Here is a 109,428-nt window from a genome sequence, read left to right as displayed (position 1 = left end):
GGAGTCCAAGAAAATAAATTCTGACACTGTTCCCACTGTTTCCCCCTCTGTTTCCCATGAAGTGAACTACAGTCTAATATATTAGTCTTTTATATTAGATTGTCCTCCTCTGCGCAATTGTTACAGGGCTGGCATTAGGTCTAAATGATGTTGAGACCTGTTTGAACTGTAAAGGCCAAAACGGATGCAACGCGAATGCCCTTCATGGTCACCAGGCATTTGCTGGCTGCTGGGCATCACACCAAGCTCCCTTCATGCATTATCCCACTTAATCCCCAAAACCCGTAACAGCTCCCATTTTGTAGATTAAAAAACTGAAATGCAAAGACAAATGGTTCGAAAGTGAGGAAGCCAGGATTTAAACCCAGGCTGTCTGGTGATGAGGACCATGAGTCAAGTCCTACCCACATGTTGGATTATCTCCAGGCTATTAAACCATCGTGGCTATTCCGATTTTTTTTTAAAAAGGTACAGATCATCATGTAAAGTAGGCCATCAGGGAAGCCCATAGTAGACTACCATTTGTGGTATATATAAAGAGAGAATAAAAATAACCAATCTGGTTATTTTGGATATTTGCTTATATTCATAAAATTTTTTTAGGAGGGTATCAAGAAACTCAATGCAGTTAGTTGCAGCTGGGAAGAGCAACTACAGCAAGCGAGTTGGGGTGGAGAAGGCGCTTTCTGAACTTTTAAACATGTGAATGTATTAGAAATTTATTCAGAAGCAAAAAAGGAACAAAGATTTATATTAATAAAAACCACCAGAGAATTACGTGAACAACTTTACGCCAATGGTTTTGAAAACATGAACACTTTCCTGCAAACATATAACTCTGTAAAAATGATATGGGAAGACATTGTCTAGACTTACAACGGTTAATGCTGTGCTTATTTTAAAACCTGCACCCCATCTCTTCCAAGACCTCCGGGGGGTACCGGGAGGGCAGGGCTTCTGTGTTTTTCTCACCACTGTCCACCTCAAGCCCAGCTCTGTCCCTGGCACGCTGTAGATACGTGCTGCATGAAAGCTGGACCTTTGGGCTAAGCCGAACCTTGGGACAGGTTGGGGGGAGCGCTAACGCACCACTGGGCCACGCTCGGAACAGCCCCCAGGAGAATCCAGCGCCAAGGGCATCCGCCACCCGGAGCGCCCGCGGGAAGCCTTACGCATGCGCACTGCTGCCCGAGGCCAGTCGGACGGTACGGCGCCTGCGCGATTCCGGGCCGGGGGGCGGGGGGGACGCGAACTGGGCCGCGCGGCCGGCGCCTGCGCAGCGGTGCTTATGGGCGGGACTTGCGCTGCGCCTGCGCAGTCCTCGGCGGCCGTGGGGGGACGGACAAGAGGCGGGCCCGGGGGCGGGGGCGCCGTGAGGGAGGCTGGGCCGGGCCGGGCGGACGGCGCCGCGGGGTTGGCTGCCGCCCTGAGGCCGGACTCAACGGATTCGGGCCGCGCCACCGGGCGAGCTCGCCGCCCGGCCCCAGCCCGCGGAGCCAGCGAGCGAGCGAGGCGGCGGCGGCGCGCGGTAAGAGCCTGCTCCGGGCCCCCTCAGCGCGAGCGACGGCCAGCGCGCCTCTTCTCCGCGCCGCCCGCGCGGCCCGGCCCCGGCGGCCCCGCGGACCCCGGCGGCCCGCGCCTGCGCCGTCCCCTCCCGGGCCCCCCGGCCCGGCGCGCGCCTGCGCCGGCCGCTCCCCGGCCCCCGAGCCGCCCGCGAGGCCGCCGCGGCCGGCAGCCTCGCCCCCCGACCCCGGCCGCCCGGGGCCAGGCCGGCTCCGCGCGCGCGCCCGCCGCCGCCCTCCCCTCGCGCCCCAGGAGCGGCCGGGGCCACCGCTCCACAGCCCGCGGCCAGCAGTGCTCTGGCCCCCCAGCCCCCGGCTGGCTCCCTGGCCCGGGCCTCTTGCGGGCTCCGTTTCCGTCGGCCGCGCGCCTCCCCACCTGCGCCCCGCTCTGTGCTGGCAGGGTCAGCCGGGCGGGCGGAGGGTCCTTAATTCTCCAAGCCCGGTTCATTGCCTCCGGTTGAACGTGAATACTCTTGTTGCCGAGGACATCTTTGCATTTCCCGCAATCCGGTCATTGTATGGCTTCAGTGGTTAACGCTTAAGGCATCGGAGTTGGTCTCTGGGCAGCTCCCCTGGAGATAGATGACTTGGGAAAAAGAAATCAGTGACCACATAGTTTCGGCCTGCTTAACAAAACCGAGGAAGAATCCCCGTGATCAGTCAAACGCAAGAGAATCTGGGTTTACTGATGCCCTTGGTAATTCTCCGGCAAGCACGCGAGGACCCGAGGGAAATGACCATAAATTCGTCCTCCTGTATCGATTATGAGGGAAATGTCTTTTTTTTTTTTTTTAAGGCATCTCCAGACATTGACAATGTTTCGTAAATTTGCAAGAGATGCAAGAAACTACAGATAATGTTTTGCTATCACCCCGGAGCTGCATCTTGAGATGAAATCAGAGCCTGGGGGCTTGGTAGATACAGCAGACATCAGTACCTATGGATAGCTTATCAAATAAAGACATCGGTGAAGGGTGTAGGCTGTGAGGAGAAGTGGGGTATTGGCCTGGGTAAGATTTTTTTTCCTATAAAGAGATAGCTGGTCCGCTAATTTTTTTTCCTCTCCTTTTCTCCTTTGATGGCACTCCAAGCAGTCTTTAAAGACTCAACTTGAGACAGCTGGAGGATGCTCTTTGCTCAATTGCCTGTGCGCATTCTTGGTATGTAGGGATTTTCTTGACGTTCATTTTTAGTAAGACAGTGAACATTGTGCCGTGGTAAAGCCTTACGCCGCGCACCTAGGCAGCAGTCCAGATACCTGAGTGTCCAGTTCAGCATCGTAGTGAGTGGAAGGTGATTACAGTGGTTGTGGCTGAGGTGAGGCCTGTATCAGAATTTCTGTTTTAAACAGCTTCTGGGGGTGCGTATCTGCCTTGCGTCGTCTTGAGACGGGGTTTCTGTGAGGCACAGGCTCTCTATAGCTGACTCGACCCAGCGCATCTTGTATTTCAGATCACGTGTGCGCGCTCAGTCACGTCTGACTCTTCACGACCCAGTGGACTGTAGCCCGCCAGGCTCCTCTGTCCGTGGAATTTTCCGGGCAAGAATACTGGCACGGGTTGCCATTTCCTACTCCAGGGGATCTTCCCGACCCAGGGATAGAACCCCTGTCGCCTACATAGGCAAGAGGATTCTTGACCACGAGCGCCGCCTGGGAAGCCCGTATTTCAGATGACTCAGGTGGTAATACTGCTTTGGTTCAAAGTAATTATCAGGGTTGGGTTTCGTAATGCATTCAGACTTGGTGTATAACCATACACATTCAAATCACATGGCTCACTTATGCGTGGTTATTATGCAGTAGAGGAAAAGCAGCAAGGCGTTAGGCGAGGTAAACGCTCTTTGTGGCTTCGGGCAAGTCAGCTTTCTGGGCGCCATTTCCCCACGTGTAAAGGTGGCATTTGGAAATGGAGATGGAAGGGCTCTGCTTGAGGAGTCGGCTTTAATGTTCAGTGGCTCCTTGGCTACTTAGTCCTCTCCAGCCAGAGGTAGAACTGGGCCTTCTCACCAGTTCCATGACACTGTGGTCCTTAAAGATTGGAGAGGTGGGGTTGGAAAGCTGCGGTGAACAGACCGTGGTCAGGCCATGAAACGAAGTGTTGAGTGGGCTTCAGTGTGTTAAAGAACAAGGACAGTATAGAGAGTTCTTTGTAAAACTAAATTTATTCAGTTAAAAGGCTGTTCTTTCTAAAAATGCCATTTTCTGGATGTTAAAGCATCTTTTATGGCATGATGGGGATAGTAAATGGTGGTGTATGGGATTGTAAATGGCAACTACCAGGTTCGTTTCCTTATCACAATAAGATTTTTTTAGAAAAAAAGAGAACCTAGAATCTATTGTTTTGCTATTGCAGTAAGGGAGTTTAGGAAAAAGTTCCTGGGGCTTTTGCTGCTAAGAAGATTACTTTTGAAGAGTAAATGTGAGTTTACTTTGTGGTTTGTCACAATCCACAGGCAGGTAAGAAGGCTCTGTTACGTATTAACGATACTTCTATTCTGATCACCCTTTCTACCAGATATAAAATGTCAGGATATTCGTGGGTGTGTGTGTGTGAGCCCAGGCAGGGGAATTCCTCTCGGTGGTTGGAATTGTTCTATTGAGTAGACTGGCTGCTGAGGTAAAGAACCCCTGTGGGGATTCGCAGTCAGCTGGGAAGTCTTTCAGTACGGTGGCCCGTCTTTGGCTGTGAAGCACCGTGACCATCAAGAAGTCAGGCTGTGCTGCCGGGAGACATGGCCGGCGCCATCCGTTTTAGAGTGCGTGTGTAACCGATGGCCTTTGTGTCCAAGAAATCTTAAGCATTTTTAAAGATTTAAAACTCTTAACAGATTTAGAGTTATCGTAAATTTTTTTTGTACATATAAAACTGCAATGTATAATGTGTATCAGACATGCATTTTTAAGGTGTCTCAAAATATTATAATCTCTAATTCCTGAAATACTCATTTTCTCCTTGGAGGACGGACTGCTCTCACTTACCTCTGAGTGCTCCAGTTTCGGAGGAGAACGCGGTAACTCTGTAACGGACATTTGTCCACAGAAAAGAGGGCAGATGTGTTTTTCCTGACCTTTCCTCACGTCCTCATTGTCCTGGCTTTATTTTTTTGGTTAAATCCTGAGGTTTGCTCCTGCCTGTCTTTCTAAAATGTTAATCTGCTGAGTTACTGCCCCGCCCCAGCACAATTTAAAACCCTTCAATGCCGCCCGCCCCGCCCGTACTCACACATCTCCTGCTGGAACGCTCTTCTTTCACCTCGTCCTGCAAACTGTCTCCCGCAGGCCTGTCCAGCCCCCTCGCCGTAGGGTTTGGCCCCTGGTGCCTGACGCAGAGCAGGGTGCAGAGACCCTCGGGCCCGGCCCCTCCAGAGGTCCACTGGCCTTGCCAGCCCTGCGACACCTCCCAGCCACGCACGCCAACTTGCGGAGTCCATTTAATTGTGTCTTAGCGTCTCCTTCAAATCTGGCTTCTTGGTAGAGGAGACTCGGTAATGTCTGTTTTATCAATAGAAATGAGGCGGGCATCATCTTTACTTGTTGCATATTGTCTCTTTTCCCCTCCTTGCGAACCTTCTGCCTTGTGATTTTTAAAAATCTGATGTTACTGAATGGTAAAATTTTAAGAAATGAAGATGTCAAATTCCAAGTTTGTCTTTTGTGCATATAGCCCAGGGAAAACAGGAATGTTAAAGGGGAAAAAGTACTTTGTCTCTTAAAACAAAACCAAAACCCATATTGCACTACTTTTCAAAAGAACTGAGTTTATACCAAAGAAGAGAGAGATCCTGATTAAGTTTAGAAAACAGGCAGAGAAACTGGCAACAGGGTTAAAATTTGTCAAGAAATACTTGTTAAAAGTGAAAGTTGTCCCTTTCTTCCTCTCTCCCTTCTCATGTTCTTGGAGAAAGTCCCAACTCAGCCATTTTCCCGGGACACCTTGTCCCCCAGGAAGTCTTGAGGCAGTTTGTTAAAGCTGCTTTTTCCACAGCAGTCACAACTGGACTCCTTTCTCCCATGAGGGACCCTTTTCCTGCCACGTAGGAGACACCAGTGTCCCGAGTCCCACTCCTTTCTTTCCCTTGAAGCGTCTCCCGGTCACAGCTGTTGTGCTCACCAGGCCCAAGAGTTCTTGAGCAGGAGGATACAGAGTTTTCTCCTTGCATACTTTTTTGGAAAACGGAAAACAAAACCTTGATGGGTTTGTCTCAGTCTTTCCCTGGCCTCACAGCTCGCCAGATCTTAGTTCCCCAACCACAGATTAAACCTGGGCCCCCAGCAATAAAAGCACCAAGCCCCAGCCACTGGACGCTGGGCAGTCCCGTGGTTCAGGTCAGTCTTCAATCTTCCGTCCCGGCTTCTAGTTCTTCTCTCTTCCTGGGGTCGGCGTTTTCTGCAGACCCCATCACGCCATTGCACTTGCTCAGCTGTGCTTCACCTCTCCTGTTACACATTATCTGCTGGGTTTTTCAAGCCTGGTTCCTTCATTTATATTGTTTTTTTTGGCCGTGCTGCGAGGTTTGCAGGCTTAGGTCCCCAGCCGAGGGTGGAACCTGCACCCCCTGGATTGGAAGCTCAGAGTCATAACCGCTGGACCACCAGGGCAGTGCCTGGTTTATTCCGCTTTTGGCTGTTACGGATGATGCTGCTGTGAACCTCCATGTACAGGGTTCTGTGTGGACAGATGTATTCTCTTGTCTCAGATGTGTGCCTAGGAGTGGGATCGCTGGGTCACATCGCAGCAACGTTAAGCCTTTAGCGTCATCACCAACTGTTCTCCACAGCTGCTCCATTTTACAGCCCCTCCAGGCCATGTCACGTTCTGAGTTCTCCACTTCCTAATCATTGTATGGGTATTCAGGGGGTACTTTTAAAAACATGGGACCTTTTTGGTCCTTCTGCTTTTTGTTTTTCTCACTCACTTGATACTTCTGGAAATTCTATTAAATTAGCTCGTACCAGTCTGACTCATTATGATGAATAGCTTCATAGTCTTGATAATATTCCATAGTGTAAATATACTGTGTATTCATTCAGTTCAGCAGATAGTAAGAGGCTGCTATGTATCAGGCACCGATTTAGACTCGGAGGCGATGAAACATGATGCTCTGTGCTCTTAGAGTTTACTTTCTAGTAGGGGTGGGGGTGAGACCTCAAGAAATAAACAGGTAGCATAGCCTAGGGTTTCACCAGGGCAGTCTGAGTCTGTGGCAGCTTTCTGAGGAGCACCTATGAGCTACCAAGGCTAAACGGCCCTAAATGTTGTTGCAGGTTACTTTAAGGAGAAGGTAGAAACATTTTAGTAAAATAAAAAATAGGAGAAAATAAATAAAAGATCTAACTGGTTAATGTGGCTGAAGAGTTCTGGGCGATCCACTGATCTGTGGTCGGGTGGTCAGGGCAGGAGTCCTTGGTGAGCAAGTTAGCACGTTTATGAATTGCATCCAAGTCCTCGTACTCCAGTGCTTTGGCCGCCTGATGTGAAGAGCTGACTCACTGGAAAAGACCCTGATGCGGCAAAGATTGAAGGCAGGAGAAGGGGACGACAGAGGATGAGATGGCTGGATGGCATCACTGACTCGATGGACGTGAGTCTGAGTGAACTCCGGGAGTTGGTGATGGACAGGGAGGCCTGGCGGGCTGCAGTCCATGGGGTTGCAAAGAGTCGGACACGACTGAGTGACTGGACTGAGCCTCTTACCCTGGTGCCGAGTAATAGACGCCCCTCCGCGGGGGCCAGGTGAAGGGCGTGGGGGTGCTTTCTGAAGGGCGCCGCTGAGAGGACTTCGGGGGACGTGGCAGAATTTCGCACCCCAGTCTTGTTTTCTTCCTGAACTTTCTGTACTTACTATGTGGCCCTTTGAATTATTGAGGTTGTCCCTCCAGTAAAGCCTAAATTACTCGTGGTGAAGCCTAGGGAAAACAGTTTGGATCATCTGAAATGGTTAGGCCTGGAGGGCATTCCCTCCAGCGAGGGCAGCTTTGTATTGATATGCAGCCTAGCTGGGCCTGCGCTGATCTTTCTGTGTTGGCCCTGGGGGTCAGGCAGGTAAAATAAATGTTTGGTTCTGATTTTGGTTTTTTATTTGACTTTGAAATGAAGTTAGAAATGCACACCTTCGTGTTACCCATCCAGGTGACAGGCCAGCTCCATCATCAGGGGATGCTGGTCATCATGAATAATCAGAATGTCACTCTAATGAGTAAAATATTATCCTGCAGAAGTTTTGGGGGGCAGTTCGGTTACTAATGAGCCTCGTATTTTGAAAAAGCAACAAAACAAAACACGCCTGCAGGCTTGTGTTGCAGTAATGTTCCCGAAGGTCTGGTGTAATGTCATATAATGTACTATATATAAATGCCAGCCTGGTGCTGCCTCGCTGCGCAGGGTCTCCCTCTCCTCCTCCCCTGGTTCTGCTTCTGGCCCTCCTTCCCACCCCCAGCACACATGTGCTTACTGGGGTTGGGTTCTAGCACTTTATTTACCAAACTAGTTTAATTCATAAGATTTATGAGGTTTAGGTTATTAGTAGGTGGAATCTAGTGAGCCTCCGTGGCAGCGTGGTTGAAAACCACACATCCCACCTGTACCGTTTGTTATAGGGTCCTCTCACAACACGTTGTAAAGTAGTTAGCACGACTGTTACTTTCCTTATTTTATAAATGAGGAGACGAGGTTAAGAATGCAGAGTTCACCAGGGGCCACGCTCGGCTTTGAGCCCAGGTTTCCCGTGTTCTTTCCACTGTGATCTGCTTTTCAGCTGGAATGCTCTGCCCTGCGGTTGAAGGAGCCGCAGCGCCCTCCCGCCTGGAGCACAGAAGGTGGGGCTGGGCATTGTTCCTCTTGAGGTTGAACTGTTTGAAGAGCCTTCACGTGGAAAGAGCACTGGATTGATTTTGTGCTGCTTTGGCAGGTCCCCTAGTAAATGGCAGTCACTGTCGCACTGACGTTCGGCTCCACATGTGAGAACCTGCCCGAGAACTGAAGGGGCCCCTGGTGACGAAGGCTGGCGGGCGGGGCTGGCCGCGGTGCCCCCGGCCTCGCAGGCCCACCCTGCTTCCCCTCCTCTCCCGAGTCTCGCCTCTCCTCCCTGCAGCCCCTCAGAGCCAAGCTCTGCGTACGGGACTGTCATCTGACAGTTACTGGTGACTTTGGTTCATTTTTCTCACGTATGCAGTCCGTCTTCACTCCTTCCATGTTTTAAATACAGTGACAGATATTAATTTGGAATTTGTCATTTTTTTCTCCAATGCTGTTTCTGTAGGGATTTTTTTTTTTTAAGCTGGATTTATTGCATGAGAGTCTCTGCTGAACGGCTAACAAAGGGTTTCCTTTCTCCCCCAGGGTTTATTATCCTCAGAGCTAACCCCTCAAGGCCGCTGTGCTGTTCCAGTCCTCGCCGCACGTGGCTGCCCATTGCGTGGGCGCTCTGTCTGTCCGGCCAAGGCGTCCCGCAGGTGTGGAGAGGGTGGTCAGCCGCGGCCGCGTCTGCATCGAGGCCACAGAGTGGCTTCAGAGAAGGGCTCCCCGTCCCTGAACTGCCTTGCAGATGAAGCTTCAGAGTGTGGTGAGGTCAGGGAGAGGCCTGCCCCCCTCTAGCCGCTGGTTGCTTTGTGCACAGCAGTTACTGTTTCGTCTGCCGTGCTGTCGGGAGCCTGGAGCTTAGACGTGTTCGCCCTGCTGCGTCTCAGGAGGGAACCGGGGCGTTCCAGGTGACTGGGGCTGGAAGGGGTGACGGGCAACTGCCCTGAAAAGGAGATTCCCTCAGGAAACAGGCCAGTGGGAAAGTGAGGCCGGCAGACTCCCCTGCGAAAAGTTCCCTGCGATGCTCGTGAAAGCCGGTGACGTTCCCCCACTGTTCCTGGGGCCCCGAGAGCTGCATCGCGGTGCCTGTCCGAGGGTCTTGCCGACCCAGCCTAGTGCGGGAAGCCCCCGTTCACCTGGTGTCTGCTGCTGACCTCCCGGCCCGGCCCCGCGCGAGTGGGAGCCTTTGCTGAGTGGAGGGCCCGGCCGTGCGGTTGGCGTAGGGGCCTCGCTGATTGTTAGCTGCCTCGGAATCTGTTGCTGGGTAACTTTCACTCACTACTGCTCTTCCTGCTTTCCTGGACCTTGTGAAGTTTGGAAACGGCTGTTTGGAAAGAGGAAGTAAGAAGTCAGGATGAGGGAATTCGCCTCTGTGGGGCAGGGAGGAAGTGTGTGCAGCTCACCCTGTGGTGGGACTCCGGGCCTCCACCCAGAGGTGTGAGAACTGACTCCTGGACGTGAGTAGCGTGTCCAGAGTCGTGCGGCTACTGTGTGGTGGAGCTGGCACTTGGACCCAGGTTCCGCCTGAATGACCCACGTCCTCTCCTCTAGTGCACGGTCTCCCTTGTGTTTTGGAGTCCTTAGGAGGGATGATTGTTTTTTAAAGCTGAAATAGTTAAATTACTCATTTACAGTAAATCAGGTTAGATAGGCAAGGTTCTCAGAGATAGGATTTGGTCCTTGGGGGAAATGTTTTGAATTTAAGAAATAGTTTTGGAGGGATAGAATCCGAAGACCCTCCCACCAACTTGATTTTGGGGTGAGCTGCTGTGCCCTTTGTAGGGATGTCTCTTGTCCCTGATATCTGTTACTAGTAGCCCAGAGTCTGCTAAGTCAGGTAATGTTGTTTTCAAGTTTTACTTGTTAAGAATTAGAATGAAGTACTAGGAAGAAAGATTGATCTCACGTGTTCTGTTTTCTTGACACACAATTGGTTGTGTCGTACTGAATTTCTGATGCGTGATTGAGTTTGGAGTTCGGGTGTGAGATTGTTACTCACGCAGTAAAGACAAATGGTGTGACCCTCAGTTGGCAGCAGCGGCCGGTGTGCTTGGGTACACGGTGCGGCTCAGCGTCTCACACGGAAGCATGCGCCGTGACATTTGGATCTCAGAAGGAAGTGCTTGCCTCGGCCTTCCTCTGTCCCTCCTGCATCCTCATCCTGCCGCTGATAAGCGCCCAGCAGAGTCCTTTACTTGGTTGCAGGACGTGGTGAGGGGCCGTGCCCTGTGTCACAGGGGTCTGGAGAGCGCTTCCAGGATTTCCCCTGACACGCAGGTCCCTCCAGCGGCGGATTGGGCCCCTCCGGTCCTGGCTTCGATTCCGCCTCTCGGATATTTGGCTCCCCCTCTCTGTGTGGTCCTTAGAAGATGCGCATGGCACTGGCCCTGCCTCCTCGCCCCGGGTGTGGGGCCCGGAGAGGCCTGCCCGTGCCGCCCTCGTGTTCACCGTGCGGGAAGGCGCGCCTTCCTGCCGTCCGCCTTCCTGCCGTCCGGGGCCTCTGAGCCACGCCTGTCCTGAGACTGCTTCCAAGGTGGGGGGCTCTCACCCGGCAGACCCTGGACTTGGGGATGATGGGCCAGCGGGGAGCGCTGTGTGAAGCGGGCGCCGGGCGCAGCGCTGGGCCAGCTTTCGAGGCTTGGAGGGGCCCCGGCGCACGGCCTCGGACTCTGGGTCCGGAGCTCTGTGGAGGACTGGCTGACTGCGCCTGCCTCCCTGCTGCCGAGCCTGTGCCCAGCTCCGGTTGCCAGGTGAGCTCCTGGACGCCAGCTGCACTTACGTTGCGGGTGAAGAGCGAATACTTTCAGGTCCAGGTGCGTTGCAAAGGTTGCGGGGCAGCGTACAGTGAGGCCTGCTGTGGTCCCAGTGCCGGGGGACGGGGCTGGGCAGGGGCGCAGCGTGGCCGAGGCGGGCTCCGGCCTGAGGTGTGCAGGGGAGTGGGCACGCCCTGAGGGGCTGTCCCGCCTGAGAGGCGGGTGGTGTGGAGTGCTGGGGCGGAGACAGGGGCTCCAGGCTGTGCTGCCCTCCTGGCGTAGACGCCGGAAGAGGGCTGCAGAAGGGGTGGGCACGGAGACAAGGGTTGTGTTGGCTACCGCCTGCCTTGGGGGCTGGTACTCGTCTCCACTGGGGTTCAGCGTCTCACCACGGCCGCGCCTGAGACTGAGGAGGGCGGCCCGTCGTGGGGAGCCTGGTCGACACTGCTCATGCCCTGCCCTCGGCGGCCATCCGCGGGAGGCTCAGGTCTGCTCGCCTCCGATGAGAGTAAGGAGGTGACCTGCTGTGCGTGGAATCCTGGGCAAAGCACCCCGCAGGCAGTGGACCCTCAGGGTTTAGTCCCCCGCCTTCCCTCTCACCGGTGTGCTGTCGGGGCACCGGACCGTAGTGGCTTTTCACTGTCCGTCTGGGGCCGTGGGTCTGCCCGGCAGCCAGCGAGGAGACCGCAGGAGGCACAGGTCAGCGCGAGCCCCTGTGAGCCCCTGCAGCTCCGAGCCGCCTCCGAGCCGTTGTCCTTTCCCAGAAAACGTGGTTGGAAATCAGGGGTGTAACTGGCCCGTGTCATAACTGTTCCCTGTTCTTCCAGCCAGTTCTGTTGGGTTGGCTTTCTCAGCTCAACAGGATGTCTGTGTAGACGAGGCCCTATCTATGGTCTGCTGCACAGAGACGAGCATCTTCCTTCCCTCCTGGGTTTAAACCAGGCTTTTCGTGCCAAAGTCAGCCTTGACGCTGTTGATTTTTGGAGTGAGGAGTGTCCTTGAATTGTAGGATGTTCAGCAGCACCCCAGCTGTGACACCAACAATGTCTCCTGACAGTGCCGAGTGTCCCCTGGAGGCCGGAACCGCCCACGTGGTGACCACTGCCTGATCCTCCATGGACAGAGGAAAAAGTGATCCTTTCGGTTTTTCATGAGTTTTCATTTTATCTAATCAGCAAAACACTACTGAAAAAAGATTTCATTTTTATTAAACTGAACTCAAGTTCTAATCTATTTTAATTTGGAAAGACTTTCTTTGTGCTATTGGTAAAACATTTCTCAAATCTGAAATTTTTAGCTTTTATTTTTTTAAGGGATTTATTATATTGTTGCTGCCCCTGCTGCTAAGTCACTTCAGTTGTGTCCAACTCTGTGCGACCTGGTAGATGGCAGCCCACCAGGCTCCCCCATCCCTGGGATTCCCCAGGCAAGAACACTGGAGTGGGCTGCCATTTCCTTCTCCAATGCATGAAAGTGAAAAGTGAAAGTGAAGTTGCTGAGTCGTGTCCGACTCTTTGCGACCCCATGAACTGCAGCCCATCAGGTCCTCCATCCACGGGATTTTCCAGGCAAGAGTACTATTGTTACATTTGAATAATTAGCGAATTACAAAAAATGTTTCTTTCTGTATTTCAGAGTTAAAAATGTTCAAATATATCGAATTGGTATTTTTAATTAAAAGTATGGCCGACAGTTAATTTTGTGAATACAGTATTGTGTAGTTTTGTAACTGCCTGCCAAAAATCTGAGCATAAAGCCATGGTTTGAAAGGGTCATGAATAAACATTTTCTTTTTGTAAATATTCAAAAACCTTGGCTGAGCAGGGAAAGGAGGCTCAAATTTTCTTGCATTCTGAGAGTTTGAACTTTGGGAACTGATTTGTTTTGGACTGAATCTGGAGAAGTCATTTGTGTACTACAGCCAGAAACTCTTCTGGGCTGTCTTTTTCCAGCCTTGTCACTTATCTGGAATGTTAAGCATTGGCAGTAGTTAAGCGGTCTTTTAGCAGCTTATATTAAAAAGAAGGCCTCCAGGATGGATCTGAAGCGGGCTTTGTGTAAGATTAGGGTTTGTTTGTTTGTTGATTTTGTTGTTCTTTGCAAAGCAGTAAGAAGACTTACAGTTCTCCGTTTGAAAAGATGCAGGGAGCTTCTAGTTGTTTCCACGTGTTCCCTTGTGTTAAGCCCTGCAGAACAACAGAAGCGCCGAGTGCGTGTAAGTGGCTTTTTCTGTGACCAGAGCGGAGAGAGGCGGACTCGCACTTGTTGTGGTTTTTGTTGCTGGTGGTTGGTGCCTTTCTCCTAGTGTCTGGTCAGGAGTTGGAGTTTAGTGGCGAGCCCAGACTCAGGGCAGGCTGCTTACGTGCCGCTCCGGCCTCAGTCTCCTCTTCTCCAGGCACGTAGGGTGGCTCTAACCAACTGTGCTGGTCTGGGCAGCACAGCCCTCCCCCGGCAGCCTGCTCTGGGCTTAAACAGCAACACCAGGAAAGTGTCTCAGCCGCCTCATTACTGTCTGCCTCTCTGCCCCTCACAAAGCTGCATTTTTGAAATGTTCTTCATCCTTGTCTCCTACCCAACCTTTTATTCCATCCCAGTGACATCTGACTTCTCTCCAGCCGTCCCCGCGGAGCGCTGTTGGCCCTGCTTGCCATTGCCCCCTTCTGGTCGACTTCAGCGTCCACTCGGGCACGTGGTCCTGTGGATTTGCCCCCCAGACCCCTCGCCGCCAGCGTGGCCAGGCAGAGAGGAGGTGGCTCTGAGGGGCTGGAAGCGGGAGAGGGGCTGCTTTTTCCTTTCCCTTCCTCTGTGGCCAGGAGAGCGTTTGGAGGGGAGCGCACACTTGGGGTTAGTGGTGGAGGTGGAGGAGAGGCCCGCCGGAAGGCCGCCTTTCCGCGGGGCCGGAGTCTGCGTCACTGGTTTCTGGAAGCAGGGAGAACGCCTCCTAAATGTGCGCATTAGTCGATGGGCCACACCCTAATTTTAGGCAGGCAGTAACATCTGTGTTAACATGAGAAAATTTCATTTTCTCTACCCTTCCCCTTCCCTCTGCCCACTGCCACTCATGGTTTGTTCTCTGTGAGTCTTTTAAATGTTTATTTTTATTATAACATGGGGTTGCAAAGAGTCCGACACGACTGAAGCGACTGAGCGGCAGCAATATTACCTTTAAAAATTGTGGATCGTGATACTAGACATCTGTGGTTTGTGTAATGTTCGAGCTAAATCGCTTCAGTCGTGTCCCACTCTTTGTGACCCCATGGACTGTAGCCTGCCAGGCTCCTCTGTCCATGGGATTCTCCAGGCAAGAATACTGGAGTGGGTTGCCATTTCCTTCTCCAGAGGATCTTCCTGACCCAGGGATCAAACCCACCTCTCTTAGGTCTCCTGCGTTGGCAGGCGGGTGCTTTACGACCGGCGCCAACTGGGAAGCCACGCTTACGTAACAGTAAGTGGCGGCTCTTGCTCCTGTTAGAAATGGACTTGAAGGAACTTCCCTGGTGGCTCAGTGGATCAAAACACACCCACCAGGGCAGGGCACATGGGTCTGATCCCTGGTCTGAGGAGATGCCACGTGCCGTGGGACAGCTAAGCCTGTACGACATGCCTGCCCTTTAAAGCCTGAGCTGCAGCACTGCGGAGCCTGTGACTCTGACTCCCGAAGCCTTGCAGTCGCACCCACTGCCTACCAGGGAAGGCCTTCCGAGTCTGTCTGTTTTTTTTTTTAATGTACGTCTTTAAATGTACTTTCTGGTTGTGTGTTAGAATTCACAGAAAGATTTAAAAAATGTGTATGTTGAGGAATTCAGAATAGAAAGTCTGTTGCATTATGATTTACTTAATCAAAACATTTCTAATTGAAGTTCTTTTCAACATTTTGTTTGATTTTGTAGTACTCATGATTTTATCAATTGGTTATTTGTTTTGATATATTTAGCAACATTTGCTCACAGGCTTCAATTTAGTTTGCTAAATTTCCATTTTCCCTTGACAGTGATTCCTTCTTAGTGTTTTAACTCTCTTTTCTTTAATTTAAAATTTTAATATTCTTAAATTTTGAATGTGGAGTTTGTGAAGAGAGAGAGAGAGAGATTTAGATTGCTTGGATTGAAACCTTTTTTTGAATTTTAGTGGAGTGTTATCAATATATAACATAAAAACACCGTAGCTAATACCAAACACCATAATTTAAACACCAAAGCAGTTTCCTTTTTTTTTTTAATGGTTCTGATCCTGGTTCTGAGGGTATGAATTATGAGATAGAACGTTTGAATTTCTTTGCTCCTAATCCGTCCTCCTGGCCTTCCCAACAAGGCCAGCAGAGTCAGCGTGACTTCTGCGGGCTGTGCGGGCGGGCCTGGGGCCCCAGTGCGTCTCCTGCTCACCCTTCCAGGGAGCCCCCACCACGCACCGGCAGTGCCTCTGGTGTGTGGTTTTCAGTGGGAAGGAACCGGAGGCAAGTGCTGTGTGTTGACATCTCCGTGCCGCAGTGTATAATTTAATGCAGTAGTGAGTAAAAATACTCGTTAGTCATTCCTGATGAAGGGTTTCTCTGACAGAGAGTCCTTTGAGTTGCTGCTTTTGTTTTAACAAGGCATTAGTCATACTTGGGGCATGCAGTGTGTTGTTATAAATCATGCCAGCTCACACTTGTGCCATCCTTGCTGTGGGCCACCCTGCTGAGCACCGGGGCTTCATTATTTCATTTAATCCTCCCCAAATCCTTATCAGGTGGGTAGTATTATTACCATCCCATTTTATAGATGAGGAAACAGATTTCAGGGAGCCTGACTTACCTGCTTCAGGATACAGATTTGATCAGACACCGCAGGTGGGGCAGTCTCCCAGTGGTGGTGGCTTGGTCACTAAGGCATGTCCGACTCTTGCGAGCCCATGGACTGTAGCCCTCCAGGCAGGAATACTGGAGTGCGTTGCCATTTCCTTCTCCAAGGGGTCTTCCCGACCCAGGGATCGAACCCACATCTCCTGTGTCCTGTATTGCAGGCAGATTCTTTACCAACTGCACCATTAGGAAAATCTCCCAATACTGTTTTTTTTTAATAACACAGTGGATTTAATTAATGATCTTTTTTAGGGACTCCCTGGTGGTTCAGTGGTCAGGACTCCATGCTCCTGCTGCTGGGAGCGTGGGTTCTATCCCTGGTCGGGGAACTAGGAAGCTGCGAGCCTCGAAGTGTGTCCTAAATAAATAAATCAATAGAAACTATCAATTAAGTAACAAATCCATTTTTCTTTACTGAGCCGTGCGGCATGTGAGATCTTAGTTCGCCCAACCAAGGACCAGCCAGGCCCCCTGCAGTGAAAGTACAGGGTCTTAACCACTGGACCACAGGGAGGGCCCCACGGGTCCATTTAAATAGTTGTAAATACCAGTGCCCTGAGTGTAACGGGAGAGTGGTTCTATTCGGAGGGGCCTAGGCGGAGCACAGAGGCCTTCAAAGGAAGAAGTGGTGAGGGGTCGGGATCCTGGTGCGGCTCCCCGCGGGAGGCCGGCTGGCCCTGTGGTCACCATGCGGGCTCCGTGGGCGCCGTGCCGGGCCTGGCGGAGCTTCTCGCCAGGGATGGCCTCAGAGCTCCCTCGTGGTTCCCAGGACAGTCCTCTCAGGGAGGAGCCTTCCTGGTGCAGGGAAACGACGGCTAAGGTGAATCTTCCGGTCCTTTCGGCATTATTTCTGAAACATGGTTAGTGTGTTTTCTATGGGTGGATGGTTGGGGAGGGTGGAGTTTCTGAATCACTGAGAAAAATTGCCGTCCCCAATCCTGGGTTCTTGCTACACTTTTCTGACCTTTGAGCCCTGGTGAATAACTTCCTGAACAAGGATGGTGGGATTTTTGTTCTCTTCCTTGGTCTGCACATGTTGTTTTGTATAGTAACTCTGTAAATTGGGTTTTATCAACTCTCCTTTCTGGGAAAGGAAGCAGCCCGAGTGGGAGCCCCGCCAGCGCTGTCTGCTGTCCTGAGGCCAGAGGTGGGGGTGTAAGATCTGCGATTCAGCCCGAGCCCTCATCACTGTTTTGTTCTCTACCTGTGACATTGTCATCAGGTGCGAGAATTGCATTAAATTAGAAGGATTTTGGAGTCAGGAGGTAACCGTCGAGATTCCTTAAAATTCAGCCTCCTTTTATTTTAGGTGAGGATCCTGATTGGACAAATTACTTAGATTGAAAACAGCACTTTTTACAGGGAGAGCTAGTGGGTTTCAAGTCAAAGTCAGAATTTCAGAACGTCCCAAAGGCTGGACCTGCAGCTGAATTTGACCAAATGATAGTTTTGACAGATACAAGTGTAGGGCTTTCTCAGAATGTGAATGGCGCAGCGGTGAAAGGAGAGTGGTGGAGTGTTTGCTGTCCGGTTTCTTCAGCGTGTCTGTGTGTTTGGAGAGATTCATACTAAAGTGTTATCATTGGGGAGAAAGGAAAGCAACTCAGCAGGACTGTGTGTGAGAGGACCTTGTAGTGTTGGTGAGGGCGAGGGCCCGCGTCTGGAAAGGGGAGGTGGAAGCAGGCGGGCTCTGCTTGCAGACTGGGTCCTCCAGCGTCTGGGAGGCGGGGTTGCGGCCCTCAGGTCCGGGTGAGCCTGGGCCTAGGGCGCTTCTGAGCGTGGATCTCGCTCTGGGGGCAGCGAGGCCCTTCCAGCCCCTCTCCCCGAGCGCCTCGGTGCGGCCTTCGGCCTGGCCTTCGGCCTGCCCTGCGCGGCCCCAGGTTTCTCTGTGGGAAGGACCCCAGTCAGGGCGGCGCCGCCTTCAGCCCTCTTCTCTGTTCGGAGCAGACGCAGGTCTGCGGGGGCCTGTGCGGGCGCCGCCTCTGCCCTGCGCCTCCGTCCCTGCTCCCGCCTCAGCCTGCACATGTACAGACCTCGGGTTTCAGTGGGATTTGTAAAGGGTGGCACCTGTTCACTTAGGCACCTCATTCTTCCGCCGGACTGTGAGCCCCTGAAAATTAGGTGCAAGTGAAGTCGTGTCCGCCTCTTTGCGACCTCATGGGCTGTAGCCCGCCAGGCTCCTCCGTCCGTGGGATTTCCCAGGCCAGAATACTGGAGTGAGTTGCCATTTCTTTCTCCAGGAGATCTTCCTGACCCAGGGATTGAACCCGGGTCTCCCACATTGTAGACAGACGCTTTACTGCCCGAGCCACCAGGGAAAAGTAGGTATTTGTGTCGTAATCGGCTTAGGGCGTCCATGCATTTATTTGTGCCTTGCTGCACTTGCTTCCTCTGGTGACCCAAGGCGAGAGCAGATGAGTCCAGGAGGGCCTGGGAATGAGGAGCAGAAGCCCAGACTCTGACTGTCCTCCCCTCCCCCACGGTGTGACTGGTGACGGAACAGCATCACCTGTCTCCCCTCCTGCCCCCCAGGGAGACGGCGTCTGCCCTGCTTGTCCAGTCATCAAATGACCGCAAGACCCCTGTCCCACTCCCTGTGCCCTGGGTGTAAAAGTCGACTAAGGACCCCTGTTCAGTCGGTTCTCCCTTGAGCTGGCCCGCTGTTTTAACAGCATCTCCCTCTCTAATAAACTTTATTCCCTCTCATTGTGTCTCATATCTGGAAATTCTTTTCCAAACTGCACCTGGACCACGACACTTAGCAGAGAACTGGTGTTTGGCTCGTCTTGGAACAAAATACATGTTCAGTGCCTGTTGAGGAAGCAGTGCCTTGCCTCCTGACTTAGTGGTCAGCACCCTCCGCTTCCTGGCGGCGGGGGTGGGGGGGGGGAGGTGGGGGGGGACACGCTGCTTGTGGGTTTCCTGTAAGTGGCCTCCAGGATACTCTGCATTTTTAAGAGCCGTGGTTTGACTTGTAAGCAGTGTTTGGTCTGCCGCTTGTGGGAGGTGGGGTGGCCCTTTGTTTTCCTTCGGGGATTCCTGGTACCTGAAGAGGGCACGCCCACTTCCTGTGTGTCTGGGGATGTGTAATTAGCTTTAGGCCGGACTCCTGGAGCGGTCAGTCCTGTCTGGGGACATCCTGGTGAGAGGTCTGGCCACCCAGGCTGAGCGAGGGCGCTCCTATAAATGGGAGCAGTTGTATCTCTGCCCTTGGCCTAGCAAAGAGTTCTTTTAAATGAAACAGTCGCAGGCCTCTGCACACGAGCAGGATCGTGGCGCAGGTGTTCACATTCACAGCTGTAACATAACACATACTGATTTGGACCTGGTGCTAAGTTTTCTACGACCTCTCCGAAAGGTAGCTTTTATATTAAATAACGTAGTAATTAATCACACCTTCAAAATGAAAAAGATGGGTCAAGAGTACCAGTACTGACCCCTGGGACAAGTAGATAAGTCTAGAAGGGGAGACTGAGGATGTAGTTTCAGGTTGTTGAAGTGAAGTCGCTCAGTCGTGTCCGACTCTCTGGGACCCCGTGGACTGTAGCCCACCAGGCTCCTCCGTCCATAGGATTTTCCAGGCAAGAGTACTGGAGTGGGGTGCCATTTCCTTCTCCAGGGGATCTTCTCAACCCAGGGATCGACTGCCAACCACTGTAGGCAGACGCTTAACCATCTGAGCCACCAGGGGATCCTTGCCCTTAATAGGGGTCATTTTAGAAAATTGTAGCCGTTGTTTTTTTTTTTACTGACCTGTCTCAGCAGTTGGTGGACACTGTTGACATTTTACGGGTGGGGGCCCTGGAATTCTAGATGCAATGAGGTGACAGTTCCGGGTATAAAAAGTCTTCCTGAAACCTGAGAAACTCGGGAATATCTTGCTAAATTATTTATGTGGATAGAAACAAACTTATGACTGAGTCTAGAATCTTATTGCACCAAGAAAGTTTTTTTAAAGTATATTTTTTTGATATACGTGGAATTTTCCAAGATTGCAATTACTGTAGACACTGAGGGGAAATTGTTCTGTTCTCAGATTTTTGAAGTATGTTAGGGTTCTCCGGAGAGAGAGATGGAGAAGGAAATGGCAACCCACTCCAACATTTTTGCTTGGAGAATCCCATGGACTGTAGCCTGTCAGGCTCCTCCGTCCATGCGGTCGCAAGAGCTGGACACAACTTGGCGACTAAAGCACCACCACCACTGGAGAGAGAGCCGGTGGGGCAGAAGCAGGCTTGGTAAAAGGGCTTGGCTTCCGCAGCGATGGGGGCTGAGTCGTCCCGAGGCCTGCAGTTGGCAGGCCGGGCCCCCCTGCCCAGAGAGTTGGTAGCAGAAAACACCAACGTCCCACCTCAAGCCAGCGAGGAAGAGTTCCATCAGACTCCAGCCTTTTTCTATGCACGTCTTCACTACGTTGGGTCAGGCCCACCGACACTAAGGAGAACAGCAAGCTTCACCCACCCAGTGAATTCAATTATTGATCTCACTCAGAAATGCCCTTACACGCAGAATACTGCTCGACAGAATGTCTGGGTGCCCCGCGGCCTAGGTGGACAGATGAGCCCAATCCCACGAGTGTGGCTTCCCCTCTCGGAGCTGACACTCGAGCGCGTGCGCGGGGACAGCGTGCGCGCGAGCCGCGGGACCCCGGGGGCGAGCCGGGGCCTTGGCGCCCTCGTGGGGTTCCGCTCAGAGCCGTGGGTGGCCGACTGTTGAGTTCCTAGTTGCTCTTGCCGGAGCAGCTTCGTGTCGAGACTCACGTGCGCGTCACTGTGAATCATCCTCACGTTGTCGGCGCGTCGTGTGGACGTTTTTAGGAAGAACGTGTGTGATGAATAGGCTGTCTCTGGATTTCGTCTCAGCAGTAACGGTGTGCTTACGTATCTGTTGGAGAGGGGACCCGGGTCCGGCGGTGAGAGCCGCTGGCCCGAGAGCGTGCCCGGACCCCACGTGGCCCGCGCCCGGGCGGTCTGTCTGCGCCTCGGCCCCGAGGGCCGCTGCCGTGCTCGTCTCCTCTCAGGCGCCTGCGCACCGCAGTCCCCCCTTTACCTTGCCGGGCTCTGCACAGCACTGGGGCCTGCCTTCCAGAGGTTCTGGTTTGCGGCCGTCGGTTTCCCTGAAGAGTAGCACTATTCAGAAGCAATTCACGTGCCACACAGCTCACCCACTAAAATGTAAGATGTGGGAATTACCTGGCGATTCAGCGTTTAGAGCTGCATGCTTTCACTGCCGAGGCCGAGGTCAAACCCTGAGCTGGGGAACTGAGATCCCGGAAGCCTCACAGTGCGGCCAAAAACAAGATGTAAATTCAGTGGTTTTTAGTATATTCACAGGGTTACCACCGTCACAAGGCGAGTTTAGAATGTTTCATCCCGAAGAGAAACCTATAACCCGTGAGCGGTTAGTGCTCTGTCTCCTTCCCCTAGGCAGCCTCTGTGCAGCTTTCTGCCTCTGGGTTGGATTTTTCTGGAAAATTTGTGTAAGTGGGGGTCACAGAGCACATGTTCATTTGGATCTGGTCTTTTATCGGGTACAGTGTTCAAGGCTCATCGTGTTGTGCCAGTTATGAAAGAGAGAGAGAGAGTGTGTGTGTGTGTGTGTGCGTGTACTCGCGCGCTCAGTCGCATGGGACTCTGCGGCCCCGTGGGCCGAGGCCCACCTGGCTCCTCTGTCCATGGCATTCCTCAGGCAAGAGGACTAGAGTGGGTTGCTATTTCCTACTCCAGGGGATCTTCCTGACCCAGGGATCAAACCCACCTCTCCAGGTGGATTCTTTACCACTGAGCCGCCTGGGAAGCCCTTACATTCTGTTGCTGCTGCTGCTGCTAAGTCGCTTCAGTCGTGTCCGACTCTGTGCAACCCCATAGACAGCAGCTCACCAGGCTCCCCTGTCCCTGGGATTCTGCAGACAAGAATACTGGAGTGGGTTGCCATTGCCTTCTCCAATGTGTGAAAGTGAAGTCGCTCAGTGGTGTCCGCCTCTTGGTGACCCCGTGGACTGGAGCGCACCAGGCTCCTCCGTCCATGGGGTTTCCAGGCAACAGTACTGGAGTGGGGTGCCACTGCCCAATTAATGGACATTTCAAATTGAAACAAAAAGTTATTTCGTATGTAGAAAGCATGTAAACACAGAACTAGATGATAATGTATATTCCGTAAGTAACAAATACATGCTAATAAGTAGAAACTTATTTAAATGCTAGCAAAGAATTCTGTCGTGGTTTAATTGGTCATTTTTGAGGGTTTTAAAAACCTTTTTTTTTTTTTTACCATCATGCATACTATTCCCATGGACATTTGTACATAAGTTTTTGTGTGGACACATGTTTTCATTTCTCTTGGGTATGTATACGTATTTGAACCCAGGACTGTGCTGGATAATTTGGAAAGCGTGATCCCCGTGGAGACCCAGCAGTAGAATTGCTGGGCCTGTGTTTACCACTTGAGGAACTGCCAGGCAGTGCGTCTCTGCCAGCAGCCTGTGAGGGCTCCGGTCACGCCACGGCCTCGCCAGCGTTTGTCAGCGGCTGTCTGCTCGCTCGTAGCCACCCTCGGAGTGGGGAGCGGCTGCTCACTTGGCTGTACCTCTGGGCAGAGGCAGTGACAGTCGCACTGGGCGGATTTCAGGTGCCCAGGAGCCACCCGTGGGCAGCACAGGTGGGCACAGGGCAGCTTCATTGTTGCAGTAAGTTCCCTTGGGTTGTGCAGACCAAGGAAAAGTTTAGGGACTGGGAGTGGGGCTGAGTGGTGTGGGAAGGAGGGCTGCCCTGGAATTTGGAGCAGAGACACTTCGGGGAACCATTGACAAGACAAGAGACTTAGAAAAGAGAAGGGGATACAAAAGAAAGGTGACAGGCTGAAGGAAAGGTTCTTAGGATCTTGATTTTTATACACAATCGACTTAGTGACAGGTCCAACCCAGCTCTCTGCTGGTACAGGTAGGAGTCGCTGGTCGGCAGGGTCAGCATAGCCGTGTTGTGTGTGTCCTGGGAGGCGTCTGTGTCCTGGGAGGCGTCTGTCTGGGTTACTTTCAGTGCCCTCCGGGGGCCTGGAGGGAGCCTGGAGCGAGCAGCTGCTGGGTCTGAAGTCTAGGGAGCGTCGGCCTTGGGCCGAGTGCTCATGGGGTGCGGAAGAAGAAGGCCTCAAGCTTGGGAGCAAGCAGACGGTGATCTGATCACCGAATACGGCGTTTTCTGGAAGGAATAACTGAGAAGTCGGGGGGAGGCCAGAGAGGAGCCTGAGGTCTCGCTGTGCTTCCCTTGTGGGGTGTGGTGGCGATCACAGCGTTCTCTTTGCTCTGAGGCCTTACCGCGGAGAGGTGGAGCGGAGCCCCTCTTCTGTCTCACTGTTCCTGCCACCAGACCAGTTGGTACAGTTTGTGTCAGGTCAGGCAAGATGACTCTGGAGCATTTGAGCGTAGTCTGGGGGAAGTGGTCGTTGAGGCTGTTGGAAGGGAGCTTTTCTCTTCCAAAAGGTCATTCTGTAACTTTCCTTTATTTCTAAGTGTGTAGAAACCTTCCTGAAACAGACCAGCCTCTTTTTTGTGCTCGGCGGCACCGAGTGTAGAGGCCCTTCTGTTCACAGCAGACTTGCACTTCTGTTACCTGTGTGACTCTTTTCCCAGGCCCGGCCAGCGTGTCTCCCCAGACACGATCTTGCTACAGAGACTGCGTTCCAGCTCTGCTGATAGAGGTGTGCTGGGCGGCTGTCTGGCCACGGCTCTGCTGCTCTCTGTTCCTCCAGGTCCTCTGAGCTGTGAAACCCAGTCTGTTCCAATCAGGTGGGAGGTTTCCTGTCATGGTTCTCACAGGTGTACAGAACGCCTTACTTTCTGAACGAAGCGTCAAGTCTTACGTTCTGATGGGGCATTTTGGAGCTTCCTCTTGATAAAAGAGAGATGCTGGGAAACACTTAGGTCCTGATGCTGGAGTTTCTGGGCTGATGCTGGGAAACATTTAGGTCCTGGCGCTGCAGTTTCTGGGCTGATGCTGGGAAACACTTAGATCCTGGCGCTGGAGTTTCTGGGCTGTTCTGCTGGTCTCTGTGCAATGTCATGACACGTATTTGAACCCAGGACTGTGCTGGATAATTTGGAAAGCGTGATCCCCGTGGAGACCTGTAAAGCGGCTCGTGCTCACTGCCAGGACGGTTACTGCTTCTCTGCGCGTGCGTTGTGTTGGCCGCTTCCGTTAGAGGTCTGGGGTCGTCTTTGTACTGAGAGAACCGGAATGCAAAGAGTAACTTCCAATCAGTAGTGTTCAAGAAGGAAGTGCATTCTGATTAACTAGTCTACGAATTTTTCCTCATTTTCTGTAACGACATCTAGCTTTCAGACATTTTTATTTCATGGTAAGATCCTTCGAAAACAAATTTCTAAAGCGCTTTCTTGCAGTTTTGTTCTCGGGATAATGCCGTTTCTCTCCACAGATTTGCCTGTAAATGCATCGCGAAGAGGCAGCCCAGAATGAAGAAAGCAAGCAGGAGTGTCGGCTCAGCGCCTAAGGTGTCGGGGACAAGCAGAGTGCAGGCAGCGGACAAAGCCAGGCCCGAGAGCAGCTCCTCAGCCTCTGCGGGCAGCAGGCCCGTGAAGCCTGGGGCCGCAGCAGCGTTGTCGAAGGTATTCGTGTGACGTGTTTGCGCGCACGGCGGGTGTAGGAGGAGCGTGTCTCCCTGTGTTGGGCCCGTCTACCAGCGATGCGGGGTGGCAGCTCACTTGTGAGCAGAGCGCTGTGCCTCCGGGGCAGGGCCCCTTCCGGGAGCCCCTGGAGCGTGGCGTGGAGGCGAGTCATTTGCAGGAAGAGCTCAAGTACCGAGAAACAGTCGGCTGTCTGGGAGAGCAGGAGCGTGGACTGCGCCCTTTCCAGCAGGGAGACGCTGCTGCTGCCTGAGGAGGCTGATGGGGCGCGCACGCGTGCAAGGTCTGGCCGGACGGCCAGTGCGACGTTCCCAAACCTCCGCACGGGTTCTTCTTCCCACCCCACCCTTTATTACACTGCCCCGAAGACTGTGCTGATTAGTATTAATCCCTCATAGAACTGGGTGGTATTGGGGTAGTTAGAGCGTGACTCGTGTTCTCTTTACACCCCTTTGTTTGGAGGCTGGTTTGCTCCCTGTCGGTCACGGGAAGTGAGGTGTTCGAGCCCCGGCTTTGGGGACAGGCCTGCCAGGCTGGCTGTGTGTGCCCTCGGGCTGCAGTCAGATTGCAGCGGCGCGCAGGGCCGGGCCTTTGTGAGCGATGGCAGCAGGGCTTCTACGGCTCAGCCCGGGAAGCGTCCTCGGCCCGCGGTTCATCCCTGACAGTGCCGGCCTCCCCGCGGTGCTCTCGGTGTCTGTGGGAGGCTGCTCCGGGCCTTTTTCTGCCGGTCCGGTGTTTGGTTCGGTGGGCAGAGGGCCCCACGGTCTTCCTCCAGACTTTCTCAGGCCAGAATTCATCCTGCCTGTTCTCTGCTTGCTTGTTTTGGGGTGGAGACTTTGCCTCTGCGGAGAACTTGGAGCACGTTGCTGCTTGTCTGATGGGGAGAAGCCAAGCAGTGCCTGAAACACAGGCTGTCCAGAAGCCTCTGTCCACTCAGGGCTTCACGGACTGTGACCTAACTATTTTAAGGAGTGCCTCGCAGGGCGCCTCACGGGAACAGCTGATGAGGGACTTCCTCGTATGCGTGGAAAGATCTAGCAGGATCTAGATCTAGTTTTTCTACCCCAAGGTTGTCGAACCTGAAGACAGACTCATTCCAGGGGCTGGGAGATGCCCCCGGGTTTCTCCTCGCTGGGGCCCTGCTGAGTGGCTGGGTGTCACCCTGTGACCCTGGGGTGATACCCGGAGTTGACCTCTGCCCTGCTTCCTCAGTCTGAATCAGCACACTGAGCCATTTCCTCTGCGACAGAGCTGCGTCTCCTATAGGAGAACCGGGGTTTTCTGCCGGCCGCTCAGTTGCTGGGCTGTCTTTTCAGCGGAGCGCCTGTGTAGCCGGGGCTGGAGGAGCAGGTTGAAGCTTTGGCTTGGGACGTGCACACGGCCAGCCGGGTTGCCTCTTCCTCGCTGGCAGGCAGCGTCTGTGCGGTTCATTCTGGAGTGCGCCCTGAGCGTGTCAGGTCTCGAGAGGCATGGGCCCCGTGGATAGCGCCTGGTCTTGAGCAGTGAGTCCTTCTCCACCGTCAGGCGGAGAGAGCTGTGTTCTCGCTGTGTGCCTGTGTCTGTGGCCTGGGCTCCGCTCAGCTGGCTGACTTCTGAGTGGCTTTGTGTGTGTGCGCCCTGGGGAGGGGCATGCAAGAGGCGATGCTGTTTGGGTACGCGTTCCCTTTACTGCAGCAAGTGCTTTCACTTAAGAAGAAAAAAGGGTTGTTGAATAGAAGTTGGAGTGAAAAGGTAAGAAGGAAAGAAGAAAGTAGTGAAAATGGAAAAATTGGAAAAAGCAGAAGGGCTTGGAGAGCCCACAGCCCTAAGCGTTTCTTTGTCTTTCCTCCATGTGTCCCTGTGCTGCTTCAGTAGGTGCCCACTTCCCACGACCCGGATTCATTCCTGTCACTGATGAGCTTAGATGATTAACCCCAAGAATGAGGTGTTCGACTTGTAATCACTTAGGTGCTGTGTGCACACACCCGCTCCCGTGGACACCCACGGGATGTGTCGCTGCCCAGCACTCATGAACCACGTGCCACTGTTCCTGCAGTCGTGGGCTGTGGAGATGTGCCTTTTTCTTCCTTAAGAAATAACGTCTTATGTTTTTCCGCCCTGGGCCTTCACTGCTGTGTCCAGGCTTGCACTAGCTGCAGCGGTGGGCGCCCTCTCGAGTTGCGGCGCGCAGGCTTCTCTCTGGGAGTGTGGGCTCTGGGCCCCCAGGCTCCAGCGGCCGCAGCACATCTTCCGCAGGCTCGGGCTGCAGGCTCCCAAGGGCACGGCCTGCAGAGGTTGCGACACGAGGGCTCCAGCTCCTTCGTGGCCGGGGCTCTTCCCAGACCAGAGATGGAGCCCGTGCCCCCGCATTGGCAGGCAGACCCTCGTCCACTGCAGTACCAGGGAAGTCCCGTTTCTTCCTTTTGTTTTTTGGCTGCAAACAAGGATTGAACGCAGCTCCAGCATGGGAAGTGCCGGTTCCTAACCACTGGGCCGCCAGGAAGCCCCTGAGTGTACGCGTCTCTGCTTCTTATTTCAGTGTTGTTTGTGGCTAGGCCTAGTAAGATGCGGGGGAGGGCCACTTCACCTTAGTGGGCAAAACTTTTGGATCTTTATTTATTCAAAAAATGATTTCAGTTATTTTTGGCTATGGTGGATCTTCGATACGGTTTGGGCTCTCTGGTTGCGGTGCGTGAGCCTCTTGCTGTGGTGGCTCCTCTTGTTGCAGAGCGTGGGCTCCAGGCACCGGGCTTCAGAAGCTGTGGCACGTGGGCTCAGCAGTGTGGGTCCCGGGCTCCAGAGCACGGACTTAGTTACTCCAAGCCATGTGAGATCTTCCCAGATCAGGGATCAAAGCCCCATTTCCTACGTTGGCAGGTGGATTCTTTACCACTGAGCCACCGGGGAAGCCCTGGTCCTTTGATTTAAAAGCACGTTTTTGTGTTTTTTCCTCCCATAGATCTTTAACTCCTCTGTGTTCTCTCTGATTTCTAGGAGAAGTAAAATCAGATTTCTTCACTTTTTTTTCTTAAGTAATAATTTTATGCCCAACCCAGTTATCTAGAGTACTTGTTTCCTTTTTAAAAAGCTCACATGTTTTTCAGTCATCTTCATAAAGCATAAGTAAATCAAATGGTCTTTCTCAAGTAGAATGATCATTTAACCCTCAGTGTGACCATAAAGTCTCTAGTTTTTTATTTGTATGTTATGTGGGCTTTTTAAAAAATCGCCTTCTTTCAATTTTGGCTTAGGCTACCAAAAAAAAAGGTAGATAAACGTTAAAAAAATAAACTTCAGAGAAACTTCTATTAGATGTTGGCTCCATCACTGGATCACTTCAGAGCAGTGGGGGTTCTTCCTCACTCTTAATGCTGCTTCTCGAGAAGCTGCCAGCTGGCGCGCGTGCTGGCTCCGCTGCTCCTGCTTGGTGAGTCACAGCCGAGATGAGGGGTAGCAAGTAGGGTGTCCTCACTTCTTCTCACCCCTCACTGAATCTGGCACGTGGGGGCATACGGTGGGCTCCCATGACATCTTTGAGTCCATTGTGATCTTCATATTTTTAGAAAGAAGTTGCCGCTGTCTGTGAGCCAGCGAGGAGGTTCCGTTTCTGCAGCACCAAGGCATGCGCTGCCTGGTAGCTGCCGGGAGGTCTTTGCAGAGGCCCTGGACTCAGCCTGAAAGTCAAGGACTCTGGTTAGGGTCAGAATGTTATTTAATCTCGCTTTATCTAACCAGCTTGTTTTTAATCTTTTGTTGCTTCTAGACCAAGAGCAGTGATGACCTTTTAGCTGGGATGGCTGGAGGGGTGACCGTGACCAATGGTGTCAAAGGCAAGAAGAACGCCTGCTCCTCGGCCGCGCCAGCCGCGCCCGCGCCTGCCGTGAGCGCCACGGAGAACAGGCCCAGGACCGGCACAGGTGTGCGCGCGGCGGGCCCCGCGGGCGGGGCGGCGGGGTGCCGGGGTGCCATTCGGTCCTGGGGAGTGTCTGGCCTGGGCACGGCTGTCTGGTACTTCATCTCCACATGCTCATCACCCTGTCACTTGAGGGCCGCTCTCGGCACCCTGATGCCCACCCTCAGCTCCAGGCGTCACCCACACACACCTGATCGTCTCTGAAGGATAGCTGCGTGTTTAAAAATACATTCACAGTGCCATTACCAGTCACAATGCCATTACCAGGCCTGAAAATAATCACTTCTCGTATCGTTATTCAGTAAATATTTAAATTTCCAGCTGTCTTATAAGTGTTACATACATACACTTACTTATTTGTCTGGCTTAGGATTTACCAGGATTCACTTAAGGTCCACATACAGTAATTGCTGGTGTCTCTTCAGTCTTCGTTTTAAATCTGTGAGCTCACCCCGCCCCTTTTTCCCTCGCAGTTTAGCGTTTGTAGAAACTGGTTGTTTGACCTGTAGAGTTTCTGGATTTTATTTCCTCCTTTTTGGCCATGTCATGCGGCTTGCAAGATCCTAGTTCGCTCACGAGGGATTGCACCCAGGCCCCAGCGTGAAGGCACGGAGTCCTGACCACGGGGCCTCCAGCGAGCTCCCTCTAGCGAGCTGGATTTTGGTATCGCGCTCCTGTGATGCCCGTGGCCGTGTTCCTGCGTTCTCTCTGCTCACTGTCAGTGCCCCTGGATTTAGAGCCTCGATGGGGCAGATTTAGGGTCCTCCCCTCCTCTCGCCCGCTCCTTCATGCAGGACTGCCATCTGTCCATCTGCCCATGGTGTCTGGCTGTCTCCCGCTGCCTGACGTCAGCAGCCTCTGATAGTCAGTGCCTAGATCCATTCATTCCAGTCCTGCCTTTCTTTCTTCCTTCATTAGCAGCAGTTGTTTTTTTTTTAAGGTCTCGTTCTGTAATCCAGAGAGTAACGCTTTCATATGTGGCTTCTTACACCGAAAGAAAAAAACTTGGAAACTTCCAGTAGTCTTAAGATACTGTGCTTGTAGTAAGTGTGTGAAAGAAGATCGGCAGAAACTAGAGCAGGCCCTCCCTTGCTCTCGTCATTCAGGTTCTTGTCCCCTCTTTGTGTACTGGACTTCCTCCTCGGCTGGCGTGCCAGCTGTGCCCCCGCCTTGACCCCGTGTGGCCTCTTCCTTCCGCCCAGACCCCGGCCCACGCCGACTGCAGCGCCGCGGTCAGCAGGAGGGAGCGTGGACGTCCTTGGCTCAGTGACAGGTGTCACTCCATCTTCTCCTCACCGCAGCCCTGGAGGTCAAGGCCACCCTCAGAGGTGTCATTTAGAGGCTCTCAGCTCAGCGTTGTGAGAGCCCCACGCAGAAGCTGCAGTGCCCCGCCCAGGCCGTGCACCCATTTGCTCAGCGAATGCTTCCTGGGCGCCCGTTCTGTGCCAGGCCTCAGAGCTGGTGATGGAGCACCCTGGACTGTAGGTCTCTGCCCTGGAGCCCGGGTCGTCACCACATCTAACTCTCTGGCTTGTAGGAGGTCGAGTACTCTGAGCCCTCGTACCCCTCCCTCCCTGGCCTTCAGGGTTTCCCTGTGTGCAGACGCCCGCTTCCCTACTGGCCTGCCTCCCGCCCTCGCGGGCTGCCTTCGGTGGTCACCTCCCCAGGCCTTTTGCCCTGTCTTTCCCCTTCCCAGCCTCCGTTTGCAGTCACTCCTCTGCCTTTGAAATCTAGTGCAGATTCGTAATCCCGTCTCTGTTCTTGCAGAGAGGGGGCTCTTGTCCGAGAGTGTAGCCTCCCTCCGCTTCACTGCTCTGTCTGCCCACGCTCCTCCTGCTGCTCTTCGTCCTCCTCCTGCTTCACGAGGCGCCCTCTAGCTTACTCTCCGCCACAGTGCTCCCCTGGGTTTCTTTCCTGCTCGGGAAGATTCACTGAACATTGCCTCTGTGACTCCCTGGATTTGCTGGCGCTCAGGGCCTGTGGAAGCCTCCTTCTCCTGCCCCATCTGCCACGTGGCCTTCCTTTTCCTTCCTGCGTGTGACGCCACGTCTAGCACCTCGTCCCTGTCTGCCGAGGCCTCCAGCACCCCCTGCCTGCACTCCCCGAGCCGCGGCAGAAGCAGGGGCTTCCCACAGCGTCCCCCGTCAGGCAGAGCTTTCGCCCTCCACCCCCTGGTTAGCCTGGTGCTGACACGTGAAGAACCAGTTGGCTCGTTAAGAATAGTTATTGATCAGGTCTAGAACTTATTTTTCAAAGTAAAAACGAGTCTGATGATTTCTTTAAGTGTTTGTGGATGAGCACGGTCTTCTTACGTTAATTAAACACGTCATGTCAGTTGTTCGCACAGGTTTGCCTTTAGCAGTTGGTGACACTGGCTTGTTGCATGAAAGTGTCGCCAGGCCTTAGCGGCGATGCTGCGTCATTTTCTAACACCGATAAAGGCCGAGCGGGTCCTGGTAAGTTGCAGGTTCTGCCGCACGGCCTGCCTGCGTTTGAGTCTTGGCTCATCCATGTATTACCTGTGGGACACTGGCAGATGGCGTATCATCTCTTCTTGGGTTTCTTCATCTGTAGAACAGGATGACGGTAATGAAGCCGGTGTAAATTACCGTGTGTGAGCTGCTAATGCGTGTGTGTAGTGAGGATACGTGCACGCTGCCTGTTTGAATAATTCCTGTTACTGGTGCTGTTTGCGCGACACTTCCAAGTGGTGCAGCGGCAAAGAAGCTGTCTGCCAGAAACGCAGCTTCCAGCCCTGGGTCGGGAAGACCCCCCGAAGAAGGGGAAGTGGCGGCCCCTCCAGTGTGCCTGCCTGGACAGTTCCGCGGGCAGCGGAGCCGGCTGGCCTGCCACCCGTAGGGTCACCGGGGCCGGCCGTGACCGAGCGACGGCTCGCGCACGTGACGCTCCGTGACGTGAGCGTGTCTGCGCTTTCTGTGATCACAGCTCTTGTGTTTGTTGCGGGCAGCTTAGGGTTTTGTTTGTCCAGAGGCTGCCCCTCCCTCTGGTTGCCCGTGGTCTTCCTCCCTTCCTGCTTCTGCAGGTGGTGTGCTGTGTGGCTGGCTGTCCCTCAGAGCACCTTCCTGCAGCCTTCCCGGACGCTGGGCTCCGGCCGCCTGTGGAAACCCACGGCTTGGGATTCAAGTCCACGTGTACTGAGATGCGACTCACAGCCCTTAAAACTGTCCCTTCACAGCATGAAGCCCGGTGTGAAACGTCTTTTTTCATTGATAAATAAAGGGTGATTGATCTTCCTGTTTGGAGGGAGCTGAACTTGACAGTAACCAGACTCTCAGGCAGGGCCAGCGTGACAGTCCCTGTGCAAACCCTTAGATCATTCCTCGTCCCCTTGGGGCATAGCTCTGTGCCTGTCTCTTGCTAATGTTCTGCCTTAAACTCTCTGTCTTAATCATGTAGGCACGAGTTCTTCAACCAAGCGGAGCACTTGCACAGGTAATAAAGAGCCCAGTTCTACTAGAGAAAGATTGCGTGAGCGCACCCGACTAAACCAGAGCAAAAAACTACCTTCTGCAGGTCAGGGGGCTAATGACGTGGCGTCGGCCAAACGCTCCCGCAGTCGCACGGCTGCGGAATGCGACGTCCGCATGAGCAAGTCCAAGTCGGACAATCAGATCAGTGACAAAGCTGCTCTGGAGGCCAGAGTGAAGGATCTTCTCACCTTGGCCAAAACCAAGGACGTGGAGATTTTACATCTGCGGAGCGAGCTCCGGGACATGCGTGCTCAGCTGGGTATCAGCGAGGACCCCCTCACCGAGGGCGCCGAGACGTCCGAGGAGAAGGAAGCCAGCACCGTGCACCAGCCAACCGACGTGGAGTCCACCTTGCTGCAGCTGCAGGAGCAGAACGCCGCCATCCGCGAAGAGCTCAACCAGCTGAAGAACGAGAACCGGATGCTGAAGGACCGGCTGAACGCGCTGGGCTTCTCCCTGGAGCAGAGGCTGGACCATTCCGAAAAGCTGTTTGGCTATCAGTCCCTGAGCCCAGAGATCACCCCTGGTAACCAGAGCGACGGCGGCGGGACGCTGACCTCCTCGGTGGAGGGCTCGGCCCCTGGCTCAGTGGAGGATCTGCTGAGCCAGGATGAAAACACGCTCATGGACCATCAGCACAGCAACTCCCTGGACAACCTGGACAGTGAGTGCAGTGAGGTGTACCAGCCCCTCACGTCCAGCGACGACGCCCTGGACGCGCCCTCGTCCTCGGAGTCAGAAGGCCTTCCGAGCGTAGAGCGCTCTCGCAAGGGCAGCAGCGGGAATGCCAGCGAAGTGTCTGTCGCGTGCCTGACGGAGCGGATACACCAGATGGAGGAGAACCAGCACAGCACGAGCGAGGAGCTGCAGGCCACTCTGCAGGAGCTGGCTGACCTGCAGCAGATCACCCAGGAGCTGAACAGCGAGAATGAGCGGCTCGGCGAGGAGAAGGTGATTCTCATGGAGTCCCTGTGTCAGCAGAGCGACAAGCTGGAGCACTTCAGCCGGCAGATTGAGTATTTCCGCTCCCTCCTGGACGAGCATCACATTTCCTATGTCATCGACGAAGACGTGAAAAGCGGGCGCTACATGGAGCTGGAGCAGCGCTACATGGACCTCGCTGAGAACAGCCGCTTTGAACGGGAGCAGCTCCTTGGCGTCCAGCAGCACCTAAGCAACACCCTGAAGATGGCCGAGCAGGACAACAAGGAGGCCCAGGAGCTGATCGGCGCGCTCAAGGAGCGCAGCCACCACATGGAGCGGGCCGTCGAGTCCGAGCAGAAGGGCAAGGCGGCCTTGGCCGCCACCCTGGAGGAGCTCAGAGCCACCCTGGCCAGTGACCAGATCGAGATGAATCGCCTGAAGGCCCAGCTGGAGAACGAGAAGCAGAAAGTGGCGGAGCTGTACTCTATCCATAACTCTGGAGACAAGTCTGACATTCAGGACCTCCTGGAGAGCGTCAGGCTGGACAAGGAGAAAGCAGAGACTCTGGCCAGTAGCCTGCAGGAAGACCTGGCCCACACCCGGAATGATGCCAACCGGCTGCAGGACGCCATCGCAAAGGTACCGTTTCAGTAGATAGAGGGCTCTGGAGCCGCGTGGAGTGGCTGTGGCACATGGCACGCTTCCCGAGAGCCGGCAGCCGGGTGGCGTGCCACTAGCTCCTCCTAAGGGGATCTTTTTCTGAGCTGCTTGTCTTGGGCAGGAGTGAAAAGTGTTCTTGTAACGACGTCACTTCCACTCTCACTTCTCCACTGTGGTCCTGCCTGTGAAAGGCTAAAGCTGGGGTCACGCCTGACGGAAGTTGTCCCCAGTTCTGGGGGTGCCCGGGGAGCGTGTCACGCAGTGTCACAGCACCCTCGCGGCTGTATTGACACAAGGAAAATGGAGAGCCAGAATTGCGGTCTGTGGGGCCAGCAGCGTCTGCCTCCTCTTCTGTGGTGTGGTTTTTCAAGTAGAGATCTAGGAGTTTGGGTTAAGCTGCTGTGCAATTTGGATGAGAGTCTGTTCTTAATATGTAAATCTTAATTTTTTAAGGGATGACTTTCAGAGATACAGTTTAGGAGATATATTTGTTGGCGCGTACATGTTGGGGGCCCCCGTGAACTAATAGTTTGACAGTGTTTGAGGATTTTTGGTTTCTGTTTTTAATTTGATACTGAAACCGTCAGAAAGCAGACATCATTTTTGTGGGAAAGCATGTTAATTGTTGATGAGATGCATGCCTTCAGTCCAAACTTTGGAGAAGGGGAGACTTCCAAAACCTCTTCGTAAGTACTGTAGCGAGATTCAGTACTCGTGCTGTGATGTCATCGCGAGGTCAGTGGTGTGGCAGCGCGCCGTGCTGAGGCGTGTTGTGTGATGTCCGAGGCGCTGGACGCCCACAGTGGTCACACGGCCCTCCTCACTCTCGCAGAGCAGTGCCCACTTCGCGCCCAGCCCGGGCGGCCTGTGCGTCCGTCCTGGGACTTAGCTCAGAACGGCGCTCCCTTCCTGACCTGCACCATCGGTTTCACGCAGGTGGAAGACGAGTACCGAGCCTTCCAAGGGGAAGCTAAGAAGCAGATAGAGGACCTGAACGTGGCCGTAGAGAAGCTACGCTCAGAGCTGGAAGAAAGAGACACAGAGAGGAGTGACATGAAGGAAACGATCTTTGAGCTTGAGGATGAAGTGGAGCAGCACCGGGCAGTGAAGCTGCACGACAACCTCATCATCTCGGACTTGGAGAGTAAGTGACGCCCCCAACCCGTGGGACCGTGCACGCTCGGGACAGATGGGGCGGGTGGCTCTGCCTGGGCAGGGTGCTGGGGCAGCCGCGCTGTGGCCGGGCAGGCACGTGTGGGCTGGGGCCTCATGGCACCGCCCGTCTCCCGGCCGCTGTTTTGCTCCTGAAGGACTGTTACACAGAAGCATCTCTTTAAAACTGCATAACTGTGAAAAGTCATTTCAGTGAGACGTTAGTGGGGCTGTTACCTTTCTAGATCTCAGGAAAAGCCGTTTATCACCAGCGTCTAGTGGTTGCAAGTGTAGGGAGACCAAAGCTACTGATCTTTAGGCCTACAGCACAGGTTTTTGTTTATCTGTTTAATTTTCCTCCTCTCCATGAAGATTTTACGGTCAGGTAGATTTGGAATTCGGATTTTGAGTTGCTCTGTTTGCTTTTTTAAAAGATTTTTTAAAACTATTTTGTAGTTATTTCAGACTTATAAAAAAAGTTGCAAAAATAGTACAAGCATTTCTGTGTGAAAATTTGATGAGGAATGGAAGTTCGCATGATCCTCTCACAGACTGTGTGCTCTGTTGGAAGCGAGGAAAAAGATACACGGTGGAGCACTTGGGCAGCACTGTGACAGGCACGCGGCTGTGCCTGGGCCGCGTTCTGGCTGAGCTGCGACTCATCTAGTCACAGAGATACGTGTAGGCAAAAGGTGAGGAACGTCGTGCTGGCAGGACTGAGTGGTGTTTCCCCGAAGACGCCGGCGTCGTGAAGCGCCGAGGCCGAGCGGGAGTCCCAGGCTGCAGCAGTGGGGAGGGCCAGCCCCTGCCCCCTTGCCTGCCGGCCCCGGGCTGCCCTCAGGCTGTGGGGACGGGCGTCGGCACAAACGCATGAGGTGGACAGCCCGGGGTCTGAGTGCTGGTAGGGACCACACACCGCATCGTGCCGGGGTGAGGGGCGTGGCTCGTGTCCCTAAGGAAGGATGAATGCAGGCGGACGGGCAGGGAGCGGAGGCAGCAGAAGCCGGAACACGGCGCTCTGTTAGGTGGGCAGGGCTGAGTAAGAGGCGCGTGGGAGCCAGGTCCTGGTCCTTGTGTCACATCCTGTGTCTTTTGTAACTTTCAAGCTATTTCCAAATGATAGGTTTTAAAAGTTCTTCTGTACTGTTTACCTGGACTCCTTGAATATCAGCAAATTTTAAGTAGAAATGGCTGCTAAGGATGGCCTGGTGGGGATGCGGAGGATGGAGGTAACCTTTCTGGATGCCTTGGTGGTTTTCCAGTCGCCCATTCGTGTCTGACTCTTTGTGACCCCATGGACTGCAGCATGCCAGGCTTCCTTGCCCTTCACCATCTCCCAGAGTTTGCCAAAACTCATGTCCATTGAGTCCGTGATGCCATCCAACTGTCTCATCCTCTGTCGCCCCCTTCTCCTCCTGCCCTCAAACTTTCCCAGCATCAGGGTCTTTTCCAGTAAGTTGGCTCTTCACATCAGGTGGCCAAAATATTGGCGCTTCAGCTTCAGTCCTGCCAGTGACTATGCAGGGTTGATTTCCTTTAGAATTCACTGGTGTGATCGCCTCGCTGTCCAAGCAACTCTCAAGAGTCTTCTCCAGCACCACAGTTCAAAGCCTTAATTCTTTCGCGTTCAGCCTTCCTCGTGGTCCGACTCTCACATGCATAGACGACTACTGGAAAAGCCACAGCTGTGACTGGATGGGCATTCGTGGGCAAAGCGCCGTCTCTGGTTTTAATGCGCTGTCTGGCTTTTCATCCAAGGAGCAAGCATCTTTTAATTTCATGGCTGCAGTCACCGCCCACAGTAGTTTTGGAGCCCAAGAAAATAAAGTGTCATAAGTCTGTCATGGTTTCATTTTTTTCTCCATCTATTTACCATGAAGTGATGGGACCAGATGCTATGATCTTAGTTTTTTTGAATGTTGAGTTCTAAGTCAGCTTTTTCGTTCTCCTCTTTCACCTTCATCAAAAGCCTCTTTAGTCCTTCTTCACTTTCTGCCATAAGGGTGGTGTCATCTGCATGTCTGAATTTATTGGAATTTCTCCCAGCAATCTTGATTCCAGCTTGTGATTCATCCAACCTGGCATTTCACATGATGTATTCTGCGTAGAACTTAAATAAGCAGGGTGACGATACGCAGTCTTCACGACATACTCCTTTCCCAATTTTGAACCGGTCTGTTGTTCCATGTCCGGTTCTAACTGTTGCTTCTTGACCTGCATACAGGTTTCTCAGGAGGCAGGTAAGGTGGTCTGGAATTCCCATCTCTTTAAGAATTTTCCACAGTGTGTTGTGATCCACAGTCAAAAGCTTTAGTGTAGTCAAGGAAGCAGAAGTAGATGTTTATCTGTGATCCAACGGATGTTAGCAGTTTGATCTCTGGTTCCTCTCGTGTGTCTGTACATCTTGTAAATCCAGCTTGTACATCTGAAAGTTCTTGGTTCAAGTACTAATGAAGACTAGCTCGAAGGATTTTGAGCATTACCTTGCTAGCATGTGAAATGAGCTCAACTGTGTGGCAGTTTGAACATTCTTTGGCCTTTCTTTGGGATTGGAATGAAAATGGACCTTTTCCAGCCTTGGCTAGAGCTGTTGAAATGTCGGGTCATGCTTCTTTGCGGACCGACAGGCAGACGCAACGTGGGGCTGGAGCACCTGTGCCCGCGGGTGCGGGGTTGGAGGGGGTTGATCTACTCCCAGGAGAGGGGGGTTGTTTGCATCAGCCCTCAAGGTGTCTGGTGGCGATTCTGAGCTCTGGCTGGTTGACCTGGCATTTGTAGGATGACCTCAGGGCTATTCAGACTATTCCAGAGTGTGAGGGTACTGGAGTGGCTTGTGGGACTGCATTCCTGAGGGACGTAGTGATGCACTTTTTCATCTAAAGTTTTAGAAAACTTTTAGTTTAACATTTATGTCCAGTTTTTTTTTCATTGTCTGAACTGAGAGAGTTAACTGCATTTACTTCCTAAATACAGATGGTTCTAAAGTTTCAGATTAACTTGGGAGTTCAGTGTCTTCTTTTAGTACAGATAATAGCCTTTTGCCTTGCAAACCTTTTGCTTTGAATGTGGAAAGAGTGACACCTTGTGGTAATTGGGGTGATAGCTAGAAAAATGTTAGAGGTTTCCAGGGACAAAATTTTCCATATCAATGCCAAAATAAACATTACATAAACAGGGTATGGATTTTAAGTATAAAATGGCTGAAAATCCTTAATAAAATCTTTTTGGCCATGTAGTTTCTCTCCCCAATTTTAAAATAATTTTTTATTTTGTATTTGGGTATTGCCAATTATGGAAACAGTAACAGGCTTTATTTTCTTGGGCTCCAAAATCACTGCAGATGGTGACTGCAGCCATGAAATTAAAAGACCCTTGCTTCTTGGGAGGAAAGGTATGACCAACGTGGACAGCATATTAAAAAGCAGAGACATTACTTTGCTGACAGAGGTCCATCTAGTCAAGGCTGTGATTTTTTTCCAGTGGTCATTTATGGATGTGAGAGTTGGACCATAAAGAAAGCTGAGTGCTGAAGAATTGATGCTTTTGAACTGTGGTGTTGGAGAAGACTCTTGAGAATCCCTTGGACTGCAAGGAGATCCAACCAGTGAATCCTAAAGGAAATCAACCCTGAATAGTCACTGGAAGGACTGATGCTGAAACTAAAGCTCCAGGACTTTGGCCACCTGATTCGAAGAACTGACTCATTGGAAAAGACCCTGATGCTGAGAAAGATTGAAGGCAGGAGGAGAAGGGGACGACAGAGGATGAGACGGTTGGATGGCATCACTGACTCGATGGGCATGAGTTCGAGCAAGCTCCGGGAGTTGGTAATGGACAGGAAGCCTGGTGTGCTGCAGTCCATGGGGTCGCAAAGAGTGGGTCATGACTAAGCAACTGAAGTGAACTGATAGCTGATTAATGGGCTTCCCTGATGGCTCAGCTGGTAAAGAATCCGCCTTCAATGCAGGAGACACAGGTTCAATCCCTGGGACAGGAAGATCCAGTGGAATAGGGAATGGCAACCTGCTTCAGTATTCTCGCCTGGGAAATCCCACGGGCGGAAGAGCCTGGTGGGCTGCAGTCCACGGTGTCTCAGGGAGGTGAACACGACTGAGTGCGAGCACAGAGACAACGGCTGATCAACAACATTCTGAGGGTCCCAGGCGGACAGCAGGGGACTCGGCCACACGCATGCATGTGTTTCTTCCTGGCCGCGCAGACTGCCACGCTACGTGAGCAGAGCTCCCTGCACCGCACAGGAGGTCCTTGTTGGTTATCCGTTTTAAGTACAGCAGTGTGTACCTGTCCAGTTTTTTGAAGTAAAAGTTGAAATAGGCAGCCGTACCTGGAGAGCTGGGTGTCCGTTGGCAGCTGCTGCCTGGGTGTGGCGGTCAGTGGCATTTCGCAGCGTTTGCCTTCTGAGTGTGTCTTTAGCTGGACCGGTTGGCAGTGAGCTGTGGACACTGACCTCCGGAAGGTGTCAGCACATCTCCTGTAACCACAGTGCAGGGTCACGGTTAGCAAAGCTAGGCGTGAGCTCTTAGCATCATCGAACACCCCACGTGCAGATTTTCCTAGCTGACCCTAGAATTCCTTTATAATTGTTTGATAGGATCCAGGATCCAGACACGTTTCATGTAATTTCTGTTATAGCTACATAATCTGATAGGAGTTAGTTTTTTCCTCAAGAATTCTAGCCTTTAGGATGCATGCTAAGTCAGCACTTGATTTAGGGGCGTCCAGGAAAGGGAATGCTGCTAACTGGGAGATGAGGGGTTTTTCCTGTGGAATGAAAGCATCCCCATGGTCAGTGTTAGAGCCTGTTTAATCACCCCCCTCCAAAGAAATCCTGCACCCATTAGGAGTCGCTGATCATTCACCCCAGCGTGGTTCTGACTTTGGTATTAATAGACAAGATTTCAAAACAGCTTTTGTGAATGTACTCAGGACATGGAGGAAAGCGTACTCGTCATGATGAACAAATAGCAAATCTCCAGAGGTAAAAACTGTTAAAAAGGAACCTAGTAGGTATTCTGGAACTGAAACATTAAGACAGCAAATACAGAAAGTTACTGAGTCATTTAAACTGCAAATCAGAGATGTGGAGGAGCCACTGACCTTGAACGTCAATCTGTAGACATTATCCAGGGTCTGCATGGTCCCCCGGAGAGCTTGGCGCCGGCGCCGTGTAGACCTGGAGGGCGTGCCGGCCTGGCCTGCCTGCGGTGTCCTGGCCGCACTGGGACGTCACATCTGAGCCGGGAAGGTCTGAGTAGCAGCTCTCCCAGTAAATACTCTTTAAGACTTCCAGCTCAGGATGATGGCACCTCTTTTCCCTCCCACAGTCCTAGGGACACGGCGGGAGAGACATTATAAAAATACTCTGAACAGTAGAGCAAAGAGAAAACGGGAAGGGTCCTGTCCGTAGGCCAAGAGTTCTAAGCAGTCTCTGGAAGACTTCGTGTATCTATAAAGCCGATGGAGTTGGCCGTGGGCATCAGCGGGAATAGAGAGGTCTGCGGCCTAGAGAGCTTTGCACCTCTCAGTAGTGACGTCCCCACCATGCCCTGGGGCTGAGGGCACCATCCTCCCTGTGGGGTCTGAGGCCGAGGGATCAGGCGCTGGGGGTCCTTACACGCCCTGCTCTGCTGCTGGCCCAACGCTGCCCCTGGGCTCGTCTCTGTCTAAGGAAGGTGGGACTCTGGGCCCGGGGGCCCCCAGCACCACACCCTCCGTACTGTGCCAGGATAACTGCCGGCTGCTGTGTTGTCTTGAAAAGGAGACCACACAGAGGGCAGGGCAGCTCGGCCCCGCAGTGAAATGGGCGCGCGCCTGTCGCCTCCGCAGAAACCGCCTTTTCCCTCTTGTTCATCCAGAGTGTGTCCCCCCACCCCCAGCAGAGGCTCCTGTCGTCAGCAGAGCCTTCTTTAGCCAGTGGTCCGTCCAGAAGCGTGCAGGAGTCTCTGATGCGAATCATTCTTTGTAAGTAAGAGAGACCAGCCAGGACTTACTAGACGTTTTAATACCTTCTTGTTGCTTTGTCAAGTCCGACTCTTTGCGACCCCATAGACTGTAGCCCGCCAGGCTCCTCCATCCACGGGATTTCCCAGCAAGAGTGCTCGAGCAGGTTGCCATTTGCTTCTCCAGGGGATCTTCCCGATCCAGGGATCGAACCTCTGTTTCCTGCATTGACAGGCAGATTCTTTACTGCTGAGCCACCAGGAAAGCACCTTTTAGCATCTTAGAAGAGCTTAGAGGAGAATAGCAGAAAGAAACAGCTCAACACAGCCTCCAAAATAAAGCTGCTAACGTGCCGAGCGAAACACAGCTGACTGGTATCAAGAACAGTGGTGCCAGCCAGACCTCAGGTCCAGCTTGGCCGCGACCTCACCTCCCACTCGCTGTCTGCGTCGCCCTGAGCCCTGCACACTTGCAGCTGCGTTCTGCCCTCTGCAGTTCCTGAGGTTCAGGCCAGCCTAGGGCCTGGCATCCTGATACATGGAAGTTGATGACCGTGGTGATCATGGGCGGCTCGAGACGAGAGAACGGGCAGGAGCAAGAGGAGGAAAGCTGTGTCCTGCTGTGATGAGACGACCTGGAAGGCACGGTGCTGGGGAGCCTTCGTGGAGAAGACTCATGTTGACTGTGTATGATTAAAACTTTCAGTGAAGTATCAGAATTATTAATAAATGGCATTGGGAGAAGTATTTGTAACATATATCAAATATGTAGAGAGGTTCAGTAAGACTAGACTAACCCGTTAGCTAAATGATGCGTGTGAATAAGTAAGTCCGAAAAAGATACAGGAAGATGCTTGACTTCTGAAAAAGGCAGTGAAACAAGACGAGATGGGGGTTTGAGGAATTTAAGAGCTAACATGTAAGGGAGGAGCAAAGGGTCCCTTCTGGAGCACTGATCAGAATTCTTATGAGGATAACAGTGCCACAGCAACCTGCTTGCAGAAACCTGCTCTTCAGAGAACCCTTAAGGCTTGCAGCTGTACACACAGATGTGGATGCTCCCGAGTTGCAGGTCACCAGAGACCAGGAAACGACCTATATTTTCAACAGTCGAGGTCCAGTTAGAAGCCCGTGGGCTCGGTGCGTCCCTGCCTCGCTGCTCTTTAACCAGCCGGGGTGGGCACGCCCGGTTGGCGTGCGCAGGCCAGAGAAGCGTGTGCGTGAAAGAAAGCACGCGCCAGAGGATGAGCCGGGGGTGTTACCTGCGATGAAGACCACGGCGGTTTCACTACAGCTTCACACTCGGACTGTAGCCAGCCGTAGTGGCGTTCCTGAAGAAACACCGATCTCAGTGTATCCCATCCCGCGGAGTCTGTAACTTGGTGACTCCTCAGAAAGAATTCTGTACTCTAGAGCGAGTGGTCGGCCTGTCCCTGCTGAGTTTCAGGTGGTCCTTCAGTGCCTGTCCTCTCTCTGGGGATGAGTCCTCAGGTAACGCCTGAGACCCGGAGGCGCTCGTGGTGCTTATGAGACATGGTGGAGCCGTGCTGACTCTTTGGATGAGTCCTCAGGTAACGCCTGAGACCCGGAGGTGCTCGTGGTGCTTATGAGACATGCTGGAGCCGTGCTGACTCTTTGTTAATGGGAGGTTGCTGAGGCGAATCACAATATTTCCAGTTGATGGAGTATGATTGTGGCCATCAGAACTCTGCTGCGGGTCCATATTTATTGGTAAAAGTGTCCAGTATCTACTGACTAGTGGGAGAGCTTATAAAGCAGTAGAAATAGTATAATTTTTTTTTCTTGTAAACGTGTATTACTTTTAGAATCAAGGGGTAAAAGTTATAGCCACATTTTGGGGGGAGGGATAAAAATGAGTAAAATAAAAAGCAGTAGGGACTTCCCTGGCAGCCCGCTGGATTAAACCTGCACCCTTCAAGGCAGGGGACGCGGGTTCAGCCCCTGGGTGGGGGGTTAGAATCCTACATGCTGTGAGGCGTGGCCACACGTAGAAAACGAAGACAAAAGTAGTGAATGGTTTATTCTAAACTCACGCATATCCTCCTCCTGCATCGGGGCTCTGTTTTGGGGGTACAGCTGTGGCCTGGTGGCTGGCTGCCCGCCGCCCCGCCCACCCTGAGGGGTGCAGCTTTAGCTGACAGGTTCCCAGGTCCTTCCTGCCTCTGAAAACTGCCGGGCCGTTGGCAACACCAGCCAGGTACAGGGCCGGCTGAGCACTGGGCATCTTCTGTCATCGGAGGGCAGGGGAGCTTGCGGGGACTTTGCTCCCTTCACACCACAGGGGTCGTGGGGGGTCCCATAGCGAGGCTGCTGACCACAGCGCCCGCAGGGGGACGGGCCCGTGGCCGGAAGTGGCGCAGAGGCCCAGCTGATGGTTCTGGTTTGTCGTCGACGGTGGGAAGGTTGTGAACCCCACTGTTAGATGGGCAGGCTGGTGCCCGGGATTGCTCAGAGCAAGGTGGGCTCAGTGGCAGCGACAGAAGAGGGACGCGCCGATTCCCAGAGCAGAAGCGGCGCTGCGGTTAACCTTGGAGAGGGAGGGCGGCGCTTCTGCTCTTTGAGAGACGGTGGTGCTGCGTGCGAGATGAGGCAGTAGATGGCAGCGTCTCTCCCACTCAGGCTGTGAGGCGGGAGCTGTGTCAAGGCCCGGGTGACCGAGGCCCACGCTGCCCCGTGTGACAGGCCGCTGCCCAGCCTCCTCACCGCGCGGCTGGGCCGCCGGCGCCCGTGTTTCCAGGGAGGAAAGCCGGTTGTCACTTTTCCTGCTTCTGTGAAGCGTAAATAATAGAGTTCCCTGGAGACTCCTGAAGTCCTTTATTCCGCCTGAATATGTCCACTGGCCGTCAGCGCCCTTCTGTTTAAGTGGGGACGCGACCGCAGCGGACTCGCGGTGCTGAGGGTAAGGGGTGTCCTCTGAGAGCCGCAGTCCCGTGAGTCCTGTGGCCGTGAACGTCGAGGCTGCTAGAGGAGAGGGTGAGAGCAGAAGAAGGGCGCCTGGGGTCTTACGGTGAGCCTGAGACGGCCACGCGGCTTACGTGTCGCCTGAGGGTCAGGGCAGTAAGACCGGCAGTCGCGCGCCTCGTGTGTGTCCCCTTACACAACAGGCCGCCTGCCGCCAGCAGGGACGGAAAGCAGTGTTCAGCAGAGGAGAGATACACACTTTTGTTTTGCTTGTTTTAACTGTAAAACATCTTTTGCGCATAAGTGTAGTATAAAGGATAGGTGTGTGACCTCTAGTGTTTTCCACGCTAGACATGTTACAGCGTCTGTCCTTGTTCCTTGCCCGTCTCTGCTGATAACCACCAAGACCCCGATTTCATCCACACGTAGGTCAGACAGAGCCCAGTTCCCTCTGGTTCCAGAGTCATCCTCGCCTGGGTTGCTGGACTTGCCCGCTCGCCTGTGTCCCCCCTTTGCCCTGACCAAACGGGATGGCCCGTGTGGCCCCTAAGTTCCAGGTGAAGTGAGGTCCGAAGCAGCTGTGTAGAGCCAGACTGTTAAAATTTAATCCTTTGCAATGAAAACACCCTCTTTTCTGTCTCTGAAAGGGTAGGAACTGCGCCCATTTTTCCTTTCCTTATATCTCAGGCACCTTGTGCAAAAATTTAACACAAAAGCAGGTACTTATGGGCAGTTTCTTGAATTACTGAGTGAAAGTAATTAACTTTTTATTTTATAAAAAGCTGACTTTTTGGAATAGTAGACAATGATGTCCCTGTGCCTGCCTGGCCCTGGGCCTTGGCGTGCCTGCGTGCTCCTCTGCAGCCCTGCTCTGTCCTCTCTGGGCCGTGGCGTGCCTGCATGCTCCTCTGCAGCCCTGCTCTGTCCCGCGTGGCCCTGGGCCGTGGCATGCCTGCGTGCTCCTCTGTAGCCCTGCTCTGTCCCGCGTGGCCCTGGGCCGTGGCGTGCCTGTGCGCTCCTCTGCAGCCCTGCTCTGTCCTGCCTGGCCCTGGGCCTTGGCGTGCCTGCGTGCTCCTCTGCAGCCCTGCTCTGTCCTCTCTGGGCCGTGGCGTGCCTGCATGCTCCTCTGCGGCCCTGCTCTGTCCTCTCTGGGCCTTGGCGTGCCTGCGCGCTCCTCTGCGGCCCTGCTCTGTCCCACGTGGCCCTGGGCCGTGGCGTGCCTGCGTGCTCCTCTGCGGCCCTGCTCTGTCCTCTCTGGGCCTTGGCGTGCCTGCGCGCTCCTCTGCGGCCCTGCTCTGTCCCACGTGGCCCTGGGCTGTGGCGTGCCTGCGTGCTCCTCTGCGGCCCTGCTCTGTCCCGCCTGGCCCTGGGCCGTGGTGCGCCTGCGCGCTCTTCTGCTCTGTCCAGAGCGGCCTTTGCACGTTCGCGGCGCTCGTCAGGTGCTCACGGTGCAGGACGCTGTTTGAGGGAAATTCACGTTATGCAGGAAATAATTTGAGGAGTATTGGTTTACTTAATCCTTTGTGAAAAGACTTTTCTATAGAATTAAATAGCAGGTCCCCAAGTTATTAAATAATTAGGTTTGTAAAAACTTTAGTAAAGTCATGACTTTTCTGGAATTTGTTCCAGTGTGCAGTTAGGTTACAGTTGTGAAAACGGGTTAATAACCCTTTTGATTACAGCCCCCGTTTTAATTGCAGTCAGCGTTGTTTTGATTGGTTCTGAGCCAACAGCGTGTGCGTTTCCAACAATTGATTTAACTTAGCTTTTTGTTTCAGAATTAAGACGCTGCGGAAGGAAGTCATCCAGAAGTCGCAGTTTAAATTTGATTTTTTCCTTACAGAGTCATGCTGGTTTATACTTGGATTGGAATTCCTTTTCAAGTTTTGTACTAAAAATAGAATGTCTTTGGGTAGGATGACTTTTTGAATAGCATATTTAAGTACCCCGTCCCTTTCTATTTTTCCTTTTAAACGTGGTTTAAGAATAAAGAGTTAAACTTTTGTGGTCTTTTCAGATACGGTTAAAAAACTCCAGGACCAAAAACATGACATGGAAAGAGAAATCAAGACCCTGCACAGGCGACTGCGGGTAGGAACGCGCGCACGCCGTCCCGTCGGGAAGCGCGGCGCCCCAAAAGCTGCGCCCGCCGCCTGCGCGCAGCCACGGAGGGGCCGTGACCCAGAGCCGCCGGGCTGCGGGCAGGGCGGGGCGCCCCTCAGAGAGGGGCTGGCGCCGGGTTTGACGAGCGGCGCTTGGGGAGCAGGGGTTATATCCCGGGAAGAAACGTCATGAGCCCTTGATGAGGAAGGGTCCCAAGCTAAGCTGCCTTCTGTGGGCTTTCTGTCTTCTGTGGATGTGATCTGTCTGCGGCGGCAGTGACGCTCTGACGCAGAGGGCGGGGGAAGCTGGTCTCGAGGTTTGGGTTGACCCTGCGGTGCGGAAGACCTGGGTTCAATTCCTGGGTCGGGAAGTTCCCCTGGAGAAGGGAATGGCAACCCACTCCAGTGCTCTTGCCTGGAGAAGCCCACGGACAGAGGAGCCTGGCGGGCCACACGAGTCCGACGTGACTTGGTGCCTTCTTTCTTTCTTTCTCTCCGTTGCTCGGGCTGTGAGGGGTGCTGGGCGCTGCCCCTGGGGTTGGCGGCTGTGGCTCCGGGGGCGCCTGCGTCCTCCCCGCCGTGGGAGGCCACCCAGCGGACAGTCCTGAGCTCCTCCTCCTGTGTGTTTTGTCTGCTGAGATTAAATTTAGTGTTTTCCTTCTGCTTCCTCTTCCTTCTGATTTTTTTTTTCCTGTTGGTTTTTGATGTCAGGATGTATATAGATTTTCACTGTAAGATCTTCCAGTGTAGTTTACAGACCATGTATCTACCTGCTTGAGCTCTTCACAGGCATATTTTGGATGATATGTTTATTTTCACAAGACTAACTTTGAAGCTTGCCACAGGGAAGGGCGGCCTGACCTGATCATGCTTACTGAGCAGTCCATGTGCTTGCTCCCTCAGGAAGCAGGTCAGCTGGCCGCTTTTACTCACCAGGAACACCGCTCACTAAAAGTAGTTATGTAACCTGTTAGAAATAGGTAACAGCAGTTCTCTGGGATTTAAAACCTGTTAGAAATAGGTAACAGCAGTTCTCTGGGATTTAAAGGAAATCAGTCATCACTTGAGACGGTGCATTACAGCAGTCTAATCATAAGCACATTTTATTGTTTTAAAGTACGTCTTCATTGCTCTCTTTTGGAAATAAAAACGTAGTTTTTTAACGCAGGAGGAATCAGCAGAATGGCGGCAGTTCCAGGCTGATCTGCAGACCGCGGTGGTCATCGCTAATGACATCAAGTCTGAAGCCCAAGAGGAGATTGGTGACCTGAAGCGCCGCTTACATGAAGCTCAAGAGAAAAACGAGAAGCTCACGAAAGAATTGGAGGAAATAAAGTCACGCAAGTAAGAGTCGGGAAGCCAGCTGTGCCCCTCAGTTTCCACAGGGAGCTCATGAGTCCTGGTTCTGTGATGCGGCTTTTCGGGGAGACTGTGTCCTGAAGCTGCTGTGACTGAGTGTGGCTCCAGTGGCCGTGACCCAAGTCCGGGCTTGTTCCCGGGCTCCCAGGAGCCCGTCAGTCTTTGAGTATCCACGTGAGGTAGCACGGGGTCCATGGCCTTCCCGAGCTGTCGTCAGCGTCCACGGTCCCCGACTCTGGAGGGGCTGGAGTGGCCACCGCACCTGGTCCATTGCGGTTCCCGCCTGTCCTCTGCCCCCGTCCCAGCCCCTCGCTCTTCCCTGGGCTGTCGTCGTCACGGAGGGTGCAGACCCTGGAGACAGACAGACTCGGCCCCGTGCAGCTCTGCTGCTGCTGGTCTTGGGGGTCTCGGTCAGACCTCAGTTTGCCCGTCTCTGCAGTGGACACAGTGCTGCTTCCGTCACAGAGTCGTGGGGCTGAAATGAGATGCCCGGATGCCGCTCACGGCCATGACCGGTGTCCGTCAGCGGGTGTCTCAGAGACTCGAGTGAAGAACACAGGCCGATTTCTCTCTGCTGCTCACTTGAAGAGTGTCTTGTGCTCATAACCCTGGAGTTTCTCCCATTTAACATAGACATCTTTGGAATCCTGTGAAAAGTCTTAGATGATGCACCCCAAGTTCCTAGGGAGACTGTCTGTGAGGGGAGAGACTGGTTTTTGAGGGTTTTTTTTTTAATTAAGTATAAGTGAAGTGAAGTGAAAGTTGCTGAGTCATTTCCGACTCTTTGCGACCCCATGAACTATACAGTCCTTGGAATTCCCCAAGCCAGAATATTGGAGTGGGTAACCTTTCCCTTTTCCAGGGGGTCTTCCCAACCCAGGAATCCAACTGAGGTCTCCTGCATTGCAGGAGGATTCTTTATCAGCTGATTCACCAGGGAATCCCCAAGTATCTCTCTCTAAGTATCAGAGTTGGAGGTTATTATTAATAATGTGATTGTTCATTACGTTGAACAATTCTTAAATAGCCGTAGGGAAAAAATTTAGATATTTAACAGGCCAACTTGAAAAAGCTGTGGACTTTCATCGTTGCCCAGGTCCAGCGGATGGCCTGGTGGAAAGTCACGGTGAACTGTCTTTCTTTGGCGTCTTTGTTAAGCAGAACATGCAGTGAGTGGGGCGGTCCCTGCTGCTTCACTCGTACACACCCTTCCTCCTCGAGGCTCGGGCTTTGTATAGGAGCGCGGACGCGCGGCGTGCCCCCCGCACTGTGCTGCCTCTTGCCGTCGAGGAGGAGACGGGCGTGAGTGCTGCGGGACCCGGGCCGTGGCTCCCGGCTGTGCTGCGTCCCAGCCACTCGCATCTGCACAGTGCGGTTTCCCTTCCAGTCCTTGGTGCGACAGCGAGTTACCCCATCGCGCGTCTCCGTCCTTGAGGTCCAGGTGCGAGCCGTGTTGCCACGCACCGGTGTTGGGGGGGCTGGCGGAGAGCCCCGCGTGTCTTCATGGCGGGAAAATGCTTACTTGAGAATGACTGACTCGAGCGGTTGGTATTCAGACTCTGGTGCTTGGTGGGTATTTCTTGAAAATGATTAAAGGAGCCGGTCACTTCAAGGAAACAGCTGACAGTGTGTGGCACCAGTGATGAGACGTGGGCTTCTAAGTAAATGTGAGGATTTTGGGAAACTCGTATCTGCCACTGCAAGCTCAGCAGCTCCCCATAACGGGTTTCCCCATGAGATCACTAGTGATACTAACAAGAGACTTTAAAGATAAATCGTTTACTGACAGGCATCAGCGTTTGGGGAATACGTGTAACTCTGTGAGCTGTTATTTCTGTATGACCAGTGCAGTATCACTAAAATACTTTTCCCTTTTCCAACTACGTACCCACGAGGCTGCTTTTTTTTTCTCATATCGCAGTAGACTGAATACAGGAAGAATGAGAGTCCGGCCGTCGTCTCAGCCGAGGCCTTGAGGAGGTGCAGGAATGTGGGGACCCTGCTCTTCTTCTGTTTGTGCTGTTAAGTGATAAGCTGTGTCGGTCTTTGTGACCCGTGGACTGTAGCCCCCAGGCTCCTCAAGTACTGGAATGGTTGCTGTTTCCTCCTCCAAAGGATCTTTCGGACCCGGGGTCTCTTGCATCTCCTGCATTGCATGCAGATTCTTACTCCTGAGCCACCGGGGAAGCCTGAACGGCACATTGGATAGAGCCAGACTTGCCCTCCTGGGGCAGGACAGGCCTTCCCAGCAGCCCAGACGCCGGCCCCCCTGTTCTGAGTGAGGGTCTTCAGCCAGGCCACCTCCCCTCTCACTGCTGATTGATTACCAGCATCCTCACCTACACTTAACACAGATGGGAATGGAAACCGATGGTTACTTAATCTAGTTAGAATAAGCTGATGTAAAAATTTTAATATCAAATCTAATAAGATTATCAGACCAGGTGATTTACTCAGCTCAAGTGATACGATTGTTTTTTAGCTTATACTTTCTAATGCTTCTCAGCTGGGAAAGGGAAATGTGTGTTTTCCAGAGCATGTTCAGAAATGCCCTGACTCGGATGTTGTTTTCAGGCAGGAGGAGGAGCGTGGCCGGGTGTATAACTACATGAATGCTGTGGAGAGAGACCTGGCGGCCCTGAGGCAGGGCATGGGGCTGAGCAGAAGGTCCTCCACGTCCTCGGAGCCGACGCCCACCGTGAAGACCCTCATCAAGTCCTTCGACAGCGCATCTCAAGGTAGCTAACGTGCCGTGCCGGCGATGGCGCACTCACGCACAGGTGCTCTCTGGGCTGGCTGGCGTGCCGCACCGTCCTGCTCTGAGTCTCATCGCACTCCAGGCAATGTCAGGGCGTCAGCCTTCCTGCAAGGAGAGTTTTAACAGGAGGTTTGGGGTCTGTTCGGCCACAGAGATCTCAGAGTTAGGCTCGGGCTGACCCCACGTGGGGGTCAGCTGTCTCCTCTGAGCCGGGTAGCCTCCAGGTGTGGACTTGGGGCCTGCTCGTCCTCCGAGCCCCTCGGGCGCGTGTGCTCAGGTGCTGCCTGACCCCGACACCCGGCATCTCCAGATGTCGTCTCTCGTCCAGAAGCAGACCTGGCCCCTCAGCTGCCGTCTCTCCCTGTGAAGGCAGCGCCATGCCGCCCAGTTACCAGGCCAGGAGTTTTGGAGCCTCCCCCCTGCTCACCCGGCGTCAGTCCGTCATCAAGCCCTCTTACCCAGCCCCTCGCACACACCTGCTCTGCCCTCTCGTCTCTGGGAGCGCAGTTGGCGGCTAGCTCAGGCCACCATCCACTGCCGTTCGGTGGCCCCTTTTTTTTTGTAATACAGATTTTTTCCTGTTTTTGGCCACACGGCACACAGGATCTTAGTTCCCCAACTAGACACTGAACCTGGGTTCCGGCAGTGGAAGCACAGAGCCCTAGCCGCCGGCCCCAGGGGCTTCCGGAAGCCTCCTTCTGAGCAGTTCATTCCAGAGAGGGAGGTTGACATGCGAGCGGCTATTATACACTGTGCGTCAAATGCACCGCCTGTGGAAATCCACGTGAGGGGACGTGCTGAGCCCCACAGGGGCGGGGAGGAAAGCTGCTTTGAGCCCAGCTCCCCTTCATGTAACATGCCCGGAACGTCCACCACATGCCCCCTCTCACCTGATGCAGCCACAGAGGCTCTGCTGAGGTTTTTCATGTGGAGTCCTCGGTTTGTGGAGTACTCAACCATGTAATTAAACAGCAAGAGTGATGTGACCGGCACAGCCGGACCTGGAAGTCAGCACCGCTTGTCTAGGGAGCAGACTGTCCCCCTGGCGGCAGGGCTGCTGGGGCTGAGGCGGTGGGGCGGCAGCTGTTCCCGGGGAGCCCTCGTGCTGGCTGGGCGGCGCTCCTGGGGGGTGTTTGAAGCTTCCGCCCCGTCATGGCCTCGCTCACCGTGCGTTTGCTGTCTTCCAGTGCCCAGCCCTGCCGCGGCAGCGATGCCCCGGACGCCTCTGAGCCCAAGCCCTATGAAGACGCCCCCTGCGGCCGCCGTCTCCCCCATGCAGGTGCGTGCCTGTGGCTTTGTGTTTGCGCCTGCGTAGGAAGTGCCACACTCTCCGTTTGGAAGGAGGGCAGCAGAAGCGCCGTGTTCTATCTGTAGGGAGCTTTTTCTTGCCCTCTATTCATCAGGTTTTTTAAAGGCGTGAAGGTATAAACGAAAGCAAGTAAAGGCACTGAGACGTGATAGGCGTCAAATCCGGTGGGCTTGCTCTAAGTGGCTGTCGGCTGAGGCCTAACGCTCATGATGTCAGCTTGTAAACTTCTGTGAAGATAAGTTAAAAAATCTCATCTCCCCACCTTGGAAAACAAACCAGTAATTATTAATTGAAGCCCCAATCAGTAGCATTTCAGCACTTGTATAATGTCCCAGCACACGCTCCTCAAGCCTGATTGTGCACGAAGGTCGTGTGGAGTTTTACACACGTAGACCCCAGGCCTCCTCCCACTGAACAGGCGTCCGGGAATGGGGCCCGAGATGAGCAGTGGTGGTTCTTCAGGCCTCGCTGAGGCCGTGAGGGGTCCAGGCTGGGTGGCCCTGCGCCGCAGGCAGCTGGGAGGCCGGACCAGGGGTTGGAGGCCGTTCTGTTCTCCAGACGTCGTTGGACAGGTGGCGTGGGGCTGAGATCTGTGGTTGGGACACGGGCTGAGCCCTGCTGCGGGCCAGGCTGCTCTCCGTGGCGACCAGGGAGGAGGCACCCACACGGAGCAGGGAGGCTGCCTCTGGGGAGGCCAGGAGGGAGCACGAGGGCTGGGGTGGGGTCGCCCAGGGCCGAGAGCCGCGTGGACAGGCCGCAGCCCGCAGGGCTCCCCCAGGCCCCGGCCGAGGGCGTCCACACGCGCGGCACAGGGTGGGCCCAGCCGGCCGGGTTGGGGCCGCTCTGCAGGGAAGAGCAGCTCCCGGGGCTCCTCAGGGTTTGCGCGGGGCAGGGTTTGTCTGCCTCTGCTCCTCTGCCCACTGTGGGAAGTCCTCTCTGAATCCTTGGAGTGTTCATTAGGGCCCTCAAGGGCCGCACCATGAAGTGGAGCTAAACAGCCCTGCCCTAAACGACCTTAGAAGCAAAGGGCCAAGGAGATCCCTCAGTCACGGGGCAGCGGGCTCTGAGCTGCCCCGCAATCCTGGCCGCCTCTGCCCCGCTCGCGTGTCGTCTGCCCCTCCCGGGGGGGCTGGGCTCAGTGACTCGCTTCTGATGAGCAGAGTGAGGCAGGGTGATAAGCAGGGAGAGGACCCGGTCCTGTCTGGGGGACTCCTCTCTCTGTCTTCTCCGTGGTCCTGTGGAAATGGATGGTTTCATGCGGTTTGTGTGGAAACTTGAAAGACTTTGAATATCCCAGGCCTCTGGGAGGGGGCTGGTGGGGGAGGAAGCAAGTTTGGGGGGCGTCCCCTCCATGATGCCAGCACTTGAGTGACCACGACAGGGCCGTCTGACACCCTTTGTCCTGTGGTTTCAGAGACATTCCATCAGTGGACCCATCTCCACGTCCAAACCCCTGACAGCCCTCTCAGATAAGAGACCAAACTACGGGGAGATCCCTGTGCAAGGTACGGCTCGCGCACTGCGCTTCACTTCTGTTGTTGACTTTCATCTGACTCTCTTCATTTGCTCTTGGCGCTGTTTCTGCCACCCTGTTATACGTCTGTGTCACGGGTTTACTAAGAACGTGCCCTGGTTACAGACCGGGGAGTAGTTACTAGCGGACGTTGGAATGCGACGCTCCTGGTGTCACCGTGGGCAGCAGCAGTCCGCTCACTGCCAGGCCCTGTTCTCAGCGCTCCGTGGGGCGTGTGCCGTTAGCCCCTCTCTATAAGTACGGACAATGAGGCTTCAAGCAGCTGAATGTCTCAGGAACACAGGTTCACGTAGCCACTGAGCGGTGGAGCCGGGCAGCCTGGCTCCAGAGCCCGCTCCCCTGGCCCCTATGCTCCAGGGCACTTGTGAGAGAGGGGACTGAGAGCCGGGCCCTGGGCAGTGCCGTCAGCACGGGCTCTTCGTGGCGCCCGCGTCGGGGGTCGGGTCCCTCTCCTCCCCGCTGCCTCCGTCGGGTGGGGCTAAAGTGCTGTGGGGGCGTGCGGGGCGGGGCAGCCGTGGAGACACTTGGCAGGCCCCGCCGGCCCCCGACCTCCTGGGCCCGCACAGCTGTGGGGCGGGGGCAGTGGGGCCCAGGGCAGGCTGCTGCCGCCTCCACTTCACCCACCGGGGGGACCCGGGGTCTCCCCTCCACCTGGAAGGGCCTCCTGCCCAGGGAAGGCACATGGCGGTTTAAAGGGCCCCCTCCTGGCCCCGCGGGGGGGTCCGGGATCGTGCGTGTGCTCACAGGTCCCGGGCTGACTCTTGATGCTGCTTCCTGGTGAGAGTCGGGGTCACGGGCACACCTCACTCAGGGCCTCCTCTTCCCCCAGGCTCACGGACCTGCGGTCAGCCTCGCCCCTCCCCGTCCCTGAGCAGCCGTGCTCCACGTGGCGGTGGCTGCGGGCGCACCCGGTCGTGCTGAGCGCCGCCCCGGACACTGCCTGGTTCCTTCACGCTGATTCCGTGTGTGCCCGGCTCCCCGCTCGGCCCTTCTCCGGGGCCCGTGCGGGGTGCTTAGGGCCCCGCTCCTGTGTGTGGTCACTGTGTAACTGCGTCCTAGGGGCCTTCTCCGGGGCCCGTGCAGGGTGCTTAGGGCCCCTCTCCTGTGTGTGGTCGCTCTGTAACTGCGTCCGAGGGGCCTTCTCCAGGGCCTGTGAGGGGTGCTTAGGGCCCCTCTCCTGTGTGTGGTCACTCTGTAACTGCGTCCGAGGGCCCTTCTCCAGGGCCCGTGCGGGGTGCTTAGGGCCCCTCTCCTGTGTGTGGTCACTCTGTAACTGCGTCCGAGGGGCCTTCTCCAGGGCCTGTGAGGGGTGCTTAGGGCCCCTCTCCTGTGTGTGGTCACTCTGTAACTGCGTCCGAGGGCCCTTCTCCGGGGCCCGTGCGGGGTGCTTAGGGCCCCTCTCCTGTGTGTGGTCACTCTGTAACTGCGTCCGAGGGGCCTTCTCCAGGGCCTGTGAGGGGTGCTTAGGGCCCCGCTCCTGTGTGTGGTCGTTCTGTAAGTGCGTCCGAGGGGCCTGTCCCCTTCAAGGCTGCTATACCGACTCACCTTGATCGGCTCACAGCAGCACGAGGTTTCTGGGGAAGCCGTGCTGGCACCAGCAGTGTTTATCAAACCTACCTGTTGATGCACTTTACCCGAATCCCTCGATAGAATGTGGACCCCTGGGCCTCACGTCAGGTGTGTGGCGTGGAAAGGGAAGGGGCATGGACACTCTTCACGAGCACCGCCAGTGGCTCTTAGGAACGGACCAGCTCGGGGAACTGGGCAGAGATTGCCGTTGAGTGTCCCTGTGACCCTGGTTCTGTTGGTGGAAAATGGGAGTATCAGGTCTGTGGGCTATTGAGACACAGACTAGTGTGGTGAGTGTCTCGGGGCTTTTTCTGGCCGCCTCTGTTTGTCTCCTGGTAACGGTCGGGTGATGATGCCACCGCGCACGGGGGTCTGCGGTCCCGCTGCGAGAGCCGCCTCACCCTCCACGTCTGCCTGCTCTGACGCCTTTACTGGGCTTGCTTGAAACTGCAAATACAGAGAGCAGGAAACGCCTCTGGGTGACTTCTTACCGGAGAATTTGTTGATAGTGTAGCCTTTTATCTTAAACACTCGGTAGGGAATGCAACCACTTACAAAACCAAGAGCCAGCAGCTGAGTCTCGGTCCTCAGAAACCATCGTGGCCCTCCAGGCCGCCTGAGCGGGAGGCCCGAGCGCCGCTGCGCCGCGTCCCCTGTCCCGGCGTGGCCCAGGCGGCACAGTCTGCACTTACAGGGTGAAGAGCCCAGAAACTCGGAGGCGCTGCCTCCGTCTCCTGCGCGATAGTGGGTAGTTTGCTGGTTTCTCCAGTGAGTGTGTTATAAAAGATGTAGCTTTTTTGGTCTTTTCTTCGTCATGCTTGTATGTCAGACACAGGAAGGTGTTTCAGACCAGAGACCTTGGTGTAAGTAGACTTCTGTTGGTACGGTTGGCAGTTGAATTCGGTGGTCTGGGTCGTAACAGCTGGGCCTTCGTAGACCGCGTGTGAGCTCGTGTTTGTAGCCTGAGCAGGCACGTGGGTCCAGGTAATTGGGAGGGTCTTTACTGCCCCCTCGCACAGTGATCTTTAAGGCCCATGGTCAGGCGGAGACCTTGGTTGGTCCTGCAGATGGTGGGGGAGCTGGGGTTGCCCAGGGTCAGCGTGGCCTGAGGGTCGTGTTGGTGTCATCAGATCAGACGTCCAAGAAAGCGGACCGGTCCACAGATAGTCACCTTCTGCAAGGAGACGTGCTGTGATCGTCCCACTGAGTTGTGTTATTTGTGGACAGAGATGTAAACCTTTTAAAAAATTCAGTATTTTGGAAAAACTGATTTATGATAAAGGGTACGTGTGACAAGTGTCATATGAAGTTCAGAGGTTTCTCTAGAAAGAAAGCCAAGTCTCTTAAGTCAGAAGGAAGAGAACCTTTTATTGAAAAGTTTCCCAGCAGTTTGCCTTCTTCAGAGGGTGGACCCAAGCCCGATTCTGGGGCGAGCGGGGAGCTTCCCAGGAGAGGCTGAGAGAGAAACCGTGCCCTGCTGTGTTTGCAGCCTAGCGTGCGTCCGTTCACTTCTGAAGGTGCTTCTTGCTGTCCGTCTTGATAAACCAGGCTGTCCAGGTGCTCATGTTTTCTCCAGCGTATTGTCAGAAAAGTGGAAAGAAGTCACGTATTTCTGTTTTGTCACGGGTGTTTCTTTTCTTTCGGCCCTGCCCTGCGGCATGCAGGATCTTAGTTCCTGGGTCAGGAATCTAATGGGTGTTCTTGGGGGAAGCACAGAGTCCTGCCCTTGGACCTCCAGGGAAGCCCTCGGCTCCCTGCTGCCTGTAAGTTTGATGAGGGAAGCAGGGACAGCTGCCAGTCTCAGGCGGGAGGACTGAGGAGGGGGCCCGTGTGCCTGTGCGTCGAGGGTGGGCGGGGGTCTCTGTGCGGCTTTCTCCCTCCGCCTGGGCCCCAGCTCACCCCTCGGGCGTCACTAGAGCGCTCCTGCGGCTGCTGCGTGGCCGGCCCCACGGTTCCTGCCGCCTCTTCACCTCGCACATGCACCGCTTCCCGGCTCCACCCTCCTCAGCACGCTTGCACCTCTCCCTGTCCCCAGCGTCTGCAGTGGCTCCGACCCCGGCCACCGTGGCCTCCTGCCACCAGGTCGTCCCCCTCTCGTCCGCTGGGTGCTGACAGAGCTGGGTGTGTTCACCGCTGTCCCCAGAACGCGCTGACTGCCGGCTCCGGCGGCCTTGGGCATCTCCCCAGCTTTCAGTGCGGCGTGTGCCCCTCGCTTCCCTCCCACAGCCCTCTTCCTCGCGCATCTGCGCACGGGGACCCTCCTTTCTCTCACCTGCTTGTCCACGTGGTCAGCAGTGTGCGAGTCTGCTCCTGAGGAGCCTTGAGCCCGTTTATGTCTCCCCTGACACGGCCCGCGTCCAGGCAGCCTGCTGTCTGCCCTATAGTCCGCTCACACCCGCCCCCCACACCCCACCCTCCGGGACGGAAGGGTGTCCGCCTGGGACAGTCCCCGGCGCCCCGCCCCAGGGGTGGGGCTGCGCTCCTCAGCCCTGCCCTCCCAGCACTGCCGGTCCTGGCATTTCCTGGGCATTTCCTGGCGTCTGCTGAGCACTGAGGAAGCCCCTCTCCTTTGCCTGCGTAAAGGCTGTCAGTCACTCTCGTGCTCGCTGCAGCGTCTCTCCCCGGGGAGGCCTCTCCAGACCCTTCGGGCAGCTCTCGGCCCGGGGCTGCTGCTTCCCTGTGTCCCTCACGTGGGTTAAAGACGAGAGGGTTTCTGAGAACAGACCTGGTCACCGCAGTGTCTGCTGTCTCCTGCCTGCCGCCTCTGCCGTGACGTGCTGGCTTGCCTTTCAAAGGGGCGTGCTAGCAGTTCACGTGTGGCTCTGACCCACACGGCAGAGCGGAGGGTGTGTGCGTGTCGGGGGTGCAGCCGCCCCCCTGGCCCTCGGGAAGGTGCCTCCTCAGAAGGGAGGTGTCAGCCTGCGCTGAGCTGAGACGACGTGGGTCCTTGGACATGCGTGAGCCGGCTGCGGCGGGCGGGTGGGCTTCAGTGCGCTGCGCTGTCGCGTGCCCGGTGGCCCTCGCCCTGCACCCGTGTGTTTCTGTCACCTGGTCTCACTGTCGTCTCCCGGGCCATGAAGCCTCTGGGACAGGACCCGTCTTGTGTCTGTGAAGTGGGCACTTGGGCTCCGTCTAAAATGTCGACTCCGGTTTCCTGCGGCTTCCGCGTTCCCCCAGCTCTGCTGAGTCCGTCTGCGTGCACGATGGGTGCTTCTGTGAGGGCACGCGCAGCCGCTCGGGGCTCAGGGTGCGTCGGTTCAGCACGAGGAAGGGGTGGTGGCTCTGGGCTGGGTGGACCTGTCTTCACGGGGCGTGAGTCCAGCTGCCCTGCCTCCCCTCCAGGGCGCTGTGTGGGCGTGGCCTCACGTACGTGCCTTACACACTTGGGAAGTACGTGTCAGAGTGAGAGACGCGCTGTCCTGGAGAGACAGCTGACATCCTCCTGATGGCTGAGAGCGAGTGTGTTTTAAGCGGGCAGTGCGCACGGGGCTGTCTGTGTCGGTCGCTCTCTCCTTTCCCATCCGAGGGTGTTGCTCTCAGAAGAGGTGAGCAGTCTTCGCTGGCCCCACCTGACACGTGTCCTGGGCACATGCAGCACGTCCGGCCCTCCTGTGCCAGTCCTCCCGGCCTGACTGCAGTGGCGCCGGGCACAGAGGCGAGCTGGCCTGGGTCTGGGGCGCCCACTGTGGGAAACAGGTGCCAGGGAGGGGGTGTTGGAGCTAGGCCCCAGGGTGGTGAGATGGCTGGGCCAGGGGGCAGGGGAGCTGCTGCCCCAGGGCTGGGGACTCCAGAGTCCCGCGACCTGGCCTGGTGTGGCAGAGCGGGGGACAGGCGGCGGTGGGGGGACTGCTTCTCTCCTCCCTGGGGGTCCTTGCTGCCCCCAGACTGAAGTTCACACAGTGGCCAGGGAGGCTGTCGTCCGTCCCCCACGGCCGTCTCTGCTCTCCACCAGCCCCGAGGTTCGGCGGCTGGGACTGTGGCCCCGACCTTTGCGGTGTGTCCTGGGCTGAGTGCTGCTCCCCAGCCTGTTCTCCAGCAGCACAACCGGCCGGACAGGGTCTCGTCAGGACGCTGCTGAAGGCTTCCGGTCGCCCCACGTTGTGGTGGGTGGGCTCTCCCTCTGGCTGATGACCCTGAATCGTTCTGTACTCCCGTGTCTGTCCTGACCCGCCTCTGGCTGCGGGCTGTGTGCCCCCGACATGCAGACACGCGCTGTGGGCTCCCAGAAGGTGTGGGCTTAGCGCCTCCAGGCCCTGGTGCGGCAGAGCGTCCTGACTCCTGGATGAATTGCACCAGACGGAAGTAGCTCCCGGTGGTTTGGAAGCGTTCGCACTTATGTCTCATCCCTGGACATACAAGTGAATGAAGTGGCCCTTGTCGGCTGGAGGTGTTTGTGTCGGGCAGTTTGTTTGGGAGCCGTCGAGGGGCCTGGGCCGGGAGGAGGGACCAGCCTCTGGGGCGAGAGGAAAGCGTCCTGCTCCCTGTGCCCCTGAAGTCCGGGGTCAGGGGCGAGAGGAAAGCGTCCTTCTCTCTGTGCCCCTGAAGTCCGGGGTCAGGGGCGAGAGGAAAGCGTCCTGCTCCCTGTGCCCCTGAAGTCCGGGGTCAGGGGCGAGAGGAAAGCGTCCTGCTCCCTGTGCCCCTGAAGTCCGGGGTCAGGGGCGAGAGGAAAGCGTCCTTCTCCCTGTGCCCCTGAAGTCCGGGGTCAGGGGCGAGAGGAAAGCGTCCTGCTCCCTGTGCCCCTGAAGTCCGGGGTCAGGTCTCCTCACTGTGGCACTTCCCACCCTGTGCAGAGCATCTGCTGAGAACGTCTTCGACCAGCCGACCTGCTTCTCTGCCGAGAGTGCCTGCCATGGAGAGCGCAAAGACCCTCTCAGGTACTGCCCTTCATCTGAGCCGGCCTTTAGAGGTGCGTCTGGAAGGTCCGCTGATGGAGCTGAGTTCCTTCTCTTTAGGCTCCTTTAACCTTACCTGCCTCTCTGCCTCTTTAATTGATCATTTTTCACTCTGAATTTCCCCATTGTATCTTAGAGATTTCATAGAAATCATATTTCATGGCCCTGATTTCAAAAATAAAAAGAGCTAGATAGTTCCATTCACATAACAAATGTGGGATCTTCCCAAGCCAGTGATCAAACCCAGGTCTCCCGCATTGCAGGCAGATTCTTTACCAGCTGAGCCACCAGGGAAGCCCAAGAATACTGGCATGGGGAGCCTATTCCTACTCCGGAGGATCTTCCCCCCCCAGGGAATGAACCGGGGTCTCCTGCATTGCAGGCAGATTCTTCACCAGCTGAGCTGTCAGAGAAGCCTGTAGTCACGGACAGTCGGGATATTTACCGCAGGATGTGTTGTGACTGTTCTGGAGGTTGTTTCTGAGCACAGCAGAAATGCCCTGCAGCCGGAGCCTGCAGTGTGGCGGGCCGGGTTACCGTGGTGTGTCTGGTGGGCACACGCTGGTTTCCTTGAGCTGACATTCCAGTTTGTGAGCATCCTTGTTAATTTCCCTTTGTGGCTTTTTTAATCCTCAGTATCTCAATGAGAAGTTGGACCAGCAAAGGAGAGGTTTTTTAACCTGCCTCCTGTGGGCACCGTCCCACTTGGATGTGAGTTTCAGTTGGTACAGTTTTTGGACACCTTAGCTGAGTGGAAAGTGCAAGCAAAACCTCTCCTGCAAAGCCAGGGTCCAGAGCGTTTTCCTGTAACAGATTCTTCCCATTCTTCCTTAGTCTACATCTTGTGATTTATATAAAATTACGAAGGCTTCTCATCTAGTCCTAGCACAGCGCTTGAAAGAAACTGCAGGTTTATACAGAGATTTGACAGTGGAAGAAAAAGGCAGAATGATTATAAAACTGTGTTGGACGCGCAAGCGCTTCCTTCTCCTAAGACCTTGTCATCAGAGAAAGCGTGTCTCCTCAGGCCTTGGAGCACGTGACTGTGCGGATGCAGAGCTGCAGGCCCTCCACCGCCAGGAGGTGCCAGCCGGCCGGCTGGGGAGGTGACTGGTGCCCGCAGGGCTGGCACCGCCGCGCTCCCACTCCAGCGCCTCTGAGGAGGCCCGTCTGGGACCAGGGCCTGGCCTCGTGCCTCGCGGCTCTCGTGCTCAGCCCAGCGCTGTGAGCACCCGCTGGTCCCCTGCGCCTCGTGGACAGAAAGCTGCCTCCCCTGTGGCCCCACTGTCGGGCTGCTCCACCTCCGGTTCTCAGGGCTTTGTGAGTCCAACCCGGCGCGCGCCTGGCTCTGTCGGACTCTTCAAGTAGGACTTTCCTGACACTTCTCAGTAGTTGACATCTTTTGCTTTTCAGTCTCATTGATTCCTGTTTTTGTAAAATTTGGCTTGACCGCAAATCACGCGTGGCCCCTGTCTTTCCTTTCTGTCTCCTCAGCTTTTGGCCAAGTTCAGGAGGGTTTTGTTGATTGCAGTTGAGAGCAAGTGTTACTTTGGTCTTGGTCGTGTTTGTGATTGAACCAGGTTTGGTGGGACTCACTCTGGGCCAGGTGTGTGCTAGAGTGTGGGCTGGGCTTCTGTGCATACTTCAACAGCTGTACCTTTTTTACAGTGTTTTTCAAGTGAAAAAATAAGATCCATTCACGTTATCAATCAGATAAAGACCCTTTCCCGTTATCAGTCAGATAGAGACAACATCGGTTCTTCTCCTGTGTGGGAGTGTCTGGCCTCCCCTTGTGGCTCAGAAGGTAAAGACTCAGCCTGCAATGTGGGTGAGACCCGATCTGGTCCTGGATCAGGAACATCCCCTGGAGAAGGGAATGGCAGCCTGCTCCAGTATTCTTGCCTGGAGAATGCCATGGACAGAGGAGCCTGGCGGGCTGCAGTCCCTGGGGTCACAGCAGGACACGACTGAGCGAGGAACACACACAGGGTGGTCTCTGCTCTGTGGAGGACCTGCTGAACGAGATGTCTCAAGAGCTCAGTTTAAACTGCTTCTGCTCTAACCTGTAGTGTCCAGACGAAGCAGCGAGGAGATGAAGCGCGACGTGTCTGCTCCCGAGGGCACGTCGCCCGCCGCGCTCATGGCCATGGGGGCCACCTCGCCGCAGCTGTCGCTCTCCTCCTCGCCCACGGCCTCCGTGACCCCCACCGCCCGGAGCCGCATCAGGTAGAGGGTGCTTCCTGCGGGGGCACTGCCCTCGGGCCATCCCGGGCCTTTTGAGAGTGAATGATCGGGTTGTGAAAGTTTCGAGCCCTGGTGTGTGTTCTCTCTTTGTGAGTTAAGTGTTTTCTGATCCACTCTGCTATGCCCAGAGTGGAGAAAGATGATAAAAAGTACAAAAATAAAACAAAGTTATAGAGATAATTATTTCCCCCAAGCAGCGGGTGTTTTTATTCTTGTTTTTGTGGGGTTTTCTCTTTTTTCCCAGTTTTGCTTTTTTAAAGTAGCAAACAGCTGAGTACAAAAGTGACTTTGGTGACACTGGAACTCCAGCTGTGTGTGGAGCGCAGGGTGGGGAGGAGGGCGGGCGCTGGCAGGCCCCGAGCCTCAGTGAGCGCGCGGGCCGGACTCCTCCTGGTTGTTGACCTACAGGTCTGAATAAGAGTGGACTCTTTGGGCTCTCAAACTCAGATTATGCTCTCAGGTTTAACGCCCTTCCTCTCGGCGACCAACCTCTTAGAAGAGCGGCCCCGGGCGCAGTGAGCAGCGGGGGCACCCGCCTCTCTGGCCGAGCGAGGGGAGCACTGTCCACGTGGGCTGTGTCTCGTGCCCCAGGCGGGGGCGCCCACTCTCCCGGCCCCTCTGCGAGAAGCCGTGCGCCTGCCCAGGACCGCTCCTGGCCTCAGCTTCCTTTCCTGACAGTAAAGTTACAGGAGACGACCCCTCCCCCTCGGAGGCTCCCTCCTGCAGCTTCTCGCCGTGCCCGTGGGCTGCACTGGGCTTGGTGCTGTTCTAGGCTGTCTCTGGCAGGATGGCTGTGTGAGTAGAGTAAACCTTTCACGGTGATTGTGACAGTTGCTTTTGTTTTTCTCTTGGCGTGCTCTTTTGTTTTGTTCACTTCTCACCTTTATCTTCATTCTCATTTCCTGTGTTCGGTGCTGTTGTGACAAACCTCTTTGAGCCCTTTAGCTAGAACAGGAACACGGTGAGCCAGCACACGCATAACAGTGTCGTTCTTCGAGACAGGGGTCTGACTGCAGGTTGGAATATTTTTGTATTTTACTTTTGGTTCTAAAGTAAAAATCGGTGCTATTTCAACGCACCTCTGCACTGGAAAAGCTTCGTTCTTCACGCGAGCTCTGGTGTCCTGTCATCCTTTGTAGGGTGAATGCAGACGGAAGGGTACTGTGCCGCCTGTGACGTCTAGGACACGGGCTGGACGTTGTGAGGCTGGAATCTGCTTTACTTGCAGTCATGGCTGGAAATCAAACCAGCTATGCAGAGGGCTCTGCTGGTCAGGGATGGCTTGTTCTGCAGAGCTCGCTGTCCACAGGCCCCTGTGTTCTGTCCTGCCCCTGGAGTGGTCCCTGGAGGGAAACATTGGTGCTGGAGGGGTTGGGTTCGGGTCTGCCTTGCTCCATTGACACGCTGGCCACAGGCTCTTTAGACTCGGTGTCCGGTCTGGGGCAGGATGTTCTTCTGCACCCACGCAGCGGACAGTGCCCTGAAGTGCCCATGTGGAATCTTCGGGGCTGACCCGTGTGGCTCTTGGCTCCTCCTGAGCTTCAGTGAGCTGTCCGCCCCGTGTGCATGGGGATGTTCCCTGAGGGCAGGCCCCGTGTCGCCGCCGCCCGGTCGAGCCTCGCAAGGAGGTGCCGAGTGAGTGAGTGTACAGAAAACTCAATTTTTTATGCAAGGGAAAATGCTAATTACTTGCAGTCAATAAAGAGTGTGCAGCTTAGCAGTAAAGACTTGGAGACATGCTGCTGGTGGTGTCCTGCTTGCTGCTCTTTTGTCGTATCTGCCTCCCCAGTTGTGTGCTCTCTGAAGGCAGCAGTGATCCTTCACCTGGGTTAGCTCCATCCTTTGTGATTATAGTCAGTGCTTTAAAAAGAAGGTGAAGTGACCAAGGACATAGACGTTGCGTGAGATGAAACGTAGCCACAAGGAAGGCCGAAGCCCAAGGGGAAGGAGCCGTGGCGGCTCTTGCACGCTGCCGGCGCGGCCACTGCACCCCGAGTGTCCCGGGCCGCGTTGCGCTGGCCCTGCACACGGCTTCCCTGTGGGTGGTGACAGGGCCTCCCTTCAGGCGGCTGAGCCCCCGACAGCAGGGGGTCTGTGGGACCCATAAAAGTTGACAGAGGAATCAGACCCGTGCAGATGCCTCTGGCTGTTGTCCGCCTCCGAGGGTGCATGTGTTCTGTTGGATTTCTGGCTTGGAAGGGTGCTCTGATAAGGAACACGAGTTGAAATGTTTCTTCTCTCCACTTCCCAGGGAAGAAAGGAAGGATCCTCTGTCGGCCTTGGCGAGAGAATATGGGGGTTCCAAGAGGAACGCCTTGCTGAAGTGGTGTCAGAAGAAAACCGAGGGCTACCAGGTAACTGCGTCCTTCCGTCCAGGGGAGCCGCTGCTGGCGCAGCCTGCTGAGCAGCACGAGCCCCAGACGTGGGGGGCGTCCCGGGAGAAACAGTGCCTTCCCGTCCAGAGCAGCGGACCGTCACTCTGCTCCTGTTGAGCTGCTGTAGCATTTCTCGTCTAAGTCCTGGTTGAGTGCTCTGTGAGGCCTCACTGGACTAAGAGTAAAAATCTATCTTTCTTTAAATGAAGATGTCACTCATCATGTTTAAAGTTTTCGTTCCGCTGAGTTCTATCTCAGCGTTTCCGCTTCCCCTGTGCAGGCTGTGCCCGTGTCGCCTCTCAGCCGGGCTCTTCTGTAGCCTGCGCTCCTGGCCCTCTGTCAGCCTCTCTCTCCCTCTTTTGGTATTATTAGCCTGTCTGTAGAAATTGAAGTATGACTGGTTTGTAATTTGTTAGTTGCAGGTGGACAGCAGAGTGATCCAGTGATCCGTGCGACCCTTCTCCATCGCAGGCCCCTGCTCGGCCCGCGCGTGGCTCCCCTTGCTGTGCAGCAAGGCCTTACTGTCCGCCTGGCTTACGCACAGTAGCTCGTGCCTGCTAACCCCGCTCCTGGTTTACCCCCTCCACCACTGTCCTCTGCTGACCACAAGTGTGTTCTGTCTGCTTGTGTCTCGTGAGTGAGTTCCCCCATATCGTTTTTGTGGATTGCACGTAAGTGATGGCACGTGTGTGTCTCTCTCTGGCTTTCTCCACTTAGTACGACAATCTCTGTGTCCGTCCCCGTTGCAGATAGCATCATTTCACTCTTTTTTGTGGCTGAGTAGTACTCCGTCGTGTATTTATACCCTGCGTCTTCATCCATGCATCTGTCAGTGGGTGTTGAGGTTTCTTCCAAGACATTATGCTGAACTCAGAAGTACAAATCTTAGGTGATTCCACTTATATGAAGTCCCTGAAATAGATTCATGGTGACTGAGAGTAGAATGGCGGCTGCCAGGGGCCTGTGTCACGGGCAGTCATTGTGTAAAGAGTAGAGTTGCCGTCATGCATGAAGAAAGTTCTAGAAATGGATGCTGGTGATGGTTGTGCAACAGTGTGAATGAATATACTTGATGCCACTGAACTGTCCACTTATAAAACCACCGTTCAGCGGAATAAGCAGAGCAGTAAATGATTGGGATACAGCCTAATAGAAACACCTAGCCGAGGACACAAGCCCCAAACCGTAGACAGTATTCATAAACTGCTAATCAGACCTGTGCGTCTCTCACAGGCTGTCCATCAGTAGCAGAATACACGTTCTTCGCAGGCACCCCTGGAACAAATGTCGATAAATTGTAAAACGTTGAGACTATACAAAGTATCTTTTCTGATCACAGTGGAAGGAAGTTAGAAAGTAATAGCGAAAGAAATACTCACAGCATGACATAAGGAGACTGGGGAGATGCTGGAAAGGAGCTCCCAGGGAACAGCTAGCTGCGAGCACCGGCCTTTAGAAAGGAGAAAAATCCCAGATCAGTGACCTAACCATCTACCTGACGAGAGTAGAAAAGGAAGAACAAACTCAGCCCAGAGCAGTCAGAGGAAGGAAATAATAAAGATCAGACCAGAAATAACAGATACAGAATCAGCAGAGGAGATAACTGACACCAGCAGTTGGTTCTTTGACAAGATGAGCACATGTACAGACCTTTGCCTAGATTGACAAAAAAGAAAAAGAGGAGGCTGAAATTACTAGAATCTGGAGTAAAAGCAAAGACTTTACTAAATGACCTTATAGAAACGGAAAGGATTAAAGGGAATACTGTGAACAGTACACCAACGAATTACTTAACCTCGATGATTTTGATTCCTTGCAATATACAAGCTATAAAAAACTGACTCAAGAAGAAAGAAATTCTGAATAGACCTATTGCAACTAAAGGAACAGAATTAGTAATCAAAACAATTTCAACAAAGAAAAGCCCAGGGCCAGATGGCTTCCCTGGTAAATTTTACCAAACGTTTACAAAGAATTAACAGCCGACTTTCTCAGACTCTTCCAAAAATAGAACAGAGAACATGTCCTCGTTCATTCTGTGAGGCCAGTATTACTCTGATTAACAAAGCCAGAAAAAGACATCACAAGAAGAGAAAACTACAGACCGATATTCCTTATGCAGAAATCCTTAATGAAGTACTTGACAGAATCCAGCAGCAAATAACAGGACTTGTGCACCATGACCGAGCCTGGCTTGTCCCAGGAATGCAAAGCTGGTCCAACGAACGGAAAGGAAAAGCAACACACCCTGCCACGGAGTAAAAGGGAACACCCGTTCACGATGGAAACGCTCAGCAAACCAGCTGCCCGCGGGCTGGGAACCCGGCGCTGCCGTCTCACTCATGATGAAACACTCACCGAACCAGCTGCCCACGGGTGTCTGGAAACCCAGCGCTGCCGTCACGCTCACTGGTGAGCATGAGCAGGAAGGACGGCTCGTCACCATCTACTCGACCTTTACTGCACGTTCCCCCTGGGGCGGCGGTGTGTGAGGAAGGGAGAAAAAGGCGTTGGAAAGGAAGAGGCAAAACTGTGTGTGTGCCGAGGACCTGAATGCCACCTGGCAAACCGCTAGGATTCACAGGAAAACCGGTGGAGCTAGTGAACAAATCCCGCAGTTACAGGATACACTTCAGTGCAGTTGCTCAGTCGTGTCCGACTCTCTCTGGCCCCATGGACTGCAGCATGCCAGGCCTCCCGGTCCATCACCAACTCCTGGAGTTCACTCAAACTCATGTCCGTTGAGTCGGTGATGCCATCCAGCCATCTCATCCTCTTTCGTCCCCTTCTCCTCCCGCCTTCAATCTTTCCCAGCGTCTGGGTCTTTTCAAATGAGTCAGTTCTTCACATCAGGTGGCCAAAGTATTGGAGTTTCAGCTTCAGCATCAGTCCTTCCAGTGAGTGTTGAAGACTGATTTCCTTTAGGAATGACTGGTTTGACAACCTTGCGGTCCTATAAAAATTACCTGCGTTTCTCTATACTAGCAATGAAAACTGAAAATGAACCTCAGAATTTCCATTTATAGTAGCGTCATAGAGCATAATATATCTGGGGGACTTCCCTAGGGGTCCAGTGGTTGACTCCGCACTTCCACTGCAGGGGACACAGGTTTGATCACTGTCCAGGGAACCAAGATCCCACATGCCTCTGGAGAAAAACACGGTTCAGCAGGACACACATACCCCGGTGTTCACTGCAACGCTGTGAATAATCGCTCAGACACGGAGGCCACCTAGATGTCCATCAACAGATGAGTGGGTGAAGAAGATGTAGCATGTGTATACAACGGAGTGTTACTCAGCCATTAAAACCAATGAAATAATGCCATTTGCAGCAACTTGGATGGGCCTGGAGATTATCATACTTAGCAAGTCAGAAAAAGACAGATACGGTGTCGCTTATATGCAGAATCTAAAAAAAAACACAAGCGAACTTACTACAAAACAGAAATGGACTCACAGACTTAGAGAAGGAGCTGATGGTCCCCAGGGGGGCGGGGAGGATGGGGGTCAGGCGTTTGGAGCGGTGCCCACTGCAGTGCTCACGGTGGATGAGCAGCGGAGACCTTCCTAGGTAGCAGAGACTCCGCTCCATGCTCTGTGCTCTAACGGAAGAGAATCTGAAAAAGAACACGTGCGCCCGCATGTGTAATTGGATCACTGTGCTGTACACCTGAAATTAACACAACATAGATGAAGTAAAAATTTTTAAAAAACAGTAAAATATTATAAGTAAATTTAACCAAGGGGGCACAAGGCTTGTCTGCTGGAAACTACAGAACATTGTGAAGGAAATTGAAACCTAAGTAAACGGAAAGATCCTTTTTTCGATGGATTGCACGATCCACGATACAACAGGGATGAATCCTGGAAACGTGCTGAGTGAAAGCGATGTCAGTCCTGCACCCTGACAGTGGCCGAGCCGCGAGAACACCAGCGCCGAGACCTGGAGCGTAAGTCCATACTGCCCGGCCTCTTACGTTTTTCCTTTACGTCGTTTTTACTGGGCTGTATTCACATGAGCGCCCAGCACCCACTTACAGGCGTACCTTGTGGTGTGTTCCTAGAGGTGTGCGGCCCTCACCACGGTCGGTCTCACAGGGTTTTCATCAATCTGAAGGGAGGCCTCGAGCCCGCCAGCAGCCGCTCCCCGTTTGACGTGGGCCCCGTGGGTCTGCTTGCTGCCTCTGTCGCGAGCCTGTTCCGGGCGGGTCACGGCGCGTGGGCCTCTGACTGCTGCTCTCATCCAGGGCCGTGCTTGCTTGGCTCGCCCGTGGCGTGTGAGCCTCCGTGGGTCGCTCCCGTGGCTGCGCTGAGCCCTGCCCTGTGACCCCCTGTGGTCGTCCCGTCTCCTGCTGACGGTGTTCGGTTGTTGTGGGCCTTACATGTGACGCTGAGGCTTTGCGTGGATATAAGTCATTTTCTCATCCTCCTGTCCAGCTTCTTGGCTGCTGGAACAGTTTGAAATTGCCATCTGGTTATTTCTCTGTCAGCTACTTCCCCTCTGCCATTTGGTTAAAGCCCCAAATCCTTGGTGTGGAGAGCAAGGCCTCTGCTGGTTGACCTGGCCTCTGTGTAGTCTGGTCGGCTCCTCCACCGCCTCACCTCGGCCCCTGAACCCCCCACCCTCTCACTGCGCTCCCTCCGTCCAGGGAGCATCCGCCCCTGCAGCTTCAAAGGCAGCATCTGTGCGACCTGCTTCTGCCGTGCCCCGCCCCACGAGGGGTCATCCCTCAGGGCCCCCCCGCACCCTTGGAGTTCATGCTTCCTGGCCTCGTTCATCCCGAACCCCAGTCCAGAATGGGTGCTTTTCTGCATTTCAGGGCATGTGTGGGGGGCTCTCTGTATCTGCAGTTCATTTTCCCATGTCACAGAGCCCTGCCTGCCAGTCCTGAGGGTACTGACGTGCCAGCGTGTGTGTCTCCTTGTCCAGACTGTGAGCGCCTGAGAAGGGCCTATCTGTGCCTCCCAGCACCCCGCAGAAGGCCCTGCACACGGCAGAGCTCAGTGGCTGTCTGCACTTGTATATCAAATATCATGGGACACGTTGGAGGTTCGTGTTCAGAACAGCAGTTCTCAAGCTTGTCTGTACAACCCTGTGAAGACTGTGGGGAAGGCGCAGATGCCTGAGAACCAAGCCTCAACATTTACACCTCGAGAGGTGCTTAGTGAGACTGAAATCTGCGTTTCTGTAGGCATCGAGCTTGATCCGTGGACCACGTTGTGAGAGCCGCACGTAGAGCAGTGATTAAGACCTTGGACTTGAGGGTCCATAAGGCCTGCGCGTTAGCTCTGCCTGTTTCTGTGGGACCGTTAGCAAATCACTTAGTCTCTCTGGGCCTCCCTTTTCCTCCTAAACTCCATTCCTGTAAAATGAAGGCTTAAGTGAGGAAGTCGTACACATTCTAGCATTTGCTGCATGTTTAATAGATTTAAACTATTATTTTTCTGTTACTTTGTGTCATCTTGTAACATGAGCTTTAAATTTTTCTAGACCATTACATAAATTGACTAATTTGAGATAATTAGAAAGTACTTCCCCCTAGATTATGGAACTTTGCCATATATCAAGTTGTTTAAAAATTTAAGTAACCAAGTTGATTGAGATCATTCAAACATTAAATCAATGAGTTAACTAATGTCTCTTGCTTCCTTCCCACTTAAATTCTCTGATTCTGTGATTTTAAGGTACATTGCCTTAGGTTAAAAAAAAAGCGCAAATCAATTCTTTAAAATCCTCCATTAATAATTTAAATTTTTTTTTCATTTCCTGCGTACTTAAAATGAAGAGGAAATACAATGCACAGCAAAACGGGCCGCTGCACATAAAGAAAGGCTCTTCTCTACACTGGAGAGTCTGCTGCAGGCACGCTTCCTCTTGCTCCTTGTGCAGACTTCTGCAGTGGTGTCTACAGAGGGCTTTTCTCTTTGGCTTTCATTTCCTGTGAAACTAACATCTGTTTTGCTGTTTAAAAGTCAGGTAGGATGCTGGCTGTTGTATTTTCAAGGTCTGTGAGTTAAAATTGGATATAATTTTATATGCATAATCTTTTTAAGCTGAGAGATGGATCTGATAGAGCTCCTAATTCGTCGAGAGCTGTGTCGGACGTGCCAGAGCCCTTTCCTCATCTGGCCTTAGGTACTGATGAGCGTCCCCTCCCTGAAGCCCGCCGTGTGGGACCCACCCTGCAGTGGCGGTCCCGCAGCCGGCAGGAGCGGGGCTGATACGTGACCAGCAGCACGCCGCCCCCTCAGGTCCCGACCACCTGTGAGCGGGCCTGCTGCCCGTCGTGGGCGCGGCCAGTGAGCGGGGGCAGCCTCCCCAGCCGACACCTGGCTCGCCTTCCGCTCAGCCTCCCGAGAGGCGCCCTGCCGCGGCCGTGCTCGCCGCTGTAATCTGAGTAACTGTCCATTACACTGCACGGCCTTGTGAGCTTCCTTTTATCTAACACGTTTTCCTCCCTTAAATCGCACCCCGCCAGCAGCTGTTCACTGAAGTTTTAAATACGGGAATATCCCCATCGGAGGGGGCTTGCTGTCAGGCTTGCAGACGCGGGCCTGAGCCCCCCACCCCCAACCCCAGGGATTGGGACAGATGACTCCCTGAAGGCCGTGTGGTGCTTCTGAACATTGCTTTACAGATCGAGGCTTTTCTTTTTCTGTTCTAATCAGCACCTCAGCTTGTAGACAGTCGTGTTTTAAAGCCAATTTAAGTACACGGTTAATTCCTTAGAGCTCACGGAGAGAGGTGGTGACCCACCGCCCTCCGCCGTCGCCCGTGCACGCTGCTGCTGGAGTCGCTGGAGTCGCCGGGCCCAGGTCTCTGACTGCCCCTCCAGGGCCTGGCAGTGTGAGCTGACCGCAGCAGAGGGACGGGCAGCGGGGTAGCTCACCCTCTCAGCCTGCTTTCCTTCGGTTCTAAGTTTCATATTTAACGGCTTTTGTTGTACCATTGTTTTCTTGTTCTTGGAAAACCTAATTGAATACAGTCAAGGAGCCGCTAAAGGTAAATTTAAGAGCTTTCCTTTGAAATCTCATTGTTCTCTGATAAAATGCCAGGCCTGGAGATGGATTAGTTAATCCAAAGATGATGAAAACACTTAATCTACTACAGAATGGTTTTAATAAATGAGCAGAAGCTTTTAGTACTGCCCGAGGTGACTTAATCTCAAGCAGTAAGAATACAGTTTTATTGAAGGATTTGCTCATTAGCGCATGGACCGAAGAAGGAAACCGCTGCGTTTCTGAGTGGAGGTGAGCGGAATCAGAATCGACGGACACGAATGGTTTCACAGGGATGTGTGCTGTGCTCTCCTTGCCTTCTAGCGATATTTCCCAATATAAAATTAGGTTATCACATACACACTAAGCCCTGTGCCAAGTCGTGTGCTGGGCATTGAAACAGGAGTCTACAAAGAGAAAGGCGGTCCTATCTCAGGAAGCTCGTGAGCTACAAGTCAGTAATTAAAGTTCTGGGTGGACTTGTGTGTGACTGACAGATTCTCAGATCAGACTCTGCTAAGAACTTCGATTTTGTGTACAAGACAAGTGTCATTTAAATATACATTCAATACAAATGTGTGCCAGTTCGTTTCCAAGCACTTAAGGATTTTCCAGAGAGCTTTCTGTTATTGATTTCTAACTTAATTGCATTGTGGTCAGAGAACGCACTCTCTGTAACCTGAGTCGCTCTCAGATTTTTCGAGACTCGTTCTGTGGCCCAGGACATGGTGTGTAGTTTTTAAAGGCTGTTCTGCTGCTGTGGGAGGTCGGTCAGAGCCGTGGGTTGCCTGCCGTCCACATCCTCTGGCTCTGTCGGCTGCTGAGTGAGGGGCGGGTTCTCCGTGTCTCCGTGCGGGGCTGAGGGTGTTTGCTTTGTGTGTGTTGCAGCTGTTACTTGGTACATAAATGTCGAGGATGGAGGAACTGCCCTCCATCCTGAAATGGCCTTCATCCGTGCTACTTCTCTCTGCTCTGCAGTGCCCTCTGGCCGACACCCCACCCCGGCTCTCTGTGGATTGCGTTCAGCACGGAGTGTATCTTTCCAGTGTTTCTGGTGGGTGGGTAGCGTAGAGCCAGTATTGCCATATCACTATTTTAAGTCATTTTCCTAACAGTTGCTCTAGAGATTACAGAACGCACCTTGCCACCGTTTCCCTGAGGTTTTTCTGACTCAGCTTGGTAAATTTCTGCAGGCTTGCTGCATGCGGCCCCTGTCCCCGCTCTGTCCTGCCGATGTCCTGGGTGTTGGATTTGTGTTGTCAGCCCAGCCGTGTGGCGTTGCAATTAACTCCTGTATACAGTAGTGCTGTTTTAAAAAGCCTGAGAGGAGAGAGTAATGAGTGTGACTTCCGGCGGGGTGGCTGCCTGCTTTCTGTTGTTCCCTGACATTTTAGTCCCTTTTCCTGAATAATTGCCTTAATTTATTTCCTGGAGATCAGTCAGCTCTCCAGAGCCCTGACGCGGTTGTTTTTGACCAGCTTGTCCAGTCCCGTGATGTTTTTTAGGAGAGGCTTTTTCGGCACCTGCCCCACCACAGGGAAAGTCTCCCAGCGTGCTTCCTTCTGGGTTCTTCTTTTATTCCCAACTGTTTTTCACTAAGAAGCAGCAGATTCTCCCAGAATTGTATGTCCCTGTGGATTGAGGAGAGTCTGCAGAGTGAGAACGAATGGACAGATAAAAATAGCCAGGCCTTCCTGGCTTCCTTTGAAGCAGGGTACAGTCAGTAGGCAAAGTAGGAAAAGGAAGTTCCCTTCGCAGCTGCGTGTGTTCACGGAGCGAGCTGGCGTCAGCCCACATGGCCCCTGGGCCCTGCATGGAGCTGCCCCCAGCCACTGCTGGTGCCCTCCACCCCGGCCCTGTTCATGCCCCCCTGATTCTGCACAGAGAGACCCCCCCAGGCCCTGCTCCACACCTGGGAGCTGCAAAGACAGCTTTCCTGCCCAACAGGCTGGCCCCAGAGGCCCAGGTTCCCTGTGGTGCCTGATGGTCACCCCATGCAGGGGGGCGGGGGGTGTGATGGGGGAGGGGCGGGGGCGGGCGGGGAGGGAGAGCTGCGCCCCTTCCCACGCCTGTCCTCCTTCCGTAGGAGGCCCTGGGTCCCTGGGAGGCGCTGCGAGCATCCCTGCGCCATCCTCTCCCCTCCCTCCTACCCTCATTTTCAGTGACTCAGGGCGAGAGGCTGGGAAGGCTGGGGCTCCTGCAGTCGAGGCTCCTGAGCCAGGCTCAGCGTTGCTTCAGTTTCCTCTGCTATATCTGGAGGCTTATGTCACAGGAATGGCTTCCCAGAGGTGAAAATCCAACAGGTGCAGGCAGCAGATAAGGGTTTGATCTGAATCAAATCGAGGTTGGAAGTCTGAACTTTTTTATTGTACATTGTCAGTTTGCATGGAAACTGAGTTCCCATACAGAAAGCTCTCATTGTTTGTAAATATCACCGTGTCCCAGGGTTTAAAATACTTGAACAAAGGGAAACGAGTGGCCAGATTTGTGGTCCCACCCGGTCTTTATGTGGACTCACACACTCACAAGTTCCCGCCAGTGAAGCGATGGAAACTGCTGGTCTGACCGTCCTGACCTGGTGACAACGCCGTCTTCGTCTGGAGCGGCGGCTGGGCCTGGGGCTCACACGTCCGCCGGGTGCCAGCGGGCTCTGCGGCCCGGGCTCAGCTCCGTGTGGTGGCCACAGTGGGTGCGTGGGCTGCCTCCTGTGTTCAGGGGCCCTCTGCATGCCGAGCACAGCAGCTGGAGACCAAGTTTTCCCTGAACCACGATGTACTTCTGGTGCTCTGTGGTTTAACCATGCTTTGACAGCAGCTGCTAACATGCGTTTCCAGAAATGTCAGGGCTCTAATTTTTAAATTAATTGCTTAGTTAGCATTTCGATAAATTAGCTTGATCATCGTTTTAGTGTGAGGTAGGACAAGGCAATGGCACTCCACTCCAGCACTCTTGCCTGGAAAATCCCATGGACGGAGGCGCCTGGTAGGCTACAGTCCCTGCGGTCGCAGAGTTGGACTCAACTGAGCGACTTGGCTTTCCCTTTCAGGTGACACTGCCCAGCCAGACTCCCCATGACGCACTCAGGGTTTCCCACACCGCTGAGCGGGTCGGAGAGCCCCAGCAGCCCCGGTTGAGCCCCAGTTCCCGCTTTCCTAACCGGGCATGTTCTCCAGGGCCCGTGCACTCGGGAAGGCGCTCAGGAGGGGTGGCTGCCCCCGGCCAGGCAGAGCCTCTCAGACGCGCCTGCTGAGGCTCCTCCGGCAGGAGGGGTCCATGGGGTCGTCAACTCCAGGACTCAGGGTCCCGCCCCTCGGCCTTCCTCCTCTCTTCCCATGAACTCTGCAAAAACAGAGCAGCCGCTGGGTGTGGCTGACAGCCTGGCCACCAGCGCTCGGTCAGCTCAACGTCTCAGGAATGCGTGTGTTCATCGGAAGCCGCACCTCGAAGGTCACCCCTGAGACGGCCCTGGGAATCGTGATGCAGGGCTCCCGCTCCGCCAGCCAGAGGTGCTTGCGGCCCCTGCGCTTGCCCTGGGGTCTCTCAACACCCAGACCCAGGCTCTTCCCGCCAGACAGTGCCCTGGGCTCCAGGAGGTTTCCAGTAAGCAGGCCTTTTTATTCTATGAGGAATGCTGAGAAATAAGAGAGAAATCAGATAAGCAATGTTTTCAAGAGCTGTGTAATTTTTTTTGCTAAAAGCAGAACCATTAAATTGTCTGGGTCACATAATCTCTATGTATCATCTCCAGCAGCTCGCACAGTCCTCAGTTCCTTCCATCGTGAGAAGCCTTTATCCTCTTGTGCTTCAGTGACTTTGCACGGGAGGCCAGCCGAACTGTGTGAAGGCCACAGAGGAGTCGAGGTCTGACAGGTTAATTTCATCGCACGCGTGAGTTTAGCCTGAGGTCCGTCGGGAAGTTTGGGGTGAGCGCCCCGTTGGTGGAAGCTGGTTATGTGTGGAGGTGCTTCACGGCCGTGGGAAGGGTGGCTGACCTCCAGGCGCCGTTGGGAGGGGAGCTGGGTCTCTCACCAGCGGGCTCTTCAGTGCAGGACACAGCAGGCTGGCTGCCACCCAGCCAAGAGGGGGCAACACAGGCTCGCCGGCACTGACGTGGGTCACGCGTGCCCGTCGGTAGCGCGCAGGAGGCACGGTTCTCTGCTCCGTCGGAGGCTCCTGCCAACACATGTCTGGGTGGACCCTGACCAGGGCTATCAGTGGACACCTCCCTGTGGCCAGGGCTTCCTCACAGCATGCTGGCCACGGCCCCAGGGCGGGCATCCTGAGAGGAGGACGGGTAATGGCCCCTTGCTTCTCATGACCTGGCACAGGGGAGGGACATGGAGCCCACGCTGATGGGCAGCAAGGCTCTGAGGGGGACTCAGGGCAGAAATACCACCAGGCCACTTCTCAGGAGTCCAGGCTGTCTCTTAAGGAAATGGAGACACTACTCATGCAACGCAGACCCCAGGTGAGAGGGGCCTGGGCAGAGCCTGGGTCAGGGAAGAGGGGAGGGGCTCTTGCCACGCACGCAGGGTGCCTGCAGGCTCCCTGGGGACCCCGCCCCCGAGCAGCCAGCAGGCGGCACCCCTGTCAGCCCACAGGCCGGGGCTGGCTCTGCTGTAGTTTAACTGTGCTGTGTTCAGTCACAAAATGCAAGACACTGGGGATGAGCTGCAAAGGTGGGAAGCTGCAAGAGCTCGTGTAGAGCCTGGATCTGACTGTGAGTGTGGTCTGGGCTCCCCTCGTGTCCTTTAAGCAGATGTGGTGAGGTGGGGTTGACCGCGGCACAGATAAACGTCAGGTGTGGGGCGTGATGGTCCGACTACACACACACGGAGTGTGACCACAGGAAGCTGAGCGAGCCTCGTCTCACATATGTGCGGAGCAGAAAGGTGTTCCGTGATGAGAGCTGTGAGGGCCTCTCCACGTTCACGCGTGACACAGTGGTGTTAGGTCCCCGCCGCTGCTCAGCCGTGCCCGACTCCGTGCCACCCAGGGACGGCAGCCCACCAGGCTCCCCGTCCCTGGGACTCTCCAGGCAAGAGCACTGGAGCGGGGTGCCATCGCCTTCACCAGTTACATCCCCAGGACCTGTTTATCTCCAAACCGCAGGTCTCTGCCCTCCGGTTCCCCTCCCCCAACCCACCTCTGGTGACCACAGATCTGATCTTTTTCTCCAAGTCTGTTTGTTTTTGACATATAGCAGCCCCACCACAGCGAGAGGCGTAGCTCAGTGGCTCGGTGTTACTGTGCAGTAGTGGCCGCCGCTGCTGCCCGGGCGTAGGTTTTACAGCTTGCTGACTTTGGGTCCACGTACACGCCCGGGGAATTGTCCACACGTGGACGGACGTCTCTGTCTCCTGAGGAGCGTCTGCCCCTGGCCTGCTCTCGCCGCAGGGCTCGCACCTTCATGGTTTTGTGCAAACGGAACCACGTGTGCAGCTTGGGGAGGGTCTGGCTTCTCTCATCGGGCGTGACTGTTCTGGCATGGGTTTGTGTTGTTGGGTGTCAGCAATTCACCTCCTTTCCCGGAGACTCGGCGTTTACGGCTGTGTCCCCATTCGTTACCCATTCGGCTGTCGGTGGACATGGGCTGTTTCCCGCCGTCGCTTGCTGTGAGGAGAGGCCCCCTGGACTGTCTGTGTGGGCGTGTGTGGAGGCCTACGAAAGTGGTGGTCAGAGGGCCGGGGCCCGTCCTCCCTGGCCAGGGCTGGGCACGGGCAGCCGCAGTCCTGTCCTGCGTGTGTGGTTTGGCTTCAGTTCTGCAGGCGCCTCTGAGCCCGTGATGTTGGGTGTCTTTGCACATGCTCCCTCGTGACACGTCCTGGACCCTTCTCGGTGAAGTGTCCATCGCAAGGTCACTCACCCCAGGGGAGATGTCATGCCGTCTGGAGAGTGAGCCCTGCCCTCAAGGAACTTCCAACATTTGTTTTGAAACAGTATTTCCAGGCCTGTTACAGCGGTGCCTTTTCCTGGGCGGTAGGCCCCCTTGGGATGACTGAGACTTGTGGGCCTGGCGTTCAGACTCCTGCACACACCACCTCCTCCTCGCGGCCCTCAGCCTCTCTGGCTGCGTCCTGAGCCCTGTTACCTCAGAAACCAACCTGTGTGCAAACTGAAACCAGGGTGGGGGCCGGGGCCGGAGCCCCGGGAGGGCGCAGGCGTGGCAGGCTGCCCCGCCCCGCCGAGGGTCCCGGGAGCCACGCCCCTCTGGACGGGTGCCCTTGGTCGGTGTGTGGAACGAACCTGTGGAACGAACCGCCGACAGCGGGGAAAGGGCAGCGGTTGCTGCTGGAGGCCGTGAAGTGGGCTCCTGACCAGGTGCGTGTGCTGAGCGGTTGTGTCCCCGCGTCGCCGCTTCCCTTGGGGCCCTGAGGGCGGCCTGGTCAGACAGAGAAGACCCCGCTGCTTCCAGGCCCCCTCCTCCTCGCACGGTTCTGAGCATGGGCTGGCCTCCCAGCCGGGCCCAGGGCTGTGGTCGGAGCCTCTGCTCTTCTCTGGCGGCTGAGCCCTGGGCCACCACCTTGCGCGGACTGTTTCTCAGACGTAAGGTGTTTGAATGAGCCCAGGTGTCCATTCTCTGTCTTTGTAAAGTGAAAGTGAAAGGGAAGTCGCTCATTCGTGTCCGACTCTTAGCAACCCCATGGACTACAGCCCATCAGGCTCCTCCATCCATGGGATTTTCCAGGCAAGAGTACTGGAGTGGGTGCCATCGCCTTCTCCAAATTAACCTAAGAGTTCATCAACAGATTGTTGGCTATAGAAATTAGGAATTATCTGGGTAGTGATATTTTATAGGGCCATTTGAAATATAACATTAATCTGTGTATCACCATGAAAATAACTACAATATAGTAATTCAAGGATACTCAACAGTATAACTTCTTCTGAGTAAAAATACCCATCAAAGTATCAGTGATGGCTACCTCGAGAAAGTGAGGTTTTTTAACTTCCTTCACTTCCCTACTACTTGTCCTTGTAAAGTGGTGTCTTATTTCCACCAGCCTTCATGTTCAGAAGCTGAAACTTGTGTTGTAAAGCCCATTCGGTGCTGAAGCCTCTGGATCCTCTGGCCTTTTCCCCTGGATTCTCCCTCCTTCCCTTCAGGGTGCTCCTAAGCCAGCCCTGGAGCAGCCTCTGCAGAGCCTGGCCCAGGGTCTGGGTCGGGCATGGCGTTTCCAGGCGCCTCCAGCTTGCCCTGCGTACCCTTCCCCCACCCTGTGGGCGTGCCCGTCACGTGTCCGTGTCCGTGTTCCGCTCGGAAGACGTTTGTGTTGCTTCCACTTCCGGCTCCCGTGCTGCTGTGAACGCTCCCGTGGGGACTCGTGTCCGTGCTGTCGGGGGGTGGCCTTCCCCGGGCCCGTGGTGACGCTCTGTGTAGGTGGCCAGGGGTCATCTCCCTGCCCCGCAGCAGCCAGAACGGGGCTCTGGCTTCTCCTCGCTGTCCCCAGTTTCTGGGGTTCCAGCTCTCGGGGTGCTGTGCAGCCAGGCACAGCCCGGGAGGCGGTGGTGTGGGACAGTTCCGGCCTGCAGTTCCCTGGTTACCAGCGGCATCCAGCTTCTTGTGCTGCTGGTCATCTGTCGGCCTTGGAGACATGTCGGTTCAGGGCCTCTGCCCCTTTCCGTATTTGCACCATTGGGTTGTTTGCTGCTGAGTTGTAGGTTTGTTTCTCAAGGAAATTTTCAGATATGATGCGCTAAAGCAGTGGGAACAGTAAAAATGACCCTCGGGGACACACCCCAGGCCCAGGTGTCCTGGTTACTCCCCCACCCCCGGGATTCCATGTAACGTCACCACTCATTTGAACACCATCCCTGGTGGCTCAAGTGTAAAGAATCCGCCCACAGTGCGGGAGACCTGGATTCCATCCCTGGGTTGGGAAGATCCCCTGGAGAAGGGTACGGCAACCCACTCCAGTATTTGTGCCTGGAGAATCCCATACACAGAGGAGCCTGGTGGGCCACAAGAGCTGGACACGACTGAGCGACTAAACGCACGCACACACGCATGCGCTCACACGTCTGGACAGAGTTCAGAGTTCCCAGCTGAATCCCGGTCAGCCTTTCAGTTGATTTGCTTGAATTAAGATCCACACAAGGTTCGCAGGTCGCCTTTTTTCCTTTCAGTGTCTGTCTGGAAGGAACTGGACAGAGTGTCTGGTGGAGCGTCTGTGTTTGGGCTTGGGGAGGCTAGCCCTGCAACGCTGTCCGGGGGTGAATTGGCCGGGTCTGCCCCTGGCTCAGGTGTTGGACAGAAGCCCCTGAGCTGTGGGGTTGAGTCCGTCCGTCCGTCCAGGTGGCGGGGTGGGGCCGGCGTGGAGCATGGTCGCCAGATGGAGCCACTCCAGCCGCCTGGCCCGGGGAGCCCTCTTCCCAGATGGGCTCCTTGATGGCCTTCTGTCCCACGCTCGACCCTGGCCTGGCTCCCCGGCGGGCGGCGTCCCGGGTGGGGTCCGGCGGCCGACGCCCTCGTGCTGTGGCGTCCCGCTGCTCGTGCCTGCAGCCACTCTGGTCTCCGGGGCAGTGGGCCTGCCTCCGGGCCGCACACTGGGGCCTCCAGATCTTGGAGAGCTGTGCCCGACTGACGACCGGCTCCCTGGGGGAGGGCAGGCTGGGGGCACCTGGACGGGCCTGGCCGGCCGTGCTGAGGCTCGGTGAGGGGCCTGGGGCCTGGCTGCCCTGCCCCCACAGGGCGCAGGAGGCTGTTCATCCTCGGGCCAGCGCCTGCCCCGCGTCTCCTTCCCGCCTCCGCTTCATGCACAAGTCCCGACGTGGACGGCGTGACGAGCAGGCCTCCCTCCCTCCCTCCCTCCCCTGACCCGGAGCAGAGCCTGGCCAAGGGCCCGGGCAGACGTGCACGCAGCACCACGGGCTGCTCCTCCAGGGCCAGCGGGGCCTCTGCTGACCATCACTCAGGGGTCACTCGTCACTTGGGGGTCACTGGGGAGCCACAGAAACCGCCTTCTGCCGGCTCCCCCTCTTTGGGCCCTGCCTCCCCCCCGTCCGCACCCAGGCTCTAACATCCCCAAACGCTGCCCCTGGCCTGGGCTGAGTCCTGGAGGCCCCTGGGCAGGGGCTTGTCTGTGGCTCTGTCCTGCCTCTTGTCACCAGGCAGTGTGGTTGGCGGGAGAGCCCGCCGTGATGGCTGAGCTGATGGAGGAGGCTGTGTGCTGCAGAGGCCAACCCCGCGCTCAGGCCCTTTGCCTACTGCCTTAAACATGAAAGTGTGTGTCGCCAAGGCGTGTCCAGCTCTCTGCAACCCCCTGGACGGTATGCAGCCTGCCAGGTGCTGGAGTGGTTGCCATGCCCTTTTCTGGGGGGTCTTCCCGACCCAGCGGTCAAGCCCGTGTCTTCTGCACGCGGAGTGCATACCGTCTGCGCCACCGCGACGAGGTATCTGGGGTGCGTTTTGTGGCCCTTAATTAAAAGTCAGACAAGTGACGACATGTTACGATGTTCCTGACACACTGCTGGTGCAGCTTGTTGACCCTCAGAACCCCCCCCCACCCCCCCCCAGCGTCAGTGCACGGAGGTGGGTCCCGCCCGCTGCAGGGGGACGGGCTGCGTCTGAGGTCAGGAGGGCCGCGGGCAGGGCGGCACCACGGGTGAGTCTGCGGGAGCTGAGACGGCAGCGGGGGCCCGGGCACAGGCAGGCTGGCTGCCCGCGGGGCCCGGCAACGCTCCCGGGGTGGGCAGAGCGCCCTGTGTGAGTCTGTGCTCGGGGCTCTGTGAGCTTTCCCTCCGGCTCATCCAGTGACCCCTCGTGCTTGTCCAGACTTAGACTCATCTCACACGGCGGGAAAGCCTTGAAGAGAGCCCCGCGGGGTCTGCAGTCGTTCGTTACAGCTTGTGATTACGTGTGAGTCTGTCTTAGGAGAGAACTGTTCCCTCTCGGAGGGCAGACTAGTGAGCAGGCAGAGCTGCTCCATCGCGGCGGGCTCCCCTCAGAAGGCGTGGCTTCGGGCTGCGGTGTTCCTGGGGGGGTCAGCTGCGGTGGGGGGTCAGGACCCTCTGGGAGGAGGAGCCGGGCTGTGCAGGTGGCCCTCCTCTGCCCTGGACGAACCGCTTCCTGAGACGACGAGTCCCCATCAGACGGCTTGAGGACGTCGGTGCAGGCCGCGTGGCCGCGCAGGTGCTGCCCCAGTCCTGCTGCGTCGGGGGTCCCTGTCTGCTGCCCCACGCCCTCTCCCTTGGGCTCCTGGTTTGTCCGCCCATGGGCCCTTCCCCGTGTCCACTCAGGGAAGGTCCACGCGGCCCGTACGCCCAGGAGCCCCGAGCCCCGGAGACAGGGGCCGGCGTGCCCCACCTGTTCCTCAGCTTTGGGGACAGTGTCATCTCCCTGCTGTCCGTGCTCTGTCAGTCCATGTACTGTGACTTTTCCACCCAAATGTGAAGAGGCGGACGGTGAGACGGAGCACAGGTGTGGCCTCCCGCCCCGTCTCAGGGCCGGGCTGCCTCCCCAGGGTTGCTGGTTGGGCCTCCGGCTCGTAGGGGCCGCAGTGGGAGTCTGGGCTTCGGTCGTTTCGATATGGAAGTTGGTGGTGGGCGCCCTGGGACCTGTGTGTCCGTGGGCTTTGAAGGCTCTGGTGGGCCTCATACCCGGTGCTGCCTGACCGCGGGCCCAGCCACTTCCTGCGGAGCTGGGGTCTGCCGCGCCGCTGAGGCCAGGCACGTAGGCGGCTCTGCTAGGCCGGCCGGTCGCTGGGCAGGAAGTGGGGCGTGCTTCCTCCAGGCCTGCATGAGTGGCCGGGGCGTGGCCTCGCCCATGCGGAGCTGGACACGTCGTCAGGTGCTCCGTCTCTGCTGCCCACAGGCCACCCGTGTCCTGGCTCCTGGTCGGGGCGCCGCACCCCCAGGACTGGGCGGAGGGGTCCTGTGGGGGTCCTGTGACCCGGGCCTCTGTGGGGAGCGTGCGTCGGTGTGTGGGAGTGCGGGGACCCTGCTGTGGGGGCCCTGCCCCCCAGGGGCCGTGGACAGGTAGCCTCCTTCCCATCCTGGTTTCTCCCACTGGCTGCGTCCTGAGATCCCCGGGAGGTCACAGGGGCAGGTTGGCCGTGGTGGTAACTGTGGGCGTTGCAGAGCAGAGGCCGTGAGGCGGCCAGCCCGCCAGGACTGTTGCGTGGTCATGGTGGGGACCAGGGACACGGGGCTCCCGGGCCTCAGCGTGGGGCCTGGCTCTGCCCTCCGCTGGCCGTGGCAGGCCCACCACAGGCTACCGCACTTGCCCAGGAGCTCTCGGCAGGGCTGTGCCCCCGTGGCGCCTCGACCTGGTCCCTTCCGTCAGCACAGTCTAGGCCTCGAACAAGGCCTCCAGGCTGGATTGGCAGCCGCTGGGGGAGTGACCTCCGGCTCGTCACTCCAGCGGGCAGTTTCCGGTGCCTGTGGTCAGGGCCCAGGCGTTCGTTTTGGCAACAGAGCTGGTGTCTACGCCCTGCGGCTTGTCAGGAGCCCCGCCCTGGGCCCCGGCCCCGTGTGGGGTCAGGAGCTAACCGTCTGCACAGGGGTCGGTGGGCAGCCTTGGTGGAGCTCCCTGCAGACACAGGACAAGCTCCGTGATCACTGCTCTGGGAGACGGGCGCGGTGCCCCAGGCGGCCCCTAGGAGGGCGGCCCTGAGACAGCACCCAGGACATGCCAGGCTGGGGGCACTCTCTCTTTAGTTCATGGCATTCTCATAAAGCGTGTGAATTTCTAAATGTAATCGTGAGTTTCTGCTTCAAAAGCATTCTTGCCAATAAGGGTAAAGGCTACTTTCTGGCTGACCTGCTCTGTCATGTGATAAGATATTCTGAGGGACGTGTTGCGTCTGTAGTTGGAAACAGTGCAACCTGGAGATGGAGTTGGGTACTTGTCGGAGCCAAGCTGACCCTTGGACACGCGCTGCGGGGGCCTGCCGCCCATGTCGTCGGCTCTGGGTGTCCCCACTGCAGACTGGCGTCCACGCCCTCACTTTGAGGTGGGGCATCCTGTGAGTCGTGGGGTGAGGGGCAGCTGGACACAGCTCTTCCTAACACAGAGCTGCTGCTCCCATGGCCCCTGACACCAGCTGGCCCGGGCCCAGGCCCCCAGCCCACAGCAGGGGCTCGGCTTGCCGGGACTTGAGGGCCTCCACCCCCTCCACCATGACCTGAGGAGCCCGGGGGGGCGGTGTCACTTACGTGCTTTCTTTCTTTTCCTGCAGAACATTGACATCACCAACTTCAGCAGCAGCTGGAACGATGGGCTGGCCTTCTGCGCCCTCCTGCACACCTACCTCCCCGCACACATCCCCTACCAGGAGCTCAACAGCCAGGACAAGGTGCCGGCACGCGGCCGAGCAGGGCAGCGCTTCTGGGGGTGCGGGGGGCGGGCTGCCGGCTCACCCTATGGCTGACGACGCAGGCTCAGGGCTTGGCGAGGAGAGTGGTCTGGGCAGCACGACCCACGCCTGGCCAGGCTCCTCCCCATCCGGCCGGTGCCAGCTCAGTGCAGTTCAGTTCACTCACTCAGTCATGTCCAACTGTATGACCCCATGGACTGCAGCACGCCAGGCCTCCCTGTCCATCACCAACTCATGGAGTTTACTCACACTCATGCCCATCGAGTCAGTGATGCCATCCAGCCATCTCATGCTCTGTCGTCCCCTTCTCCTCCCGCCTTCAATCTTTCCCAGCATCAGGGCCTTTTCCAGTGAGTCAGTTCTTCACATCAGGTGGCCAAAGTATTGGAGTTTCAGCTTCAGCATCAGTCCTTCCAGTGAATATTCAGGACTAATTTCCCCTAGGAAGGACTGGTTGGATCTCCTTGCAGTCCAAGGGACTCTCAAGAGTCTTCTCCAACACCACAGTTCAAAAGCATCAATTCTTCGGCGCTCAGCCTTGTTCACAGTCCAACTCTCACATCCATACATGACCACTGGAAAAACCATAGCCTTGACTAGCGGACCTTTGTTGGCAAAGTAATGTCTCTGCTTTTTAATATGCTGTCTAGGTTGGTCATAACTTTCCTTCCAAGAAGTAAGCATCTTTTAATTTCACGGCTGCAGTCACCATCTGCAGTGATTTTGGAGCCCAGAAAAATAAAGTCAGCCACTGTTTCCACTGTTTCCCATCTATTTGCCATGAAGTGATGGGACTGGATGCCGTGATCTTCGTTTTCTAAATGTTGAGCTTTAAGCCAACTTTTTCACTCTCCTTTTTCACTTTCATCAAGAGGTTTTTTAGTTCTTCTTCACTTTCTGCCATAAGGGTGGTGTCATCTGCATATCTGAGGTTATTGATGTTTCTCCCGGCAATCTTGATTCCAGCTTGTGTTTCATCCATCCCAGCATTTCTCATGATGTCCTCTGCACGTAAGTTAAATAAGCAGAGTGACGATATAACCTTGACGTACTTCTTTCCCAATTTGGAACCAGTCTGTTGTTCCATGTCCGGTTCTAACTGTTCTTCTTGACCTGCATATAGGTTTCTCAGGAGGTAGGTCAGGTGGTCTGGTATTCCCATCTCTTTCAGAATTTTCCACAGTTTATTGTGATCCACACAGTCAAAGGCTTTGGCATAGTCAATAAAGCAGAAATAGATGTTTTTCTGGAACTCTCTTGCTTTTTTGAAGATCCAGCAGATGTTGGCAATTTGATCTCTGGCTCCTCTGCCTTTTCTAAATCCAGCTTGAACATCTGGAAGTTCACGGTTCATGTACTGCTGAAGCCTGACTGACTTGGAGAATTTTGAGCATTACCTTACTAGCGTGTGAGATGAGTGCAATTGTGCGATAGTTTGAAGGTTATTTGGGATTGCCTTTCTTTGGGATTGGAATGGAAACTGACCTTTTCCACTCCTGTGGAAAGGGATTCGATCTGATAGAGCACCTGAAGAACTGTGGATGGAGGTTCATGACATTGTACAGGAGGCAGGGATCAAGACCACCCCCCAGAAAAGAACGGGCTCAGTGCAGCTGAAGCCTTCTGCTGCCCCCAGTGCCCCGCCTCAGGGCCCCTCCTGACCTTCAGATGACTTTGAAGACCCCAAAAGGGGAAAACTATAAGCGTTTCTTACTAGCTTTGGGGGTGTCCAGGCAGCTCAGGCCGACCCTTGTTTGGGGGTCACTGCACAGCTATGAGGGCAGGAGAAGGGCGGGAGGGCCCGGGGTGGCGGTCAGCACAGCAGGTGTGGGCGGGCTGGTGGCCCTGCCTGGCCCGCTCACGCAACCGTCCCATGGCTTCTCTTCCAGCGGAGGAACTTCACGCTGGCCTTCCAGGCGGCCGAAAGCGTTGGCATCAAGTCCACACTGGTGAGCCCTCACCCTGAGGGGGTGGCTGCCGGGCAGGGCCCTGCGCGAGCTGCAGGGACTCCCTCCGGAGGGTGCGGATGCCCCCCCCGCGCTGTGCACCCTCTGCCTCACACTGAGCACCCGAGGACGGGCCCTGAGCTGGGTGGTCAGGGTCACCATCGGAGGCGCAGCCCAGCAGCCCGGCCTGTGCCACAGTGGAGGACGGAGGCCCAGAGCGCAGGGCGCCCGGGGGAGAGGTCAGGGCGGGGCGGGGCTGCCCTGCTCAGGGCAGACTGTTCCTGTGGGGGCTGCTGCCTCGTCGGCAAGTCTGACTTCAAGGGAGAAAACGCTGCATCCGAGTACAAAGCCCGCCCCCCCCCCGCACCCAGAGACACACAGCTTAGCGTGTCCGCAGAGTGAGGGACCCCCCCCGGGGCCAGGTCAGGAGCCCGCAGGGCTGCCTCCCAGTCCGAGGGTGCCTGCCACCTGCCTGGTAGCAACCGGTGGCTTTGAGCGAGTGTTTGCGCTCGTGATTACCCTGCGGGAGTGCCTGCGCAGAGTCGTAAACGTCTTGCGAGCTCACAGAAGCACGTAGCTGTGAGTGGCTTCTGTTCGATTGTAAACGTAGAGACAGGAGTTGTGGTTATGCAGGGGTTCCCTTATCTGGAAGGTTCACGCCATGTGTAAAGTTCTGATGTCTAAGAAGCACACAGTCCCTCACCCTGACAGCTTCCCGTTGCGGCTCTTCCACTGAGCTCACGCGTGCTCCTTCTCCCCGTCCGGCTGACCTGCACTCCCCGGTGGGGGCCTCCCGGGGCCAGCTCACAGCCCAGGTCCCCGCCCGCTTCCTGGCAGCATCGCCCTCACCTGCAGGCCCCGGGGCCTCCGGACCACGGCTGGGGGCTGTGGGGTGCACATGCGTGGGGATGAGCCCCATTGGGCCTGGGCGGCCCCAGGCACCCGGCGGGGATAGAGCCGCATCCTGCCCTCTGGCGTGTGTGACAGGCGGGGTGGGGCCCAGAGCCTGCGGGCCAACCAGGCTCTAACAGCGTGTCCTTCCCGTCAGGACATCAACGAGATGGTGCGGACCGAGCGGCCCGACTGGCAGAACGTGATGCTCTACGTGACCGCCATCTACAAATACTTCGAGACCTGAGCGCCCGTGGCCCATCACCGGGGCCAGCGCCCGCCGCTCCGTGCCCGGCGAGCTTCCTGCACCCGGCCGCCCGCCCCGTGGGGACTCGGCCCGGGGCACGCAGCTTCCTGCGCCCGCAGCTCCGGGGAGCATCTCAGCCGCCCACCTGAGACCTGGGGTCGGGAGCCTGCCAGGACCCGCCCGCCTCCCGCCCCCAGGCTCCCACTCGCAGACATGTCGGCTGCCCTCCAGCTCCAGGGGCCTGGAAACGCGGTGCCGGCTTCAGGGTCCTGACAGAGGAGTCCTCCACAAGCAGTTCTTGAGTTAAAAAGTGTTTTTCTTATGAGCAATATTGGGGGGAAGAGCACCTGTTCTCTCAGTACCAAAGTTAATTCGTTTTACTAAGCATAGCGATGAAACAGCGTCCGGACGTGAGGTGGTGAAAGCCAGGACCAGCGTCACGAGAAACAGGAGGAAAAGCTGAGCGAGCCGAGGCCCAGACACTGCGACTTCAGCCCCTGCGGCGCTCGGACATGGCCTGCCTCCGGTGGGCGGACGGAAGTGCCTTAGCTCTGCGGGCCGGGCCGGTGACCAGCTTCAGCCCGTCCTGGGGCCCGGGAGCCGCTGGGGTGACCCACGTCCAGAACCCAGACTGACACGGGCCCGCATCCCAGGGGCTCAGAGTGAGGAAGCAGCCGGGTGGCGCACGCTGCGGCTCCATGAGGCAGGAGGCTCTGGACCAGGGCACGGACGGGCCGCCAGCCAGGCAGACGTGGCCAGGATGGGCCGCTGGCCCCGCTCGGCAGCTCCGCCTGGGGAGGCTTTGGGTGAAGCGCCACTGTCAGTCGTGAGCAGCGCCCGGCCAGAGCCCAGGGGCCCCCGAGGACGCTTTGCCGGCCGCCCTGCCAGGCCTGCCCTTGCGTCTGCTCTGCGGGCGCCGCTGGGCCCGCCCGTGGCCGTCGGGGAGAAGGGCCGCCCTGCACGTCTCTCCCCTCGGCTCCTCTCTCCCACGCTCACGGCGGCCTGCGTGCCTGGCCTGTGGCTGCGATGGAGCCTCTTAAGTGGGGACCGCTTTCCTGTCCAGTGGAGACCTCCCGGGGTCTGCAGGCCGCTTGCTTGCTGTCCCTGGTGGCGCCCGCTGCAGGGCCTGGGGTGGGGGCCCCGTGTCCCCTAGGGGAGGGCCCGGCTTCGGCCCAGGGCTGGTGGGGCTACAAGGGGTCTCCCGGGGGCCCTGCTGCCTCTGACGACAGCCCATGTAGCCAGGCCCTCGGTCCGCACGGGGGTCCCATGAGGAGACTGCAGGAGGCCCGTTGGGACTGCGGGCTCTAAGGGGCGGTCTGGATGGCCTGGTCCCGGATGTGCCGCCAGGCCCAGCCTGCCTGCAGCCAGGGTGCCAGGGGCCGCCTGCCTCCTCCCACCAAGCACAAGCTTCCTGCAAAAGGACCCGTGGGCTTTCTCTTGACAACAGGATTCTGCTGACTGATGATACCCTAAATTTTGTTGTATTAAATACTCTTGAATGTATTAAAAGTGTTGTAACACATCGGCTTGGGCTTTTCTGGGTCTCCTTGAACAGGACAGGACGCTCACTGCTTCCAGGGTCTGGCTGTGCCAGGAGGACAGGTGACCCGGAGCCCATGGGCGAGGAGGTGTCCCGGGGCCCGTGGGGGGCCCGGCCGTCTGCCTGTGTGGCGGGGGGCACGGCCTGGGCAGGCGCTGCTCCGCTGGGCGAGGGCGCCTTGAGGCTTGCTGGGTGTTTTCAGAAGTGTATCTTCTTGGGGATATCTTGAGAATGTATAAAATTATAAAGAAACAAAGCCAGCTCTACCATCACAGTGCCCAAGCAGTCAGCCTTTCTCATGTGGAGGAGCTGAGCCCACGGCACAGCCACACCACGCCTGTTGGTGTGGGGCAACGTGGGCGTCCCTCCCGGGCCCGCGGCCCCTTCCCCACGTCAGAGGCTCATCCAGGGAGGCCCGGAGCCCCCTCTGCTGCTGTCCTGCCGGGGACCATCCCACAGCAGCCAGAGACTGCACTGCAGGCCCTGCTTGAGGCAGCAGGAGGGGAGGCACCACCCTGGGCCCCGGGCGGCGTGGGGCAGACACCCTTCCTGCTGCTGTGCCAGCCTCCTCCACGGGGCTGGGAGGTGTGGGCGCCCCGGGCTCAGGGAGACCTGGCTGTCGCGGGGCTTTGGGGTGCGGGCGCCCCGGGCTCGGGGAGGCCTGGCTGTCCGAGGTGGCCCCTCGGTGTGGGCTCCGAGCCTGCAGGCCCCGGATTCTGTCGGGGGCGAGGAAGGTGAGCAGGGTTCTCACCGGGGCCCAGGTCTCTAGGAAAGCACCGATAGGTCAGGACGGAGCTCTGGGCTTCCTGGTTCTGAGACCTGCCCCGTGGTTGGGAGCCCTTGGTGTCTGGAGGAAGGGCCAGGAACTAGGGGACTGTGGGGGAGGTGTGGGGGCTCTGCCTGCAGGCTGTGCCAGGCCCAGGGCACTGGGGCCCCCAGATGGCGGCGTCTGCGTCCTGTGTGTGTCCAGGGTGGTCAGGGTTTCAAGGAGGGAGCCACCATGAGGTCTGGAGCGTCAGCTGGCAGACCAGGAGGGCCGGGGAGGGGCCTGGAGCCACAGGTCACCAGCACCCATCAAGCAGGACGCAGGGACGCCCGGTCGCCCCCAGGTCTGCCTCCAACTCCCGGGAGGGACCGCCTCTGCAGCAGGGTAAGCCCAGGAAAGGCCCCCGTGCACCCTGCTCCCCGTGAAGCGCAGTGGGGAGCTGCCTGCTGGGGTGGGGCAGCTTCGATAACCTGGCTGCTGCTGCGGGCAGTGCCGGGGCTGCCGTTGTTCAGGACAAGGCCCCGCTTCCACCTGAGCCTCAGGTTCCCCACCCACAGGGACGCGCCCAGATCCATCAGAGGCATGGGGTTCCTGGAGCGCTCACCTCCTGGGCCTGGCCGGAGCCGGGGTCTACAGTCACCTCCCATGTCTGCTCTCCAGGGCCCACGAGGCCCCCGCCTCCACAGTTCCAGAGCCTCCCCCTCGCAGAGGAGGGCTTGGTGGGCACTCGCGACGGCCTGGCAGCTCTCAGGGACCCTGGCCCTAGCACCCTCGGGGTGCTTCACCCCACGTCTGGCCCAGAGCCGGCCCAGCTGGGGGCCAGAGGCCACACAGGTGCATCGTGGACAGAAACACACAGCCCATGGGAGTGGGCTGGGGGACAGCCCAGCTGGCCCCCCGCCTGGCCCGAGCAGGTGGGCCCGGACGGAAGAGTGGGTGCCCACAGCTTACACAGGCTAGTGTGGGGCTGGGCAGGAACGCCACGGCCCATGAGGGGCCTGCGGGGCACCCTGCCCCCATCACCTTGGTGCGGCCACGGGCTTGCAGGGCTCCCCGGGCTCCCCTGGCCCGGCCCGGCCCTGGAGGAGCGCGCTCAAGGCCTCCAGGTGGCGGGCAGCAGAGGATCGCCGCGGGGGACACAAGACCTGCTGAAGGGCCCCTCTCTGTGCCTGCCTCCTGTCGTCCACTCTGGGCAGAGGCTCGTGGCAAATAACACGGGACCACAAGAGCAGACCCCCCCACCCCCGCCCCCGCCTCTGCCGGAAGGCTGCCGACCCTGCTGTTTGCAGGGCAGGTGGGTTCCGGTGCCTGGGGAGCTGGCTCTAGGGCTGGAGTCCCACCTGGCCCAGCCGACCACCCCCGTCTTGAGGACACAGCTACCCCAGGCCTGGGGAACCCACGCAGAGGAGGGGCTTCCCACTGGGCCCCGCGGGTGAAATCCGAGGGCTTTGGCCCTCTGGCCCACGCCGGCTTCAGCCCCTGGGCGCTGGCTGGTGCCAGGCCACACCTGTGGAGGTCGGCAGGAAGGCCACTGGGCCCTGGAAGGGAACTGGGGACCCACGCTGGGGGGCTCGGGGGCGAGCGTGACCTGGGGTCGGCTGAGTGTTCGTCCCGCCTTATGAACCCCCGCCAACCCGTCTGGGCCCCAGGTGACTCTCAGGCAACTCCCTGGGTGTCTGTTGAGTGAGGACTTGAGTGAATGTGGGCCGATGGGTGTGGCCAGGAGGGTTTTGTCCCGCTGTAGGAGTTTGTCCCACCGGAGGGCCTAGAAGCCAGGGAGGGAAGCCGAGCGCCTCCTCCGTGGTCTGAGTGGCACAGCTCCGTGGGCGGCAGGACAGAAAGACAACAGCTGTACTCTACAGGGGAGGCAAGGGGCCCCCCGGGGCCGGCGGGAAAGCCACAGCACCGGGGTCCATGGTGAGTGCCGGGGAGGGGGAGACAGAGCCAGCTGGGCGGGACCAGGGCCCGGGCTGGGGGGTGGGCAAGGGGGCTGAGCCGGGGGTCATGGGGACATGCTCCCGCGCCTCTCCCCTGAGGCCTCAGGGTTCCATCCTGGTTCCCCCAGCCCTCCTCCTCTGCCTCCCTGTGCCTGGGGAGGGGGCCCCTGGACATCAGCGGAGACAGGGAGCAGGGGTCCCCTCTGGCTGAATGGGGCGGGGGACGAACTGGGGAGGCTGCACTCCCAGACGGAGGAGCTCCCGCTTCATCCCGCGCTTCCCCCAGCCCATGGGCTTGCTGCAGAGACAGCTGCCCGCCCCCAACCCAGCCTCCACCCCAGGGGCCAGCAAACAGCGCCCCCACCCCGGGGTTCCTGCAAACCCTTGGCAGTGACACCCTAGCCTCAGAGGACTGGGGTGGCCCTGTGTCTGTCCAGACTCAGGGTGGAAGGGGGCTCCCCTTGAGTGGCTGAGCTGGAGACGGATGGACGTGGGGCGTTCCCATTCCGAATCGACAGAACCCTCCTCGAGGCGGGATTCCAGGGGGTCGAGAAGGCCGAAGGTGATTCCTCCTCCTTCTGCTCAGAGAAGTTGGGGAGGGGGAAGGACCTGACCTGGGGAGGGCTCAGAGGGTGGCATCTTGGACCAGCGCGGGGCCGGCGGGACTCAGGGAGGGCGGGCAAGGCTGGGGACCAGCCCCCAGGACCCTGGTTTGAGGCTGAGCTTTCTCCTTCCGGAACGGGCGCCGCGGAAAGGACCGAGGGGCGCCAGGCACAGGGCACTTCCCGTTGGCGACACGGTGACACGGGGCTGGCGCGCCTGGGACTTCGCGGCGGAGGGGAGCGAGTGCGGGCCTGCGGCCCGGGACGAGAGAATCGTCGGAGGGGACGGGGCAGGTGGCCTGAGCGGACGCGGGAGCCGGGAGCGTGGAGGGCGCGCGGGGGGCGCGAGCCGCGGCACGGGGCGCCCCGGCTCCGCGCGCGGCGGGGCGGGCGGGCGGCGGGGCGGGGCGCGGGCCGCGCGGGGCTGGAAGCCGCCGGCGGGGGGCGCCCGCGGGCGGAGCCGGAGCCCCAGCGACGCCGAGACCGCGGGTGCCGGCGCTCGAGCAGCAGGTCAGTGGGGGCCGCGGGTCTGGGGTCGCAGGCGGGCGGCCAGGGTCGTGGGGCCGGGAGCGCGGGCGGCGCGGACCCCCTCCTTCAGGCGCGCAGCCGCTGTGTCTCTTCCCGCCGCTCCGACAGCCGGTTCGAGGGCTGTGGTCCGCGCCCCGCCGGCGGCGGGCGCGGGGGCAGCTCGGGCGCGCCGCCGGCTCCCCAGCCCGGTCGGGGGGCGCTGCGCGGACCCCTCCGGGCCGCCCCCCGACTGGACCGGAAGGCGCGCGGGGCAGGCGGCGAGGGGAAGGGGCGAGAGCGCGCGGCCCCGGCGCAGGGGCGGGGGCGGCCCCGGTGCGCCCGGGGCCCCGGGCCCTCGTCGAGCCTGCGGGGGCCGCAGAGGCCGGCCGGAGCGGAGCGGGCGGCCCCCGCGGGCCGGGACTTCCACAGGCGGAGCGCGCGAGCGTCCCGACGTCCCGGGTAGGCAGGCTGAGCGGACGGCGTCCGAGCGCCTGGGGCGCGGCGAGGGACGGAGCTGAGCGCTGGCCGAGCGCGGGCGCGTCCGGTGGGCGCTGGTGGCGGGAACCGGCCTCGGGGACCCGCCCCGGGGGAGGCCGGGGTGGGGACAGTCCTGGCGGCCCGCTGGGGCCGCCCTGAGCCAAGGCGGAACTGGCGGGAACGGTGGTGGCCCTCGAGGGGCTTGGCTCCGGGTGCCCAGGGGATGGGGGGGCCCGGGCCAGCGAGCGGAGATGTCTGCGCTGGGGCGCGGCCACCGCGATGTAGACTTCAGTTTCCCCGACTGTACAATGGGAGGAAGGCGGGGGCCAAGGGCTCCGCGGGGGAGAGGAGAGAAGCTGGGAGCGGAGGGCGTGTCCCCACCCCCTTTTCTCTGTACCGCAGCTGACCCCCGGGGGACGGCTCCTTTCCCCCATTTCAGGAGGCCCCGAGCCTGCTTCCACCCGCGGGACCTGTGCCCCTTTTCTGCGGGGATTCCAGACTGCTCCCCCGCCCCTGCACCCGCTGTTAGATCCTCCATGTCACTGCCAAGCCCAGCAGGGCTGCCCCGTGTGTCCGGCCCAGGGCCCGCGATGGACGGTTCTTGGGCGCACAGCGGGCCGGGCAGGTGGGGTGCTGTCGGGGGCTCCTCCTCCTGGGGTGGGCTGGAGAGGCTCTGCCCCTGGGGCCGGGCCCCATCCTGAGGTGTCTGCTCCTCCTCGCTCCGCCAGCGTCTTCTGGAGGTCCCCGGGCTCTCCCAGGTCCCGGATGTCACTTGGGCCGCTGGCCCGTCCCCTTAGAGCAGACCGTGTTCTGGGCTGACACGGCCTCCCTCTCCAGTGCTTCAGGAAAGCGGAGGACTGCCCACACACGGCCGGTGGGAGACAAGACTTTGGCCAGGTGAGTCTGTGTGGGCTTGCGCATTTCCTTTCTCCCGGGGTCCTGGGATGTGCAGGCCCCCAGCCAGCCCCCGCCCCAGTCTGCTCCCTAGGAGCCCACAGCTCGAGAGGGCCGTGGGCGGCTTCAGGAGCAGCCGAGATTGAGAGGCCCGGACATCCAGACATTCTGGTCTGGATCCCTCACTGGGCTTCCTGCCCCGGCCAACCTGCCTTCTCATCCTGTGAAACGTGGGATGGTGCGTGCTGGGTTCATGTTCGGGGCTGTGTATGTTGGGTGGTGCAGGGGGGCAGACTGGGGCCTGTGCTTGAGCTGGGAAACCCCGGAGAGAAGCTGTTAGGCTTGCAGGGCTAGGGGGCCATCACAAGAGACCGCTGTCAGCAGAGGGCCAAGTGACTAGCGCCGGGTGGGGAGCAGGCGCTTGGCTCCCGGGCATCGTACCCTGCAAACTGCGGGGCCCTGGGGCGGCCTTGGGCGGCGTCCACCGTGCAGGGCCGTGGCCCCGGGGGCTCGCAGCACTGATGTGAAAGCTGCGAGAAGCTCTCGTTCCACCTAACCTGCCTGACTCCCAAGCCCCCTGCCTCTGTGAGCTGGGACTGGTCTTGTGGGCTCTGCCTGTCTGCTGAAATCTGTGCACCCGTGAGAGTCCAGGGCAGCAGGGCCAGAGGGCAGGCGAGGGCTTGAAGGCTGGCTTGAAAAGACATTCTGGGCGGTGTGTGTGTCCGGCGGCCCCGAGGAGACCGCGGGCCTCAGGTGCTGAGCTTCTGAAGGATGAGCTCCAGCCCTCAGGCCTGGGGAGTGTGGGCGGCCACAGGAGGGTTTGCCCTGGAAGCGGGAGGGACAGCAGGAGCTTGGAGCTGCAATGCGGGGGGAGACACCCTGCTGGGAGACCCGTGGCCTCCCAGGCGTGGCTGGGAGGAGGCCGGGTCCCCCCATCGCCTCCCACAGTCGTGGGAGGACCCCCCGGGCGTGGAAGCCATGGGATCCTGACAGGGGCGGGAGGGGCTGAGTGGAGGGGGGCTGCCCTTGCTCTAGGGGCAGAGAGGGTGGGGGTCGGGGAGGCAGGGCGCTCCAGCTGTCCAGCCCCCCACCACCCCAACCCTTCCCTGACGCGTCTCTGAGCCTCACACGTCCCCGGAGGGCTCTGCTAGATGGTTCTGGCCCGCACCCGCTCCTGCAGGACAGGCCTGAGTGAGAAGTTGCTGGGCAGGGTCCTTCTGCGGCTCCGACCTCGGTTGCTGCCCTCGTGGGTCCAGCCGTCTGTCCCCTGGAAGAGAGGGTGGGCCTTGGGGTGTGCCAGGCAGAGGCAGGCAAGGGCCACCTGGGTGCCTCCCCTGCTGGCAGGGCGGTGGTTTCTGCCCATCTTCACAGGAGGGTTCGCCTCTGGCTCCTCAGTAGCCTCTGCAAACTGCAGGCGGGGCCGGGGGCCACTGAGGGGTCAGGGAGCCAGCCGCTCTGGCCCACCCACCCCCATCCGCCCCCGGAGCTGTGTCAGCACGTCTCCACGCCTCCAGGCCCAGAGGTGGGTCTGCCTCCCCCACCCCCCATGTGGACACCTCCGCAAGCCCCGGGCACCGCCCCTTGAGCAGGCCAGCCCCCAGCCGGGCCCGCTATGGTCTGTCCCCATTTGGAAAGCACCCCCCACCTTGCCCTCTTTAAGCACAGGAGCCGGTCCTGCCAGTTGAAGATTCGCCTGGGAGGGCTCTGGGAGCCAAGACCCCCCAGGGATGTGCAGAGCCTGGGGGACACCCCTTACTCAGGGTCTCGGAGCATGAGCTGGAGGAACGGGCACCCAGGGCCTTGTGTGAGGAGCGGCCCCTTGGAGGGGGTGGTGGGGAGGTGGCCAGGGGGCGCCATCTAAGGCTGAGGGGCCGGGCCTGCAGCCTGTCCAGCGTAGGCCTGGACCCGAGGGGATGGAGAGGGGCCCTGTGCGTGGCCCCAGGGCCTGCTGTGCGGAAGCCCCGGGGGGTGGGGCCCAGTGCAGGGACTGCCCTCAGCCCTGCCCCTCACCACATCCTGCCCTCAGGCTCCGAGAGCAGCAGCTGCACCCCGGGGGCCCTAGGGGAGGGATCGCCGGCCGGTGCCCACCTGGGGGCTGCCCTTGCCGAGTTCCTCGGGCTGGCAGCCCTGCAGGGCCGGAGGGAGGAGGCCCCCTGGCTCCTCCAGGCAGCGCTGGAGTCACTGCTCTGCCCCCGCTGATGCTTTTGGAGGGGGGCCGGGCGGGTCCCAAGGCCCTGGGGGTTTGGGGGAGGCGCGTGTCCAGACTCGGGGCCCCCCGACGGCCAGCGAGGGGCCCGCGGTTGGAGAGGAGTGCAGCTGCCCACCAAGCCCCCTCCGTGAGACGGAGGTCGGTGTTGCCCAGGCCACCTCAGGCTCTCGCCCTCCTGCTCTGTGAGGCCTGCTTGACGGTCCTCGGCGGTCCTCACGCCCTGACGTTCTCGGCTCGTGTGCGCGTCACACAGCGCACCGTGTGCCTGTCGGTCCCTCTGTGGTTCCCTCCCAGGGTTTTCATTTCTGCCGTGTCTGCATGTTCTTTTCGGTGCTGCCGGGAATTCTCGTTCTTCTTTACGGACGCCTTTCCTTTCCCTCTCTGAAGACCTTAAGTACCTTTGATCGTCGTTTTCAGTTATTGCATTGCCTTCGTCTCTTCTGGAACAAGTCTCTGTATTTTAGCCACTGGTTGCTTATCTGTCTTACGCTTAGTTTTCCTCCCGTGCTTTGAAACTGTGCTTCGCAGGCTCTCGGAGTGGAGCTGAGGTCTTGGAGGTGGAGCATGACCCGCACACCAGCCTGGGCGGCAGCTCTCGGGTCGGCCTCCCGGGACGACAGCGCCTTAAGACCCCGGCCGTGGGCTCGGGCCAGGCAGCGGCTGGCAGCGGGCTCCCTGGGCTCCAGCAGGCAGGGTGCTGCTGGGCACAGGGTCAAGTTCTCAGAAACACTTGCTGAGAAGCTAGTGGAGGGGTCTCAGGCTGGGGCTCTGGAGCCCGGGAAGAGGCCCAGCGTGGCTGTGACAGGCCCAGGCGGTACCCCACCCTTCGCGATACTCAGGAGCAGGTGTGCAGGGAGCTGTGTGCTAGCTGCCAGGCACCTCCGTCCAGCAGGCCCTGGGGGCCCACCCGCTACCTGGCCATGCGCAGCACAGAAAGCCTCGCCAGTGGGACGGACGAGGAGCCAGGAAGCGTGTGCGTTTTGATTACACAGAGGTTTTAATCAGAGCGGCCAGACTGGTGAGGGTGAGGAGGAAGGCGGGACGGAGCCTGTCTGCTGGGGAATCCTGTGGGGCTGCCCTCCCCAGGCTTAGCATGCTGCTTCCCTGGCACGTGACTCTGGCCTGCCATGGGATGGCTTCTGCCCTCTGCCCTGTCCCCGGCCGGCGACAATCACAAGGAAATACTGCATCATTAATACTTAATTGCCCCTCTTGGCTAGCGACAGATGACTCAAGGATTAACGAGGGCCAACAGAAAGGGATAGGAAATTGCCAGATCCGGTCCCAGCCCCAGCCCCAACCCTGGGCCCTGGGCCTCCGACCTTCCTGTGGCTCTGGGACGCCTCCGAAGGCGGGGCGGCAGGGAGGCACCCAGAGGCCCCAGGAAGCCTCCTTGCTGCCGTTTTCCATGGGCATTTCCCCAGCAAGGTTCATGGGGGCTCTTAGGCCCCTGCAGCCTCCTTTCCTGAGCTCCCCAGCAGGCTGCTCGAGCCTGGGCTCTGAGGTGGAGTCCAGGGGGAGCCCTGGGACAGCTCAGGTCTGGGTGGTCAGCGTGGGGCTGGAGCCTGGTTCTCCCCAGCTGTGCGCGTTGATTCCCGGTTCCCGTCAGTGACGTGTGACTGGCTTGAAACAGGCTGTCACAGGAGCATTGATAAGCAGTAAAGTCCGGCAAAGGGCCCAGGCTGACTTGGGTCTGACGGCAGGGACGCTCTGGCCACCTCCAGCCCGCCTGCCCCGGGCGCCCCTCACGCGCTCCGCTCGGCGCTGGAGGGCCGGGTCTGGCCGACGCCCGGGTGGTCTGTGTGGCCAGGGCTGTGCTTGCAGCTGCGGGAGGCAGACGGGGTGCAGGGGCGCGCTGGCTCCTCGAGGGCCGACCTGGGTGGGAGGGCGCCCCCGGCCCCTGGTGGACGGCAGGAGGGTAGCTCCAGTTTAGAGGCCTGGGCACCCTGGGTGCAGAAGGTGATGGGGACGCCCTGAGGATTAGAGGTCCCGGGAGGCGCTCATGGAGGGCTTGGCTTAGGGGCCCCAAGGCCCTTCCGTGCCAAGCATCCTGGCTCTTGTGGGGTCAGCCAACATCTGGGGCATGAGCTGGCGGTATTCCCCCATCACTGGGGCTCCAAACGAGGCCCAGACAGTCCAGCTTCAGCTCCCCAGAAACACGGTACCAATCTGGGTCAGCCGGCCCCGGGGCCCTCGGTCTGGGAGATGGGCTGGGCCCGAGTCAGGCTTCCAGCGTGGGCCGTGCGCCGCCAACGCAGCTTCCCCGGGAGAGGCCAAGGCAGGGCAAGAAGGATGGCAGGGGGTCGGCAGGAGGCCGGCGGCTCACTGGTGGGGGACTGGCGCTGGACCCGAGACGCCCCCCAGAGAGAAGCCTGCCCCTTTGCTCCAGTGGGAGGATGGCGAGACCTGGACGCGGAGCTTCAGCAGCCAGGTGCCCCGGGGGACTGCTGCTTTGGGCTGCCGGCCAGAGGCGCCAAGGGACACCACGTGGCCGGAGGTGGCACTGGGAGGCTCGGTCCGCCCACCTTTGCTGCTGGCCAGCTCTGTAAGCCGCTGGCTGGCACGTGCCCTGTGTTCAACAGGGGCTCGGTGGGACTTGTTTGTAGCAGCTGGCAGGCCTGGGAGAACCCACAGGCTGCAGGGACCCCTCGGTTTGTCAGGGGCTCCGCCTCGTCTCTCCTGCTCCCTGCTGCTGTGTCACGGGGTGCCCACCACCGGCTGCAGCTGCCGGAGGCAGGGGTGGAGCTGTCAGAAGGGAGCTGCGGGGTCCTCTGTCTCAGCACCACAGCACCTCCTGGACTGGTGAGGGGACCCGGCCCTCTGAATGCAGCTAGGGGCCACGAGCAGCCTTCTCCCAAGGTGGCCTGTCCAGCCGATGCCTCGCATCCTGGAGGACAGACGGGCCGGGCAGCCCCCAGCCCTCATGCAGACACCTGTCCCCGCGGCCGGCGGCCACCACTGCCCGTGTGCACCTGGGCCCCCGGCAGGGGGAGCTTGGGGCAGGAGGAGGGTGGACTTGGCACAGGGGACCCTGCCGGGCAGCACGACGGAGTGTGGCAGGGAAGCCAAAGCGGTGGGGAGAGGCCTCTGAGTGTCGGGGGAGCTCAGCGGCCCCTGGGAGGCAGGCTGCTTCTCCAGAGCTGTCGCGGATTCTTGACACCAGGATATTTTGACCGGGTTGGGACGGGGGCAGCTGTTTCACGCGTGCTCATTTCCTGCTCGTAGAATCACGGGTGAGAGCCTAAATGGCCCCCAGAGGCGACAAGGGTCCAGCCTTCCCACTGTGTCAGTGGGGAAACCGAGGCCGGTGCCCGCCGAGGCCGGTGCCCGCCGAGTCCTGGCTGAGCACCCCCGCGGGCGGAGGAGCGGGCTGGCAGCGGGCGTGGGAGGAGGCAGCGGGCGGGGCTGAGGAGCGCCCCGCCCAGACGCGCCTCCGCGGGCGGGGGCTGCTGGGGGCGGGCCCCCTCCGAGCGCTCCGGCACCCCTGCACTCCCAGTGGGGCGCCCCGCAGGGCGAGCGCGCGGGGCCTCTGGGCAGCTCCCGGCTCTCAGGGACGCTGGGCAAGGAGGGTGGTCCCGGCAGACCCAGGGGTTTCCAGGAGGGGGTGGGGGGGCTGCCACAGAAGGCTCGGGAAGCGAGCTGAGCCCCGGGGGCGACAGAAGCGATTCACCTCTGCGAGGTTTTGCTCCTCTGGGAGAAAAGCACTCGGGCTGACCCCCGCCTTCCCCGAGGGCCGGGCAGGGTGGGTCGTCCTCCGGCCGGTGCCTGCCTGTGGGGGGCTGCCGGCTATCTCTGGCCGTGCCCGGAGGTCCAGCTCCTCACGAGGCTTCTCCCTTGGCAGGTGTCTCAGGACCTGAAGCAGAGCTGAGATGCCACCGGAGCGCCTGCAGGGCGTCTGCGTTCTGGAGCCGCGCCGCGGGCGGTGAAGCGTGCTGGGGGAGCCCCCGACCGACGGCAGGGTCGCCCCGCTCCTGCGAAGAAGGGGCTCGGGGCCTGGGGGGGCCGGCCGTGCCGCAGCTATGGACGGAGCGCTGGCGCGGCCCGCGTCCTCGCTGAGCCCGCCCGCCGGCCGCCGCGCGCGCCATGTCCGGCTTCTCAGTGTACATCGCGGTGGAGCTGGCCATCGCCGTGCTGGCCATCCTGGGCAACGTGCTGGTGTGCTGGGCGGTGTGGATCAACAGCAACCTGCAGAACGTCACCAACTACTTCGTGGCGTCGCTGGCGGCAGCCGACATCGCCGTGGGGGTGCTCGCCATCCCCTTCGCCGTGACCCTGAGCACCGGCTTCTGCGCGGCTTGCCACAGCTGCCTCTTCTTCGCCTGCTTTGTCCTGGTGCTCACGCAGAGCTCCATCTTCAGCCTGCTGGCCATCGCCATTGACCGCTACATTGCCATCCGAATCCCGCTCCGGTGAGTCCTGCTCCCCGGGGGTGCCTCGTGCCGGGGGCTGCACCCCTGAGGGGCTGTGCCGGGGGTCAGGGTGAACCAGGGATCAGGGTGAACTTGGGGGTCAGGGTGAACTCGGGGGTCACGGTGAACAGGGAGTCAGGGTGAACTCGGGGGTCAGGGTGAACTCGGATCAGGGTGAACCCGGGGGTCAGGGTGAACCTGGGGGTCAGGGTGAACTTGGGGGTCAGGGTGAACCGGGGGTCAGGGTGAACAGGTGTCAGGGTGAACTCGGGGGTCAGGGTGAACTTGGGTCAGGGTGAACCAGAGGTCAGGGTGAACTCAGGTCAGGGTGAACCGGGGGTCAGTGTGAACTTGGGGGTCAGGGTGAACCAGAGGTCAGGGTGAACTCAGGTCAGGGTGAACCGGGGGTCAGTGTGAACTCGGGGGTCAGGGTGAACCAGAGGTCAGGGTGAACTCGGGGGTCAGGGTGAACCAGAGATCAGGGTGAACTCGGGGGTCAGGGTGAACTGGGGGTCAGGGCTTGGCATGGTGTCATTGTGTTCAGCCGGGGCCGTGGGGCTGCCCAGGGCCTGGCACGGCCGGCAGTCGTGGCATGCTGGCTGATAGCCGCGGGTGTGGGCCAGGCTGGTCCTCCCCAGGGCACCCAGGAGAGTCTGTCGTGCTGCAGCTCTTGGTGAGCCGTGTGTCCAGGCCTGGGGGTGGCTGCGTCTGGGCCTCCGGTCACAAAGCGTGATGCTGGGGTGGGGTGGGCCCCACGGGAAACCACGGGCCTCGGCTAGAAGCCGCCTTCTTCCAGCCCCTCCGGGCCAGCCTGCACTTTGCAGGTTAGGAAAATGACCCTGAGGGGAAGTGACTCGGCCAGATGCCTCGGGTGAGTCATCTGGACCTCTATGCAAATCATGCTTCTCCCTCACGGCCTGGTTGGGGCTGGTGGGGTTTTCCTGGTGAAACTCTTGTGAAATGACTTCAGGCGAGTGTTGTGGAAACAAAGACTCTCCCCGAGGCTGAGTTCACTTAAAAGCAGCCTCCACCTACACCACCACCGACCCAGAGGGGGTCGGGGGGCTTCGGGCCTGCCTCCCTGCCCCTCCGTTCTGGGACTGAGCCCCACAACCTTGATGGTGGCAGGCCCGAGGGAGGTGGTGAATACTAGCAGGTGGCGCCTGCTTACGGAGCAGCCCCACGCTGGGCTGAGGGCGCCTGGCCGGGCCGGGGAAGAGGCTTGATGAGCAAGTGGAAATGTCGAGTGTGGAACCCGAGGGCACGCTCAGAGGTCATTTCTTCCCATCATCTGGGTGGGAAAACAAGACTGAGAAGCACCAGCCTCCAGGGCCGCGCAGCAAGCTGGCAGCACAGCCGGGCTGGGTCTGGGAAGGAGTGCGCCTGCCGCCCCGTGACTGCGGTCCTTTGCGGGATTGCTCACAGGGCGGCCCCAGGCCCCCAGGTCAGGCGGCCGTCACTGCCCCGGGCTCTCGGGGGCCAGCACACGCCCACATCCTGCTGCTCAAACAAAGGAGGACCCGGGCCTGCGTGGCCATCCAGGGATGCCGTGTCCCGGGAGAGCCTAGGACCCTCGTCAGAAGGAAAGGCGACCCCGGCCCTAACCGAGGACCAGCCTGAATGGCGGGCTGAAGTCCAGGCTGGTCCAGGACACAGAGGCTGGTCTGACTGACGTCCCTTTCCAGGCCAGGGCCAGTGTGGGCCTGATGCATGCAAGGGACGGCAGGTCTGGGGGCGATCAGGGTTAGCCGCTGATCACGAGAGAGGCCTGTGGCTTCTTGTCGGTTCTCTGAGAGTCACAAATCCCAGCCTCCTCCCCGGTGCAGGCGGGTGGCCCGTGCTGTGACAGTGGGGGGTCCGCTGCCCCTCTCTGGGCCCGTTTTCCATCTGTCCCAGGGGCCGAGGGTTTGAGGGCCCAGTGAGTGGACTGGAGTGGTGGGGCCCTGCGGGAGGATGGCAGGAGGGTGGATGGGGATTCAGGCCTTTCTGAAGCTGCTGGAAGCTCAGAGCCATGGGCCTGGCCACACCTCCCCAGCCCCACGCCCTTCAAGAGCGGGGCCTAGTCCCACCCCGACCCCGGCCGTCTGAGCTGCGCGAGGCAGGGCTCTGGAGGGGCCGGCCTGGCTGCCGGGTCAGGCGGCCGCAGGCTGGAGGAGGTGATATGCGTCCCTCCGGGCCGGGCGCTAGCGCCGCCAGGATGTGAGCTCACGTCTCCGCTCATCCCGGCCAGCGGCGGCTGTGACCCTCCTGTTGCGCAGGAGGATGACAGCGGCCGCTCTGAAGGAAAAGTGTCTCCTGACCCTGGGACTCAAGGGCCCTGGGATGTGAGGGCCGGGGGACAAGGCGTGGAACGGTGTCTGCTGGGGCGCCCGAGGACAGGCCGGGCGTGAGGGGACGAGACAGAGGCAGGCGGGAGCCCGGAGCTCCGGGCAGTTCCGGGGGCTGCCCGGCTCGGGACACCTGTCCCTGCCCCCTCCCGTGGGAAGCCAGCCCGGCCCGTGTGCCATTTCTTGCTCCGCTCAGGAGGCCCACTGGCTGCTCTGAAGTCCAGCCGCTGACGATGCTCTAAGGTGCCCGTCCCCAAGCCCGCACCATTCACCGTTAATTTCTCTTTAAAAACGAAGAATGCAGCTTCAGAAAGATCTCCATATGCCTCCTGAGTGCAGGGCCTGCCCAGGGGTGGGGACAGGCGCTCTCCATATCCCCCACGGACAGACTCCCAGGGGAACTCCAGGGCCGCCTCCCTCCTCTCTCGTTAACCCCCACAGACCCTGGGGAGCAGTCTCCTCGTGGGGCAGCAGAGTCCCGGGCCCGGGTGCTGGATCGCCCCAGAGGTCAGACCCGAGCACCCTGGCTTCTGAGTGGGTGCTGGAGAGGGCGCTCCCTGCAGGGCATGACACCAAGCCTGCGGGGGCGTACCGGTGCTGGGGGGCAGGTGTCACGGGGGGCCCCGCCTGGACGGACGCCCCGGGGAAGGAAGGAGCCTGCGGGCAGGCCCTGGGCAGGGAGAGGGGACAGGTGCACGGGCCCACGGGGCTTGTGCGGCGGCTCAGGCCTGCCCGAGCCTGAGAGGGAGGGTGGGTTCCAGCCGTGAGCCGCAGGCGCCTTTGGGCTACTGGGAAGGCTCTGCTTTCTCCCGACCAAAGGGCAGGTGTGCAGTGAGTCCCACCGAGAACTGGGGGGCATGACTGGATCAGAGGGCAGCCCCCAGTGGGAGAGACGGGGGCCCCCAGCAGGGTCAGCACACAAAGTGTGGGGGGGTGCCAGCGCCCCGCGACGCCTCCGGGCCCCCAGGACCACGCAGCGCTGGCTGGCCTGGGCACACCCCCGTCCAGCAGGCAGGCAGGCTGTCTGAGGCCCCGTGGGGCAGGACGCGACCACCTCAGTCACAGACACAGCCCAGGGGCTGCCGCTGGGCCAGGCTGGGGCGTGGCCGTGGCTCCCCGTTTGAGCCCAAACATTGACCCGGTCCCCTGGGAGCCTAAGAGGCTTTCTTTTGAGTAACAAGATTAATCTGTCTGGGCGCTCCTTGAATAAAGAACTGCACGTATTGAAAACATCAAAAGGAAGAGCAGCAAGCACGGTGAGGGGCTGCGCCCCCCCCACCTTCCGGGAAGGCAGGGCCGGGGCTCCTCCAGACATCCTCTGCCCACAGACGGGTGCCATCAGCGTCTGCTCCTGCCCCCAGGAGGGGCTTCCCTTACAGGATGCAGCGGCAGACTTCCTCTCCTGGGTCTCCTCGTCTGCATGGAGACAGCTGGACAGCGTGGGCTTTTTAAACCGTGTCCCCAGCAGCCTTCACGCTGAGCCCCGGCTTCCCCGGCACCCCCCAAGTTCATTTACTCAGGGAATACCAGTCAGCCTCCTCTCCCTCAGCAGCTGCGCGCTGGGACTGCAGCTGAGGTTCACTTCTGCTGATTGCCTCCAGTGGCAGGAGGGCCACCCCTGCCCGAGGCAGCCCATGTCTCCTGTGAACAGCTCCCTTACCCTGAACCACACCCACCTGCCTGTGGTGTCCACCCACTGACCCTCTGTCCTGCCCTCATGGGACAGTGCTCCAGGCCCCGCAGTCTTAGCCCCGTTTTAAGACGAGGAAACTGGGGCTCAGAGTAACAGAACACGGCTAAGCAAGAACGCACCAGCGCTAGGCCCCAGAGAGGGGTATGCTTTGCTTCCGAAAGATGGCAACATTAAAACAGCCTCCTATTCAGTGAGACTATTTAAATCACTGTTTGCGGAGTACTAGAAGCAGTGCCTAGCACACAGCAAGTGCTACCTAAGAATTAAGTGGGAAAAAAATAATAACCTCTGGCCTTACATTTGAAGCTCCAGAACCGGAAATCGGGCAGTGTAGGCTTTCTGTGGCGTGGGCGAACTGGGCAAGCCCGTGACCCTCTTCCTGCCAGAGGCACCGAAGCCCGCGCTGACTGGGGCCGCAGAGCTCGGGAGAGTGGGGTCCCGCTCGGGCACTGTGTGGGCTCAGAACTGACAAACTCACCTTGGCCCGAGCAGCCTCCGGGCTCCTGGCGTGTCCACGGCAAGGCCACGCCTCTCCTGGGGTCTCAGGAGAGGAGAATGAGGGGTTCGATGAGAGATCAGAGGTACCAGCTTTTCTTTTTCCCTTAATGTGAATCAGCTGACAAAATTTAACCCGTGAGCGATTTTACCCAGAACAGTGGGCTCTGGCCCCCGAGATCCTGCAGCGCCGGGCAGGCGTGTGTGGCGGTGAGGGCACGGGGTGGGGGCAGAGCGGTGTCTGGAGCCTCCTGCGCACTCGGTGACGCGCAGCAGCCCGCCGGCCTCGCGCCTGTGTGACCTGCAGGCCCCCGGGTCTGCTCCCCCTTGAGCTAGTTTCTGCAGATACTTCCAATCCTGGAATTAAGGGAAGCGAGCTTCCCCTCGACACCTGTTACAGCTCTCTCAGTGATGGTGATGCAGAGATGGACGCAGGATCCACGGGGCCCCCAGCCTTGGGAGCCCAGCTTGGGTGGGATTCGTTGCACTTGATACTCCTCTGGGAAGACAGCTGACCTGAACTTTAAAGGGATGGGTCGGGTCTACTGGTAGAGGTGTTGGGGAACCAAAACCCTGGAACGCAGCTCATCCCTCGGAACCCTGAGGCCGCCCTCCTCAGTCTGGCAGATGAGTTTTTTCTGCCTGTTCTTTAAAATCTCTGCCGTCTTTTTTTCAAACTGATTTATTTGGCTGCTCCGGGTCTCTTGTGGCACGTGGGATCTAGTTCCCTGACCGGAGATAGAACCCAGGTCCCCTGCATTGGGAGCTTGGTGTCTTACCCATGGGGCCACTAGGGAAGTCCCTGCCATCTCTTTTCGTTGGTGTCACCTTCTGGGCGGGCGGGTCCAGCCTCTCCCCAAGTGTGGAGCCCTCCAGAGTATGGAGTCATTCGGGCCAGATTATTTCTCTCTGGACCTTAGGATCTTGGGCAATGCGTCCTCTTGAATGTGAAGGCTGCTGTGCAAACGTTAAGACATCCAGACCCCTCTCCAGAGGGCTCTGGGCAGATTTGGAAGAGATGAGCATCTCACCTGGCCTGGGACCTCCACCCTTCCCCTCCCCTCCTGTGCTGCCTCTCCCTGGGGGGCTTCTGGGGACCCCAGGTAAAGTAGGAGAGGAAGAGCATGGAGCACAGGACGTGTGAGCCCTGACAGGCTGGATCTGGCTGGTGCTGTCTCCAGCCGGTGACCACCCTCCAGGGCATTCCCACACCGCAAGGAAATGCATTTTCGCAGCGCCCAAGATCAGCATGGAGGTTATAACTTCTCCCCTCCCCCTTCCCAAGTCACATTAGCCCCTTCAAACCAAACCAAGTCAAGCAGTACAGCCATCAGAGGACACTGAGGCCAGGCGGCAGGAACCGCCTGGCCCAAGACCTCGGGGCCAGTGGACGGTCGGGCGGCAGGTGCCCAGGCTCCTCTCTGATGCGGGTCCTCTCTCCCCAGGTACAACGGCTTGGTGACGGGCACGCGTGCCAAGGGCATCATCGCCGTCTGCTGGGTGCTGTCCTTCGCCATCGGCCTGACCCCCATGCTGGGCTGGAACAACTGCAGTCAGCAGGAGAGCCGGAACAGCTCCCAGGTCTGCGGGGAGGGCCAGGTGGCCTGTCTCTTCGAGGACGTGGTGCCCATGGGCTACATGGTCTACTACAACTTCTTCGCCTGCGTGCTGCTGCCGCTGCTGCTCATGCTGGGCGTCTACCTGCGCATCTTCCTGGCGGCGCGGCGGCAGCTGAAGCAGACGGAGAGCCAGCCGCCGCCCCCGGGGGAGCGCCCGCGGTCCACGCTGCAGAAGGAGGTGCACGCCGCCAAGTCGCTGGCCATCATCGTGGGGCTGTTCGCCCTGTGCTGGCTGCCCCTGCACGTCATCAACTGCTTCACCTTCTTCTGCCCCTCGTGCGGCCACGCCCCGCCCTGGCTCATGTACCTGACCATCGTCCTCTCGCACGGCAACTCGGTGGTGAACCCCTTCATCTACGCCTACCGCATCCGCGAGTTCCGCCACACCTTCCGCAGGATCGTGCGCAGCCACGTGCTGCGGCGGCGGCGGCGGCGCGAGCCCTTCAAGGCGGGGGACCCCGGCGCCCGCGCGCTGGCGGCTCACGACCCGGAGCGCGTGGGCCTCCGCCTCAACGGCCACCCGCCCGGGGGCGTCTGGGCCAACGGCAGCGCCCCCCGGCCCGACGGCCCCGCCCTGGCGCTGCCCAGCGCGGGCGGCGCCCGCGGGTCCCAGCGGGACGCGCGCGTCCCGGACGTGCAGCTCCAGGGCCGGCGCCCAGAGTCCCCGGGCCTCGGGGGTCCCCGGGGCAGAGCAGGAGTGTCCTGAGGGCCCGCCGAGCGCGCCCCTTCGGAAGGGAAGGGACGTTCTCCTCCCGCGTGGGAGGACCCGTCGTGCTGGGAGCGGAGTGCATGTGCGGAGACCCCCTTTCTCGCGCTCGGTTCCCACTTTGGACCGAGGAGGGCGCCCCCCACCGGCCGGAGCGGCGTGAGGCCCGGCAGGGAGGGTCTGGAGTCCGCGGAGGCGGCCCTGCACCAGGCCAGGGCCGGTCCCCAGCCGCTGAAGCACCGCCAAGTGCCGCCGCGTCTCTGCAGAGCAGGCTGGCTGGCCCGAGGCTGGGGAATGGCCTCACAGGGGCCCCTGCACACTCACCCGCTCCTCGGGCTTTCCACGGGTTCAGAGCTGCTGTGCTTGCTGGCGGCGTTGGACTGTTTTGTTTTTCCAGTAGAAAACGAAGGCCTGAGGAGACCCTTTTTATTTTACCTTCCCTCCCTGGCTGCTGGCTCCGTTTCGGTCCTGCTGCTAACCTGGCCGCAGGCGCCCCCACTGCCCTGAGCGGCCGCGCGTCCCCTTCGAGGACGGGGGTTGGAGCCGAGGGGGCCAGGGCCGGCCAGCAGGGGTGAGTCTAGGTGGCTCAGAGCTTCCCGGGCAGAGGCCCTCTCTAACTGCCTTGCCTTCTGAAGGGAATGTTATTTTGTTGTTTTTTTCTGAGACAAAATAAAAGTGAGCCACGTCGTGTTTCAAGCTCGTCCCATGAGAACGGTGTCTGAGTTCCTTTCCCTGCCCACAGTCCAGCCTACCACACACCTGTGGGTCTGTGTTGCAGGTGTGGGATAGACAGCCTGCCTGGGGCCGCGGTGGGTGGGTGGGCTCCGGGGAGCCCCTCTTCCTCCGGAGCGGGCTGTCTGCTTGCAGCGAAATCCACAGGTCCATGTGCAGTCCCAAAGGAAGGAGGCGCCCTCCCGGGTCCCCTCAGCATGGGGAGCAGACTCCCGCCTCCCCGAGGCCACAGAGGAATCTGGAATCGATGGGGGGTTGCAGATAGAGGCCACACTGCCTTCCCCTGGAGTCATTCCCCACCCCTGCTCCCACCAGGGGGGTTTCCTGCTCCGACAACTGTCTCTGGGCCCTGCCCCCTCCACCAAGGAGCAGGTGCCCCCCTTCTGGAGAAGTCTGAAGTGGGGGGTGCCCCAGAGAGAGCCAGGCCTGGTGTCGAGTCGCAGAGGCACACTCGGGGCAGAGATGGAACAGGAGAAGCCACAGGCGGTGCTCATGCAGCCCCAAGAGCTCCCTGTGCAGGAGGCTGAACAGCAGAGGGAGGTTCAGCACCCATCCCCGTCCCCAGCTTGCAAACGGCAGAAGGGAGCTAAAACCCAGGCTTATCTGACCGAAAGTCCAAGGCCTCGAGCTGTCTCAGCCAAACCGAAAACTACGCAATCATGCCGTGTTCCCACCACGCTGCTGAAGACACAAGAGACAGCTGCATGCTCCTCGTGTTTTCACCCTGCTCCCCGGGTTTCGCGGCGTTGCACTGCACACCTTCCTACTCCTACTAAACAGATGTATGTGTGAGGACCCCATGGCCCCATCCATCAGAGGTCCTCCTGGCTGGCTACACAGAGGAGACGCAGGACGACCCCCGAGCCCCTGCCGCAGAGATGTGGTGGATGCAGGCAGTGGCGGTTCCCAGGGGCTCTCACAGACAGCCAGGACCAGAACCGCAGAGACCAATGCGCGGCCCACCCTACCCACGCCGGCCCGTCCACCCCGCACACCCTGGCATGTGCTGGCTGCGGGCAGAGGGCGGAACGGTGGCCAGCTTGGGGCCTGAAGCGGCCAAGAGCGCAAAGGCTCTGAGTCCTCCTGGCCAGCTGGTGGGGAGAGGCCACCGAGAGACCCACAAAGGCCGGGAAAGAGAAAGCCTGTCTCTCCAGCGTTTGCTGAGGCCTCGGGGAACAGAGGTTTGGGCTGGGGAGGAACAGAGCTGGGCCTCAGGAGACGTTTCAGGTGCCACTGAGCCCCGGGCCTTCGCGGGGTCAGTCCCGGGGCGACGGGACCACTCTCCCCCGGGCCCCCAGAGGGCCCCGTGCCCTCTCACCACACGCGACGCGCCTGTGCAGGCTCCCACTGGGAGCCAGGCTTGTGCGTGCGTGTACACAGACACAAACAGATGTGTGTGTCATGCCCTGGCCGTACAAGAACACACACACGTGTGTGCACACAAACGCACATCTGGGCAAAGTCATCCCAACAGCAGCCCCAGCGAGATGTGAGGCCGGCCCAGCCCTGGGGCTGCAGAGGCGTTCCGGCCCTGCGCCGAGCGGCTGGGGGCCACGTCGGGGCTGCTTGAAGCCCTGAGACTCCGGCCCGGGGCCACTCTGGCCTCTCCTGGCCTTTCCCGGGGCCCGGGGGTGGGCAGCAGACTTCTGCAAGCCTGTCCCAGGCACGGGGTTCTATCAGAGACCAGCCCTCTCTGTGGTGTCACCAGGGTTCCCTGGGAAGCCTGTGAGCAGAGGCCCGGCTCAGGCTGGGTCCTGGCTCATCACTTGATCCAAGAGAGGCGGGCCCGCTTTCCCCTTGAAAACCTACCTCTGCGACGCTACCCGTTTTATTAAGGCCCCTTCCTCTTACCTAAAACAGCCGGGTTCCCCAGAGCCTGCTGTGGGGGGTCGAGTGGGCCAGCCCCAGTTCTGCACATACCACCGGGGGGCAAGCTCCAGAGACAGACCCTGGGCTCAGGGATGAGGGCAGCCTGGGAAGTGAGAGGAAGTGCAGCCCGCGATCTACTGGGCTGGGCCGGGGGACCCCAGAGCTGGAAGCGGGCCTTCTTCTCAACTGTGATGGAGAAACAGGGACTCGGGGGGCTCGTGGAAGCCAGTGGCTTGGGCAGGAGGAGCGGCCCAGCATGGCCTGCCTCAATGCCGGTCCCTAAGGGAAGGCGCTCTGGGCCAAGAACAGACTCCTGGCCCTTCTTGCATGCACGCCCCCAGTGTGGCTGGTCCCGTGGGCTGTCGCCATGGTGAGCGCTTTCCCCAAGCCCCCTGCTGGACCCACATGCTGCCTGAGCTCTGGGACAACCTGTGCCCGTGGCGGAGGCTGTGTTAGGGGAACAGGAACTTGGGGAGGCCTGAGATCTGCGGTGAGGCAGGTCGCCCCCTC

General features: G+C 57.7%; 2 protein-coding genes and 1 non-coding gene across 17 annotated transcripts; all 3 read left to right on the top strand.

Annotated features, from left to right (window-relative positions):
* Positions 1-1,372: 1,372 nt before the first annotated feature.
* On the top strand, positions 1,373-87,658 carry SPECC1L (sperm antigen with calponin homology and coiled-coil domains 1 like). 11 transcript variants are annotated; one of them, XM_005218228.5, is made up of 17 exons: positions 1,373-1,528; positions 24,383-24,572; positions 28,333-28,486; positions 31,900-31,935; positions 32,017-33,536; positions 34,494-34,701; positions 45,609-45,682; positions 46,862-47,037; positions 49,627-49,790; positions 50,998-51,089; positions 52,534-52,624; positions 59,013-59,096; positions 61,184-61,340; positions 63,610-63,712; positions 82,915-83,031; positions 84,942-85,001; positions 86,047-87,658. In XM_005218228.5, the coding sequence occupies exons 2-17, from the start codon at positions 24,420-24,422 to the stop codon at positions 86,134-86,136; spliced, it is 3,279 nt and encodes a 1,092-aa protein (XP_005218285.1). In that variant the 5' UTR covers positions 1,373-1,528; positions 24,383-24,419; the 3' UTR covers positions 86,137-87,658. The 11 variants fall into 11 exon arrangements, 10 of the variants coding, with proteins under 10 accessions (XP_005218285.1, XP_005218283.1, XP_059732002.1 ...); XM_005218226.5 differs by having other exon boundaries at positions 31,900-33,536; XM_005218227.4 differs by lacking the exon at positions 1,373-1,528 and adding an exon at positions 1,901-2,572 and having other exon boundaries at positions 31,900-33,536.
* Positions 46,543-46,618, top strand: MIR2323 (microRNA mir-2323). Its single transcript, NR_031390.1, has one exon. It is a non-coding gene; the product is annotated as a microRNA mir-2323 (primary transcript).
* A 3,785-nt stretch (positions 87,659-91,443) lies between the features above and the next one.
* On the top strand, positions 91,444-107,013 carry ADORA2A (adenosine A2a receptor). Of its 5 annotated transcripts, none has more exons than XM_059876453.1 (5): positions 91,444-91,491; positions 92,405-92,590; positions 92,694-92,862; positions 98,910-99,477; positions 105,438-107,013. In XM_059876453.1, the coding sequence occupies exons 4-5, from the start codon at positions 99,152-99,154 to the stop codon at positions 106,315-106,317; spliced, it is 1,206 nt and encodes a 401-aa protein (XP_059732436.1). In that variant the 5' UTR covers positions 91,444-91,491; positions 92,405-92,590; positions 92,694-92,862; positions 98,910-99,151; the 3' UTR covers positions 106,318-107,013. The 5 variants fall into 5 exon arrangements, with proteins under 5 accessions (XP_059732436.1, XP_024833621.1, XP_024833623.1 ...); XM_024977853.2 differs by having other exon boundaries at positions 91,444-92,032; XM_024977855.2 differs by lacking the exon at positions 92,405-92,590 and having other exon boundaries at positions 92,803-92,862.
* The last annotated feature ends 2,415 nt before the right edge of the window (positions 107,014-109,428 follow it).

Source organism: Bos taurus, chromosome 17 (assembly GCF_002263795.3).
Source record: "Bos taurus isolate L1 Dominette 01449 registration number 42190680 breed Hereford chromosome 17, ARS-UCD2.0, whole genome shotgun sequence".
NCBI lineage: Eukaryota > Metazoa > Chordata > Mammalia > Artiodactyla > Bovidae > Bos > Bos taurus.
This window is presented reverse-complemented; position numbering and strand designations above follow the sequence as displayed.

Coding starts and splice junctions, on each gene's coding strand:
- SPECC1L (XM_005218226.5), top strand. CDS start 24,420: ATGAAGAAAGCAAGCAGGAGTGTCGGCTCAGCGCCTAAGGTGTCGGGG. Junction 51,090..52,533: donor CCGCCGTCTCCCCCATGCAG/GTGCGTGCCTGT, acceptor CTGTGGTTTCAG/AGACATTCCATCAGTGGACC. Junction 61,341..63,609: donor ACCGCCCGGAGCCGCATCAG/GTAGAGGGTGCT, acceptor TCCACTTCCCAG/GGAAGAAAGGAAGGATCCTC.
- ADORA2A (XM_024977856.2), top strand. CDS start 99,152: ATGTCCGGCTTCTCAGTGTACATCGCGGTGGAGCTGGCCATCGCCGTG. Junction 99,478..105,437: donor GCCATCCGAATCCCGCTCCG/GTGAGTCCTGCT, acceptor CTCTCTCCCCAG/GTACAACGGCTTGGTGACGG.